Below are 114,351 nucleotides of genomic sequence, written 5' to 3' on the forward strand. Positions count from 1 at the left end.
GAAGGAAACAGGAAAAGCAAGGAAAGAAAGAAAGAAGAAAGAAAAGAAAAGAAGGAAAGAAAGAAAGAAAAAAGAAAAGAAGAAAAAAAAAAAGAAATAATAAAAAAAAATAAAAAAAAGGAAAGAAAAAAAATATATTTATGATTGATTGGGGTTTGGGGCCATTGGGCAATTAGAAAAAAAAAATGTTTGGGGTTTTGTTTGGCCATTTTGAGATTTCGTTTAGTTATTTTTAAACCCAACACATTTTTATATAAAAAAATAATTAAAAATATCATAAAAGGCCTAAATTCTAATATCTTATATCATATCCTAAATAATATAGAGTATAGATTATATAATTACTACAAGAAAAACATATTTGGGCGACCAAACATTGGGCGACGAACATATATTCGTCGCCCAAAGAAATTTAGGGCGACGAACAAGAAAATTTGTCGCTCAATGTCATAAAGGTTTGGGCGACGAACATGTTTGTCGCCCAAAGGAGCTTTGGGCGACGAATCACACGTTCCTCGCGTAACTTTGGGCGACGAAATGTGTTCGTCGCCTAAACATTAACAACAAACAATTAATTGAGAAATACATTGGGCGAGGAATATAGATGTTCGTCGCCCAAAGTGCCTTTGGGCGAGGAAAACGAAAATTTGTCGCCCAAACTCACTTTGGGTGACAAAATATTTCGTCGCCCAAACTCATTTTGGGCGAGGAATATACATATTCCTCGCCCAAAGACTCTTTGGGTAACGAAATGATGTTCGTCGCCCAAACATAGTTTGGGCGGCGAACCTGGTCGTCGCTCAAAGGGTCATCCTGTTTTGTAATAATGGTTTGGGCGACGAACCTAACATTTCGTCGCCCAAAGTAACTTTGGGCGACGAATTGTGAGGTTCCTCGCCCAAGATAACTTTGGGCGACGAAATTTGTAGTTCCTCGCCCAAAGTAAGAATACTTTTTGTTTACAATTTTATATATGTAATAGCATACTATACGATTGTATTTCCAAAGATCATAACCATTCATTTTTTAATTCCCCACTTAAGGATCATCCATGCAAAAAATTAGCTCAATTGGAGATGTAGAAGTTAGGTAACGGTGGTTGAACTTATGAACGATTGTAAATTTTCTAATACGAATCGAAGTATAAGATAAATTCCGATTTAGCCGATTTTTTGCAGGGATGATCTTCCAGTATAAACGAATAGAATGAACGGTTCCGATCGTTGAAATCACATTGTAGTCTTCACAAATTGTTGAATCACCAAAATTTCTACCCAAAAGTTAATATAATTATACTCTTCAAGTGTATTTGTATGTAGAAGATCACTTTTGTATTGTGTTTTTAACGATCCGAACCGATCATTCCTTAGTGCCTCACTTAAGGATCATCTATGCAAAAAATTAGCTCAATCGGAGATGTAGAAGTTAGGTAACGGTGGTTGAACTTATGAACGATTGTAAATTTTGTAATACGAATCGAAGTATGAGATGAATTCCGATTTAGCCGATTTTTTGCAGGGATGATCTTCCAGTATAAACGAATAGAATGAATGGTTCCGATCGTTGAAATCACATTGTAGTCTTCACAAATTGTTGAATCACCAAAATTTCTACCCAAAAGTTAATATAATTATACTCTTCAAGTGTATTTGTATGTAGAAGATCACTTTTGTATTGTGTTTTTAACGATCCGAACCGATCATTCCTTAGTGCCTCACTCAAAGATCATCCATGCAAAAAATTAACTCAATTGGAGATGTAGAAGTTAGGTTTAGCATTTAGGATGTATGAACGATCTTGATTCTTATAATAATAATCGAACGGGTAGATGAACTCCGATTGAGCCGATTTTTTTCAGGGTTGATCTTTGAGTATGAACATATATGAAGAATGGCTCTGATTGTGATAATCACGTTGTGGTCTTCACAATTATTGAAGCTACAAGGTTTTAACGAAAGAGTTGATATAATTTTATTCTTCAAATGCAAAAACCACTGATTTATATGTAGAACCTTATATGTCGATTGTGTTTTTAACGATCTGAACCGTTCATTTATTAGTTTTTCACTCAAAGATCATTCCTCTAAAATATTAGGTCAATTGGAGATCTAGAAGTTTGGTATTGGAGCTCGAACGTATGAACAATCATGGTTCATAAAAAATTCAACTTTGGGCGACGAAATGTAACTTTAGACGACGAACAGTGCGTCGCCCAAAGTCTGAAATTATGGCGGGATAAAACGGTGCCCTAAAGTCAACAACTTTGGGCGACGAACATGAATTCGTCGCCCAAAGTGACTTTAGGCGACGAATTAAGACGTTCGTCGCCCAAAGTGACTTTGGTTGACGAATTCATGGTCGTCGCCCAAAGATACTTAAGGCGACGAACATGAATTCTTCACCCAAAGTAACTTTGGGCGACGAACGTCTTAATTCGTCGCCTAAAGTCACTTTGGGTGACGAATTCATGTTCGTCGCCCAAAGTCTTTAAGTTAATACCCATTTCTGGGTTCACTTCAGTCACTCTCGCTCACTTAGTGCCTCACCCTCGCAGCGCCGCACCCTCTTCCCTTCCCTCAGCTCTCACTCCCTCCTCCTCCTCCTTCTCCTCCTCCCTCCTCCTCCTCCCTCCGCCTCCTCCTCCTCCTCCCTCCTTCCCCGAAACCCAAACCCCCCCCCCCCCATCGGCAACCCACCCCCCCCCATCGGAGACCCACCCCCCCTCCCCTGAAAATCCACCCTCGCCGAAACCCACCCCCCCGAAAACCCACCCCCCCCGAATACCCACCCCCGCCGAAACCCACCCCCCACCCGAATACCCACCCCCTTCGAAACCCACCCCCCACCCTCCCCCGAAAACCCACCCCCACCGAAACCCATCCCCCTCCCCAGCCGAAACCAGCTCACCCAAAACCCCCCCTCCAAGCCGAAACAGGTTTTTTTTTTTTTTTTTTGAATTTATGGTATTTTCTGGGTTTTTTTTTGTATTTTCTGTTTTTTATGGTATTTTCTGTTTTTTTTTTTTGTATTTTCTGTTTTTTTATGGTATTTTCTGTTTTTTATGTTTTCTAATATTGTGGATTTTGTACTTGTTGTGGATTTTGCATAAATTGGTTGTGAAATTTCTGATTTTAATGGTAATTAGTTAATGTTGTGGGTTTTTTTAATTTAGTGGTTTGGTTGTGAAATCTGAATTTAGATTGATGTTGGGCTCATATTTGACAATGATTTCTTTTTTTGGTGAAGGAAGGATAGTGTTGCATTTGTTGTGAAGGATAATTGCATTTTTGGTGAGGTATGTGTTTAATCTATCTTTTAGTTAAGTTTTTGTATGATTTAGTATTTAATGTTTCATATATAATTGTATTAAATTTTTGAGTGAATTAGTTTGTATGTTAAAATTAATTACAAAATTGATTAATTAATTTGTATGTTTTTATATGCTAAAATTTAATAGTTTGTTTGTATGCTTATATGTATATTGTTAGATTAATTATAGTTTAGTTTGTATGTTACATTTAGTTTAGTTGTAATTGCAAAATTTCCGATGACGTAGTCCAGCACTCCTCGAGTACTGGGTGAGGTCATGTGGCACGAAGCGCTTGTGCGAAGTTATCAATCGATAACTTTGTACATTTAACTAGTCGTGCGAAGTTATCAGTGGATAACTTTGTACACTAAATTTAAATTCACCTTAGAACCGTTCGAGAATCTATTGGACGCGCGCATGGGCGCTGGGCGTGACTGCGCTCCAATATGATTCTTGAATTGTCTTAATTACCCATGGACAGTTTGGGAGTGCACAATTATGTGTTGTGGTTAGCGGTTCATGTGATGTGGATTAGTTAGTTTGTTAGTTTTTAAATATAAAATTTAGTTTAATTACAAAATGTAGATTAATTAGTTTGAGAAATATAATTTAGTTATAAGGTGAAAGGCGATGGAGTCAGCTCCCAATGATGTAGTTCAGCCATCCTCGAGTACTGGGAGCTCCTCTATGCCACGGAGGGCCCGTCGATCTCACCGTTCTAGTCAGGTCACCGTTTCCGCTTCCGCTTCATCTACTGCCACGTCATCCACTGCGACGAGGAGACCATGTAGTGGGTTGAAGTCCTCTCGGATCGTGCGCAGTACTAGGGCGCGGATTCCAGTCATGTGTGTGCAAAACGGCCGACGACCGTTAGATCATAACGTTGACAGTTTGTTCTCGCATGATGTGGGGGCTATTATTCGTGCCGAGTGCGCCATGGTTGCAACCACTTGGAAAAAATTGCCGGCAGAGATTCAACACAAAGTGATCCGCTCCATCTCAGTGAGTATATAGCTCAATAATTAATTCAAAATGATAAATTTGATCATTCATAACAATCTAATATTTTTTTCAGGTTAACTTTGACATTCAGATGGATGATCCCCTCACTGTCACGTACATGACAGATTTACTCATCAAGTCCTACAGGCAGTGGAAGCACGAACTACACGTGCATTTCAAGGGATTTTCGTCGGCAGTTGAGGCATTGGCGAACCCCCCCTATGGAGTTGGTAGAGCGGTCTGACCAGTGGCGTTTTTTGTGCGATCATTTCATGAGTCCGTCGTTTTTGGTACGTTTTATCATTTTAAGACTTTAAAAAATCGATTATTGTTTTGTTATTCTATTATTGTATACATACACTAACATATTTATAATTTGCTTAATATTTAACAGAAGAAGTCGGTCGCCAACGCCAGAAATCGGAAAGGGAAGCCGTTTAACCATCATAGTGGTCCGACGCCCATCTTATATCGAGTGGAGTCGCGACGTCGGGTACGTCATTATTTAATTTAATACATATATATTCTTTAATATTGGTTGGGTCTTTGACAAAATTATTTTCTTTTTCAGCGTGGGTCGCAATTCCCGGAGATAGATACTTTCGGAGATATCTATGTTCATCCCGGTTGTGATGCGGCCAAGGCAAAACATGTTAGTTTTTTATATTTTAATTTTTTTCACAATTTTTTATATTTATTTTTCTAATTGGTTACTTGTATATATAACATTTTGAAGGATGAGATGGTGGCCAACTCGAGAATATATTTGGAGAGCTTGGCCGAGCAGCACCCTCCGGGTACTCCGTTGGAGTCGATTCCAGTACCCGATCCCGATGTCGGACTTCGTATTATGATAGACTCACTGGGTGTTAGGCCCGGTAAGGAAATACGCGGCATGGGATATGGGCGGATTCGTGATGTTCGATCCTCGTCTTCGTCTTCATCTTCGTCTCAGCCATCTGCAGTCGTCGCAGGGTTGTCCGCTCAAGTGAAGAAGTTGCAAGAGGACTTACGAGCTGAGAGAGCGGAGAAGGAGGCGTTGTATGCTGCATTGACCAAGGCGATACCTGGGTTTCTCCCGCCACCATCTTCTCATCAACCTCCGTCAGATATGAATGATGATGATGCTACTAGTTTAGAATAGATTGACTATATATATTAGGGTTAATTACTACTTTGTATGGATATTTTGATATATAAATTTATGAATTTTGTTTTATATAGTTTTTGAATAAAGAATTTTTTTTAAATATTAAATTTAAATATATAATTTAAATAAAAAAAACAATTTTTTTAAAAAAAAAAAAATGTTTGGGCGACGGAATTTTTCGTCGCCTAAAGGGTGTCTGGGCGACGAAAAAAGCAATTCCTCGCCCAAAGCATGTTTGGGCGACGGAATTTTCGTCGCCTAAACATGCTTTGGGCGACGAACAAGGGTGTTCGTCGCCCAAACCCTATTTGGGCGACTCAACATTTCGTCGCCCAAAGCACGTTCCAGCGAGGAAATTAGTTATTCCTCTCCCAAATCATGTTTAGGCGACGAAAAATTCCGTCGCCTAAACATGCTTTGGGCGACGAATTTTATGTGTTAGGAGACGAAAAAAATCCGTTGCCCCAGGTGTCTTTGGGCGACGAAATTTAGAAGTTCGTCGCCCAAACTCTTGGGCGTCACATTTTGGGCGTCCAAACGCTCGACGAACGCATTTCGTCGCCCAAACGTTTGGGCGACGAAACTCTACTTTGGGCGACGAATTTCGTTCCTCTCCCAAACCCTTTTTTCTTGTAGTGAATATATAGGGTTTAGTGTATAGATTATAGAGTATAAAGAGTATTAGGATATATAGATTATATAAAATTTAGTATTAGAATTTAGCGTATAGATTATAGATTTATAGAGTATAAAAAATATATTAATTTCATTTATTCATTATACTAATTTTATTTAACAGTATTTGCCTACAGCGCGCATTATATTCATCTTATATCATATGAAATCTACTATATAATTTAGTTTATTCAATGTTTTTTATCAATGTAGTAGATAATATGTTAAACAAACATATGGTAAAGTTTCATTCAAATTTTTCGTATTTTGATAGCAATTTTCGTCGTTTCTGTCGAATTTTTGTCGAAATTTAAAAATCTTCCCATCGAAATTTTCTCAAAACCCAAAATTTTATTTCTTGGATGTATCCCGCGGTGATTAATCAATGAAAAACTATGTGTTTTTTCAAAATAAAAATTCAATAGCCTAAAAGCAAGAACAGCACCTGACAAGTTATAATAGTTTAATAATAAAAATAATAAAAGGTATATAAAAATCATAGTGAAGCAGGTGACAAGTTGTAGGAGTTTAATAATAAAATAATGAAAGGTATATGAAATGTATAGTGGAGCGTTAGTTATGCTATATACGCTATCAGAGAAAAACCGGTGGCAATATTGTAATTTTTATTAATTTTAATGGCTTTTCTCACACTTGATTCGGGTCTTTTAAAAAGTGGATCGCTACAATATTTTACTATAGTGGGTGGGTCATGTAATCATCCATTTTTTTGCAATTGAACTTTAAAAAAAAAATTATAAAACATAAAAATTAAATAATCTTAAATTTTTTAATTAAAAAATGTAAAAATTAAAAATGTCCTAACGGATATTATCTTTCATAATTTTTAAAATTAATTCATATTAATTATCTTAATTTTAAAAGATAATATAAGTCAAAAATTTTAACAATGTCCATTTTTTGGACCTTAGCCTAAAAATTAGATTTAAGTACAAATATAAATTTTTATATGATTTTAGTCCGAATAACTCTCCAAAACTGGACCTACTTCTAATTAAATGAAAAAATTATAAATTTTTGCTAACTTGAATTTTGCTTCAAAACCTAATTTAGTAATTTCTACAAATGAATATTTTAATAATAATTAATATATATGACAAAAATTAAAAGGTATATAAGACATAAATTAAAAGGGAAACACTCAAAAATTAGCATTACTGTCTTGCCTCTTTTCTTTCTACCGCAAATATGAAGCCATACTAACAAATTTTCGCAAATTTCTAATCGAATTTAGAGAATTTTGAATCTTTGATATATAAATGAATTAATTAAAGAAATTAGAGTTTGGAAATTGGGGACAGAATCAAAGAGAAAGAGTGAGAGAGTGAGAGACTGAGAAAGAGAAGACAACCCAAGAGGCAAAAGAGTAAGAGAGTGAGAAAGAGAAAATGATTCAAACAAAGAGTAAATTGAGAGAGAGAGAGAGAGAGAGAGAGAGAGAGAGAGAGAGAGAGAGAGAGAGAGAGAGAGAGAGAGAGAGATTGTGGCTGCATGATGATTGATTGAAATGAGACTATGAGAGAACCCAAAACAGGTCGATGCCATTGTCTTATAGATATTGTAATTACCCTTCATGTTGTTAGGAATTCTAAGGCATGTGAGGGTAAGTTCTGCTAGAATGGAGATCGATGTTTGGTGATCACCCTGTAAAGCCTGGTAGAATGATGTATTTTTAATGGTTGCAGCCAAATCATTTTGATTTTGAAGTAACACATAAAGTGAAGCAACTTACTCAAAAGCATGCTATTGAAGCTGCGCGCAATTGTGCTTAAGCAACAATTGCAAGAAAGAGAAGCTTGCAAAGCAGTAACATGAGACCCTTGAAGAATTTTATGAGAAGTATGAAATGATAAGTAAAGGGATGGCCATTGAAATTGCTCATCGCTTGGCACGCCATTAAAATATTCGAGTTTCAGATGACTGATACACTTTTTGTTGAGGTTCTCCATCATGTCTAGTCAAAGTGACATTTGTATATGATACAAAGTTTATTATGTGATATTGGCTTTTAACAGACGTCTTCATTATCTTGGAAAAGATACTCATTTGGAAATGGTAAAAAAAAAAAAAATTAAGGTTGTGTTTGGAGTTTTGGGGATGGATTTGAAATTCAATATCTATCCCATTGTGAAAGTGGGAAATAAACTAATGCAACTTAAAGAAAAATAAAGAGAAGCTGTAAATGGTTTTTTAATCGTAAAGTAGTTGTAATTGGAAAAAGGAATTGATTCTCGTCTATACAAAATTTATTCACCAACTAAAATAAAAAATTCTATTATTTAAGATATTCTTTGTTTTTTCAGGAAAATAAATTATAGAAGGAAAGATTTAGCAAAATATAAGACTAAAATTTGTATTATCAAATGTGTTTTCACTATTTTGTTTTTAGAAAACTATTTTTAAGTTTTACCACCAAACACATTCTTGAATTTAAAAAATGTACAATTTAATTTATCATTTTCATTTTACATTACAGTTTCTCAAAAATTGTTTTGTAAAACGTTAATTGTTTTGTTGTTAACTTGTGTTATATACTGGGCCTTTCAATTTTTCTAATTTAACAATTCATTCATGGTTGTAAGCCTAACTTCCTCTCATAGTCACACTCTGAGTACTTTTGATGGTTGAACATAAAGAAGAACAAAAGAGAAGTAAAATTACTGTGAACTTTATCAAATTAACCATTCTTATTTATTAAGGAGAAGATTGCCCAAGGCTTATATAGTGCACAACCTGATGTAGAACAAATGGCAGAACGGTTCATGCAACAACTCGACCGCCAGAAGGCCAAGAAAATGAACAAGCTTCAGCCCGACCCAGTGTCAAAAATGGGCCGATGATATACCGATTCGATTGGCCAAATTCCTTCGTTTAGGGCTTCAAATAAACAATTTAGTGTTTTTGAATAAGTTTCCTAAATTGCATTTTATTTTCATTTTTATTTCCGTTTTGAATTTCGAACGTCTAGGGTTCTGAACGTATTTAAACAACCTTTTTGGCTGTTTGTAACATTCATTATTATTATTTTCAATTAGAAAACCTTGAGATTTCTCTCATTTCTTTGGTGGATTCCAGATTCTTTCTTAGGGTTAATGCTGGTTTTCTCTAATCTCTTTTAATTGCGTGTTACGCTGCGTCACAACCCAACCATATCCTGGCTGGCGATGTAGGATATTTAACACCCCCTTCACCGCCAGGGTTGAGCCCACTACTACATAACCGAACTCCACTAAACGAGAGTCTAAATGCCACATAGCAAACCCAACCAAATCCAGGATACATCGGGTCACAAGAATCAGTTTGGCCTAATTAATGCCAGGAATACGAACCATCGGCTCTGATACCATGTCAAAGCCCACATGGGACCAACTATAAAGTGCATATGTTAAACTCATGGGGCTAACTCATCCTCAAAAACCGGCTTAAAAAATCGGCTTGTAAGGAGATGATTGCCCAATGCTTATATAGTGCACAACCCAACCATATCAATCATGGCGATGTGAGATATTTAACACATATAGATCGAATACATTGAAAGAAAAACAAATTATTTAGTTTGCAATACAATACGTGGAGAATATATTGAACTCCTTATTTCATTCGAGGGTAGAGCCATAAATTTTTTAAAAGGGGGTTAGCTATAATATTACCTTAAAGGCTGATAACTATTTATTTTTGTATCTACATACAAATATACTATAGTCTTCGTAAAAATGAAGATCTAAGTAAAATTTTATAAACCAAACTAGTCAATCAGTTTATTTTCAACAAACTTTAACGTAGATAAATGTGACGCACTAGGATTTTTCTGTACTTATTTTGAGCTTACATTAATTTTCTGGTATTTATTTGGAGTTATTAGTATTTTATTTATTATTTTCAGAAATTAAAGAAAAACATTTCTAAGCGTTCCCAGAATTATTCAATTAGGTTTTTTATGTTGCAAAAATAATTTGAGACCTTGATTTCGTAGTACTTGATGAGACGAACCCAACGAGATTATGATCATAAGTATCCGACAACAAGATTATTTATAGGGAATTTTGGAAGATAGATTGTATTTTTGGGAGATTGAAAAATTGGAGAAAATAGGTAAACAAACACTTTTTCAGACGTTTACAATTATTGGGAGAAAACGTGTAAATCATTGGAGAAAATAAAAATATAGGAAAATAGTGTCGAACTTCATGGTATCCTCAAATTTTGCATCCGATCACGGGATAATTTTCGGTGAATTTCGAAAGAAATTAGAGAAAGAACAAAAGAAAAATAAAAAATAAAAAGAAAACAAATATCGTAATCTCGACCGTCGATCAACAATTGGATGGCTGCGTATTCACCAAGCTACCTAAGTGGCGCCTAAGAAATCTCCCGGCCAGGTGGCCAAGGGAGGAGCAGCCAAGACACATGGCAAATTTTGAGGCTGCCACCATAACCCTACCGAGGGCTCGGCAGGGAAGATCCCCGCCTATAAATACCGACCCCTCCCTTCATTTCTTCACACCTCTTCAACCTTGAGATGTTCTCTCTCAAAATTTCACTTCTCTTTTTCTCTTTAGAGTTGTAATATCTAATTCTTCTAAATCTTTGATCAAGTTGTCTTCGATCAAACATTAGGCTAAAATAGGATAAACTCTAAAAGAACAATTTGGGTTGCTGCATATTTATCACAGTGATCGAGCTTAAGAATAGCCTACATAAAACTTAACTTAATTCTACTCATTGGATTGTGTGAATAAAAGACTTGGGGTTGGCTGAGTAAGTGATCAGTTGTCTTTGGTGATGCTCACCCCTGCATAGGTTTAGTTTTGCAGGAGACCCTAAAAGAAAATGGTAGTCTACATTATTCTCTGAGACTCAGAAATTGAAGAAATGCCACTGGCACGTACTGCCAAATTCCCCAGCCTTTAAGATACTAGTGAGGAGGAAGACCCCTTTATAGTAGAGTTAGTACCAACCCCATTCTCTCTTTCTTATATTCTCCATTAGTTTTTCTTTTTCCTTGCTTTTGAAATTTCAATTTAAAACCATTTTTCCAAGAGACTTTCTGTTATTTCGAACTGACGTTGTTTTATTTAAAAGTGATTCATGGAGTGTTATTCAAATGCATGAATTATGTCATTTGAACTACTTTGACTAGCCTACACAAGAAGGTATTGTTTTAATTGAACTTAAATAAATACTTGTCATTAGAGCTAGTTTAGCATTTTTTTTTAAAATAAAGCATGGTATTTTTCATCTAACTTAAGAATGAATTATCCCTAACATGATAATTTATTTTTAGGTTACTTGGATAGTGTGGCGACTGGCATGTCTCCAATTTATCTAGGTCCTAATTTAGGACTTGATAATTGTGTTGTATGAAGAGTAGAAATTGTATATTGGCCGATTTCGGTATTGACATGCAGCATTTGCATGGACACATGGAAGTTGATTGAGATCAAACTCTCTACATGCATGTGCATGTCTTTTCATTCAAGCGAACAATGTAATCTAGGTCTCCATCATGTATTTGCAATGCATAGAGATTTATGAAAGACACATGCACAAGATAGGAAATCAAGATACATGCATAACAAATCATATAGTAATAAATAAAAAACATAGGTACATCTATATATCAATTTCGGAGGGAGGAGGCTTTGTGGGGCGGTGGGTCTGGAACGAGTCCATTTAATTCTTTATGGCGACACCTTTGGAAGCTCAAACTCCCGTAAAAAAATAGTCATTTTCTCTGGAGGTTTGTTCATTTTGTGTTGCCTACTAAGTTAGCATTATTTCATTGTAAGGTGGTGGATTCTTGTGTGTGTTTTCTTTGCTATGCAGATGTAGAAATGCCTATCCATGCAAGTTTCACATGTGGTGTTATCCGAGAAGTTTGGGTGCAGTCCTCGTTTCCCGCAACTCTGTGGGATGTACCAGGTCAATCCGACCCTTTGGAGTGGCTAGATCGTGAAAAACTTGTGATTTTATGTTGGTTAGTATGGTTTGAGCGAAATCAGGTGTTGCATGGTTCTACTCTATTGGATGTTTCTACCTTGTTCCAAAAATCAATTGCGTATGTTGAAGAACTCTTCCATGTGAAGGCTACCCGCTGCGTATCGGTGCAACGGTTGGCGAGGTCACATTGTCACTGGCTTTTCTCCTCCATTAATTGGGTTCTTATAAAATGAATGTTGATGGCTCTACTGATTCTTCTCTTGGACATAGAGGAGTTGGGGGCAATTGTTCGTGATTTTAATGGTCTTCTGATGGGTGCTATGGCTATGCAGGTTCGTAGTGGTTATTCTATCCTTGCCATTGAGGGCACGTTTACTTACCCGTAATCGAAATGAGTATAAATTGGAATTGGAGTGAGGATGAATCAAAGTGAGGATGAATCAGAGTGAGGAGTAATTAGAGTGAGCAGAAATCGGAGTCAGACATTTCCATTAATGTGTTTACTAACTATCAGAAATTGGAATAAGAAACAATATGATTTCCATACACATGTTTACTTATTTGTAGGAATCGGAATCAAAACCAGTTTGATTACTAAAATGCCCTTATAAAAAATTAAATATGTTTTATGATACTCATAATTTTTAAAATGCTTAAAAATAAAGTTTACATCAAATATTTTGCAAAAAAAAAAAATTATTTTTCATACTTTTATTTATGGTGAAGAAAAAAATTAAAATTATTTATGGTTGAGGGCAATTTTGTATTTTTTTTAAAAGGGTGAGGGTAGTTTTGGCATGAAAAATTCTATTCTCATTCTTTCTTCTCTAATCCGGACCCTCTCCTATGAAATTCAATTCCTCCAAGAGAAGGAACTCAATTCCTTATTTCATGTGGACCCCACACTCTTTCTCATTCCAATATGTTTAAGTAAACAAGGAAATCAGAATGAGAATGACTCCCAAATGTAAGTAAACACATGAATGAGAATCACTCTCATTATTCTCATTCTGATTATGAATAAGTAAACATGCCCTGAACTCTTTGCTCTTAAATCGGGGTTGGAATTTTCCAAGGATGCATGTTTCTCTCCTTTAATTGGAGAGATGGATTTTTTGGAGGCAGTGTCGTTGATCCATGGTGATAGTGAATCCTAGCTGCTGATGAGATTCTTGTGGATGTGATAAAATTGCTCTTGGCGGACTGTTCAATCATTATATGTTAGTTTTAGGCAAGATAGTGTAATCGCGTTGCCCATGAATTGACTCGTTTTAGTTTACGTGCTATATGGGTCTCTTTTTGGTTTGATGATGAACTTACTTGGCTTATAGACTCTATTACTGTAGATTGTCTTGTAATTAACCACCATTTAAGTTTAATGCAATCTTTTTTTGCCTCTAAAAAAAAAAAAAAAAAATTAAATCGGAGCATACCTCCATGTGCATCACTTTTATATAAGAGATAATTATGTTTAGGCCATTTAGAAAAACAGTTTTTAGATGGAGATCGAGAGTGTTTTAAAATTTATAAGAAAATTATTTTAATTCATAAAAATTTATAAGAAAATTATTTTAATTCATAATAAAGTTATTTTAATTTATAAGAAAATTATTTTAATTCATAATAAAGTCTTTCCCCAATTTGAAGGGTATTTACCCTATTTGAAGGGTATTTCCCTTCTTAGGGTGTAGAGTGGGTTTTGTAGCCCAAAATCTCGGAGTTAAAACCTAACATAAAGCCGTCAAAGAAGAAAAATAAAAGGACTTAATTAAAAACCTTAAATTACTACCAATTTTAGTCTAAGAAAAGCTCATAAAATGGATTGAACTCTAAGTCTCCCTTTATATAATTTGTGTGCACTTTATCTTCTGCCAATGTTGTCAAGTTCAAGTTCAAAGAACTTATTGCATTTTGGTGCTTAGGGTTTAGAGTTTAGATTTTAGGATTTTGTCCAAAATCTTGGAGTTAAAACCTAACATAAAGCCGTCAAATAAGAAATATAAAAGGACTTAATTAAAACTCTTAAATCACTACCGGTTTTAGTCTAAGAAAAGCTCATAAAATAGAATGAACTTTAAGTCTCCCTTTATATAAGTTGTGTGCACTTTATCTTCTGCCAATGCTGTCAAGTTCAAGTTCAAGGAACTTATTGCATTTTGGCGTTCGTCAAACCAGCTTTGGAGAACTCCTCTGGTCCGCTAGCAGTAATTGGTAGTTGTACCATCCTTAGGTTTTGTATTTATAAATTTCACAATGTTGGTTTGTCATCATGTTGTATCGGTTCCCATTGAAATTTGTTGGGTGTGAATTAGGAAAGAGAAGAGATTTGTAAATTAATTTGGATTAAGATTTGGGAAAGGCCTTTTAAGGTATGAAGGGTTGATCATTTACATTGGGCAATATCATCTCTTCAACTAATTTGTAGTTGATAAAGAAGGTCGTATAATTAAGACTTGGGTTGATATTATTAACCGTGCTAACCTTTGTATGGAAGTTCTGCATGAAAGTAATGCTCATAAGAGTATCCAAAGCCTTGATTAAAAAGTAAATGTTTTTTTTTTTTTTTTTGATTCGGATAAGTGGATTGTTTTAACCATTGTATATTTTAGGAATAAATAAGGTCTAAAATGAATTTAAATTTAGAATAAATGAAACACCGCATTATTTTTGTGAACAAATTTAATGAATGTTCGAACACATTTAATGAGCGTATTAATTACCAACTTGAACTCATTGGCTCTCCTTAGAATTTTCTATAGCTTCTTATCACACATTCACACATGCTATACGATGATTATAGTGTAATTTCTTTGGGTAATTGCACGAAAAGAAAAAAAGAAAGAAAAGACAAAGATGTCCCAATTGGACCCAAGGCATCATTGGCTTATTGTCTTTGGTACATCGTTGTTCAAATGGTCGCGACAAAGAAGCTTCCTCTGTTCATTCCCAGCGGACCCAACTCTCTCTTGACAGTGAAAGTAAAAGTCTCCTTTAGGGTTCATCATTCATGGAGTTTTGCTTCTAAGGTAAGATTCTCGAGTCCTCTTTGTTTTGTTTCGCCTTTTTCTGTCAATCACTCACCTGGATGCTTTTCAGTTTCATGTTGTTGATGTTAAAATTTCCGTTATATGAAGTCATTCCGTGTTTTTCATGGTTGCAGCAGCTGAATCTTGAAGTTGGGGCTCTGTTTAATCTTTCTTAAAAATGCATAATTCTAATCAGAACATGCAAGATCAGAGGTAAGGACCATCTGGGTATCTCTCAATTTTGGTTTTTGGGTTCTTTTAGCTGAGGCTTTCAATGTTTGAACTCTTTTATCGTATGGGTCTGTGTTATACTCTCTCTGTCTCTGTGTTGGTTGTTGGTCAATCATTTCCTTTTTGTATCTTTTTTTTTTTTTTGGTTTGAAGGAAGCTGAAGAAAAGCTAAGAAATTGGAATTCAAATGCAAAGATCAACTGGGTTTTTGTAGTTTTGGGGTTTTGATTGTGTATGAATATGAATTCCAATATTCTTTGCTTGAGTCTTCCTGTCTTGTATTCATGCTTTTCACATACACCTCGCTTGTTTCTGAGAAATGTAGGAGAATAAGTAAAATTTTAGCGTTCCATTTCATTATTAAGGGAACAAATTAGCAGAGCTTTGTATTGCTACTTGGCACAGTTGAGGTGATACTTCATATTTCCTAGATCAAAATAATATCGACCATATTATTTGATGCTTATGGTTCACTTATTATATTCTTCTCATAGATAAAATAGATGATTAAAGAATTCATTCATATGGTTTTGATAAACTTGGGGACATTCACTCTTTGATATTTCCTTTTGAGATTAATATATCCCGCTGAGTCAATTAGAGTGTCTTTGTTTGAAGCTTATAGATTGTTCAAAAGAATGAAATTGTAGTTTGATTCCTCTTTAAGGCATAATAGTGTTTGAATGATGCAATCCATACATGGGAAGGCACAGGCACATTCCCACAACACTCTTTCCTTTTCCTATGGATTTTATGCTTTTTGTTTTGTGTTAATGAAGTGGCTGCCTTATAAATCAGGAGTAATACAGGCATGGAGGATTCCACTGCAATGACTATTGAATTTCTTCGGGCACGGTTGCTGTCTGAAAGGTCCATTTCAAGAAGTGCAAGACAGAGAGTTGATGAGCTGGAAAAAATGGTATATTCAAAGTTATGGGAAAGTTTTTGGGGTTTATCTTGTTAGATCTATTGTTCAAAGAACCTCTCTCTCCCCACATTATCTTTTACTACTTTTTACATTATTGGTTTTGTATACAATGTAGGTAGATGAACTGGAGGAACAACTTAAGATTTTTTCTCTTCAAAGAAAAGAGGCTGAGAAAGCTGCAGAAGATGTTCTTGCCATTTTGGAGAACGAAGGGATAAGTGACACGTCTGAGGTATTTGATTCAAGCTCTGACCAGGAATCCAAATTGGGTAATAACTTGACGAATGAACAGGAAAGCTTTGTAATTTCAAAGGTGAGAAGAAATGAGCAGGACGAACTTTCAGGTTCGGACCTTGATTCTTCTCTAACACCTAGTAGAAGCTTGTCTTGGAAAGGTCACATTGATTCTTCACGTTCTCGTGAAAAGTATAAGTATACATCCACAAGAAGACGTAGCAATTTTTCATCCATTGGTTCTTCTTCTCCAAGACATCACCTTGGGAAATCTTGCCGCCAGATAAAACATAGAGAAACAAGGTTTAGTGGTTCAGCTTCCCTTCATCTTGTTTGTGTTTATCCCTTTTATAAATCATGTGTGTGTATAGAGTCCTTCTCTAAACAGGATGCCCTCTTTTTTTTTTTAAAAGAGGGAAAGGACTACATTGTGATCAATACAATCCAATAATCCAAATGTTTCATTTTTTTAGGTTCCCCTTTATGGATCATCTTGCAAAACTAATCCAAGTTGGAAAATGTTTAGTCATTTAATTATCCTCATGATTATTTTAGTATTTATCATAAACATTGTGTTCTTCTATTTATTTGACAACAATTAAATGATTAAACAGTTTAGATATTTATATTTTTTACGAGGATGATCTGTGAAGAGAACCTAAAAACTGAACAGTTAGGATCATTGAACCACATTGTGGATGACCCCACAATGTGGTAATTTTTTATTGTTCTTAAAACCAGAACATCCTCTTTAGAGAATCTCAATATATTGTATACACATGAGGTGATCGAATAAGGACCTAAGTGAGGACTTGCATATTAGCCTCTAGATCATATTTGAACGGTCAAGCTGTATCTAAAACACTATCACTTATTGTGCATCTTAGCCATCCATATCTACTCTAACTGTTGAGATATAAGTCCTCAACTTTGGACCTATGACATATGATACCAACTATGAACCACTGTGACCTAATTGTCTAATATCCTAAGTGTTGTTGTTTTTATTTTTATTTTTACTATTATTTTTATCATCATCATCATCTTGTTATTACTTATTATAATATTATGATTTCCTTTAAACTCAATATATAGGTGTAAAAAAGATAATAACTTCAACTAATTGACACAAAAATATTCAATAAGGAAAGCTATTATGGGAAAATCAATAATAAATTTATGTATATGTAAAAAATATATGTAACTTTCATTTCTATGGATTCAAGTGGTATGTCATATTTATTATTCCTCCCCTGAATTTTCTAGCTGACAAAGATGCTGTAGAAAGAGTTGGAGTTTAACTGGTTTTGCTTATCTATTGTGATAAAGGCTACATGCATTCATACAGAGTCCATGCTAGATATTTCAGATGTATCAACCTCATCATGTTCGAAACGGTTCTATTTGTCATTCACTCTTACTACTTGTATTTTCCAGATCAGCACTTAATGGGTTCAATGTTGAGCCTGCCAAGTTTGACTCTCAAGAAAATGGAGCCGCTGCTTCTTGTGAAGATCTTCTAAATTGCTCCAATGGTGGGCCTGAGATATTGAGAGAAGGTTCTGAGTTCCAGGAAGAGAAAGTCTTATTAAAGAATTCACTCTCAGGGAGCACAGAAAATCAAAGAAATAGTGACCTTGATTTCAATGGGCATGAGAGAGTCAAAGACATGGAAAAAGCATTAGAACATCAAGCGCAACTTATTTGCCAGAATGAAGAGATGGAAAAGGCTCAAAGAGAATGGGAAGAGAAGTATAGAGAAAATAACACCAGGACACCGGTATGCTTCATCTGAACTTGTTCATATCATAGACCATTTAAATGATTTTTCTTTGACATGAAACTTGTGAAAGTGTGCCACTATTGTGCTGCATATACCATCTTGATTTAATGCAATAATGCTTGAAAGAAATGCCCTTCTGGATTATGTAATGCTAGGTCATATGTATGATATTTCTTCTTGATTGTGCATGATTCTACAAGTTTTATCCTTTTCTGTTTTCTTTGAGGTCATGCTTGACCTATTTAAGTTCTGTCATATTATTTTCAGCACCTGTTTATTTAAATTGTTTTGAAAATATCTTACTTTTCAATAGTTGCTGTTTTAAAGTGTGTTTCATAGTGCATATCATTTAATTGGTAAAAATCACTTACAAGCTGGGATGAAAATGTCTATATTAATAGAAATGTCTGTTAAATTCACATAAACAATGGAAACTAACTTTAAACCATATAAATTTTTTGTATGAAACTTTAGGAGATACTAAGTCAATTAATAATGCATCAATTGAACATATAACTTTCATAAAGTAATATACTTGATTAATTATATGACACATAGAATGAACTAGCACATGTATGTTCTTGAAATTCACATGCTGATGTGCAAAAACTTCTTAATTTCAATAAACATAATTGATGGTAAGTATTCTAATGGGTAATTTAATTTTAATTTTTTATTTTGATCATACTACATAACATGACAATTTGTTTTTAAATTACATAAATGTCCATATCTAATATTCCTACAACCAAATTTGTTTTTTAAAGGTTTGTCTTTTCTGAAAACCTATTCATTTAACCCATTAAGATGGAAATATTAGTGTATGAATGGTCATTTTCATCCTTGCTTACAAGTTAAAGCATCCAGTTCCTAAGAACTTATTTGTTGCTTTAAGTTGAAAAATGAACATACACAAGTCAGTATGGCGATCGACACTATCAACACCACATCACCATCTATGGGGCCATCACTCCATTATCATATTGCAACTAACTTTTCACCCCAAACATAATCACTACCACATCAAAATATCATCAATGGCACACTCGTAACTTTACTATCACTAATTGCATCCACCACAAGCCAGCAGTGCCATTTCCAACAACTGCCACTAATGATGCTACCATTGCTACCATCACCAGTCAATGTCATCCGCTCCTCATTTTTCATTTATGCCTTTTGGCTTCTAGGCTTGCGTGTTCTTTTCTAATTAAGCTTTCGTATGCATGTGACTTGACAGTTGACACTAACCCGACTTTTTTATTGATTGAGTTGTGTTTGGATTAAAACACGTCTTGTGAACTAGAAACTCAAGATTAGGACCCTCTTATCTTTAAACCAAACCTATGATGTCTTGTCGGATGTGTGGTGTCATATTCTAGTAGTGTCATTTTGTTTAGTGATGTCTTGTTCGTGTTGAGTACTAATCAACCCTAACTTAATTTGTTTAATTAATATTTCAGATGACTTAACATTAACCCAACTTGTTTATTAATCATGCTGTGTTTGGGTGGACACAGGTCTTGTTTACTAGAAACTCAAGATTAGGACCCTTTACCCCCAAACTAAGCCCATCAAGTCTTATTGATCCCTACTGTGTTGTTTTCAAGTCATGTAATTTTGGGTTGAAGCAAGTAGTAGTTCCTAACTTGATCTATTTAATTCATCATGCTAGATGACTTGATATTAAACCAATGTGTTTATTAACTGAGTTGTGTTTGGGTTGACACACATCTTGTGAACTAGAGACTCAATAGCCCATTATCTCTATGCTAAACCCATCACTCATACATCCCCAAAAATAGAAATCCACTTGATCAAGATGTTGACTAAATCAAGAAAAATTCTATAAGGATTTATACAATATTAGGTCAATGAATGAAAAAAAAAAAAAAAATTCAGCTTCATATAATACTAGTTGAATAGGTATGTTAGAGTCAAAATTGGGCTCTTTGTGTTTGACACTAACTACACCTTTTATTATCTGTGTTAGTAGGCTGTGTCATTTTTAGGTTTGTGTCAAGTAATAGTCAACCTTAATCTAACGTGCTAATTTCATGTTAGATTCGTGTCATCTTATTGTATTGTGTTTAAAATGGCCACCCTTACCATAAGTTGTGTATTATGTTATCCATATGCCTTCAAAGCGTTGTTCTTGCCATTTTATAGGGGATGAAGATTGTTGGATACCTCACTTGGAGGCATTAGCCTCAACTCTCTTCAAGATATGTATTTTGCATATCTTTTAGTGGGCATAACAAAGATGTAAAAGCATAAGCAGATGTGCAGACACATCATTTGAGGAATTAGGGTTCATAACTTTTTCATATAACCTTTCTTGAAATAAACATGGCATAAATATTGTTCTCCTTGTGATTTGTTGGTTTGCTGTAAGTAGCATTTCGTTTGGGTCAGTCATTCACTTTGCTGGTTGTATTTATAATTAGCGATGGTAATTTGTTTTGTCCATAAAAACTCTCTTCATTACTTTTTCTTATTGCTCTTTGGAATTTTTCATCCTCTAAACCTGGTGGGTTTTTGGGTGATATAGGATTCATGTGACCCTGGCAACCATTCAGATATCACTGAGGAAAGAGATGAGATCAAGGCTCAAATGCCATCCTCTGCTGGGATGGCTATCTCCCAACCTCAAGAGGCAAAGTCAAAGGACGGAGATGTTTGCCTAACCAAGGAAATGTCCAAAACTCTGCCAAATGGTTTTTCACCACCTTCACATGTAGATATGGGAGGGTTACAGGATCAGCGGAATAGAAGCACTGTTGCTTCAAAATCCCAAGTTCAAGAATTTGCATTCCCCACGGAAAATGGAAAGCAAAATCAAGAGAGCCTAGAAAAATATGCTCATCAACCGTCACATGGCTCTCACCATGATCCACTTTTGCACAGATCGGCCCACAACCGGTCATCAGATGCCTCTTCTTCTGAGGCAGGCAGTAGGTTCCATAAAGGAGGTGCTTCAGGAAGCAGAAATGACTTATATGCATTGGTGCCTCATGACTCGCGGGGTAGGTTGGGTGGTGTACTGGATGCTCTTAAACAAGCAAAGCTATCACTACAACAGAAAATGACTAGATCGCCACTAGTAGATGGTATGTCTGTCCATACATCTATTGTACCGTCTGTTCCTGCTATACAAACTAGAGACAGAGTAGAGATTCCTGTTGGGTGTGCTGGCCTTTTCAGACTACCAACTGATTTTGCAGCTGAAGAAGCTGCGACTCAAAGTAGCTTCCTTGGTTCTTCCTTACCATCTGCAAGGAATTGTCCTGAAAATGGGGTTTCAGTGACTGCTACTGATGTATTCGTCATGAGCCCTTATGCTGAGACTAGACCAACCTTTTCTACTAATGCTGCTGATCGATTTGCCACCAGTCCTTACATTGAGACTAGACCAAATTTTTCTTCTAATGCTGCTGATCAATTTGCCACCAGTCCTTACATTGAGACTAGACCAAAATTTTCTTCTAATGCTGCTGATCGATTCGTCACCAATCATTATGTTGAGACTAGACCAAATTTTCCTAGTAATGCTGCTGATCGATTTGTCACTAGCCCTTACCTTGAGACTAGATCAAATTTTTCTGCTGATAATGGATTTCTCAGTGGCCGCTATGCAGAATCTGGGTCGAGAGCTTCTACTCCGAAGCCACATTTTGATCCTTACTCTGATATGGGCCTACCCTCATCCAGATATTCCAATCCCAGCTATCCCACCAACTATCCCAGCTATCCCAACTATCCCTCTGTTCCAGACCCAACACCATGGATAAACTCTGATGACGTATTAACAAGAGCCCTACCAAGAAGGCCAGTTGGGGCACCTGCAGATCGTTTTCCATATTATGATGACCATATTCAACATAATACGTATAGATAGTAGCAACTGTTGCTTAGTTATCCACAGTGAAGCTTAGTAGTGAATAGTGGTTTTGTAGATTGGTTTTGAAGTCAAGGCCCTAAAAGGCAATTTTTTCTATTGCTTGTTTTGTTCTTCCCAGCTGAGCTTTCTGTATTTATTGAAAGAGGTGAGATTGTACCCGCATGCCCCACCATTTATGCTTCCATCTTATATTGTCTTCTGTTTCCTTTAATGACTCATTAAAAGAATTCTTTGCATTTCTGTATAGGTGCACCTACCCGCGCATTTCACTCTGGATAGGCATAAGTTACTTGGGGCTGAAATCTGGATAGACTAGACTATGCACAAATCTGTTCACAGGTCCAGAATCATGGAACCTTGTCAAGTGTCAACAACTTGAACTCGGCTTCAGTTCTAATTTCTGCAGCATTAAGGACACATTGCTTTACTAGTTGTTAATTCCACAATAAAAGGCATATAATTCTTTTAGGCTAAGTTTGGTGATTATGATTGAATTAGATGTGTTATCTCATTAAATTTAGAGTGTATTGAACAAAAACTAAATGCTAACTTCTCTCTTTTGTTCAAGTTAAAAGAATAATAACGCTTAGTCCTAAGGAAAACTTCCCTTTCGATTCCCGCAAAATGGTATATATGAACTCATTTTCTTTCTTAACTTGGACAAAATTTATTAGTTAGTCTTTATTTCTTTCTTCAATATACTTTGAATCTAGTGAGTTAGCATATCCAATCAAATCCTAGACATCAAACTTTAGTTTGATCTTAGGCACTTTGGAAACATTTGCGTATGGCATTTCCTAGTGGAGTACTGGGCCTAAATCTGAAAGAGGGTGGACCGTTGGGGAATGGGGGTTAGTTAAGGTGAGACAAAATATAATTAAGAATTTTCATTTTCTTGAGTGCTGACTGCTGGAGACAATATATTTGGGGACAACCCAAAAAATTGCTCGCTTAGTCCATCTTTCTTTAACAGTTTCTAAATCCAACTTTAGAAACAAAAATAAAGAAAATCCCTCAATCCCTCTCGGACCTTCTATGACCAACTGACCATGAACAGATCGCAGAGGATACGTTATGTCTCACCATAGAGGTACCTTGGCCACTGGCTTTGGTAGGTTGTGTTATACATTTCGCTCTAATTTGTCAAAAGGTGGTTATGCAAATTTGCTCGGTTACCCTATATTGTTTGTGTTTTTTTTTTTTTTTTTTTTTTTTCTTTTTGTAAGTTATAATCTTTTTACCCCTTAATAAAATTAAACAGATTTTATTTTGAAAATATCCTCATCTTCTTAGGGGTGGTATTTTTTTTACTATATAATATCATTCAAATCACTTGACACGAAATTAGCGGGTTTAGATTGACTATTACTTGATACGATTATGAATATGACATGACCTACTAATACGAATAATAAACATGTATGTTTAATATAAAACACGACTAATCCAATTTTACTAGTTTTTATGAAAGAGATTGAATAACTTTTTTGTCATTGTATAATTATTGTTATTTTTTTTAAGATTTTTCTACTATCATATAATTAAGTATATAAATTTTTTGTCATATTAATGGAGGCAATCAAACGTTTGACCTATCCTAATTCCTCACCCCTTTGGATTTAGAATATTTCACACAATATGTGCATGACACGATAATATATAATTAAACATTAAAATATGACAAGTTGTTTGGTGTTTTGGAACCATTAAAACCTTTTAGATTAATTGAAGGGTGAACATCTTTCTAAATACAAAAAGAAGACAAGAAAGAAAAGAAAATGTATCACATAAAAAGGAGATCTAGAAGAGGTGAAATCCAAGACTTTTTAGTGGAGACCATATTGCAAGTTATATGCAAGTCCATTGATTCCTTCTCCTACAAAGTTGCACCAACTCCTGCACTACCCCATCTATCTCTTCATCCTCTTTCTTTTTCATGTTGTCTCTCAATTCCAAAGCCTTTCTTCTCACACTCTCTCCAGTTTTCTCCACGACCACATCTCTAATCACTTTTGCTATCTCTTCATGTTGGAGCCTCCCATCTACTCCCATTCTCTTAACCTCCACACCAACACCAACCTTCTCCACTACTCTAGCATTCAATGGCTGGTCAAGATGCATAGGCATGGCTATAATTGGAACACCAAACTGCATGCTCTCCATCACAGAGCTCCATCCACAATGGCTCACAAACCCACCAATGCTAGAATGCTGCAATATTTTTGCCTGTGGGGCCCAACCCTTCACTATGAATCCTCTCTTTCCTACCCTCTCTACAAACCGTTGTGGCAGTACCTCTTCAATCCCAATTTCCTCTCCCACAGGAAACCTAATAACCCATATAAAACTCACTTTGCTAAGCTCTAAACCATGAGCTATCTCTTTTATATCCTCCTCGGATAAAAAGTACTCACTGCCAAAAGATACAAACACAACCGAAGATCTTTCCCTCTTGTTTAGCCACTTGATGATTTCTGTTTCCTCACCTTCTTGATCTATAGCATCTTGAACAAGTGGACCAACAGGCACAATCTTCTTATCCAATAAATCAGAGGCATAATCAATATATTCTCCTTCAATCTCTCTGAAAGTCTTCAACAAAATGATGTCAAACGACCGATCAATGCACTGTTGTACACGGACTTCGTCCTTGATGTCATTTGATGAAGATTCCAACAGGTTGTTGAACTTATCATTCTCACAATCCCGAAGATAGATTTCCGAAAATGGAAATTTGACACTCGGGTTGTTCTTAAAATGACTGCAAAATGAAGCCAAGACAGCGCCAGTGCAGAAGAACAAGACGGATGGAATATTTTGTGACGAAGCTAAAGACGGTGCCCATGGTTGAAGAAAGTCGTATACAAGCAAATCGGGGGTTAGGGTTTTGAGGATGTTGGAGAAGTTGCTGGACATGTCAAAGGCCTTTTTGAGAGTGGACATGAGATGGGGTGGGAGGCCATTGGTGGTGTGGTAGTGAGGAGGGAGCTCAGGCAAGTGGGGAAGATGTAGCTCCACAAATTCAATGGAGAGAGAGTATTTTTGGGAGAGTTTTGGTTTGATGGACATGAGGTTTACAGGTGTGGAGCAAAAAAAGATGTGGAAGTTTCTGGTGGTGAGCTTCTTGGCTAGTTCTAGGAAGGGAGATATGTGACCATGAGCTAGCCATGGAAGCATGAGAACACTCATTTTTGAATGCTTGGTATCCATTTTCTTTGCTTGTGGACTCATAGTTTGTTTTTTTGGTGGGCATATAATTATATAATGATCCAGACTTCCAGAGATGAGTGAGGGAGAGAAACGTGGCCAAAGACAAGACTAGAGTCTGAGTAACGTGGATGCTTCGCATGAATGGTTAGTGTAATTGCATGCGTAACTGTTGACGTACGTTTAATTGGATAAAACTTGGAACAAATTGAGAGTGATTTGAACGTACTTCTCTTCTTTGTTTGGCCTGTATATGTAAGATCGATCAAGCCAACAAACAAAACGACAAATAAAGTATAACCACAAAAGAACCAAATGGTAAAGCATCGATCTGATGGGAATTTTTTTCCGGTCTAAGAATACTTTTTCTACTACGTACAAACCAGTTGAATCAAATTCTTGACTAAGGTTGGATCTTGTAGTGCGACTACCTAATATTACAGCGTATTATGTGTACTAATTATATTAATAAATTTTAAATTTTATTTGAAATAAGCATATATGTCAATATATTATTGAAGATCGCACTATACAATTGACATAACTGTCGTACTAAAAGTTATTATAGAGTTACAGTTTTGATTTTATTACAATTGAAAGTTAACAAGACACAATTTAGAAGAGACAATAAAACCACCAAATTTACAATACCTGCCATTGGAATATAAAAATTAAAATTAAAAACACGTGTGTGAAAAAAAATCACCAAATCAGCCGGCCGGACCAAACTTTCAAAAGCGGTTCGATTTAGTTTGATCGACGAAAACGTCAAACAGTTTGAAAAGCTGATCGAACTGCCCTAAACCAGTGGAACAAAATCGGACCGCCCTTTTATTTTAATATTTTAATTTAAGTTTTTTTTATGTGGCATAGTCCAATTGGACTTTCATAGTTGCTTGTTTGCTTGATGTATTGTCATCTTGATATTATTACATGTCTCATTGTTTTGCTTAAGTAGTGTGCATTTGAATGCCTTAATTGTAAAACTATTTCAAGTTTAGTAATTAATTAGTTTAATTAGTATGAGTATTAGTTGAATTTGAAGTTCTTTTTTGGTACACCCAAACCGCTTAACCAAATCAAACTACACATACTAGCTATGAGTTGTTTGGTTTAGTTCATTTTACGAAGTACATGTTTTTGTGTCAAACTAAACCAATCAATTCATTTTGTTATACTTTATTTTGGTTCATTTTGCAGTTTGATGACCAAATCGCATTGTACCGACCCCTACAAAGAAATGTGTCACGCAGAGGGATCCATCACAAACCCATCTCGATCCCACTTTGAAGATTGTGTCAAGTTGGTCGGAGGACGTACTGCAGCCATATTATATTCACATTTATAATTCCTTATAGTACGTCATGAGGAGCTTGTGAAAATAATATTAGAATGAGAGAAATGATAGCGACATTCTCATTTGACCTAATTTTGTCGTGTATTTTATTCTCTTTTCTTAGTGTAGTTTCATGATCGGAGCTGTTCATTTTTAAATCACCCTTTAAAGATCATTTCTAAAAAAAATCAAATAATTAAAAATCATTTAGTCGTATAAATGTTATCAAATAAACTGACTATTTTGATACCAGTTAAATTCATCGTCTATTTATTTGATAATAGTTACATCAGCAAATAATTTTTTATTTGATTTATTTTTTACAGAAATTATTTTTAAAAGGTGGTTTAAGAAATGAACATTTCTGTTTATGATACTACCCCGGGAATGAGAAAAATAGAAAAGAATGTTGAAGGAGAAGATAGAAAAGAGAAATTAGCTAGCATATATTCCTCTCAGAATAATTCAGTTTTTCTCTTATACACATACGAGTTTGTAAACATTAATGATGTAGTCCCTGTTTTACTATTTAGTAGTAAATTACGATTTAGTCCTTGTAATTTGGTCCATGTTCCATTTTGGTCATGTAATAATTAATTTTAATTTTGTTAATTTTATTTTTTATAGTTTACTAAGTGTTGCAATTGAAGGACAATCTTTTAATTTCAATAAATGGTAGGACGAAATAAGCACATGAGAGGCATGAGTCCGGGTATTTTTTTTGTCCCAAAATAAAGTGAGGTATCTACAACAACAAAATATCTCAATTGGTGCCTCTCATATAAAATAGTTGTTTTTGCAATAAATTAGTTTTTAAGAACTCATCCAAAGCATAAAATAGTTCTAGAACTGATATTTTCATATATTTAACCGAGGAAAATGTTACAATTCATAGTAACAAAACTAAATACAAGGACATGATTGAAAAATCAAAACCAAAGAGTCCTAGCCTAATTAAGAAAACACCCACATTACAGAAACCAAATTTGTCATTTTAATAATAAAATTAAAAAGAGTACGTGAAACATCTTATACTACATTTAAGTCAATTGGAAATTGGACTTACGTACAATAGCTTTCAGTAGCTAGCTAGCAGTAGTTGCATATATGATATATCATCACATAACGTACTGTACTTTTTTGGCTGCTACTTAATTTCTTGTCCTACAAAGTTGCATCAACTCCTTCAATTACCACCCCCATTTATCTCTTCATCCTCTCCCTTTCTCAAGTTGCTCTGAATTCCGTTGTCTTTTTTCTCACATCCTCTCCAATTTTGTCCACCACCATATCCCCAATCACTTTAATTTGAAATCTCTTCTTGTACGTTGCAGCCTTCCATCTACTCTCATTCTCTTAACCTCCATACCAACACCAACCTCCTCCACTAGTCTACCATTAATTAAATGGTTGGTCAAGATGCATAGGCATAGCTATCGATTTAAGGACGTCAGTACAATTATATATGGGAAGATTGAGAGTAAGTATATCCTTATATTAATTCACTGAAGAAATGATTTCTTTTTGCAAATATATATATTTATCAAAAGTCCTAATAATTCTTACAGTTTAACGAAATATATATGGTTGCAATATTATAAAAGCTAGACATGATTCTTTGGCTTAATTCATAATCATGGCTAGCTTACCATATATGGAAGACATCAACTAGCAGGGGGAAGACAACCCGGCCTAGAAGTAACTATCATTAAACACATAAATGGAAATATAATGTCAAATCAAATATACATTGATTCAAGAAGGACAGAGGAAATAGTCAGGTTTTACTCAAGCTCAAACATCTACTTTCACATTTGACATCGAAGAAGTAATATGACATTACAGGATGCATAGAATCTTCGATTCTACTCACCTTTGAACAAAGATGTGAATTAATTAATTTGTAATGTGTTATCAATAATTGATTAACAGTTCGTATATATCAGCAAAAGGAAACGTGTAAATATCTAGGGTCCTACTTGCTAGGATGACAAGTTTAACCAATTGAATGTCAAGTTATTGTGGATAGACCCTTCCCTTACAGTGAAATTATTACATGAAGTGTTTATTTATAAGAGATCTTCTAGGCATAAGACTAAATACAAAACTGTAAAGGGAATCAATTTCATTATGTTTTGTAAAAACACAATTCAACACCTCTACGACTCTAAGCCCTAAGCCTTCCAAAAATGCGGCTCCTCGATCCATTTCTGCCCGCTGAAATCCCAACATAACATAAAGTCGACAACAGTTGTACTATTTGTTGTTAGAGGGTATGAGTTGCTTGCATGCTCTTGCTCTAAAATGTCTGCGGGAAGCTTTCGTAGCTTTTTGAAAAGTTTGATACACTTAATTGCATGTAGCTAGAAATAGTGCTACGTACGCATATTAGATTAATGTTCATCGTGTTAAAATAAAGACGTACTCAAGATTAGGGGTTTAACATAATCTAATTCGTATCGAATTTTTGTACAAAAAAAAAGTGAAGACATACTCAAAATGTTGCTAACGAGCATAACTAATATTGCATAATTGAGGGCGGCTTTGATTTTTGGTGAAGGAGTGGTTTTCTCGATGGTTTTGGTGAGAAGTAGTTATCTTGAGAGAATAACTCCACATTAAAGAGCCAACGACACTTAACAAAAGGAGAAAATAACAAAACTGACATTAAAATCAGCAATCATAAGCTAATAAATAAGGTCATGAAGAATATCTTGAGACAAAAAAGGTTGGACTTAGCCAATGAAATATAATGCATAAGGTGATCACTTCTTGATGAAGTCCAAGAACGTACAAATTTTCATGGAATAATGAGACGTTTATGAATTTTGCCTTCCTTATGCCTTCCCTATAACTAGGTAGCTAGTTTATGTTCATGTCTGGTTTAGTATACCATTTCTGGATTGATATATTCAAGATTCTGATAGTCTGTCAACTATAAATACATATTCTAGATTCTGATAGTCTGTTAATATGTACTGTCAACTAAATTTGGTATTGGTATGCGAAAAAAATAAAGAAAACAAAAAAAATAGAATACATAAACTCACACATAATTCTTAAACTGAGGATTGTTAGATAGATAATATATATATGCTTCAACTTAATTGGACATGCATGTTAATTATATCATTTAAATTAAGAAATAATTTAACACCACACGATATATATACAATCAAACTTCGACAAGCTCTAACTCTTTATCAAATATAAGAGATGAATATATTTACTTCAAACTCATTTCTTTCTAGCTCTTTCTCATCAAATCTATCTCTATTTATCTCCCGTCATGCAAAGTTTTCCAAATATTCTATATATATATATATATATATGTCCATTAGAATGATTTATATATGCTTATATAGATGAGCACCCACCTATCCCCTATGTAAGTCAGTTGCTAAAACTTAAGAGAAAGATAGGTGTACGGTGAAACTAAGACTTGGTCGGTGGGTGCATTGATCAAGTAATAGAATTTACAACATACTAGTTGTTTTTTAAAAAATACTCACAAGTGTACAAATGTATTGGAGTACTATAGATTTGTAAGAGCGAGGTCGAGCCCACAGGGATTGCATAAACCCTAAACTTTATAGGTAAACAAACTATATAACTACATAAGATAAAATCATCCTAAGCATCTTATGTGAAAAATATTATTTAAATGACATATAATCAAAGTAATTTATATATAATCAAGATTTACACACTACAAAATCATGTCTACAAACAAAACCTGGTTTTGAACATTGAAGGAAACATTGGTGAATCATTGTTTTCCTACAACCAAAACCGTGGCGGAATCAAGATTTGAAACTTGAGTGAGCTAAATCTCTAGACAATTTTTTTCTTAGTAAAAAAAAATATAGGAACTTGAAAAATAAAACCTCGACGGTACGAGAAATTTTATTAATATTAAAAAAATATATACCTAGTCAGGGGGGGACATATTGAACCTTACCCCTCAAAATGTATATCTATACAAACATTAAAATATAAAAAAGAAAATAGTAAATGAACATATAATGCGATTACAATATAATACTATCTAAATCTTGCCCTATGAGGTCCCATAGCATCAAACTCATCGATCACAGAATCATAATCAATATTATCAGCAAATTCTTTTTTAATGTGCAGAAGCATACAATCATCAAGAAACTCATCTTCTATCTTGTTTCGAAGTTTATTTTTAATGATGTTCATAAATGAAAATGCTCTTTTTGTGGTTGCTGTAAAAACAGGAAGGGTTAACACTAGACAAATCAATTTGTAAATCATAGGGAAGAATTCTGACTTTTTTGTTTCAACTAGTCGTCTACATAAATCAGGAGTAGAAGCTGTATTCTGAAAGTTCAGATCCTTACGTATAACTTTCTCATAATATACACACTTTGATTCTAAAGAAAGCAAATCACTTGGACGAAAATCTTGAGGATAGAACTTCTTAGCAAGAGTGCATATATCTTTAGTGTCAAATGCTTCAAAATTATCACGAGGATCCAAGGTTGAGCTAAGAATAAGAAGTTCTAATGATTTTTCTATAAATCTACTATGTAACTCCCCCAACTGAAAATCTATTACAAACTTAAATATATTTATACAATAATAATGCTCATTTGTAATATAATCTTTTTGCTGGCAAGAACGACCTGTACCATGCATATAACGAGCACTCATATCAGGTATTTCAATGTTATGCTCTTTACAAAATGATTCAACACTTACCATTAAAGGATCCCAACCATCTTCTCTCATCTTTTGCAGAATTGATTTTGTTTCTACAACCATTTCCAAAGCAGTTAAGATGTCTAAAGATTTTTTCTGCAATTTCTGACAAAGCCAATCAGTGATTTTCATAATATTTTTCATCAAAAGCAAGCAAAACACAAAATCAAAAGACTTTATATGTTTATAAACACTCTTAGCTTCTCCTTGTATATTTCTATTGGGTCCATTCTCAATCATATGTTCAAGAGTTTTCTGTGTTGCACCAAATAATTCAACCATACTTTTAATGGAACGAAAATGCGAGCCCCAACGAGTAGCCCCAGCTCGTTGCAAAATGCAAGCCTGATTAGCCCATTTACCTGTTTCAAGTCGTTCAACAGCTACCAAATCTTCGATTTCTTCTTCTTTAATAGCTTTCAACTCAGAATGACGCTTGGCAGAAGAATCCACAAAATTCACAATTAGATTTAAACTTGAAAAAAATTTCCAAATATCATGCACGTACCCCTTTAGCTGAAGCATTTAATGTTAGTTGTAAACGATGAGCAAAACAATACACGTAATATGCATATGGACAATCTTCAAGAAACAATGTTTTTAATCCATTTCATACACCACTCATATTGCTAGCACAATCATATCCTTGGTCACACATGTTTTCCACTTGAAGATTGTATTTAACAAGCACTTTACATATCTCAGTTTTAAGAGTTTGTGAAGTAGTGTTAGGAACACTCACAATTTTAAAAAACCGTTCTCGGATAAATCCACCACAATCAACAAATCTTAGAATAATAGTCATTTGTTCCTTACTAGATACGTCAACTGCTTCATCAACAAGAATACAAAATTTTGATTGTGGTTCCTCACTTTGTTACCAAGAATATCTAGGATTTGCTTATGAATCAATATATGGAGAATTATACTTGGCGTTTCCAGGAGCGTTTTCTAAGACAACTTTTTCAACTTCTGGATTCATTCTTGAAAAAGATTTTAGAACTTCGTTGAAATTTCCCCTATTGGATGAGTTAACTAATTCATCATGGCCTCTAAAAGCAATTCCTTGGTTTGCTAAGAGCCTTACACTCTCTATTGTAGCTTTAAGTCTCAACCGATTTTCTTCCACTTCTTGTAGTGATTGTTCCTGAATTCTTTTCTCAATGTGTTTAGATGAGTCTCTTAAGTTATCTCATTTTTCCATTGCAGTATTATGTGGGGAATTCATGGTCCCCACATGATGTAAAAAAACACAATTTTTTCCATTGTTAACCCTTCTCCAATCTTTGTACCCAGTAACAATGAATGTCGGATGATGAGATGTCTCATTATCAAAAAATGAAGCATGGGAAACAAAATGCTTTGTTAAGACTAACAAAATACTCAAGCCAAAGAAATTTTTTGAACCAAGAAGACTGAAATCTACGATTTTGTTGTCCATCAAAGGAGCGTATATAATCCTCTAACTCAGTTTGATATGGTCCTAAGAGAATATAAGCTCTCTGAACATTATCCTATTCATTCACAGGATATTTCTAAATTGCAAGACGATCTTTAGGTTCACGTACAAGAGAATTGGTATCAACTTCTTGATCAAAGTCGATCCTTTGAGTTTGAGACTCGACTACCGAAGACTCAAAAATGGGAGGTTCAGAAAGGATCTCACTTGAGGATTCATCACTAACTCTCTTAAAATATGAAAAAATTGTTTTTCTTTGCTTGGTATTTTGTTTCTCAGACATTATAACCTATGAATTTTATATCAAAATATAAATATTTGTAAGCATATGCTTGAAAAAAATATGGCAACACAAATTTCATATAAATTAATTTCACCAATCATACCAACAAATTCTAATTGAAAGAAACACTAACATACGAAATTACTAACCTGGCTAGTGGCTTCCAATAGTAGCAATAAGCAAGCTCAACAAAACGCAGCAATTCAGCAACATGTACAAATTAAATCTGAAAATCTCCTAAATAAAATGCAACAGAAAAATATTAATAATTTGTGCTTTCTCATTATATTCAAATGGAATAAGATTAAACTATAATCTTAAACTCTAAACTCTAAATTAAATTTTCAATTCAAATTAATAAATCAAAATTAAATTAAATATTGAAAAATAACTCAAAATTATACTTATTTAGGCATGAGATTGATTGAGAAGAATTGATGATAAGTTTGAGATTGGTGATGAAAGAATAAAGGGGAGCAATTTTTTTTTATATATTTGAAGCCCGTGAAAGCTTTTGAAATTTGAATAAAGGAGACTAGAGGAGAACTTTGAAAGTTACTATGATTCTATGAATACGTACCTAATATTAGATATAGGCTTATAGCTATGTAGCCTATGTTAATTAGGTTAATAACTTGAAAACTTTCTTTTTGACTTTTCAAATTCTATAGTTATTGGACTTGATATATATATTATGTATATAGTAACTTTTTTTTAACAAAATTTTCGACTGGGTTAAAACTTTCTTTTTGACTTTTCAGATTCTATTGTTATTGGGCTTGATATATATTATATATATACAAGGTGTTAAATTTCGAAATTTTCGGCGAAATTTCGCCGAAAATTTCGATTTTTGGGGGTATGGAAATTTTAACACTATATTACAAATATTTCGAAAAATTTCGCCGAAATTTCGGCGAAATTTCGAAAATTTCCCGAAATTTTCGACTGAGAGAGGAGGCAGCGACCAGTGGAAGAGACGGGAGAAAAATGAGAGCCGGCCTTGTCGCCTGTCGTCGCCGGGGAGAGGAGATCGGCGCGGAGAGAAGAGAGGGAGGAGAGAGAAGAGATTAGATGAGTTAGAGGGAGAGAGAAAGAAAAGGTAACTTAAATAATGGAAATGGAGAGAAAAGATGGCCACTGGATGAAGACTTATGGCGAGAATGGCCACTGGAGGAAGACTTACAGGGAGAATAGCCACTGGATGAAGGCTTATAGGGAGAAAAGGAAGGAAATAGGAAAGGAAAAGGAAGAGGAAGGAAAAAAAGAAAGAAAAAAGAAAAAAGAAAAAAGTGGGGAGTCTGGACTCTGGAGTCTTCTTACGGGGAGAAAAGGAAGGACTCATTGCAATTCCAATAAACTAGAAAACCAACGCAAAGCCAATGTGTCAACACCTTAGGAACTTGCAGAGATGTAGGCTTGTAGCAGAGTACACTAATCACAATCAAAAACCATCATTGCTTTTTAAATATATATTTAAATAAATAAAACCCACAAAGTTATTTTTAAGTACAAATTAACAATCAAATATACATAGTTTTTTTTTTTTTGCCAATCAAATATACATACTTACATACATAAATTTTTTTCACCATGTGCTTCAGTGCTTGTACAAATTACACCTGAGCTACACCGAAGGAGATGGGAAAAGAAGGAAAGAAAGAAAAAAGAAAGGAAAAGAAGAAAAAAAAGAAAAAAGAAAGGAAAAGAAAAAAAGAAAAGAAAAAAAGAAAAGAAAAAAAAAAAAAGAAAAAAGAAAATAAAAGAAAAAAGAAAATAAAAGAAAAGGAAAGAAAAAAAAAAAAGATTTAGGATTGATTGGGGTTTAGGGCCTTTGGGCAATTGGAAAGAAAAAAAAATGTTTGGAGTTTCGTTTGGCCGTTTTGGGGTTTTGTTTAGTTGTTTTTAAATCTAATATATTTTTATATAAAAAAATAATTTAAAATATCTTAAAAGGCCTAAACTCTAATATCATATATTATATTCTAAATAATATAGAGTATACATTATAAAATATATAGGGTTTAGTGTATAAATTATAGAGTATAAAATTAGGGTATATAGAGTTTAATATTAGGATTTAGTGTATAGATTATAAAGTATAAAGAATATACTAATTTCATTTATTCATTATACTAATTTTATTTAACAGTATTTGTCTCCAGCGCGCATTATATTCATCACATATCACATGAAACCTACAATATAATTTGGTTTTTTTCAATGTTTTTTATCAATGTAGTAGATAATATGTTAAATAAACATATTGTGAAGTTTCATTCAAAATTTCCGTATTTTGATAATAATTTCCATCGTTTCCGTCGAATTTTTGTCGAAATTTAAAAATCTTCGAAATTTCCGTCGAAATTTCCATCGAAATTTCCTCGAAACCCGAAATTTTATTCCTTGTATATATATATGTATATATAGCCACTTTGTTTTTAGAAAAAATTTCGGCTGGGCTATACATGTATCTCCTTCCACCCCTGACCAAAACCAAAACCAAAACCTATACTACATTATTTCTTTTACCCTATTCTTGTATCAATTACACGATAAAGAAAACATTGGTAAATCATTGAATATTGTAAATAGAATTATTAAACTATACGTTTAGTAAATGAATATCATATTTTTCATTCAAGATTCTTTTTAAAACTCTTAAATAAATCCTTCCTTTTTTGTGTAGATGAACATTAATTTGAATTACACCATAAAATAGTTTTGAACAAGTACAAAATTTGAAAGGTGGACGACGATGCCCAACAAAAAAGTATTTCGATCACCTCAAACCATGATTAAAAGAAATTATAAAAAAGTGTTATATAGATGTAACAACCAAGTAACATTTGGAGGTTTGACCAAGTAACTAGACAACACTGTTATGCTGCCTTTAATAAAAAGCAACACCAGAAAAATGAGTATATAAGTACATATCACAAATTAAGACATTTACCACAGTGATTTTGTTGGTAAAGACCCTTACTGCATAGAATACTTGGACTTTAAGGTGAAAGTTCATGAATTAAAAGACAAGTGTTATAATGGATTAGTAATATAATTTTTTAAATATATGAATTAAGGTAAAGACCCTTACTGCATAGAATACTTGGACTTTAAGGTGAAAGTTCATGAATTAAAAGACAAGTGTTATAATGGATTAGTAATATAATTTTTTAAATATATGAATTAAGGTAAAGACCCTTACTGCATAGAGTAATTTTATTTCTCAAATTATTATTGACTATAGTGGATTAGTAATATAATTTTCTAAATTTCTTGCAGTAAATTGAAAAAAATTGTCAATGTTGTACTCTCGTCATTTTCTCCAATCACAAAAGGAGAGATTTGTGTTCCCTGTAATGAAATTTCACACGCTCCACTACGTGAAAGAAGTAGATGATGGTAACAACAACTTAGTGCAATAAGAGTAAAGGTAAACGACATATGTTTGAAAAATGCAAGTTAAACAAGAATTCCAACACAAGATAAAATTTTTATTATGCATAGAGATGTAGATAATAGGCGTGAACTATGTAGAAGAATAGTTAATTATGTTACCTCAAAAAAATACACGTCTCAGTTCCTTTGACCTTGAGGAATTTGAAGCGAACACCGTCTTATTCTAGGTGCTTCCGGAATTTTTGTTCCGGTCCTGGCTTTCCTAAAGACGAAGACCATTATAGTGTTGCTGGTGGTAGTAGGGTTATTAAATACAGCTTGGTGTATTTGATATTGGTATAAGCTCAGCCACGCATATATTATTTTTTACATGGCCATATAGAGGACGACATATATTTGTTTTCATTGTCGTATCATCATTTTAGCGATGCGGAGTTTCCATAACAGGAAGATCTTATTCACCAAGCGTTTAGATATAACGCTGAGGAATTGGGCTAGAGACAGAAATGCAAGTAATGATTATACCATCATTACTCTCTGGTGATAAGGCTTCTGCTTCCTTTCTCTTCATCGATCTTCTCATGTTTCTCTTCTGCTTTTTCTTGTGTGTTGACTTGAACTACATACATACAATCACATTAAAATTATTCAGTCTACATATCACAATGTGTTAATTTGAACTAAAGACATACCATTTACTTTTTGTGTGTTGAACATTTCTTGTTGATTTTGATCCATGATTTTCTAAATTTTTTTTTCTATATGAGGACTGATCGAGGTTATATCAATTTTTATGAAGAAAGTATCTTCTTAGTAAATGGAAGAATCAAAGTGGTTACTTTGCTGAAAGAAGACTTCATTGATTTTGGTGATATACATTATCGATGAGATAATTTTGTAAATCTTATGTAGTTGTATAAACGACTATTTGAGTATCATCGTGAGCCTATCCTCTTTGAACTGTGGCATATGTGTCAGACCATGAAGTCAATATTCTTGATAAGTGAGTAATTTATAATCTTTTGATTCAAATAAATGGCACGAGTTTTGGATAATTCTTTAAGTTTTAGAGATTATAGGATGCTGGTGTTTTGAGAGTTGGGTGAGAATATTTTTCATTGTAATTGTGAAAACTTGGATTATTTACTTTAATTATGATATCATACTAACCAATGAAAAAAAAAAAACCTCGAAGAAGGATACGACCAGTATGATATCATAATTAAAGTTTATGAGTCATACTTAATTAGTTCTCTAATAATATTACCCAATTGGTGAAGCATAATAATGGTTAAGAAGTAAATAATAACTTAACGACATTGTTGAGAAGTTATTTGAACTAATTATTTACTTTATTTAAGATTGAGTTAGCGTAATAAAATTATATTGAAACTTGCACTATGAGCACACTTATTGTGTGTAACAAGCCTCAAATTATAAAATATATAGTCCAACTATTTTGTCAAGATCTTCTATAGTTATGCTTTTAATATCTATGCAAGTTAAAAAGTAAAGTAGATCTTAGTATATTACATTCCATCTTAGGACTGATCTAGGTTATATCAATTTTTATGAAGAAAGTATCTTCTTAGTAAATGGAAGAATCAAAGTGGTTACTTTGCTGAAAGAAGACTTCATTGATTTTGGTGGTGTTTCAGAGAGGAGCTGCTTGTGCGGACATGGTGGTGTTTCAGAGAAAAAAAATAAAGAGGCTCTGATACCATGAAGAGCTGGGAACAGATATGCATAAAGACGTATTTGATTATTATTGAATAGATACATTTATACAAACCAAACAAAACTAATACTCCTTAAAAGGAGGAACATCCAAACAACGTGGCTGATACTAAAGAGATAACACACAGAATTCAAATAAACCCACAACACTAGCTAGAGTGAGAAACGGTTACAAGGAGACCAAGTCAGAGAACGGCTCTTCAACATGCCCCCTCAAGATTGGCCACGGCTGTGCAGCCCAATCTTGGTCTTTAACTGACCGAACTTGTGAGAAGCGAGAGGCTTAGTAAGAGCATCAGCGAGTTGGTCGTGAGAAGAGACATGAGCAACACGTAAGGCACCTGAGTGAACCAGGCCACGAATGAAGTGAAAATCAATGGCAACATGCTTCATTTTTGAGTGAAAAACTGGATTAGCACACAAGTGAGTGGCTCCAACATTATCACAGTAAATAACAGGTGCAGCAGGAAGAGGGAACTGAATATCAGTGAGGAGAGAGCAAACCCAGCTAATTTCAGCTGCTGTGTCAGCAACAGAGCGATACTCAGCTTCTGTCGACGATCGAGCAACCGTGTGCTGCTTGTGAGAGGACCAAGAAATGGGTGTCCGGCCAAGATAAAGTATATATGCACCAGTGGAGGAAAAATCATCTTTGTTGCCTCCCCAATCCGCATCAGAAAAAGCATGAAGAAGGGAAGTAGAATGCCGATGTATGACTATACCTTCACTGACAGTACCACTCAAATAACGAAGGAGTCGTTTAGCCAGCTGCCAATGCACGTCAGTGGGCTTGTGCATGAATTGCGACAACTTGTTAACAGCATACGAGATGTCCGGGCGAGTAAGGGAAAGATATTGCAAGCTCCCAACCACAGCTCGGTATTGAGTGGGATCAAGGAGTGGCTGGCCCATGAGAAGACACGGTGGCACACCAGATGGCAGCGGCGTGGAAGTGGGCTTCGCCCCAGTCATGTTGGTGCGCTGCAAGAGATCCATGATATAGCGTGATTGAGTAAGGAGCAAGCCCTGAGGGTGCGACTGAACTTCAACCCCTAAGAAGTAAGACAGAGAGCCCAAGTCTTTGAGTGAAAAACGTTGTGCTAGGTCCTGCACAAATTGAGCTACAGCAGCTTCATTACTCCCTGTGACAATGATATCATCAACATATACCAAGAGATAAATTAAGTGAGAACCATGGCAAGAAATAAACAAAGAGGTGTCAGCCAATGAATTTTGAAACCCAACGGAGAACAGAAATTGGCGTAGCTCATAATACCAGGCGCGTGGCGCCTGCTTGAGACCATAGATGGCTTTTCTAAGCTTGCAAACATGTGTGGGCTTGTCTCCATCAATAAAACCCTGAGGTTGAGCCATGTATACATCCTCATCGAGATGGCCTTGCAAGAAGGCATTATTGACATCAAGCTGGCGTAACGGCCACCCATGACTCACGGCAAGACTGAGAACTATCCGAACCGTCGTTGGCTTGACGACGGGGCTAAATGTCTCGTGATAATCAAGACCAGGCCTTTGATTGAACCCCTTTGCCACAAGCCGAGCTTTGTAGCGTGCCACTGTACCATCCGAATTCCTCTTGATCCGAAAAATCCATTTGCAACCTACAACATTGGAAGCAAGATGTGAAGGTACTAAGTCCCAAGTCCCATTTCGGACAAGGGCATCAAATTCTTCGGACATGGCTTGACGCCAATGATGTTGTTGGAGGGCTTGATTTACGGTGAAGGGCTCAGAGGTGTTTAATGGGCGAAGGTGAGTGTTTAAGGTGAGTTTTTGTGTAGGTTTATGAATATTATTTTTTGAGCGAGTGGTCATGGGATGTGTGGGTTGAGGTGGAGGGTGGGGCAACAATGGTGGATTTGAAGGAACCAAGGAGGAACTTGTAAGAGGGGGAGATGGGGGTGAAGAAGTGGTAGGAGAGGGAGAGGGCGTTACCTATGGTGTTCCTTGTGAAGTGATGCGCACGGGGGGAGGCGAAGAGTGGTCTGCAGGTGGATGTGTAGGAGGACAGGGTGAACAGGTAGAGATTGGAATGGTGGGAGGAAACCACACTGCAGAGGAGTTGGTGATGGAGGACGACTCTTGTGACAGAGGAGTGATTGAAGGAAAAATGGACTCAAAAAAGGACACATGACGTGAAACAAAAATTTTGGAGGATTCTTTTTCAAAACAAAGATATGCATTTTGGGATAAAGAATATCCCAAGAATATGCAAGGTTGGGATTTTTGTTGTAGCTTGTGAGTGGTATACGGCCGGAGCCATGGATAACAAAAGCAGCCAAAAATCCTAAGCTTTGCATAGTTTGGGGTTTGTTGAAAAATGAGTTCATAAGGGGAAGAAAAATTCAACTTTGGGGTAGGCATTCTATTGATTAAATACACTGCAGTGGAGAAAGCATAGGACCAAAATTTTTGTGGGAGTGAAGCATGAGAGAGAAGAGAGAGTCATGTTTCGACTATGTGCCTGTGCCGACGCTCCGAGAACCCATTGTGTTCAGGAGTATGAGGGGGTGAAGTCATATGGGAGATGCCATGGAGAGCAAAATAGTCCTTAAGTGCAATAAATTCTCCTCCGTTATCGGAATAAAAAGTGACAATTTTTTGGTTAAAATGATTTTCAACAATGGGTTTGAAACGCAAAAAAGTGGATTTGACATCAGACTTATTTTTTAACGGGTAAAACCAAATGTATTTTGTGAAATGATCAACAAAAATAACATAATATTTGAACCCATCTAAAGAATATACTGGTGATGTCCACACATCAGAGTAAATTATTTGAAGAGGATGGACAGATTGTAACGTTGAAACTGAAAAAGGAAGCTTGTGGCTTTTATTACATTGACAAGCATTACATACAAAAAATTTTTGAGTTGAAGGAGACGACTCTAAATGAAAACGGGACAGAATGTGATTTAAAACTGGAAGAGCAGGATGGCCAAGTCGATAATGCCAGTTTATTGGTGCTATTTTGACACTTGAAAATGCAAGAGGAGATGTGGACGATATGGAGAGGCCCGGCCATTCATACACTCCATCCTTTGGTTCACCCTTTGCTCGAACTGCCCCCGTGAGAAGGTCCTTCACAAGAAAACACGAAGGTAAGAATTCTATAGACACACTGTTAGCAACACAAAATTGATAAATAGAAATCAAGTTCTTTTTGATGTCAGGAACACAAAGCACATCAGTGAGATTAAATGAATGAGTTGGGGTTTTAAGTGACGCAGAGCCTGTGTGCGTTATTCGGAGACCAGTACCATCACCAATCATCACATCATCCCCACCAGTGTATGGAGAATGAAGTGACAAGTTCCGGAGATCAGAAGTGACGTGGTGAGATGCACTGTCAAGTAACCAAGGTGAGTTGTCGGATGGAGGAGCAGCCGCAAAATTTGCTCTGGGTTGCCAAGGACGAGAGTTGGCGTTGGAATTCTGATTCAGAGAGCCAATAGGTGTAAACCGAAAAGAGGGACACCGTTTGGCTGTGTGCCCTTGAACGCCACAGATTTGGCAGTGGCCAAGATAGGGTCTCGGAGATGGGCGATTTGAAGCAGCAGGAGTGATAGGATATTGAGGTCGAGACTGATTATTGTACTGTGGCCAGTTTGGTTGATGATTGAAGGATGGGCGCTGAGTGTTGGGACGAGACTGATTGAATGAACGTGTGGTGGGATGAGCAGTAGGTGGGAAGGATATGGTGGATTTGTTGATGATGCTGAGGGAGGCTTCGAAAGTTAGAAGCTTCTCATGTAGTTCGTCAAACCGAATTGGTGTGTCCCGGGCTTGAACAGCACGCACTAGCTCCTTGTAATCATCGCCAAGTTCTTCAAGGATCTTTTCGGTGAGATCTTCATCATCTACTGCAGCGCCTAAAATGCCAAGCTCGTCTGCGCGAGCTTTGACAGCTTGCAAGAAATCAGTGATATTAAGAGTACCCTTAGTGAGAGCTTTGAACTGGGCTTTGACTTGCTTGATGCGGCCCCTGGAAGGGGTGGCATAGGTGGTGGCGAGGACATTCCATGCTTCTTTGGAGGTCTTGGTGCGAGCAATGAATGGAATGATTGTTGGGGATAGAGATCCAACAATGGCGTTGAGAATTAATTGATCCTGACGAACCCAGGTGTGGTACGCTGGGTTGGGAGTGGTTGTTGTGTCTGTGGTGATTGTCTCAGGAGGACAAGGTTTGGATCCATCAATGAATCCTTGAAGGTCATAACCAGTAAAAAGTGTTTGAAATTGAAATTTCCAGGATATGTAGTTGGAGCTTGTGAGCTTGAGAGGGGCTTGGATTGCTACATTTATGGTGATGAGATTAGTGTTTGAGGGAACAGGGACATTGAGAGGAGCTGCTTGTGCGGACATGGTGGTGTTTCAGAGAAAAAAAATAAAGAGGCTCTGATACCATGAAGAGCTGGGAACAGATATGCATAAAGACGTATTTGATTATTATTGAATAGATACATTTATACAAACCAAACAAAACTAATACTCCTTAAAAGGAGGAACATCCAAACAATGTGGCTGATACTAAAGAGATAACACACAGAATTCAAATAAACCCATAACACTAGCTAGAGTGAGAAACGGTTACAAGGAGACCAAGTCAGAGAACGGCTCTTCAACAAAAGTTTCTAAAATATTCATTTTAAAACACCCTTTAGGACACTTGAGAAAAAAGGGTCTAGAAATTAAATAACAATATTAGAGGATGTTTTTAACATTTACCGTCCTAACTCATTTTTAAAAAACAAACAAACGTCCTTGAATCGCTCCTTATGACTCCTTAGGACATTTAATTAAAAACAATCCTCTAGATCATCTTTTTCATTTATTCATGTGTCCTCTATTGAGCTTTTTGTAGTAGTGAGGTATATTACCTTCCATGTAAATATATATTTGATGAACCTTTAACTACTTTGCGAATACATACGATTCCGAGGAAATATTCCCTAATTCAGTTACTAACTTACTAAATTTTAATTTAACGTAGTCAATTGATTTCTGAATGAATTAACTAACCAAAACATGAAATAGATAACTCAATCTATCTGAAACATGATTGTTGAATAAATATGATCATATATATGAAAAGATAAAAGGTTTGAACTCTAAAAGATCTAGTTGCTTCCGCTAGTTCTCTCTAGCTTGTTTTAATGCTATGAACAATTTCAGGCAATTCTCTCTTCTTGTCCTTGAACTTCAAAGTAACTCATATCAATAGAAAGTCGTATTATTCTTTGTCAATTGTATTCTCAACAGTGATCCATGGTAGATACTCAAATTTCATATGTCTAGTTGATTGTAGACAATACTCATAAAAACTATGACATCGATATGGATGTCCTACACTAGCAATCCTAATAATATATATCAACATTTGAGGAATTACTCGATCTCTTCAGACTCTTCTCCATCTTTGCACTCAATCAAGTCAATATAAAAAACCGTAGAGAAGAACTTGGAGAAATCCTCGTATTGATCTGCATGAACTCTCTCTCTCTCTCTCTCTCTCTCTCTCTCTCTCTCTCTCTCACTTCAGACTCTTCTTCTAACTTATGGAGATTAAGATATCTTATGTGTTTGAAAATATTTAAGGAAATCAATCTGTATGACAACCTGACTATGAGATCTTATATCAATTAATTCTATGAAACAAAAAATCAGTGAATCTGTAAAAAAAAAAAAAAGCCAGTGCATTTGTAAAAATCAGTGCAGAAAAAGTTAGTGCATCTGTAAAAATATAACAAGTGCATATGCGAAACTAGTGCATTTGTAAAAAAAACCAATGCATTTATAAAATACAATAAGTGCATCTGTAAAAATTCACAAAGTGTCATTTACACAAACTTATTAGGTTATAGTTTTTTATATTAAGTTTATTAGTGGTTTAGTACTTTGAGCTAATTTACTATTTTTAAATGGGTATAAAAGTGTGATACCCAAATTTGGGGTTCAGCATTATTGGTGGTGCAAAAGCTAAAATATAAAAGTTTGACACTATTTGAGGACCAAAATGAGTTTGGGTCACAAATTTTGGCTCTCACCATAATCGAAGACCTTACAACAAATGGGTCCAAAATCTTTCTTTCTATCTTAGCAATAAAAAAAAAAATTTATTAATAAGCCACAACATATAACATTTTTTAGTCATAAACTCAAACTTTTAATTTATTTATTTTTAAGTCACAAAATATATTTCTAAGCCACAATTTAAGAAAAATCAAGTATGGAACATTCAATACTATTTAAACTTAAGCATACCCAAGTTTTAGTTAAATTAATTTTTGAATTCTTTTGAGAGATTAGGGTTTATGGTATAGTCTTTAGAATTAAGGGCTAAAGCCCTAAAACCCTAAAACCTTAAATATGAAATCATAAAACCTAAACTCTAAATGTTTAAACATTAAAACAACAGTAATGCTACATTTAACACATTTTTATACCACAATTTCATAACATCTTACATGACATTCATACATTGGACACTAAAAATTAAAAAAAAAAAAACTAAAAAAAAAAAAAGGAAATACCCTTTCAGTAAAGTAATGACACATCAGGTGGGATACAAATGTGAGAAAAAAAATATGGGACAACTAGCATTATTGTTAAAACAATTCAACATTATTTAAATATAAGTATAATTTTACGAAATTAAAACATCTAGTTTTAAGCCACTATTTGTGTCTTAAAAATAAATAAATCATTTATATGAGTTTTTAAGCGAAATTTACAATTTTGTTTGTGATTTTTTGCTAATTTACTTTAAAAAAAAAAAGTTTTCTGCACAAAAAAAAAAAAAAAAATCTTCATAAACCCACAGGCCACAAGTACAACCAAGGAGTGTAATTTCGATTTCGAGGAAATTTTCGATGGAAATTTCGACGGAAATTTTCGTGGAAATTTCGATTAAAATTTCGATTTCGATAAAATTAGACAAAAACGACGGAAATTACTATCAAAATACGGAAATTTTGAATGAAACTTGACCATATGTTTATTTAATATATTATTTACTATATAGATAAAAAATATTGAAGAAACCAAATTATATAGTAGGTTTTATGTGATATAAGGTGAATATAATGCGCGCTGGATGCAAATACTATTAGAAAAATGGGTCACTGATTAATAATTATATAAATAACACCTCATACCCTAAACCCTAAACTATATACCCTCTATATACCATATATCATGTAAGGTTATAACCCTCCATATACCCTATACCATGTAAGGCTATACCCTCTATATACCCTATAAGGCTATACTCTCTATATACCCTATACCATATATTATTAAATTTACTCAACCTTATCTTCTAAACCATAAACCATCAACAATAAAACACTCTCTAAACCCTAAATTATATTAAACTTATATACTTACAAACTTATATAAAATTATAAACTTAAATACTCCATAGTGATATTTAGTTTATAAACTTATATAAAATTACTAAACCCATATTATAGTTTTTCCTAAAAAAAAAAAGAAAAAATCATATTATAGTTTATATTGTTTAAAACTTTTAATTAGGTTTTATTACATTGGTTCATCAATTAACTTTTGAGTTGACTATACGGCTTCTCAAAATGTTGTGAAGATGTGGGAAATAAAATTGCTTATCTTTTGGATCAGTTAGTGGCGTAAAGTCAGAGATATGTTGTCCACCTCATGTATATCTTATTTATCTTTTCTCTTAAATATTTGCCTTCTGAACTTCTGTGGTTTGATTGCAGATATGTTTGGCAAAGTAAAAACAAAAAACATATTTAAATATTTAAATCAAATCTGGCAAAGTAGCAGACTAGCAGCCTATTTGCACTCCCCCACTCCCCAAAACACATCCTGCACTGAGTGCACTCTCTGACTCTCCTCTATTTTTTTATTTTATTTTATTTACTTGCATAGTTGCATCTCTGCTGACTTGCATCTCCGCTGGGAACAAAAAGTGAATGGCGGAGCCTTTCCCTTCGAATCGACGTCGTTGCAGATCGGATGACCAAATTGAAGGTGCCAAGGGACTCGCTGTGCTGAGGGGGTGAGAACCCAGAGGGTTCGGCACCGAGACATGCATGGCCGGAAACGACTCAACGCCACCGCGATCCTCCACTGCAATCTGCCCAAAAACGCCGGCGTGGCTGGCTTTTGAAGCTGATGAAGACCAGGAGAAAGGAGAGGGGAGGAAGGCGCTCCCTTTGCAGTGGAGATCGCCAGCCAAACTCACCGGAGAAAGAGAGTTGCAGAGAGTCGGGGAAGAGAAAGATATAGGTGGGCTTTGTGACTTCGGTAAGTTACACCGAAATTTCGCCAAATTTCGCCCAAATTTCGCCAAATTTCGCCCAAATTTCGACGAAATTTGGAGAAATTTTACAAAAACATACTGGCTCTGTCATCGAAATTTCGGGCGAGATTTAAGCGAAATTTCGGCGAAATTACCGAAATTTCGCCGAAATTTTTACGAAAAATAAGGGATATGTAATAAAATTTCGGTATCCCAAAAAAACGAAAATTTCGGCGAAATTTCGCCGAAATTTTCGAAATTTCATTCCTTGAGTACAACCGATCAACCAGACGCGCACCAATCAGCCAAAAAAATAAAAGCAAAAAAAAAAAAAAAAAAAACAACACAGATACACATAAATTGCATTAGAGAGAGCTCAGTACATTGCTTGTTCGTGGACAAGTTACTTTGAGAAAGCGAAGACCAGCAAAAGAAGAGAAAATGCATTACTGGGTTCGAGCTTCTTCCTCTGATTTCGTTGGAACTCTTCCTCAAGCTCGCAGGCAAACTCTCTCTCTCATATGTGTATACACGATTTCAAGATTTTCCATCTGGATTTGACTGATTCTCTGAATTTCCAGTGGCCACTCTGCCGTCAATATCGGTAAATCAAAGGTGATCGTGTTCGGAGGCCTTATAGAGAAGAAGTTTCTCAGCGATATGGTCGTCTATGATATTGGTACTTTGTTTCACAGTCTCTGAACTTCCTCTGTAGATTATATTTCGTTCTACCGTATCAAGTTTTGTGTTTTCATTGATATTTGTCATCTGGGTCCTTGGCAATTCGTTAAAATTTTGTAAATTTTACTTTCTTGAATTTCTGGGTATTATTGATGTTACCATTTTTGGTCACTTATACTCACTTTCTTAGTAATTTGGAAAAAAATTTCTCACTTGTCACTCTAAAGGGTTAGTATTTGAACCTAGTAAAACACTTTATGCATGCACAGACACTTGTTTGACGGATTACTTGATGATCTTATGACTTATGCCATATCCTTTTCACTTGGTCTGCAGTCTTCGTTGAATTTGGCTGAACCTGTATAAAGGACTTGGTTTGATCTCATAGTTGATTAGGACCGCGCCCTTCGTGTTTTGTGAAAGCATTCATTTTCTATATACTCTTTCCTTATTATCATCTATTTCAAAATGCCATTTCATCAATGCTCGTTTATAGGCATGATACGTTCTACTTTTACAAGATCTCACATGCGTTGTGTTTATGAAATTGAAAGAGTATAGTTATTTATCAAAAGATAAAAAATTTTAAAATTAGGGAGAGAGAGAGAGAGAGAGAGAGAGAGAGAGGGGGGGGGGGGGGGAGAGAGAGAACTGGAGTGGGAACAAGGATAGGGAATTTTTTTTTTTTTTTTATTTGATTAAAAAATGTTAGTTTTTATGGAATGACAGAACTTCAAAACACAAAGTCACACAAAAAAAATGAGTTGGCTTTATATAGTAGTATAGATTTTTTCTTGGATTTTGTATCATAAGGAGTTTTAGTTGTGGGGGGATTTTTGCACAACTTCTCCTCTATTATTTGAGGATCTCAGGAGATATTAAAAGTGCTTCCTGTATTGTGCTTACTGATTATATTTTTTGGAAACTATTGCCCATAATTTTTGTAAGTATGGATGAGATCCAGGATTGAAATGGTCATTTTAAGGAACTTCTCACACTATTCTGAATTCTAGCACCTACTTTTCCCTTTCATACATCCTACACAGTTTTGTCTTAATACTTCTCCGTGTAAACCTGTTAGGCTTAGAGTTTGAAGGATCTCTTTGTACTTAATACACATTATGGCAACAAACAGGTGCAATGGACCTATTCTTAAGGACAGCCAAAATATAATGATTATAGAAAACATGCACCATGGTATGCACCATGGCTGATCAAGTACAAATGCTCATGTGGTTTAAGGTTGTAATTTGAAGTTTACTTGTCTCTTTTGTGAAAGATTTCTCACAATTTTGAGCATAGAATCTCAATTCAGGCATTTGATTCTTTCAGATAACAAACTATGGTTTCGGCCAGAGTGCTCTGGTGGCTCTGATGGACAGGTGGGTCCAAGCCCGCGAGCATTTCATATTGCTGTTGTGATTGATTGTCTTATGTTCATCTTTGGTGGGCGTTCTGGTAGCAAGAGGTATGTTCACATCCATTAAATGCTCTATCTACAACTTTGTGCTCTTTTACTCTATTACTTCCATACAAATGGTACTGACAACGAAGTTTGAAATTCAGGTTAGGTGACTTCTGGGTCCTGGATACTGGTAAGAATCTATTTATTTTATTCTTCTGAGAATGCATGAAAATGAGTAATAAGTATGTGCTTACAAGAGTTGATATACTTGGGTTAGTTCTTGTTTTGCCTCCTTTTTGACATGTTGAAAAGTGATTAAACTTATGTTTGTTCTAAAAAAAAATCTGTTTGTTCAAGATATATGGCAATGGTCAGAGTTGACAAGTTTCGGCGACTTGCCTTCAGCACGAGATTTTGCTGCTGCTTCAGCTATTGGAAACCGGAAAATTGTTATGTGAGTATATATCTGTTGCATTCTTTATTGATTAGCTGATTCTGTTGCATTCTACATTGTTAAGTAAAATGTAAACAAATGCAGGTATGGTGGCTGGGATGGTAAAAAGTGGTTGTCGGATGTGTATGTCTTGGACACAAGTAAATATTTTTTTCTGTGATATTGGATTTTTTATTTTATTTTCTACTTCATGTTTGGTTAAGTCAATATTTTTTGAAATGGTTGTAAACCAGTTCTATCTTGATCTGCTTCCTTAAACAGTATCACTAGAGTGGATGGAGCTGTCAGTTACCGGATCATTGCCACCACCTAGGTGTGGCCATACAGCTACTATGGTTGAGAAACGGATGCTTGTCTATGGTGGCAGAGGTGAACTAGCATTCTTTGACTATGTTAATAATTGGGTTTCATTATAGTTGCATTTACTACTTTTCTTCTTTTTTTATGCTCCAAAATTCTAGCAACTAATCTGTAGAAATAAGAAGATAAGAAAAAAAAAACATATGATGTAAGGGGAATGCTTATTTGTAAGGTTTTATTTCCATTATTTTTTCAGAAGCTATGTCATAAAGATTCCTCTCTTATGAATTTAAGACATGGATGCTGATTTTCTGCAATTTCTCGCATCCTATGAGACCAATCTAGTTACTTGAGGCATAATGAAAGTTAATTTTTATTACTTTGTACTTCCAAGATAAATCAGAAGGGCCATCACCCCTTGCAGAAGTTTTCATTTCCCACATGTGGTGAAGGACCTTGAAGGTCCCTTTCTTTTCGCAGGAGATCCCTTATTGAAGATAATTTTCAGGGTCTATTTTTCTTGCACTAGCCATTTGGGTTTTTCCTTATTAAGTCATAATACTACTAGTCTACTACATTGTATTTTGAATGCTTGAATAATATGGTATAAATTTATAACGAACTTCTACGTTTAACTATCCATATGATTACTTCACTGTTCGATTTAAAAGAAAGGAGATATGAATTGATTAACGTGTGTTTGGATGAAGATATTAAACTATAGTTTTGAAAAATTATTGGAGAATTGACAATCTCCAATTTCCTTGTTTGGTATCATTAACAAGGAAATCTTGAAATTCTGTGAGAGAAAAAAAATGTGGAATTCGGAAGTCATAAATTTTGACTTTAAATTCTACATAAATAGGTGTCCATTTCCACAACCATCACCACCACGAATCTCTACCAACGCCGTCGTTGCCACCACCACTTCCACTACCTCCACACCCCAACACCGCCACCACCACCACCCCTGCCTCCACTACAGTTGCTGCTACCACCACCACCACCCCCCCTACCACTGGCACCACCATCGCCACTACCACCATTCCTGCTTACATTTTTGCTGCCGCCGCCATCACAACCCCACCTCCACCACCATTAGCAGTCACTACCCTCTACATCGTATTTAAATTTCATCATGCTTGGTAGGTTAGCCAAAAAAGAAACTTTACAAATCCTAGGACTTTAATCTCAAACTTTAAAATTGCCTAGCACTTTCAAACTTTCTCATCCAAACGCACTGTAATGTAAATCTAATCAGTCTCCAAGTCTCTGCTGATGCTGTTTTTTTCCCCTTTTCTTGTCACTCTTTGTATAGCTGTAAGAATATATGCCACTTGTTACTTTTCTATATAACAACAAGCATAAGATGCTTGGGTTTATTGGCTTTAGTGGCTTTTAGCTGACTTGGGCACTCATCTTGACTTTCATAGGAGGTGGAGGCCCAATCATGGGTGATTTATGGGCTCTTAAGGGTCTAATTGAAGGAGGTTCGTAGTTAATCCCTTTTTGTATGATAGTCTACTATTTCGCTTAAGTTAATCAACATAAGTTTTGTTGTGGCTTCTACATTTGGTTTTTCATTGTCTCATGTTCCTGCAAATCGTTCTATTTCTTGAAATTATTTTATTATACATTGCTACTTGGTTTCTTAGTTAATCAACTGAATTTTGTGTCGTCTTTGTTGTGGAAGGAAGAGAATGAAACACCTGGATGGACCCAATTAAAGCTTCCAGGTCAAGCTCCTTCTCCACGTTGTGGCCATACCATCACATCTGGAGGGCACTATGTAATTGACATTCCCAGAAGTTTTATTAGTTTCTTTGATATACTTTCTTCATGGATGACTTTTGCTTCATATTACGCTTCTGCTTATCTGTGTACTGTTTATATTATGGAGAACCTGGTTAGGATAGGATAAATTTAGTTGAGGCGGAAGGAACACTCAAAGATTGGAAGTTTTCATGCATATGATCTCAGCTGGCCTGTTGACCATTAGAGGGAGCATGGTTATTTTAGGCGAATTATGACAGGAGATAAGAAAAAAGAAAGTAGATTGCATATAAAAAATAAAAAATAAAAAAACCAAGATGTTGTGGGATTCAGCCCTCCTAAGTACCCAAAAAAAAACAAGAAGTTTGCTTGCGAACGGTCAAACCATTTCTAAGAATCTGTCATACTCACACCTAATAAGAGATGGGAAGAAACTTTTTAATTCTGAACCGTAGCATTAGCAAAGAAGATGTTTTCAATAGTATCTGTCTTTATGTAACTATAAAGAAACTTTTTGGCCCAAACAAGTAAATTCCAGTCCTGTATTCTAATTTCTAGGGTTGTTGATTACAAGTATCATTTTATTATTGATGATGACAATGAATTTATTATTTCATCTTAATCTCTTTTCTTTTCAATTAATGTCCACACTATTTCTCGATGTCCTTTGTATCTGATTATAAGAACTATGCTTGCAGCTGTTGCTATTTGGAGGCCATGGAACTGGTGGCTGGTTGAGTCGTTATGACATTTATTACAACGACTGCATTATTTTAGACAGGGGTGACTGCTTCTTGCCTTTTTTTCTGTTGAACAATTAGCTGATTTGTGCTGAATGTGCCGTCATAATATTGATGAATAATATTTTACCATGCTACTACCCTTTTCTTGTATTTAAGCACTAAACAATACAGTAGACAAACCATATGATGCGCATCTGGGGTCAACCTTTTTTCCTTTTTTCAATTGTAAAAAAAGAAATAGAAAGTATTTCACTGCCCACTGACATGCTGCATTCTTGAATAATCAAAGGCATGTGCTGTGTAGGATAGATAGGTGAGTCTGAGCACAAGCACATATAGCAGCTAGCTAAAGAGAAAGAACATAGTGGGTGGCTTAAATGCAACTAAAATCAGAAAGCAGAACTCTTATGTGATTCTCAACATTGAAGTGGTCCATCCAAATGAAGGATTAGATTGGTATTATAATTTCAGATGTGTAATTATGGGGGAAGAGCAAAGGAGAAATATGGGGTCACAAGACTCAAACCTACTTTTAGGTTGACCATAGAGGACTTGGCTACTACTATAGACATCCACTGCTTAACTCGGAAACATGAAATTGAAGAATGGATTACACTATTGAAATCAGTTCATAAAAACTAGTAAACGGGGATTACTTTAAAATCACTCCAACCCGTTTTACTTAGTTATATCTTATGTACTATGTAGATAACTGAGATGTGAAACATTTTTGTGTTCGATACAATTGTTTTGATTACCATCATTCTCTGGCATTGTTTGATTTATAAACTTGTAAATCATTCCCTACCCAACACACTTTTATTCTTTCCCCATTTCATGCACTTATTTGTAATTCCTTTTTTTTTCTTCTGGCATCAAGTGTCTGCGCAGTGGAAGCGCTTACCTACTGGCAATGAACCCCCTCCTGCTCGAGCATATCATTCTCTGACATGTATGGGTTCACGTCATCTGTTATTTGGTGGCTTTGATGGAAAATCAACATTTGGTGATCTATGGTGGTTGGTTCCCGAAGGTAAAACTGTCTTCTTATAGTTCTCATCTAATTCATTTGCTTGTCTTATTAACCACTTTTGAAAATTAATCGGGTTGTAACATTGTTTCCTTTGAGCTTTAACTTGAGTGGTTAGGGATGAAAAGGGCAGTGTTAGGTCATAACCTCAAATCTCGCCAAGCATATAAATCCTCATAAACTTTGAATCTTGCTAAACTTTTTGAAAAAAAAAAATATATATATATATATATTCTAGTTGGTCTTCAGTTCTTTAACTTTTTCCCTTTGGGAACACTTACAAAATGTTGCATGTGATGTTGAGATATTGATTCCAGAATTTCGATTGATATCAAGCTTTTGGAGGGTTATTTTGGTGATGATGGGCACACTTCAAAATTATCTAATTCTTATCAGTGAAGATAGAATTTAAGGAAAGAAGGCTTAGTAGTTGGTTTAGTGAATGAGTGAAAATGAGAGAAGCATGTATTAGATAAGAAAGATAATTTTATGATCCTATAGTATATTTGTCCAGGCAGAAGAGAACCTTCGTTTTTTTTTTTCTTTTTTTTTTTCTTTATTTGATGTTTCATGGCGTTTGACGTAGAACCTGGTTCTAACATGTTCTAATTGTCGGATTTTGCCTGTTCTGTAGAGGACTCTATTGCAAAGAGATTACCTGTAGCTTCACCAACCAATCTTCCTCAAAATAAGGATGTGATGATGGCAAGTGATAATGTCCAATCTGAAATAAAGGTAGTAGTACTAATGCCTCTAATTACACCCAAATTTCTATATGGAGTTTGTTGAGGTGCACACTGCCTTTTGATAAACTTCTGGTTGCATTTACTCATATCTGCTAAAAACATGCTGAACTTGATTGGAATTTGGATGTTCTTCGGTAACTGTTTTGGCAAAAGTTAGGCATGGATGACACATCTTTGACTTGTTTCCATAATCACTAGTATATTGCTAGCTTATAACTTTGTAATTGATCCTCCTAATTTTAACAGGAAAGCCAAATGGAAGAATCTGCTATCTCAGAGTTACAAAAAAGATTAGGAATATCAATTTCTGTCCTTGGTAATGGGGTTCCAATTGTGGATGAATTAGAAGACAAAGAATTTATTGAACTAGCATCCAATTTGGTTGGAGAAAGAGATTCTAGTAATGAACAGGTTATTCAGGTAGGGTATTTTATGATGCATCAATTAGGTACTTTTAACTGAAAAATGCTCTCTTTCGTGGGTAAGCCTAAAAAGTTAATGAAAATGCCACTCAGGCACTTCGTGACCACTGGAGGAAATGTACACCAAGGTTTATACCGCTTAAAGAGCTTGGACCTTTGCTTCGGGACTACCAACGCCTGATTACTCGCCGTCATCTGTAAGAGCAACAATTTACACCATTACTTATTTATGAACAACTAAACTCATGTCAGGTTTCTGTGGTTGTTTCTAAAAGTGTAACCAGCTTAACTACAAGTGTAAACTCATACAGTCTTTAGCCATGCATACACAAAGCTCTAATTTTATATGAAAGTTGTGTCTTTGTTTTTCAGTCTTGCCTTTCTTTTTTTAATATATATATATATATATATTTGTGGTACACGTAGTAATCACTAATCACACCATATTCAATTCTAACTCTTGATCCCCCACAAAGCATGGGGTGAGACTTAGTTCCATATCCCAGTTTGGCATGCAGTATAATGATTATAGAAATTTTATCAGTGCTGAAAAGTGTCAGTGAGATTTATGCTTGTTCACTTAATTTTTACTTAGTTTATCTAATAGATTTTTCCTAAATTGAACTACAATTTCATGATATACTTTTCTAAATGCTATCCATCATTGTTGCAGGATCTCTCCAAATAATTACTCTGTTTTGCATGTAAATTTGTGTTTTAAACCTTTTTCTGTGCATTGTCAATTTCTAATCTTGATTGATTAATCCTTTTTTTCTTTTTTCTGGGTGGCATTTGCTTTGTGGCCATAATAGGGTGAATGGTGGATCTGATAGGCAGTTCATTGAGTCTAGTTTTCCTGGAAAATTGGCTTATGGTTTCTATCATATCAGAAACGTTAACCAGGTATTATTCATGTTTACTTATGTAGTGCAATCAAATTAATCATTATCTTTACCACATGCGCTACTATATTTTTCTTTTTCCACACTTTTCATTCAAGTTTCTGTTTATATTCTTTCCTTTATTTCCCATCTGCTCATGTTGTTAATTACACGATGGTTTTCAGTTGCGTATGGATGACATCCCAAAGCTGCTGGCAGAGTACAAACAACTACTGCCAAATTAAGGGATGGAGGTGAATAAACCAAAACAACAAAGGCTTGCCCTCTAAAATTATATTCTGACCAATCTTCGTTTTCATTGAAGTACAATATTGTGCTCTCCTGTTTCACTGGCATAAACCGCCAGTTATGAACTCATTTCTAGACTGGTGCAAAGATTTTATACATGTCCACCATAAAATTGTTGAAAGTTGCTAATGTCAGTACTGTCTTGTAACATCCTTGGAATCCACCGCTGTTTTAGAAGGTTTTGTCCTAGTAACATTATCATGGCTGTTGTGGACCTTTCTAAGGTATGCATATATGTGTACATAATAAAAATAAATGAATCCATTCTCGGAGCCATTGACCATTATGTGGCATTTTCAGATTCTTTATTCAGAACCATAAACTTATTTTCATGTTTAATAAATGAACTCAATATCAGACATATTTGATTGTGTAGACTTCTAATCTCTTATTGACTGCTTTGAGTTCTGCCTAAGGGTTAGGATGAGTCTCCGCTCTGGCCTTGGACTGGTTACAGTAGTGAACTTGATAGCTTTTGGTGGTTGCATAGTTGCACCACTCTTCCATGAAGTTAACAGGCATACAAATGTATGCTCGACAAATATTATTTTTGAATGAATGAAATCATATGAACTGTACGAGGTTTCAGAACTGTAGATGATCATTATAATGCATTCCAAAAGTTTTTGAAACCTTTGCTATATTATATGCTTGGTTTTATTTCTCTTGATTTAAAGAAAATAAAATATACCATAATTGTTTTTTTAAAACGATGCAAAACATTTCTGCCAAGAATGCATGATCTTTTTAGATCCATAATTGTTATTCAAAAGGTTACATATAGAATATACCAGACAGTGGAATCCATTATTCAGCATTAGGACATTTTCAGTGTGTTGGTTCTATGTTCTTGCTCAGCTCCTCTAGCTTCTGCATCCTTAATCTCTCACTCTCACTCAACATCTGGTAAGCATATAACAACAAATTGGAAGGAGAATTACTAAGAGAAGAAAGGGATGTAATAGTAAATTTGGGGACTGGACTGTAAATTACTAGAGAAATGAGATCCAGCATTTACCTCCATCAGTGTGGTTACAAGTTGAGCCTTTTCTTTGTTCTTTTCATTGAAGCTTTCCAGGGCTTCTTTATATTCTTTTTCCTGTTGCCAATATGATGAAGTTCTCAGTCTTTACTTTCTTTTCGAAGTTTATGAAATGTATGTATATATATGCAGAGAGAGAGAGATAGTTGAGCAAAATTTGCAAATGTTGCACCTTCTTCTGGCAGCTGAGGCCGAGTGGCTTCAGCTCTCTATTTGCCATGTCAATTTTCTTTCTTACATTCGCAAGTTCTCTCCTCATAGGTTCTCCCAACACTTCGAGCTCCTACTAGATTATGAATGTATCATATAATAATTTAATTAGGAAGTGATTTTATGTGACTAGCTAAGAAGAATGAGTACTCAATTACTTAATACGCAAGTGTATTCAACCATGTTATAAAACTTCCAACAAGAGGTGAAATAGTTTTGAGTCTGGTTTTTAGCTTTTCTTTTCTGTGTTGACATTGCACTTATATCCAAAACTAGGTTGTCTTAGACCTCCATTTATTTATATTTTTCCAATATAAAATTTAAACACTAATCCATAAACTCTAAAATGATGTCGTTTTGAACACAAACACAATATCAGCACATAAAATGTTTTGAAGAGGATGGTATTTCTAAAATTGATAAGTGATTTTCTTTTCTTTCTCTTTAGGGTTTCTTGAACTTACTTCCCAAATTTGTGTCAACCGCCTAGTTTCTTCTTCCGCACGGCCCAATTGAAGTTCAACTCTTTCCTTAACCTCCATCTTCTTCCTCTCAATCTCCTCCTCTCTAGCTTGGAATGTTGATATGGCCAATCTTGAAATGTCTTCATCTTCATTCTCCTCTGTTGATAGCCTCCCACTGTTGGAAATACTCCCAAGGCTCTTCATTTTCTGCATTTTTCACAATGATTCCAAACTTACTTGGCCTATCTTCTTCCACAAAACCCATCTCCCTTTCCTCTTATTGCACGCTCTCTCATATTGCTTTTGCTTCACATCTCTCTCTCCCCCTTCCCTTTTTTTGGTAGGTCCTCTCTTGCCTACTTGCTTTCTTTTGACAACATCTTAAAAGGAATCAAGATAATATAAATTGTATGTGCTCCTGGGAAGAGCTAGAAATATAAAAGAAGCTTATGCCTTAACAATCATACCATTTAAATATTGACTTTTCTTGGTGCATTTTGCTATTGGTGTTTGAGTACTGCTACACTCACCAAATTTGTTTATCAAATGATGTGACGGTGTCACATGTATTTTAATTTGTGTCCACACTTAATCTCATTTATTTTTAACTGATAAAATACTCATATGGATACTAATACATTATTCAGTAAATAAATTTGATAACCATAATATTATTAATTTGGTTTTATCCATCATTATCCAGACTCCTACACAATAAATACCCTAAGCACTTCTTTTCTTTACTCTCCTATTACAGTCTCATCTTGCAAGCTTGGAGAAAATGATATTCCTTTATCTTCATCTGAAAGTAGTTGAAATGTCAAATTCCAAATGAGACTAACTCTTTTTCCAATGTGGCTAACTGATTATGTAAGAAAACTCTGCCCCCATGGCTAACATTGCTTGATAATAACTTATCTGAAAATGTGGTTTAATACCCACGTCAAGCCATCAGATGCAGCCTGAGTATAATAATTTTAATCCAGCAGTGTGTGATTCAGACATCCAACATGTTAACAGTGCACGGATCGACAATTCCACACATCATACATTTGGGTGGACAAAACATGGGTTCGGAACCATGCAGTGAACCAGATGCTAGTACATCAGAGCCAGTGCCTCTTCTGGGAAATAATGCTGCAGATGGAGTTTGCTCTCCATCCAATGAACCAAATAGTTTAGCAGATGAAGATGAAGAGACTTTTTCATTTGAAAATGAATCTGCTCAACCCAACTTTGTATGTCATAGAAGCACAGATTTTGGAGACAAGCAAAAGAACATAGATAATGAATCAAATGGTAAAATGTGTATTGATGGCCCTCAGGATTCGTTGCTACTTGAAAGAATGTTGAGGTCTGAACTGTTTGCAAGGTTAGGAACAAAAAACTTGTCAAAGAATAGTAGTTCAAAGAATAGTATAAAGTCCAATAAAACCCAGTTTAGCAGTACCAACGAAAGAGACTCTGGTGAAATTAGGTGAAAGAGAAGTTGGCTCTTATACCACTGGTCCTGCTGTTGATCCCTTTTGGCCACTTTGCATGTATGAGCTTGGAGGAAAATGCAACAATGATGAGTGTCCTTGGCAACATGCTAAGGACTACTCTAACACAAATATGTATCAACATCAGCAAGAGAATTCTCATAGTGCTGGTATGAGCAATCCCTTCATATAATTTTGTCAAAATCGAAATTTTAGTTTAATCGAAATTTTAGCAATCCCTTCATATAATTCTCATAGTGCTGGTATGAGCAAGGGTGATATTGGTGCATGGGGCTGTGAATATGTCAGGTCAGAATCATCTAGTTTAGTACATATGCATAGCCTTTGGAACTTTTTGGTGTTATATTACCCTCTTTGTAAATCCGTGTAGTTTTGTGTGGGGTTTTAAAATTTATTTATCAGTGGTGTTTGAAGTTGTCCTCATTACTTGTTGATTTTCTTGTAATCAGGGTCTTAGCTGGAGAAATTTCTCAGGAGTGTGCTATACGGCAGGTTTGAAATCTATCTTATGCATGTTATAGTAACTTGTTAGTTGGGAAAGTTAATTTAGGTTATCAGGAGCATTTATTACATTTTGCTCAATCATTTCTTTTTCTGTGTACTCTAGAACTCAAAGCATTAGTACATAATTTAATTAACATATCCAGAAATACAGGATTGCCGTGCTTAATCTTTCGATGATAGCATTATGTATCGCACAAAATGCATTCTCATCATTTGGTTTTTTTCTTTTTTCTTTTCTGACACTATTGGCATACTGAGGTGTTGGATAGTATCACATTTTCATTAGTTCCTTTTCTGTATTGTCTTTTGCTCTTATACGATTATTATAGTTGATTTGTTTTGGGCAAAATTTCGATAAATAATCATGGCAAAACCTTTAATGTTTCGTGCTATATTGTATACGTTTTCTTAAGAATGTATTCTAAATTTCACTTTATCATACACTATTACAGACTGAAAAAGACCCAATTGATGATGATCTCGTGCAAATAGTAGATCAAATTGTTGAATTTCACATGAAGGTATGATCCACAACATGTTTGCGTTTGGATTTTACCTTTCCTCTTCTTCTAACTAGGGATAGAAGATCAAGTTAATGGCATGAATACTTAGAATTTTGCAATCCCCCTCAAATTAGGTTGACATGTAAATACAAAATCAGGCTCCTCTCTTCATTTGTCTTCTAAATAGCGTTTTAGCTTGTATTAGCTGTTTGATTGCAATCATAAGCTTGAAATGGATCGTAAAATTATGTGCCAATTGAAATGCATTACAAAACAACGGGCCAAAGAAAAGGTTAGATGAAGCACTTCTCTTTGTTTTGCATTTCAAGTAATTTGATGGCAATTTGAATGGACAGAATTCAAAAGCTGGACCTCTACGTATTGAAGATGGACAGAGAAAATACAAATCTTTAAATAGTAAACAGTGTTGGATAAGAAAACTGTATTGGTTTTGGTTCTAATCAATTTTCTGCATTGCAGCACATTGCTGAACCTGAAGCTGTTGACCTTCTAATGGAGGTAAAATTACATGTTAGTTTTCAATGCTCTTTGTCAGAAAAGCCTGTTCTATTTTCCTTTCTTCTTGGGACTGATAGTTTGACATGCCAGATTTATCAAGGCGAATGCCTTAGATCAGTTACTTGAGAATGTTGATAGTACAAATTTTAAGAGGACTTGTCACTGCCTCATCACTTCAGCAAACAGATTGGACACTGAGTTCTCGCTGGCATTGTTTTGGAGGAAAAGGTGGCATAGTTTTTCATGACTACGTCTCAGAAATATGATTGAATAGTATTTTAATTTTAGTTAATAATTTCTTTTTGTTTTTATATTAAAAAACACTTAAGATTTAGTGAAAAAATGGAGAAATTACTTCAAGTATATTTTAATCAGAATTGTAGGCATGTCTGGAGCTGTCTTAGTAAAGTATTGAACTAATCCTACTGGTATAGGTACAAATACCTGCCTAAGGACTTAAAACTTCACAATTCTTCACTTTTGCCTCTTCCCATTAAGATCCTTTTCTTTTCTTTTCTTTTCTTCAGGGTGGACTTAAAACACTGAGATCTAAATTTTATGGTTGGGCAGTTTGGCCATGATTGATAATATGCCAGGTTTTTTTTCCTTGTCGTTGTAGAATTTTGTGCATCATTTGCTTCACCATGTGCTTCACCAACTCATCGAAATTTATATTATATTATTTTATATCATATGATATTGATAAGTGACTGCAAGGTGCCAATGTGAATTTGAGTTCTGTCTTTCCTCTCCTCTCATCCCCCATTGCATTTTTCTTCTTATCTTAATGGATTGCAGGTTCTTTCCTCTGGAAGTTGCATACGCGATATATATGAAATTCAAAGAATACCCACATGCACTTTGGATTGCACTTCTCCTTCGTAGCGTTCAGGTTTGTGCCATGTTACAAATTTGGAATTTTATCACCGGACATTTATTTTCTATATTATAGTCAATAAGGAACATTTTTATTTTTACTTTTTTGAGTGCGTTGGACAAAATATTTTCTTTTGGGAAAGGAGAACTTTGTATCACATATTGCATATGTAACATGTAAAATTTCTTATGGTATGGTCCTAATAAATCTGAGTGTATGTTTGCAGTATGTAAAGAGGGTCTTAATATCTTGTGATGATCTGGTGCGTATAAAGCAATTTTGTCACATCCTTGCTCAACTAGTAAGTGTTGAATTTTTCCTTAGTTTTGATTTCTATCTTCTTTATATGAAGGAATGAATGCTTATATTCCTTGCTGACAATTTAATCCATGTTCTGATTGACCATGAAGTGATTGGAGTGTAATGGTTTTGCCTGATAGGCATCAATTTAACATTTGTGTTGTACGGTTTTTTTTATGTTTTCTTCCTGATTCTGATCTGTTAGCATTTTAACTTTTATACAGTGCATTAGTTTTGAGCTTGACGATGAGATGGTTGCAGAAGATGGTGACAGAGAGGAATTGCAGGGTATTCTCTACAACAATCAGTCAATTGAAGGAGGAGGTTATACCCTTGCTTGTGATATTGAGGATATCTATGAGGTACATGCATATTTAATTTTTAATAATGCTATATGTTGATATTTTATATAGTTGATGCTTGCATTATCCTTCACTAACTTGCTGATCATAATTTTCTTGGGATTTTTTTTTAGGCACACTTGGCGAGTGGTATGTTTCCTCCTATTATAAACGGCCTTAGAGAGATGTGCACGAGAACATGAAAAGGCTGGACTGAGAACTTGGAGGACTGTCAAGCTATTGAGGACCCCTGTAGTTTATATTTCATATGCATTTCCATATTTCAAATATGTTTCTTTCATGAATTCTTAACAAAAAGAAAGTGTAATGTTGTTCTTATTTGAACTACTTTCACAAGAAGGAAAATCAAATGGAATAACTTGTTCTTAATAGCAAAGCAACCAATTCCATGTTTGGCAAATCAGCTATGTTTATGAGTGGGGAGGAGAGGAGTCTGTGATGAAAAAGTCTTGTATGCGACAAGTCCTGTAGAGGGGTGGAATAATCCCTAAATATATGTGTGAGAGAAAGAGTTACCCCATAACCCATTGTGAGAGAAAACTGCATTTATTGTCCTCAGTGGCTAGATTGGACTGCAAGAGCTTAGCAGCAGCTGTGGAAGCCATGTTGGAAGCCCGCTGCTGCTGCTGCTGCTGCTAAATGAGTCTGAATCTGGACGACGATGTCCTATCAAGACTAGCAGTGACCATGGGTGAGATTGTGTTGATTTTAAATTTAAGTCTAGGAAATTTTTGATCTTTTGATTTAATTTAGTTTTAATTTTGATTACTGACGAAAAAGCAGAATAGACGTTAATTTGTTGATTAAATAGTTTGAGCTAACAATGAGTTTTATTGCAAGCTCATATGTAATAGCATAGGCCATTGTGAAGAGCTAAATATGCATTTCACATTAAGCATGCAACTCTTTCTTTGGAGAACCTTTTATAGAATGGGAAGTGGGAACGGGGTTGGACTTACAAATCCAATATGCACCTTATTTGATTATGAACACTAGAGTTGGCCATTTTACAAATTCATTTTGTTTAAATTCTTAAACATGTAGATTAACTTTTAAAAATTAAAATTAAAATTTTTTGCCACGTAGCCTTAGAGAGTAGACACGCCCTATTAACATGTGCGCTTAAGAAATGCGTGCGATTAGATGACTTTTTTGTCATAGGTGAAGAGGTTACAATTACCTCACATATTTTAGTTCAAAACTTCGTTATACAACTAATTACTTTAATGCATTTTTTAATTATAAGGTCACATTATAAGATTTAGTGGAATAAAAAAAAATAAAAAATTTGTTGATCAAATTAGAAAATCAATTATAATTCAAAGAGCGTTTAATGTATTTAATTCAAAATCTTATGAGACAATTTTACAAACTCAAACTAGCACTACGACTCGGAAAAATTATGATATATGATTATCAAAAGGAAAAAAAAAAAAATTGAAAGAAAGCCAACGATGGCCATTATCATTTATCAAGCATAAGGCCCAACGAAACGGCCCATAAATTTTAAATCCTTTTTGTTTTCTGTTTGAATTTGACGATGGCGCGCTTATAAATAGCCTTGGATTCGTATTAGAAGAAACACAAATCGTGAATGCGCGAATTCACTACAGTGCAAAACCAGCACAGCCAAGACGAGAGACGATTTGCTCTCACTTCACTCGCAGGTTCGTTCTCTCTGAGTTTCTTTTGTGCAGATTACTTAAGATTTCATTTCAATTTGATTTATTGCTGTTTCTACGGATTTGAGTACATATGTCTGTTTGTGATTGAGATTTGGAGTTAAAGATGCAATTCAAAGTAATGATTTGAATTTTATCTATTTTGTTTGCTGAACTTTCTTTTGTTTAAGTGGAAGCTGAACTCAGAACTGAAATCTTCATTTCGATTTTTCTAAATTGCTCTAAATTTAAAAAAAAAAATGAATGATTCGAAAGCAAGCTACACTTACTTGAAGATTTTCTTACATAGATTTGAATCTAAACTGTAATCCGTGAACTGCAAATATGACCTGCTTCTCTATAAGGATTTCACATTTTGAGTTTGTGAAGGTACAAAGAAGACGTTTGGACAGAGATCCTGAAGTTTCTAAACGTTTTTAAGATTTGCTATTCCTGTTTTTGCTCTGCTTTAATTGGTAATTAGCTTCACTTACCCTATCTGAACTTTAAATTTTGAAATTCCTTTTACCTTTTTGGAAAGCTCATGAAAGTGTTTCAACAAGCCTATGAATTTCGAATGCAAATATGACCTGCTTTTGATAAGGATTTCACAACTGCACTATCTGAGTTTTGTATGTAAATTCCTTAGGTGAGAATATTGTGGAAGTCCAAACTGTGGGCATTACCTCTCCGATAAGGATGAGGGAATACTTGGATTCCCACAGATTAATGACTGTGCCGGTAGATTCCTGCTTCATAATATCGGATGATGTATCTTCGGGGGACTATGTAGCGCTTTATGAAGAGCTAATAGTCAACAATGTCGTCCATAAGAGGGCAGACATCAATGGCAACGTGCTGATGAGGGATTTGAATGGTGTGAAGAAAAATTCTCTCTTGTTTTGACATACAAATTATAATCATATTTGCATATTTATTAAACTTATTGTATATGACATATAATCATATTAACGGTTTGTTTTGTTTCTAATAGGCAATGTGCTGAAGCACATGCGTGTAGTGCAGTGCAGTGGATTGATGGAGTTTCACTTTATTTGATTATGAACACTAGAGTTGGTCATTTTAGAAATTCATTTTGTCTAAATTCTTAAACATGTAGATTAACTTTTAAAAATTGAAAAAATTAAAATTAAAATTTTTTGCTACGTAGCCTTAGAGAGTAGAGACGCCCTATTAACATGTGGGCTTAAGAAATGCGTGCGATTAGATGACTTTTCAGTCATAGGTGAAGAGGTTACAATTTCCTCACATATTTTAATTCAAAACTTCGTTATACAACTAATTACTTTAACGCATTTTTTAATTATAAGGTCACATTATAAGATTTAGTGGAATAAAAAAAAATAAAAAATTTGTTGATCAAATTAGAAAATCAATTATAATTCAAAGAGTGTTTAATGTATTTAACTCAAAATCTTATGAGACATTTTACAAACTCAAACTAGCACTATAACTCGGAAAAATTATGATATATGATTATCAAAAGGAAAAAAAAAAAAATTGAAAGAAAGCAAAGGATGGCCATTATCATTTATCAAGCATAAGGCCCAACGAAACGGCCCATAAATTTTAAATCTTTTTTGTTTTCTGTTTGAATTTGACGATGGCGCGCTTATAAATAGCCTTGGATTCGTCTTAGCAGAAACACAAATCGTGAATGCGCGAATTCACTGCTGTGCAAAACCAGCACAGCCAAGACGAGAGACAATTTGCTCTCGCTTCACTCGCAGGTTTGTTCTCTCTGAGTTTCTTTTGGGCAGATTGCTTAAGATTTCATTTCAATTTGATTTATTGTTGTTTCTACGGATTTGAGTACACATGTCTGTTTTTTATTGAGATTTGGAGTTAAAGATGCAATTCTGAGTAATGATTTGAATTTTATCTATTTTGTTTGTTGAACTTTCTTTTGTTTAAGTGGAAGCTGAACTCAGAACTGAAATCTTCATTTCGATTTTTCTAAATTGCTCTAAATTTTGAAAAAAACAAAATGAATGATTCGGAAGCAAGCTACACTTACTTGGAAGATTTCTTACAGAGATTTGAATCTAAACTGTAATCTGTGAACTACAAATATGACCTGCTTCTCTATAAGGATTTCACATTTTGAGTTTGTGAAGGTACGAAGAAGACGTTTGGACAGAGATCCAGAAGTTTCTAAACGTTTTTAAGATTTGCTATTCCTGTTTTTGCTCTGCTTTAATTGGTAATTAGCTTCACTCACCCTAGCTGAACTTTAAATTTTGAAATTGCTTTTACCTTTTTGGAAAGCTCATGAAAGTGTTTTAGAAAGCCTATGAATTTCGAATGTAAATATGACCTGCCTTTGATAAGGATTTCACAATTGCACTATCTGAGTTTTGTATGTAAATTCCTTAGGTGAGAATATAGCGGAAGTCAAAACTGTGAGCATTACCTCTCCGATAAGGATGAGGGAATACTTGGATTCCCACAGATTAATGACTGTGCCGGTAGATTACTGCTTCATAATATCGGATGATGTATCTCCGGGGGACTATGTAGCGCTTTATGAAGAGGTAATAGTCAACCATGTCGTCCATAAGAAGGCAGACATCATTGGCAACGTGCTGATGAGGGATTTGAATGGGGTGAAGAAAAATTCTCTCTTGTTTTGACATGTAAATTATAATCATATTTGCATATTTATTAAACTTATTGTATATGACATATAATCATATTAAGGATTTGTTTTATTTCTAATAGGCAATGTGCTGAAGCACATACATGTAGTGCAGTGCAGTGGATTGATGGAGTTTCACTTTATTTAATTATGAACACTAGAGTTGGTCATTTTACAAATTCATTTTGTCTAAATTCTTAAACATGTAGATTAACTTTTAAAAATTGAAAAAATTAAAATTAAAATTTTGTGCTACGTAGCCTTAGAGAGTAGAGACGCCCTATTAACATGTGGGCTTAAGAAATGCGTGCGATTGGATGACTTTTCAGTCATAGGTGAAGAGGTTACAATTACCTCACTTATTTTAGTTCAAAACTTCGTTATACAACTAATTACTTTAACGCATTTTTTAATTATAAGGTCACATTATAAGATTTAGTGGAATAAAAAAAAATAAAAAATTTGTTGATTAAATTAGAAAATCAATTATAATTCAAAGAGTGTTTAATGTATTTAACTCAAAATCTTATGAGACAATTTTACAAACTCAAACTAGCACTATGACTCGGAAAAATTATGATATATTATTATCAAAAGGGAAAAAAAAATTGAAAGAAAGCCAAGGATGGCCATTATCATTTATCAAGCATAAGGCCCAACGAAACGGCCCATAAATTTTAAATCCTTTTTGTTTTTTGTTTGAATTTGACGATGGCGTGCTTATAAATAGCCTTGGATTCGTCTTAGAAGAAACACAAATCGTGAATGCGCGAATTCACTGCTGTGCAAAACCAGCACAGCCAAGACGAGAGACGATTTGCTCTCGCTTCACTCGCAAGTTCGTTCTCTCTGAGTTTCTTTTGTGCAGATTGCTTAAGATTTTATTTCAATTTGATTTATTGTTGTTTCTATGGATTTGAGTACACATGTCTGTTTGTGATTGAGATTTGGAGTTAAAGATGCAATTCAGAGTAATGATTTGAATTTTATTTATTTTGTCTGCTGAACTTTCCTTTGTTTAAGTGATCTTTTGATCTTTTGATTTAATTTAGTTTTAATTTTGATTACTGACGAAAAAACAGAATAGACGTTAATTTGTTGATTAAATAGTTTGAGCTAACAATGGGTTTTATTGCTAGCTCATATGTAATAGCATAGACCATTGTGATGAGCTAAGTATGCATTTCACATTAAGCATGCAACTCTTTCTTTGGAGAACCTTTTATAGAATGGGAAGTGGGAGCGGGGTTGGACTTACAAATCCAAATACGCACCTTATTTGATTATGAACACTAGAGTTGGCCATTTTACAAATTCATTTTGTCTAAATTCTTAAACATGTAGATTAACTTTTAAAACTTAAAATTAAAATTTTTTGCTACGTAGCCTTAGAGAGTAGAGACGCCATATTAACATGTGGGCTTAAGAAATGCATGCAATTTGATGACTTTTTTGTCATAGGTGAAGAGGTTACAATTACCTCACATATTTTAGTTCAAAACTTTGTTATACAACTAATTACTTTAATGCATTTTTTAATTGTAAGGTCATATTATAAGATTCAATAGAATAAAAAAACAAATTAAATTTGTTAATCAAATTAGAAAATCAATTATAATTCAAAGAGCGTTTAATGTATTTAACTCAAAATCTTATGAGACAATTTTACAAACTCAAACTAGCACTAGACTATGAAAAATTATGATATATGATTATCAAAAGGAAAAAAAAAAATTAATTGAAAGAAAGCCAACGATGGCCATTATCATTTATCAAGCATAAGGTCCAACGAAACGGCCCATAAATTTTAAAGAGTAGGATATTCTTTTTATCTAGATTTTAGTGGTCATTTTATATAAAGATAAATTTGTTATTAAAATTTCTATTAAATGATGCATGAGAAAATATAATAGGAAAAAAATTGGGTGAGGCAGTTCTACTTCTACCACCTTTATTATATTGAGGTGGTATAGACTATAGATTAGGAGGTGGGCATAAGAGCACTCTTTCATGAGAAAACCAAACATGTCTGAAAGTAATTATTAACATTATGAGATGACTTTAGCATTCCCCATTTTGTTTGAAAAATATTTAAACTACGGATCCCAAATTCATTACCTAAAGAATTAAGCTACGGATCCCTCTTTGTTGTGCCTTTAGGCTGAAGATACTTTAAAAGTGTAGCCACAGCTAGAGCCAAAAACACATTTTATAACTTTAAGATATTAATTATGCAAAAGCTAATTTAAATTTCAAGGTGTTACAGGCTACTTACAGCTACTCCAACCAGCAACTAGCTAATTTGCCACCCCACATCCAAGCTAATTTGCTGTGGAACCAAGCAGTTAGCTTCCACGCTCCAGAATAACACAATGCTTCTAAAATCTAAGAAAGCATTGCTCTCTTATTTGACAAGAAGCAATGGCACACATTTGCCTATCCCAATCATAACAATTCCCAACAATTAATACTGAATTTTCAAAAGGAATCAAACAACATATAGGACATGTATATCATTTTGGTAGGAAGCTGAAAATGAGAGTATATCATTTTCACAGAACAAGTGAAATGAGAGCATATCAGAAGCAAACCTATCTTTTACATTCCTCGAGGGAAAATTGTTTCTCATAGGACATGTATTGCCAATTACAAGCCACTACTGTATATATTCAGGAGGTATAAGGGAAGAAAAGAAACCGAGAGCAGACTGTAATCAATGATGATATGTATGCCAAAAGCCAAATCAACATAATCAGAACTGTCTGAGGAAATTGAGGGGGGGGGGGGGGGGGGGGGGGAAATCACAATAGCAACACACAATTTTCATGCAAAACAAAGTCCACAGGATGCTACACTAGTATGAACACTCTGCCAGATTCTGAAGACCGGAATCAGGGTACGATGGCAATATCTTTGAAGTACTCATGCTCAAGAGCACTCCTGGCCGTAATCCTTTTGCTGGGATCCAAGCAGAGCATTTTCTGGCACATAAAAAGGCAAATACTTTAATGATAGAAAACCAAACTGCAGTAGATACTTTTATTATCGTGTTAAACATTCATTTTCTGCTCATGTATCAAGCCCACTAGAATTTTCTAGATGTCAGTGGATTGGCAACAAAGGAGGGAATGAGTGTCAAAAATGGACTCGGTAAATTTTGCATTTGAAAAATCCACTTAAGTCCTCAAGTTGCTGCAAAATGGACTCATTAGAAGAACCTAATTATATCTGGAAGAAAAAAATGGACAGCAAGAGTCACCAATAGGACCTTGCTCCCAGGCTATATCCAAGCCCAGGAAACTTTATTTTTTTCAAATTCGACTATTGAACAATGAAAATTAGGGTGCTTCTCTTTTGACAGCTCAGGGGGTAAAAAAAAAAGATAAATAAAGGAGCCTCATATCACAGAATACTTTTCATGAGGGCAAGAATCCATTAGAGGACAAATTTGTAATAAGATAGTCAAGGGCTATAGCACTATCATCTTGTCTCTCAATCAGAGAAGACTCCAGTACTCCCAATATACCAGTACTAAAAACTTTGTGGGACCAGCTAGGGACTCATGTAATACCCACTAATTAAATCACAGTGCAGATGTACATACTGAACAATTTTGCCCTATTGAGGTGCAGAAATGAACTTACACAGAGAAGATCAAGACCAGCTGATTCAAGATTTGGAACTACAGTTGCCAAGCCCTGCAAAGTAAAGGATGCTTCATTTAATATTTTCAATAACACATAGGTTAAAGATTTTATAATGAGAGTAGATTTTTTTTTCAAAAAAAAAAAAAAAAAGAAAAGAAAAGAAAGAGTAGATAGCAACGCACAAAGTACAATTACCTTAATAGGCCACTTAGGAAAGGAAGACTTATAATCAGGCAAAGAACTCACTCCAGGCCATGTATCCTCATTTGGAGTACCCAAGATTCTTCATATAAAAAGCAACAGTGTGAGTATGATAGGATGAGTTACATGGTTTACAGACATCTGGCTGCATGTCTTCCAGGAAAAGGAAAAAAGAAGGAAAAAAAAACATGGATTTGGTTGGGAATCTTTCACCTAAATATCTTGAACAATTCATCAATCTCAGAGTCCCCAGGAAATAAAGGTCGTTGGTTTACCATCTCAGCAAAAATACAACCCACAGACCACACATCAACTGGAGTAGAGTAATGGCGTGATCCAAGCAATATCTCTGGCGCTCTGTACCAGAGGGTCACCACCTACACAGTACCACCAAATAATTATTAACACATACCTAGCAGTAATATGAGGACTGAAGATGTGATCGTCCAATGATCACAAAATTTTAATATGCTGAGATAATAACAAATAACAAAGGTATAAACTTATCCTTCATCATAATTACCTTTGTCCCAATCATATAGGGTCAACTAAATAAATTCTCTTCCCTACTTTTCTATTATATTCAGAATTTCCTATTAAATCTAATTTTTCATTTACATTTTTTTGGTATTAACTAGTCTTGCTTTGGTTATAGGTGGATCTAGTAGCCTACATTGTATATGCCCATAGCATCTAATCCTAACCACTCTTATCCAGAGACAGAGCCAAAATAATTACTTGGGGGCCCAAAGTGTATGCAGACAAAATTGTATACAATCATCATTACCACTATACAAGGTTGTTTATGAATCAAAAGTATCTAATAACTATAAAACGTTTTTTTTTTTGTTAATGAATAAGAATTCATTACCACATAAAAATGAAAACCAAAAGGCTTCAAAAAGAGGAATCATTTATATTGGCTCAGTATTATCATAATCCTCTTTATATATACTATACAATCAAGTATAACATGAACATTATAAAAAACGGAACTAAACAAAACGAAGAATATTTAGTATCTCACAAATATTCGCTTATCAAACTACCTACAGTCCTCAACCAAAATTATATCACTTTATATCAACATTAAATTTAAAGCACACACAATATCGCTCAAACGTTAACCTACCAAACTACCTAAGATTGCTTTTAGAATTTCTGATTTCATTACATATGATTTTTCTTGAAGCAAAGCAGTTCTGCATCATATTATTGGTACAAACTGCCACATCCTTTCTTCACTTTCTGCTGCTATTTGATTAAAGAGTGAAAGGAAAGAAAATTGATCATAAACTATTGCAACTAAATGTCCTGATCTACTAGAGAAACATTCAGACCTCATGAGTAAATGTCCTAACAGGAATTCCAAATGCCCTGGCCAGTCCAAAATCTGCAAGCTTTAATGCATTAGTACGACGATCTATCAGCAGATTCTGGGGCTTCAGATCTCGATGAAGAACTCTATGTGAATGACAATAAGCAATGCCTCGGAGAATCTGATAAAGAAACATCTGCAGAAAGAGGACATGACCAATTCAAATTCCATTATAAGATTATTATTCCAATAATTTATTGACAGAATCAGGATAACAAAAGAACAACTTCAAGCATGATGTAAGGTATTCTCAGTAGGAACTAGAAGCAAAAAACATAAGCATCAGTGCAGCACACTACATTGGGCTGCAAAGTATTTGAAATCTGCTTTAAAAACTAGGAGAAAAAGTACAAAATAAAATAAATGACAAATGCAAAAGCAGGCAGCTAAATAAGAAGCCTCCAGCGGATAGCCCTTAAAATTTCTATTTTGAAAGTGATATTTCTTCAAAAACAAAAAAGTTACAACCATATCTAGTTTCATTACAACCTCTCTAACGTCTCCAAAAATTCACGAGGCATGACAATTAAGGAATGGCCTGCACCTGATATGAAATGCTATAATTTGCTGATCAAGTAACAACTCAACGAACACCAAGTTTGTCATTTAAAGGTTTCTAAGAGTAGAAGTCTCTATAGCACAGAATGCACGGACCATCAGGAAGCAGAAAGCAGTCACTCACTTTTATTTGACGAGGATCCTTTGCAAATTCAGGAGTAGAATCCATATGTTTCTTCAGGTCCAAGTCCAGGTACTCAAAAACCAGATATAAACGCTTCTCACTGTGCACTACATCCTGTAACCTGTCAAAAAATTAAAAGTATTTGTTACATATTTATTCCCTGATAGACAATAAATAATAAACATCAAATATGAATAATCTTGCAATGTAACCAACCTATAAGGAAATATGATAGATGCCTAAGAAACCAGATTTAAAATGTTTCCAATAAGTTAAAATTTGTCTTCTATGCAACTACATTCTAGTAGCCGTTTAGACATCTCTATGAGGATCCACATTGCATTTACTTTATTTTTGGGGGTGCCCATGTTGGGCAATCACCGTTGGTTAGACACCAAAAGAAATGCTACTTTCCTGGTCAAGCTTGGACAAGCCAGGAAAAACAGCATCCTCAGAGTGAAAGGATAGAAACAGTGACTAACTTGAACCTCAATCATTCTATACTTTTAATCTTTATGATACATTAGATTTCCATAAAAAAGTAAAATAAAAAATAAAAAGAATAAGATTGGAAGAAGCACATGCTACAACTAAAAGCTAAAATACAGTCCACCAAAGAAAATATTAACTTAAGATCAAAGTATTAAATGCATAAGGCCTACTTTTCATCTCCTTGATAACAGGTATTACCTTTAGCAGTTATCTGATTCACAAGAATTGAATGCCTAAACATGTAAATACAAGTTGTCAATCGGGAAAAATCAACAATATAGTGACCAGTGAGGGAAACAAAGAAAAGAAACCATGCACCTGTTCTAACACTCTCATAATCATCTCATATGTCACACTCCTTAACTGATAAAATTAGTCCCACCTATATGAATGCAATAAATACCTGACAATGTTCCCATGCTGCATTTCTTTCAGGAGGGAAATCTCCCGTATAGCGGTGCTTGGCACTCCCTCATCTTCCTGCTCCAAGCGAATCTTCTTCAAAGCTATAGTCTGATTAGTGGTACGATCACGAGCCTTGTAAACCACACCATAAGTCCCCTCACCAATCTTCTCAACTTTCTCGTACTGCACAACCACATACAACAGAATCGCATAAAACAACATTGAAATACAAAAAGAAAAATCAAAAGCCAAAACAATGAGACACCCATCACTAACCTGGTCCATCCAGTCTTCTCAGCTCAAATTCAATCCTTCAAAGCCTAAAGAAAACAGAGTAAACGACTTGATTAGATGCAAGCAAACCATCCCAGTCTACTTTCCCTACTATAATCCTAAATTGTGTCACCCTTTTCCAAAGAAAACATATCTTGATTATTCTCACATTCCTTATTCACTGGTGTTACCACTAAAACTTGCAATTACTTCAAATTTCATTTTATATAAACATATATCATTTCTTAATCACCCAAATATTACTATTACAATGTATTACAGAAAAAATCAATTATCAATTCAACCCTAAAAAAATCTCCATTTCTTGACGATTCATTTCAATTCCAAGCTTCACTGAAGCTACATCACATTACATTACAAGTTTGGCCAACATTAGATCAACTCGCACCACATTTCACAGATCAATTACCAGTAAAAACTCATCAAATCAGTTAATAGCGCGGCTTAGTGAGCTCGATTCACAGCATTAAGCATATACATTATTATGCAAAGAATTTCAAGAAACAAAAAAAAGTAAATGCATAATAAATACTTGCCGGAGTCCTCCTTACAACCTCAAGGTATGGCTATCACTGCAAACCCTAACTCCGATTCCTCTCTGTCTCTCTCTCTCTCTCTGTTTCTCTCTCTGTGTTGGTGTGCAAGTCCCAAATTGTAGAGGATGGAGGAGGATGAAGAGAGCCCTAATTGCTTGGTAGGACTCCTTCGGCTCGACCACTACTTCAAAGTCTTTCTTCTTTATTCATTTCTTTTTTCATTTTTTTTTTTTCGTTCCTTTTCTTGATTATTTACTTGTGCACTTGTGCACTTGTGCCTATAATTCTATAAATATGATTATTGCATTGTGAATAAAATATAAATAAGTAATTTTTTTTTGTTATAATATAAATAAGTAATTGGGCGAGTGAATTAGAGGATTTCTTTTTGGGTGGAAAATAAATTATTAGAAGATGCGGGTAAAATTTTTTTCATGTGAAATTTAAAAAACTTGAAATAAAATTGGAGGTAGAAATTTAAAATAATTTAGTAAACAAAAGTAAAAGGTACTGAAAAGTAGGATGAACGGTCTAAAAATAAAAGTAGAATGGACATTTAACCGATTAAATCGACCAAACTGATCTAACCAATCAAACCAAACAAGACAATTTGGTTCGACTTTTATACATCAGAAGAGCTTAACAATTTATAAATCGAACAAACCGCTATTTGCATATTTGTATGCGTTTGAACTATTTGTAAATCTTCTAAACTTTCTAAACCAAATAGGCTTTTTTTTAGTATTATCACAACCCTTGCATATTCATTTCCTTCATCTTCATTCTCTCTTCACAACTTTATTCTTCTTTAATATATTTTTTTCTATTCATCTTCATCTCTCAATTATAATGTTTTTTGTTTTGTTGTCCTCTGTCCCCAACCCACTCAAACCGACCAAACCAAACAAACAATGAATATATTGGTTTGATTCGACTTTGGTTTGGTCAATTTTAGTTTGGTTTGTGGTTTTGACAAAAATCAAACTAGTCTAGATTGTGCTCACCTCTATTGGAAGGCAAAGAAAAATTGTAAGTGTAAAATTTGTATCTTGACATATTTTCTTGCCCAAAAGTTCATTTTGTTGTACAATCTAAGATAAAATGTGTTTTGCATACGTTTGAGTGTCTTTCAAAAATCTTAATGAGGATTTAAAGATTGGTGAAGAACGAAGCTTGAAGACATTATGGATTCTCAATGCTAACCAAACCCAATACATTCAACTTTTTATTTGCATTCAGTTAGAAGAAAAAATATTTTCTTTCATAAATGTTCGTATGATTAATCATCTGGGCATAACGACAAGTCACGCAAGGCTTAACATCATGTCGTTTGGGCCTAGGCCCAAAAGCTAAGCCCCTCCTAGGCATCGACTTCTTAGGCCCAAAGATTAAGCCATTCCTGGACTCCTGGGCTCCTAGCCCCTGACCTCTTAGGCTCCGACCCCCTAGGCTCCGGCCTCCCAGGCTCCGGCCTCCTAGGTCCTAACCTCCCAGGTTCCGGCCTCTCAAGCTCCAGTCTCCTAGGCCCCGACCTGTGTCGAATCATTCGGATCCATTAGACAGGTGACACGTGGCGCTCCTACAGTGCGAGTAATTACAAAGGACACGTGTCATCACCGGATTGGTTGACATTCTTCCAAAAGTACTATAAAAGAGGTACTTTCTTGTCACAAAAGGACAATTCAATTATTACTATACTATTCACTCACTCTGCTCACAAATTCTCTGAACACTGACTTGAGCGTCGGAGGAGGTTCGGCCGGTACCACACCGGTGCCATTCCCGCTCACTTTTGTGTACTTGCGCAGGGTGCTTTGGATACTATTCTTTCTCCACCATTCACTAGTCAGACCCAGTTACTCGTTCCTACCCCATTTCGACGTATCATCCACTCAGTGGTAGGTCAACGGGTCCACGTGGTTTGACTCGACGTTGACTGCTTCACCATTTTTCAGCATCAACAATAAACTACCACATTTTCTGAGTACCCAAACACGATGGTAGTTCATCATGCTTCATTGGAGGTAGACTCAGCTAGTTGTTCCTTGTGAGCTTGGATAAGCTACCAAATCTAATCTATTTGGTTTTAGATTTGATAAAGGTTTATTTTCTCTCATGAACTACTACATTTTCTAAGTACTTAAACACTATTGTCGTTAAGCCCTTGGGGTTAACCCAAGTGGTGAGGGTGGGTGGGGTAAGGGTGGGATTAGGCTAGGTTCAGAGTTTGATTCCCTCCAATGTAACAAAAAAAAAACTATTGTCATTCGTTATTGTTTATTGTAGATAAACTGAGCAAGTTGTTACTTGTGAGCATACTTGAGTTATCTAATCTGATTCATCCAATTTACATCTACATTTATTTAAATTTTATCTTGTGCCTCATTTTGGTAATGAGATGAACAAGTGATGACTCGTACCTTGGGTGATTGACATTCAAGAGAGGATTTGTGCCACCTAAAAGATAAATGAACCAATGAGGATGTCATACGAAGATTAATGGAATAGTTAGAGGTTTGACTATCACTTTCGGTTAGTGATTGAGTATATAAATCCTATTTGTATCTACTATATTAATTTTTTAGTAGATTTCCTTTTTGGACTAAGGTGTGATGAATTTTTTAATGTCATTGAAGCATACAGTACACACATATGCTCTGACTTTTAAAACATTGGTCTTGAGAAGTTGCTTTGAAGCGCTTTAATGCTCCGCTTCTCCAAAGCGGTAACCAATTCGTTCTCTCCCCAACAAGTCTCCCCCCACCCATTAAATTTCACTTGTTTGCCCTCCGGCTTGAGGACTAGCCCCACATAAGGCTAGTTATCCTCTAAAGTTATATCATACTTAACAACATGGTCCAAACACACAATTGTATTATTCCATAGAGCAAGGATTCTAGTAGGTACAAGGTACTTCCATCTATCTCTTCCAAATTCAATCAACAATGATTGGGGAGAGAGTTGTACACACATAATATATTGCAATTATTTGAAAAAAAAACACAAAACCAGTCACATTAAAAAGCGCATTCATATACTTACCAAACGATACTTGATTGCGCATAGGGTTCATGACCCCTTGATCACTTTAGTTCAAAGGATGCATCAGAATAATTTTTCTCCAATAATTTCAACTTACCATAAAAAAGTAATTAACAAGGTCTTCAAGATAACATGCTTACCAACCATGGGGATATGAATCCAAAATCAATATAATAGTTTGCTTTAAAGTTTGCAGTTTCCCAAATAATTGATGAATAACATATGATAATCAAACTTTGACAATGGTGTTCCTGAAGCGAATGGCCGATGCATCGCTTTGAAGCGCACCTATGCTCCGACTTTTAAAACACTAGTATTGAGTATTGAGAAGTTCTAACATTTTAGGCCATGTTTAGTACGCTGTATAGGATAGTATAATTTGGTATAGGATTGTATAGCATTTGTATAGTATTGTACTATATAATATTTTTCTTAATACCATCAAGTGTTTATTATTGTACCTGACTAAGAGCTGGACAAAATTATAATATGTTCGGTGTTGTAATGTATAGTAACAGCCAAACAAATCTTTATTTTATGAACCATCCAAAGCAATAAGTTAAAAAAATTATCCAAAACTTCAACAGTTAAGCAAATCTTTGTTAGAGGACCATAGAACACCTATTTATCTAACAACATTTTGTCAATCTAATGACATTTCAACCATCAAATTAAGAGGTCCAAAACATCAACATAGTCAACCAATACGGCTCCTTCATGCAAAGAACATACACATACTCCTCCCTCATCGGACCTTCCAATATCACGAAGATCCTCTCATTATGTGTCTTTTCCAAAATCAGATTCAAAGCATCAATTTGGTAGTTTATAGGCAAGCTTATGTTCCCCAACTCCGCAAATATTTTCTACCTATCTTCTGGTCCCTTTAAAAAAGCTAGTTGTGATGGCTTTGAGTTGTTCAATAGATTCAACAACGGCTTCTTTACACACTTTAGCCATTTCAGTTGAACCATCATGAGACCGCTTCCTCAATCGGTTAGTAGAGATTGTTGAAGTTGAGTTCGTTCTTTCTAGGCAAAAAAGAAAGGAATTAATTACTTGATTCAACCTTGTTCTCTTCATTGTCATTAACGTTCACTTCATTGGCCATCTCAAAAGGAGTTTGAGTTATTCTCCCGGTTGCTCGATCTTTCTCAAAAATAATTTCTAATCTCTCATATATTGAAATTGATTTTCCCCGCATCCCTTTTGCATCCTTGTTAGACCTAACAAACGGGTCGTGTTTTGCGGGTTCAAGTCAAACCCGACATGACCCGTTAGTGTTAACAGGTATACACGACACAACCCATTAACCTACAGGTGGCAAAAAGCTCAATCCGAACACGACCTGTAAAATAACGGGTGAACATGACACGAATTGTTTCACCCGTTAAGAAAAAAAAATTAAAAATCATATTACAACACAACAACAAATCACAACAAATAAATTCCAAAATCTGAGTGAAATCACAACAAATCACTACCATATTTCTTCTGTTCTTCGAAATATGAGTGAAATCAATTCCAAAAGCAACAAATCACAACACTAATGAAAAGATCATGTTGAGAAGAGAAGAACCCAGGCCACGCCGACGACATTCGCTACCATCAGGGTCGCTGGAGATCAGCGGAGGAAGGCTGCCGGTTGGGCTTTGAGTCACGATCTGGGTTGAATGTCCAAATGATCTAAGTACACCATTCGATTCAGAGCAACAAGGAGATGAAGATACAGGTGATGCGACTCACCGCCATCTCCGAAATTGTGAGATAGCCTGCAGAGATGAAGACGCAACTTGATTTTAATTTAACTTTTCAATTAAGTGCTTGGGAAAATAAAGATCAAAGAGAGATAGAATGGAAGAAGACGAAGATCATGGTGGTAGTCTCGCCGAAATCCACCACTGGAGTGTGGTGATCTGATCGGAGATAGAGAAAGAAGATAGAGATAAGAGACAAGAGATAAGAGAGAAATAAGAAGGAAATAAGAAAGAGAAGAGAGATTTGAGATATGGAGTGAAGGTAAAGAGAGAGAAAAATGAAACTTAGGACTGTTTTGTTAAATTAGATGTGATAAAATGACATAAATATCCTTATTCTTAACGGGTGACCTGCGAATTCACCAGACACGAATCGTTATCTTAATGGGTCACTAATGGATGACATTGATATCAACCCGACCCTATAACCTCAAACCTAAACCCAAAAATTTGTGTGTCGTGTTATTGGGTCATGTGTGTTTTTGCTCGGTTTAATCCTTGTTATGCTGCAAAGAAAACAAAAAAATTTGTCCTTTGAACTTGTCTAGAATTGTGGTCACTGTTTAGGTGCTCATAATGCAAGAAAATATTTCAAATTCTAATTTATTACATCATAGGTATGAAGTGTGTACTCCACTAAACCATAGTGGGTTCTAAAGAGAGCGTTTAACATTATTCATATAGGTCCCAAATTTCCAATACAAGACAACACCATACCCACACAAGCTCAAAAATAGTGACTGATATATAGCCATGTAAATATATCTGGATCATTTTGAACATTTTCACTTTGAAAGAAAATTCTCACTAATTAAAAACTAATACAACAAATGAACTCTAGAAATTTCTTTTCCATTTTCAACAAGTAACAATAAACTCTCTCTTTTGGTGTGAGCAATTTAAAAGGGAATTTGCTGATGTGGCCTATATACAAAAGATTTACTTTCTCTCTCTCTCTTCCACATAGAAGTCATACTCACACAGATGCCATAAAAGTGAAGTTGTATTCCTCACAATGATGTCTACCATAGATTGGCATATCGTGCATCAATAACAATGGGTTTTGGGTTTCAAGAGGAACATGTGTTTTGTTATCAACATTTATGATCATTGTAGTTATCATATAGTAAGGAGGGCCATGTGAAAAGTTAAATAGCACAATACCACTAGTATTGATACAAAAATAGATGCAATAGGATACTCATCTCTATTCTCTATTAATATTGTTTCTTATTTCCATGTCTTTTAATTGATTATATGACATAGTTTGCAATAGTAAAAGGAAAAGGAAAATCCATAAAAAGGACAGCACATATTAGTTGAAAGTGAAATTTCATAAAACAACACATAATATTAGGCATTCATAAAAAGGAGTATTTCATAAAGAAGAAAGAAAGAACGAAACTAACCTGCACATATGCCTCCTATATTTCATCATTGTCAGCCTCAATGCATTTTTAAGCATCATTAATTTCATCCAAATCCACTGTTGTTAATCATTTCACAAATGATCTCATGTGTTTTTTTCCACTTTCTCATCCTAGACTCAATATGTGGATGATACCTTAAATTGGAATTTGAGCATTTCTCATTCAAACACTTCTTAATTTACACCATAGTTCTAGCTTTAAATTTCTCATTATCATCGCATACCACGATTAACAGCATCCTCAAGTAAAGTTAATAATGTATCTTCTTCACGTTTTTTCCATACCCGTCAACTTTTTTTTGATTGACTAACTTGTCCATCTTTCATTCCTATACAAAATTCATATGATTAAGTGATCCATATTAAAGACATGAGCTCTTTTAATACCTTCCTCTTTAATACTGTTTACACTCATATTTGGTTTTGGGCCGGATCAGCGGCCAAGCCCAAAGTATTTTTGACCAAGCCCAGTTTAGTTCGACTAAGAGTCCAGAAGATGAGCCCAAGTCTAAGAAGAAGCAGCAAAGCTGGAAGGTTCCTAGTTGGTTTTACCAAATTATCCTTAATGGACTAGGAGAACCAAATCAGGCAAGAAAAGTAAAAAGCCCTTGAGCGTGAAGGAAAAGCAACGTAGATACCAAATTCAAGTATGGAAAAGGATTTCCAACAAGTTAGGAGAATGATCACTATATAAAGAGGCACTAAGTACAAATAATCTCTCTCTACAACCTTTAATCAACACAACTTACAACTTCAAAATTTTCAAGATCATTAAGATTTTCTCAAGCTTTCAAGCTCTTTTTTTTTTTTTTTTAGCTCTACTAGGGTTTCATATTGTCCTTGGTATTAATTTCTTTTAGTTTCGACTATTAATTTCATGCTTGTTTGTCATGATATTTATTGTTAGAACTTCCATTGTTACTCAAGTTCAAGATAATCAAATCACATACACTTTTTTCATTAAGATCCATTGTTTGACCTACAATCCTATTATTTTAGAACCTTTGATCCGTACGTTTGATTTCACCAACATAGTCATTAAAACCTAATATTACTAAAGTCCTTGAGAATCAAAGCAGGAAGAACCTCGACAAGTCATTGTTCCTTACTTCTGACAATTGTTTGAGAAAAGGTTAGATATATAGTTCGGCGCAAAACATGAAAAACACATTCAATTTTTGCAAACAACTTCTCAGCCGAAAACAGTGACACGCCCGCAAATAAATTAGGACTGCAATGTTCTTTTTAGTTTTCTCGGCAATTCTCGTCGTGATTTCTGAGGGTAACAAATACATTCCTCTTTAATACCTTCCATTCCTATGCAAAATTCACACGATTTTTTTTTACCAAACAAATTCACATGATTAAATGATCCATTAAGTGTTGTAATACTAGAGTTTAATGTCAATTCCTAACCCACTCATTATACATTTCCATTGTCAAATTATTCCTCCAAGTAGTTCATTGATCTGAAGTTTCAATGACATCCTCATCTTGGACACCTTAAACACCTCCGGTTTTATTCAATTCATCCTCCAATGGATCAACGACCATCTCGCCTCTAATAAGATTATGTAATAGCTAGGCAGCAAACAGTAATAGTAATGATTCTACACTACATATTAATTGGAAAAAAAAATGATGGACTTATCAAGATGGCCCAACGCATCTTAAGTAGTCCAAAACACCTTTCAATTACATTTCTTGTTGCCGCATGCTTCATGTTGAAATACTCTTGATGACTAGAAGGTGCTCTTCTATCCCCCAATTCTAACAAATGATATTGTGTTCCTCTATGCGGAGCATAATATCCTTCACCATTAGTGTAACCATCATCCACAACATAGTAGTGCCCTAATAATTAACAAATCTTATGAGTATCATATCAAAAGTTAGTATTACTACAATTAGAAAACTCTAGAGCCCTAAAAATTAGAAGTCTTTTCTTAAGATATTTTGCTTATATTGTTATCAGTTGATGTTGCTTATGAGTACTTACGAATACGTCAATGCTTCTCTTTCTCGAACCCTTTTACCAAGCTCTAATTCTTTAACTGATTTTCATATCGAAGTCAATTGAAAAAATTGTAGACATGTAGTGATTTGTATACTATAAATGTTTCGAGAGTGATTATAGTTGTAATATTAGTTATAAGTCAAGTCTGATACAAAAATCATTACCATTAGTTTGAGGTAGTCAAGAACTTAAAATTGGTGAGCTTTGCTTAGTACGTGTAAAGTAAGGGTGGGCATGGATCAGTTTGGTTCAGTTTGTGCCCAAACCGTAGAACAAATGTCTTTGGTTTGAAGAATTTGTAGACCAAAGCAAACCAATTGAAGTCATTTTGGGTTGGTCAGTTTGTATGGTTTGGGCTTGGCCCAAATAAACGTTTAAATTTAGGCCCAAAGTCAGTTTTAAGGCTCAAAAACAATTTTAAGTCTAGTATCTCAATACCTTAAAACCTTACGACCCAAACTCATTTTAATGCCCAAGTGCATCATCGATAGTTCAATACACTAAAGGAAACCATTTAAAGAGTTAATTACACTTACATCCCCTGAGATTTATCGTCTTTTCACATACACCCCCTGGGGTTTCAATAATTACACATACACCCCCTGATATTTCAAAATTGTTGCATATAACCCTTATAGTGAGACGAAAAATAATGAGAAATTATGCAAAAAAACATGCTAAGGGGTTAAATAGCCTAATAATATTACTCAAGGTGTAAAATCCAACCTCAATACAAATATTTTCTTTTTTATTTACTTTTTTTTTTCTTGTAGGGGGTTATATGCAACAGTTTTGAAATCTCAGGGAGTGTATGTGTAATTATTGAAACTTCAGGGGATGTATGTGAAAAGACGATAAACCTCAGGGGGTGTAAGTGTAATTAACTCACCATTTAAATTTAATAACTTAACATTATCATTACATCCATAACTTCGTATTACAACTAGCTTAGATTAAAACCATTATCATCAATAAGACAATAGTTTAAGTTTCATACATCCATACTAAATTTAAAACCAATAGTCTAAGTTCTAAATTCAAATGGAAACCATGAAAAACAATCAGAGCAATAAAACAACGACATAAATAGTCTAAGCAATAAGCATTAAAATAGAAACAACTCAAAATGGCAGCATAAACGTACAATCTTTTAACTCTTCATTCTTCAAGTCTTCCAACTCCACTCTTCAAAATCATCATTTAACAATCAGCATCCCATGCAAATTTGAAACATGGACATCAAGTCAATCTTTCATCAATCAATTGAAAAATATGAGAACTTAAAACAATAAACAAAAAATGCAGCTGATTTGAAACTGGACAGAAACTTATATATAGCTCTCAACCTTAATCAATGTCTTCCATGCTATGATTGCTGCCCAACTTGAGAGCCCACTTTTGCACATTTGAAAAAAAAAAAAATAGAAACTACAGCTTATCCAAAGAAAAACATAAAATCTACTATTGTTTATATGAGGGTGTTAGATGTGTCCCTCCAACTAAAGCTTCAAGGAACATCAAGTCGTAATTTGAAATTTTGATGGTGCCTTATACAAAGGAAATGTTTTAGCATGCAACTAATTGTGGCAACATATGAAGGGCCTCCACCATTATAGCGTCTACAACACGCCCTCCGGTACTAAAAGCAGACTTTGGAAGCTACTGTTGAAACCTGGACAATAAACACATCCCTTGCCATCTATGCCATAACATAATATTTAGTCATATTCTCCTTCCACCAAGCTAACACATCAAACTTATCATCTTATACAATTTTACCAGGATCACACAAGTACTTGTCCACCTCATTCCTAATCTCAATAACATCATGCTCTTTTCTCATCTGTGAGAACCTTTCACGCCTTCTACACAAGTGACTAATAGGCTTATCACCATTTTCAGTATTGAGCTTAATTTATAGTATATTTTAATCCTTAAAATCATACATTTTAGTCATTATCTTTTAGCAGTTTTAGTATTTTATTTCTTATTTTAATTATTTAATTAATTATTGGGTAGTATTAGTTTTTGTTTTATTTCCTAGGTTTTATGTATTTTCTAGATTATATTTATTTTATTTTAATTAGTTTATTTTAATTTTGTAGTTTTTTCAAATTAGAAAGCCCAAATAAGAAAAGAAGAAGAAAAGCTCAAAAGAAAGAACAAAGAACTAACCCAACCCAAGAGAAGAAAGAAGAAGCCCATTGTGTTGGCCCAAGCCCAAGAAGATGAAAGGACACACGCCAACCCAGGGGAGTCGGACAATCACACGGAAGGACCAAAAAGCCCCTGAAAAGGGGGTCACGTGCTCTTTTTTGACATAAAATCCGAGGGGATATAAACGAGGTGCTACATTGCAAAAACAATTTAATATAAGGGGTACATTGACTCAATTGTTTTAAGTGGTAAAGTGAAATTGGATGCAAAAGTCAAGTGAGTAAAGTGCAAAAAAACCTTCTAAAAAACTAAACATGAGAAAGTCATGGTGCATGACTTAAAACTAGGCCGTCGAGCCTTCGACTAGGAAGGATGAGCCATCACCACCATTGTAAGTAGACAACTTCGTAAGGTTTTGAACACCCAACCGGCGTTATCTCTCAACAATCAACACTACTTTTTAATTTAAATTAAAATTCATTTCTTTTAACACACAACTTAAGAAAATCAAATAGATTTCTAATCTAAGTGTGTGCAAAAAATGTAAGCGATAAACAATTCATATGAATGAGTTTATAAATGAAATGACAAGTTTTATCTAGCAACCTACAAGATTGACTTTTTAAGCCATTTACCGTTCTAGATAGATTCTAACGAAATTTGTAATCTAAAATGCGTATCTCTAATCATCACAAGAATTACTGTAAAAGCAAGACTGAGACAATTATAGACCGGTAAGTGAATTTATTCACATAATTTTTCAATATGTAGTGTCAAACTCTTTAGGCATTTGATGAAATCTAAATGAGATGGCTTGTGTCGAAGAAATTCAAGCAGATGCTAGTGGGGAAAATCCTAGTAGAAGATCCCTTTCGTTTCTCTTACTCTAATATTATCTCATTTAAAAAAAAAAAAAAAAACTTATAATATTTTCACATGCAGGTAAATCTTATACGTACATTAAAAGTTTGTTAAATCAACGGTTGAGATGAAGCCAGACAATCATGTCGCATCACATCCGGTCATCCCCCATCCACTAAAAATTTTCTTAATCCTTACCCCAAAAGTAATTAATAAAGCACAAGTGTGCCCACTAACAAACAAAAGCAGAGCAACCCTTCATCTTCATCTTCTATTTTCAACTTACCCAATTCTCATACACTCTTTGACCGACCAAAAGACAAAAAGAGGAAGACATTTCTTGCTCATCAATCCGAAAGTCTCTGAAGAGAGATTAATGAATTTGAGGTTCATGAATCCCAAAAGTCGGAGAAGTTACCGCTGAAGCTGAAAGATTCTGAGAAAGATTGTACTTTTTCTCTCTGGCCAATCAGAACGATGGTATTCATATACAGTAATTTCATGGGTTCCCAACAAAAGGTTTGAAATTCTTCTCCGAATTCTCAATTTCCATGGAATTCAATTCCCGATTGCCTTGATCTCTGTTTGCTGCTATCCATTTGTATGCGTGTTATTAAGGTTGTTATAACGGTTATGGTTTCCCCAATTACACTGTGATTGGATGTGTATCACTAGGGTTAGAGGGGTTTTCAAGCTCATACTATAATCTTTATTCAATCATATAAAAGGAAATTCGAGGGTTTGTAGCAGTGAATTTCAAAATGCAATCTCGGAGGCATGATAATTTCAATAAGCAATCTCCAGCTTCTAGATTGGGTGCCAACCACCGTTATGATGAATCGGGTCCTGACCCGTATAGTAGTAGTAGTAGTAGGAGGAGTAATATGCGGGGCGAGGCGACTGATCGGCCTATTAGGAGGAGTTTGAGCCCACACGGATTGCCACGGGATGGGGGTGTGAGTCAAAGGACTGATTCTATTGAAAGGAAGGATTATGGTTGGCATTTGGGTGGTGGCAGGGTCGATCCGGTCCCGCGGAGGTCCAGGTCCAGGTCACCACTGATGCCTTTTGGTGACTTGCAGAAAAGGCCACATTTTGATGAGGGGGTGGGGGTTTTGCGTAGGAGTTATTCACCTCCAGTACTAGCACCTGTTCCTTTGGAGTTGCGACACAGACATGAAATGGCTGAGCCTGGAAAATATAGTGTGAATGATGATTTGAATAGTAGACGAGTTTATGGTTCGGAGCATAATGATTCTAGAATCAGTAAAGAGGAATTGAATGAAAGCAGATTGTCAGTTGGTGGTAAAAATGGGAAGCTGAGTCAAAAATCAATGCATACGGAAGATGGTGTGGTAAGAGGATCAAAATCTGTGTTTATTGAAGATGACAATGTACGAGGAACATATTGGTCACCTTCAAAGCTGGGTCCTGTGTTAACTCATGGGGAAAGTGGTGGCCACCTACCATCATCACCACGAAGTATGAATACACGCCATTTTGAGCAAGAAAGACTTCATTATCAAGACCCTATAGCACTGGATAGATTACCAGTTACAGAATCATACAAAGAAGGTGAGAAACCCATTTTTCTTTCAAGGGATGGTTTGTACCCCATGATGTCAGGATCTCATTCGAAGGAATTTTTTGGTAGCTCCTCTACAGGGATAAGGAGTGAATTTCAGGATTCTTATCGGGATGGCCTGCACTTATCATCTTTGGATGAATCTTCAAGGAATAGCCGGAAACTTACAGATTCCTTAAGCATTAATGCATATAGGGAAAGGCCACTAGTAGATTCTTCTAGAGACCCTGATTCTGGGCAGAGGAACCTGACATTTTACCAGAGATGTAGTCCTACTAGAGGTGCTCATGATGATTATTTTTACCCCAGATCAAGGGGAATGACAGTTGATGATCGTGGATATCCATCTGATGACTTACAAAAAATGATGCCTCCACGAGCACTACGCAACTATGATCATACCCGAATGGTTTATGATCATGGAAATTTGTCAAGACCTAGTATTATGCACCCTGTTGTGGACAGAATTGATAATACTGAGGATTCTTCTGGAAATTCGAGAAAGGGCATTTTTCTGACTAATCATACTTTACAAAGGCAAGCACTACCAGACTACCCTGATATAAACAGAATATCAGATGCTTCAAAGCAGGGTGGGGAATATTTGGGTTCTGGATGCACACATGTCGAGTTTGGAAGGAGAATGCCACAAGATTATGAAATGTTGCATTTTGGTGCATCACAAGATCGTCAAATCTCACATCTGAAAGCAGATTATGGTTTTGAAAGAGATGCAAATCTGAAGTTTCAGGGCAGGCTGTCTCCTGTGTCTAAATATGATTCAGAAATGCATAGACATACTATTAGAATGCAGAGTATGAGAGAAGAGCTTGGAATATATGAACCATCAGATAGGGTGCTCAAAAGAAAATATGGTAATGAAGATGATAAAAGTATGCATAATCCTAGAACAATTATGTCAGGTAAGTGGAATACGTCTAGAGAGCTCCAAGATTTATATGATAGTGGTGAAGAGTGGGATGATGAAGATATAGGCTGTTTGTATACGTCTGCATCAGCGGGATTTGACCATAATGAATACAGTATGGCTGAGAGGACATATGCCAGGCTAGACCATCATGATAGATTTGCATCTGATGATTGGTTGCCATCTCAAGACTCTTTGTCACATGCTCAAAGGCATTCCGTGAGATTTTGTAAACATGGTGATCAGTATATAAAGGGTCATCGAAAATCTGGTTATTTAAGTAGGCATAAGTCACACCATGTTGATATAAAAAGTGGCGTTCATAAACACCACAGAGTTTGGAAAAGAAATGATTATTATCTTGAGGATGCGCATGCAGGTGATGATAATGATGCTATCCCCTCAGAAAATGGGTTGAACTCTGCGGATCCTGAGCCATCCGAGGACTCTGAGGAGTTTAAGCAACTGGTACATGAAGCCTTTTTAAAGTACTCTAAAAGGTTAAATATGAACCCAGGTGTTCGGAGAAGATACACTGAACAAGGAAAGGCTGGTACTTTGTTCTGCATCGTATGTGGCCGAAGGTCTGTTTTCTTTTCTGTGTCGTTCTTTCTAAGTGGGGCATCTGTTATCATCTTTTCATTCTGGAGTTTTTATGGTATTACTCCTATAGATGCAGTCAACTGAGTTTCAGTAACTCTAAAGCTTAGTTACTTGGGTTTTCTTAGAACTTTTACATTATCAATAATTTAATTTTATTGTATAGTTGTTTGGGTAATGTTTAGAGTTGGATGGTGAATGGGAATCAATTCGGTGCAAGAGGGCATGAATCTTTGGCGAACTCCACAATGTTAGTAAAACCATTAAAGTCGTGTCATGATGCTACTTCAAGTGGCTTTTATGACGTTATATATTTTGAAATTTAAGACTCTTGTTCTTTTGATTCTGTCCATGTTGTTTGTTGGTTAACTGCCTACTAGTAGAGAATGGTGTCTGTGGAGTTGTTCATTCACCATTCATGGTTGAAATTTCCACATAAAGTGGCTTTTTCAGTGGGAATGACACCATTTAAATGATAAAAAAAGGGTCATAGTCCAGCAGATAATGATAATAATAAATTGCAGATACTTTGGGTCATAGTTTTAGGTTTTGGTGTTGCAATGAGAATTTACAAATTTGATTATTGTTTGATGTGGAGGGATATTATGGACGTATGGCATTTTGAGTCTCAAATGCGGCGGTTAGAAGGAGAAGAGTGTCAAATGGCTTGGCTTGAAATGATTCATTTAAATGGCCTTTCATAAAGTGAAAATTGGTGTCTCATCCAACACTTTGGTGCAGTGATAGTAGTAGCTACAATAGCCCTTGGGGCTAGCCCAAGTGGTGAGAAAGAGGGTGGAGAAATTTGTTAGGATTAGGATAAGTCAAAGGTTCGATCTCTTCCTGTGTAACAAAAAATTATGGTAGTAGCTACAATCTTAGGCATTTTGGTATTGTGTTGACATCCAGGTCGAAATGGGTAGAGGATTTGAGTTGTATTTACATATATTCATGTTCATATTAAATTATAACTCTTTAGACAACATATAGCATGCTTTACATGTATTAGACAACAATGGATATGCCTCATAAGCTGCTTGAAAGTGCTAATATGTAATGCATGCAGTTGCATATGTACCTATAGTGGGTAAGAAAGTGGAAAGAAGGTTTTGTCGTGGAAGTTTGAGTAATAGGCTTTGTGGGATTACAATATGTGCGAGGGTAGGTTTAAAGTTCTCTTTCCCAAGAGCACCAGAGTGATCTAAGAAGTCAGTGACATTGAGATCAAGCGTTTGGTTTTCTGGTTGAGAAGATAAACAAGTTTTGGAGACCAGTAATGATTGGATAACATACTGGTTGATCCTTCGTGTGAAGTGAGCTGCTTATATTGAAATGAGTATTAACCTGTAGTCTGTTAGAATTCTTTTACCAAACCCAAGAGATTGTTAATTGACTGTTAAGAAATAGGGGGATAGTAAGCTTCCGTGACCAATTTTATTTTTTAATAGTACGATCTTTCTGGCTACAGACATTGGAAGACATTGGTTGTGGGGTTCTTGAATATATAGCCTTCTTCCAATATGCTATTGAAGATAATCTGGAGTTTTAGAAAAGATGATTGGAACCCAAATTATAAATAAGAAAATGCTATAAAGCTTTGAGGGGTGAAATTAAGAAAGCAATTATTCGCAAAAGTTTTATCAAGAGTAAGACGGGCATTGGTTTATTTTGTTACCCTCCAAGTTTGATGGGTACTTGTACCTTTATGAGGATCTTCTGTTGTGTCAGATTTTGTCTTAAATTTGATACAAGTCTGCCCCAAGTCTGATAAAAGGAGGCTGTGGTAGTTTGTAGCTGGAATAAAGCTTTTTCACATCTTATGGATGTGCTTACTTGATATGAAGGATCGTTAATGCCTTGTAGCAAATGAGAAGTGAGATGATTAATTTAAATCAAAAAAGTCTAGCAGTTTAGGGTCGTTAAATAGTATTTGGGTTTCGTTTCCACCATTGATTTCTGCATCAAACTTTTTTATGAAGCTATGGAAATTTTTTTTTTGTTATGTGATAATTATTATTATGTTTTGGCCTGAGTTTTATGATAATTATTAATGCATGACATTTGTGTATGATATCATTTAGCATGTTTAAATGGGATACCATTGATGTTTCTACCCTCTTTATTTATTGGTAGAATGATACTCACGAAGAATGTGTTCTTTTGCAATTGTTTATCTGTCTATGCTGTTACAGATTGTCAAAGGATTTCATGGATACTCAACGCTTGGTAACACATGCATATATGTCTCACAAAGTTGGTTTGAGGGCACAGCACTTGGGTCTTCTCAAAGCAGTTTGTGTTCTGTTGGGGTGGAGTACTGTTGTCCCCTCTGACACAGTCACATTGGTTCCCCAGGTCTTGCCCCAGTCAGAAGCTTGGGCTCAGAGGGAAGATTTGATTCTCTGGCCACCACTCATTATTGTTCACAATATTTCTATGTCAGACAACAATCCTGAAAGTTGGAAGGTTGTAACTATTGAGGCCCTTGAGGCTTTTCTAAGAGGTGAGTGACTCTGTTTTCTTTTTTTTTGGCCATTGAGCAACTCTGTGTTTTAACTGTTTGTAAATAATCCAACTGTAAAAATTTCAGGACACAGTAAAGTGATCAATATTTGAGCATAAATTTGATGTAAAATGAAGGAAGTGAAACTAGAAAATAAGAATAAACTGCATCATGTTGTATGATCCAAAATTGTTGACATGCACTATTTGAATTAGTGACAACATTCAGGTTGTGTGGATATGTATTGGCTTCAAATTAGTTGGGGATAGAATAACAATTATTTGTTCTGAATTCCATCTTTTGGTTTCTCCATGCAATGGCAGGTAAAGGTTTAATCAGAGGAAGAATCAAGCTGTGCCTAGGTAAACCTGCTGACCAAAGTGTTATGGTGGTGAAGTTCTTGGGAACCTTTACTGGGCTTGGGGATGCAGAGAGGATTCATAAGTATTTTGCAGAACATAAGCGTGGCAGAGTAGATTTTGAGCGAGCAACATCCAACAGTGGAAAAATCGTGGAAGCAGGAACACAGGGAGACAATGTGGAGGAGCGATTTCTATATGGGTATATGGGGATTGTGGAGGACTTGGATAGGGTAGATTTTCATACCAGGAACTGGTGTGTGATAAAGAGCAAGAAGGAGATTCAAGACCTGGCCAATGCTCCTGTCAAACCTGACGAGAGGTAGCTCATAGCCATGCACAAACACTAATTTAAGGATTATGCTTTAGGTTTACCTTCCTCGAGGAAAACGAAAAGAGAACAGAAGGGAAAATATTTGAAAATATCATGTAAAAATTTAAGTCACATCCAGTTTTTGCTTTCAGTGCATACTTTTATTGAACCTATGGAAAGTTGAATATTTTTCTTGTTAGGCCTCTTGCCTTTATATAAAGGTTTATTCACGTCAATGCTCCTGAAAGTAACTTCGATTTTTAATTTGTCTCCTGAAACTTCATTCATCCTACTTTACTCTCCAAATTTTACAAAATATCATACTTCGTTAAGTCTATCTATGAGTCTATCTATGAGTCTGTCAAAAAAGTCTACGTGGCGCTTATGTGGAAGGAGCAATAAATTGTATAAATTGTCACGTCAGCTTTTGACGGAGCTTGTAACGGATTTGATGAAATATGATATTTTGTAAAGTTCGGAAGGTCAAGTGGGAGGAATGAAGTTTTAAGGGGCAAATTGAAAATCGAAGTTACTTTCAAGGGCGTGAATAAGCATTAAGCCTTATATAAAAGCTAATTTACTATTTATGATTTGATATTTTGATTAGAAGGAAATGCGAATCGAATTATCACAATCTGACATGAACGTTACACTTGCAATGATTAAATACACGATGCTGCAGATGCCACGTTTGGGTGATTCAAGAAGGTTTGCCTTTGCAAAATTTAAACTTTGGTAATTTTTTTGTTTATTCTTTTAACAGATTGATGCAAATTACACTTGTCTTCCAAATTGCAAACCCAAAATGGTTGAGATGAGGGTTTCTTGTTCTACCATTATTCTTATTGTGCATTGTATGGCTATGACCCAACCAAACCGTCTAATAAAGAAGCTGTAATGTGATTTGCCAAGTTCTAGAAATTGTTGTTTCCGAATACATCTCTCATAGAAATGACAAAAATAAATATTCTTTATTTTCTTAAAGCTAATCAGGGAAACAGCTTTAAAAACAGACGACCATGTTCCTACAAGTGTCTCCAGCCCTAGTGACTCTGAGTCTGTGAGTAGGGAAGGAGAGTTAAAATGGTCCCACTCACCTAGGTTTGGGGTGTGCAGTGTATCTTTCAAAACAGTTTTGCAAGGACGAGTTGTACCTATAAGCTTAACACCTGCAACATCCATGGTTGAATATATCTACTCGTTTAACTGTAATGCTCAAAAGTCTTGGGAAGTTAAGATATAATAACAAATGCTACACAGAAAAGTTTACTCCTGACATTCTCATCCCTTTTCTATGTGGAATTTATAGTGTGCTCGAAATGTGTTTGCCTTTACAACAAGCCTCTAAATCCTCTCAAAGTTGTTATCCAAGCACGCCTGCACTGATTCCATAAAGGCCAATCTGAACTAGATTGGTTAGGCACAACAAGGTTGGCATTGTGCATAACCAATCTAAATCCTTATTGCTTGAAATCCCCATCAAGCTATTTTTCTGAAGCCTAGTTACTTCCATCCAGCAATGTGATGTCTCTCTGAAATGATGCAAATCTCACTTAGTTTTTCTCAAAAACCGAAAAAAGTTATCTCATGGACACCCTATATCAATTTTTCAAGAAGAACAAATGATAAAATTGGAGATACAAACCAGTATACCTCTAATTCCCCTAGAATATAGCTATAGGGCTGTGTATGCAAGAAGATCTTTTCTTAAGATTTTCCTCATCTCCTTTGGAAGTTGAGATACTTGATGCCATAGGCGAAGACGAAGAAAAATAGGAGCACGAAACCAATATGAGCCACAGCAACTGCTCCAAGAAAGTCATATTCAAAACCTAACCTACCCTTAAGGTAAATCTGCACTGACATGGGAGGTTCTCCAGGAACTTCAACTAATGAAGTTTTGTCTCCCACTTGGGATGTCACAAGTCCATAAACTGTCCAAGCAACTGGAGAAGCCCAGTAGTACCACCTCCACCATATTGGGATTTGCTGCAAAAACATGAGCAAGTATATACTGTTAGCATTTCTTTTTTAAAACAACATTTAAAGTCATTAAAATGTTCCAACTAATATCATGTCACTAGACTTTATGATCTTTTAGCATCGTAGGTAAAATTTTAATTCTAATCATGGAATCTTTCCTAAAGACTAATTCTGTCAAATGCTTGTTAGTGCTGAGTTTTTAGTCTCACAAAAATGATTAGCATTGATGTATATGATTTGTAATTAGAAAATCTTGACATGTTAATGACTTGTTTATGCACTTCTAATTCTAAACTTAAAGATCTCGCAATTCATAGCTTGCATGGTTGCGTACGGATACTTACCGTCCTAGGGATGAGGAAACCAGAGAACAGGTTCCAGAGGCTTAGGAAAAAGGACATCACTATGGCAGCAATTTGGTGGCCTGGTGTTAGAGCTACAAGCATCATGCCATACAATGTGAAGTAGATAAAGCACATCAATAAAAAGTAGTAGAACCACAAAAACTTTTCAACTCGCCAAGGGAACCCCATCATTGAATAAAGGATGAGACTATACACCAGAGTTTGAACTGCAATGTAAATTATCTCAATTGCTACCTGCAGGGCATGAGAAAATTAATATATTATGATTAATTATCTCTATGAGAAAATCTGTTTGTTTTTATTTACCCTTGAATCAAATTTTCTGACTTGGCTTAATATCAAGGTTTCAGATTCTTTTACCTGGGCGAATGCATAAGGCAACGCAGAGTACATGCCTGCTGCCCTTTCACGGTAGAAGACTGTTCTCTCAATTGCCACAATAGGCTGCACTGAGGAGGTGTTGGTGGCTCCAAGGAAGAGAATAGCAGAATACATAGCTCCCACCAGATTTAGTACGTCTTGTTCCTTGTGCCTATTGACATAATATTTTGCAATGAACTTTGGATACATGTACAATACAAAAGCAAAGAAATAGACTAATAGTGCACTTAATTGCAGAAGCTATTGGTAAAATGAGTAGAGGTTTCTGGCATGATTTTCTAATGAAGAGTTCCATGATGTGACAAGCTTTTCTTATAATATTTTCTTTTCCCTTTTCCTTTCATACAAAATCGAGCAGTAAAAGTTGAGAATAATGTGCTTGTTGCATGTGGGATTATCAAATTAGGGTTGCATGATAAATTGTATATGGGTGAGTGTACCGCGACCATATCATGCCTAGTTTAATAAAAGAATAAGAACAGAAAAATAAGAAATCATAAGACTTACGTTTGATCTCCTTTGTTCCAAAAAATAAGTCCAAAAAGAGTACCAACAACTATGGTCAAGAACAACCGGATGGCATTGTATGGTGGGTTCCTCCAGTATGACCAGTGTTGTTTCCAGAAGCAAGCTTTGCATTGAGTAATAAAAGATTGAGAGTATTTGGTGGGGAAGTAAAGGTCTTTGGATCCTGGTACTGGTGTGCTTAGCTCTTTAATAAGATCTTGATTCTTCCTGGAAAAGAGGAATCAAACGATAAAAACAGTGTACTAGTGTATTACAGAAGAATAATTAGAAAAAGGAGGCACATCAATGCAAGTTACAATTAAGGTCTTAAATGTGCCACTTACTTATAAAGTTCGGACTTTGCATATATATCAGAAAAATCCACACCAAGTGAGGTCTCAACTGGAGAAGAACTGATTTCCAACATCCATGTTGCAGGATTGTAACCATCTCTGATCTTAGTAACTCCTGGAATAGCCTGCAAGAGGTTACAGACATTTGTTTGACTAAAAATACTGGGAGTTACAACATATCAATTGCTATTGACAATGGCACAAGTAATACCTACTTCAAAATATTCTATGAGCTTCTGAGAACAGTGACCAAGGGGTCCAGCATAAATGACTTGTCCACCTCTCTTCATTAGCAGTAGCTGTGAGAAAAATGATCAAATTGAAGTTAAGTGGCTAACAACAACTACAAAATAGCAGAGTCTTGTCACTAATTTCGGACAATGTAAATGTCAGATACCTCATCAAAGGCTTCAAAAATGTCTATGCTTGGCTGGTGAATAGTGCATACAAGAGTCCGCCCTGTATCCACAGTATTTCTCACTGTACGCATGACAATTGCAGCAGCTCTCGCATCAAGACCTGATGTTGGCTCATCCATGAAGATTATGGAGGGATTTGCAACCAATTCTACAGCTACGGTTAGTCTCTTTCTCTGTTCTGTTGACAGACCATCTATTCCAGGAAGGCCTACTAGGGAGTTCCTCAATGGGTTTAGCTCAACCAACTCCATGACTTCCTCCACAAACATCTATATATCAGAAGGAAGAAAAAGTATGATAAATATACATTGTAGGTGAAGAAATTTAAATCTGTGCATTGACCAATTTTAATTTCGCAAAAAATAAGGTTGTTAAGTGTCAAAAGAGTTGGAAGACCTTGTTCTGGCATTGAACAAACTATCTATAATAACACTGTATGGGAGACACAAGAGTGCAGTGTGTTCAGAGACTAATAAGAAAAATAAAATCAACTAGGAGTTCTGTGACAGAAGAAGATGCCTTTCGAGTTTCCTTTGTTATGTCCTTGGCAAGACGCATCCAGGCAGAGTACACAAGGGATTCATAAACAGTTACTGTTGGAGAATGGATATCATTTTGTTCACAATAACCGCTAATTCGAGCAAAAGTTGCTTGGTTCTTTGGGTAACCGGAAATGCTGACACTTCCTTCAATATAACCACCAGTTTTCCTTCCTGCTAGCACATCCATCAAGGTAGTCTTTCCTGCACCACTTATGCCAACCAATGCTGTAAGAATGCCAGGCCTAAAAGCACCACTAACATCTCGTAACAATTGGAGACGATCCCCTTCAATTCCTTGGCTTTTCATTTCCTGATGAACAAGTCACAGCTTTCAGCATTTGTTTTTACAAATTATTACAAAATATTGCAAATATAACTCATTTAGCCTTTCTTTTTAATGTTAGTACAAACATACTTCATAATGTTCAGGACATGTTCCAAGGATGAGTTTGTAGAAACATATAATGCTTGTAAAACTGAAATTTTGAAAGTCAATTTAGTTATAGTGCAGTTTTAGGTTTAATGGATAGGAGCTGCATGGATCTCATTTGTCAGTCTTTCTGAGTAAATTTGAAAGTTTATTAAATAACCTTAATTGTTTTCTTTATGAGTAATGAGCTCAAACCATTTCACCTTAAGGTGATGCTGCATGTTGGAAAACACACATAGGGAACTTACAGCAGGCATGTCGACGTAGTAGTTCACATGATCAAATGCAAGTGACAAGGGCTGAAAGTGCAACACCATTCCTCGCTTAGTAGGTACAAGCTCTGCAGTACTAATGCTTGAGTAATTTGGACTTTTCATCAGTCCCATATCTATACCTGTAGTTATTCACATAGTATCACTGTTAGCACGCTTCCTTTACCTCCCTTTTTAAAGAAATATATGCAGCATGTACAACTCTAGATCTTGAACCTTCAAACATTGGGGTAGTGGATGCTGGGCTTATTTCTGGGGCTCCCATTTTATCTAAGGTTGACTGCTTTCTATTTGTACGCTTGTCATCCTCCTCCAGAATAACGGATTTAGAATCTCCGAAAGCTACATATGATTTTGAAAGCATTATTGGACTCAAAAGTTTATTCACATAACCAAAATGGTGATTATAGTGAGAAATTAAAGCTTACGATGCAGAAAAGTCAGTGCTGCAATGAACCAGATGTTGAAAAGCAGTGAAAACCCAAGGAGTGCTCCTATGCATATCCAGTACCAGTAGTCTTCTGTAAACATGCCTCTGGCCTTTAGAAGAGCCTTTCCAACTGTAGGTTCAGAGATTCTCAGGTCAATATTTGGCTGTAAAAGAGAAATTGTATTATGTCAATCAAATGATAAAGTAGTTGTGGCCTCCGAAAGAGAGCTCCCCTGTACTGAAACCACCAAAAAAATGAAAAAAAGATGCTTCTAAAGAAAACAAAATACTATTAAGGTGATCTTACTGCACTCCATCTTTTGTCAAGAAATTCATTGATGGCTATGGCATTTTGTCCATACATCATGGGAGAAATATAGTAGCCCCATATCATCCATGGTTCAATGTCATCTGCATGAAAGGATTAATTAATGCTTACATTGCCTTCACAGCAAATGGAGAATTGGACATATTTAATCATATTCAAATAGCACATGTTAATACTGAATGACTGTGCAGGATCAGTTTGCTAGAGTAATTAATCGTATGCATAGCACAAAGACAAGAACAGCTAACCTTTGGCAACAATGAATCCACCAAGAACAAAAACCAATAGCAGAGTGAAGGTGCCAAGTGTGTTTGCAACAATTTGTGTTCTCCCAAGAGCTGCAATGAAACGGAAGAGAGATAGAGCCATCTGATGCACACCGAATAATGCCAATAGTTGACGGAAAAACCTGCATAATTTCAAAATGTACTAGTGAACATAATCTAAAAAATTTGGGATATCACTTGTTGGTGGCATCTAACAACAGGACAAGAAATTTTATGCACATGATGGTTACTCACTCAGGCAGTCAGGTACATACCTATTAGCTGAAGGAGCAAAACCAATGGTGTAATATGTGAGTATGATCCATATTCCTGACTCCATCAATGAAATGGGGATCCTGAGGACCCAAATTGGTAATCCAAAAGCCCATGCTGGATGTAACAAGAGATCTCTCTGTTTGAAAAATACAGGAATCCTGAATATAGTCATTGCAAGCTCTGCCATCCCATTGAACATTACATTGATGAGACTAAAAAATAGTGCACCATAATATTTTCCCCCATCTTGTAATCGGCCGTGCTTCATTTCTGTTCTCAAAAACATTGTCATGGCAATTAGTGACATGATTGTGATCTGGATTGTCTTGAATATATATATGAAGGAGTTGCGCTTCATCAATAGCCACTCTCTTGCAAAGCATGCCTTGAAGAGTTCCCAGTTTGAGATTCCATACTTTTCTTTCACTAATGCAGCAGGATGAGCTTTAGATCTATCATAAGGAATTCCAAGTTCATCAGACAGTTTTTGACCAATGTGGAAACTTTTAAAATAATCTACAAATTCCAATGCACTAATATATCGGTAAGGCTCATTTTTTTTAAACCAGTACTGTTCTTGGTCCTTTCTGGAAGTAACCTCTTGCAGAAAGTCTGCCACTGCTTTCCTTTCTGGACATTTGAAACCCACACTCTCGAAAAATTCTAGTACATTCTCTCGTGGACCTTGGTAGACAATGTGACCCTCTGAAAGTAAGATAATGTCATCAAAAAGGTCAAAAGTTTCGGGTGCAGGTTGCAGAAGAGAGATTATCATGGTGACATCCATTATATGTACCATCTGCCTCATAAACCTGACAATTTGGAATGTGGTCGAACTGTCCAAACCGGTTGATATTTCATCCATGTAAAGAACTTTTGCTGGTCCAACCAACATCTCTCCTGCATTTGTTTCTTATTAGAATTGTGTTACATAAAAATGTTGTCACAATGACAATTGAGTATAATCTATAGGAACTAGCAGTTTAGTATTTTTGGTCTTGGGAAACCAGTTTGAAGTATTTTTCTATTGCTTTCGTGTATTGTATGCATACCTGTAGTAACACGCTTCTTTTGTCCACCAGATATGCCCCTTCTCATCTCATCACCCACCATAATATCAGCACATATATCTAATCCAAGAATCTGTTACACTTTCTTAATTAATTACAGTAGTTAGACTGAGAGTGTTAGGTGAAAGATAAGGTACCAACAAGAAAGCAACAAACCTTCAGAACATAATCTGTAACCAAACTGGTTTCTTGTCCTGCGAGAGCTGTGGCTTTCATGAATGCATCTACCACAGGATCGGGTTTGATTCCTGATTCTTTTTCTCGTCTGGACAATTCAGCCAGTAGCTCGTATCTGGTTCCAACCCCCAAGCAACGTCCGGAAAAATCCAATGTTTCTCTGACCGTCATCTCACCATGGTGTAGATCATGCTGGCTGATATAAGCACTTGTTCTTTGAGGAACAAACTCTGAGAATTCATGACCACAGTAAGTGATTCTTCCAGATACCTGTTATATATTTGATGGGAGTCAAGTTAGAATTTCAAGATTTAGATATAGGACAATGAATTGTTCAGAAATAGCTTGTACAATCCTTCTTTAAAAAACCTCTTAGGCCAATAACAATTTACGAATTTGAGAAGCAATTTTCATGAACCAGTCAAGCTTTCGAAAAATGGAAATGTATAAAATGAAATGACTTGTGTGACTATGTTGGAATTAGAAAATCATAAACATTTCAGCATTTGCTATATGCTGCATGATGAACAATTGAACTGAGGGAAAATGAAGCTTAAAATGACATCAATATTTGAAAGACATTGTTAGTGTGCAAAGGAAGGAAATGCCACACCCTTAGATCCTTATCTGTCTTGCCAGCAAGTGCCTGCAGAAATGTAGTTTTCCCTGATCCTGGAGGTCCCAGAAGCAGTGTCATTCTGGAAATAAAATCAGTGAAATACATAGCACCAGTTAAAAGATACACTTGATCCATATAGTAGTACTAGTACATCATATAAACATCAGAAGCACAACAAAAAATTTGGCATATTTAAGAACATATATAGGTTTCTGATCTACTAATGTCTGTCTAGCAATCACAGAACTATCAATTTCAGCATGTGACTGGGAAATAGAATGAACATGGGAGATTTTGTGACAATCAATGACTGCTTTATGAAAACAAATAGACATACCTTGATGGCTTAACTATTCCACTCAAGTCACAAAGTATTTGGACTACTCTTTTCTTAGACGGGGAAAGCTTAATGAATCCAAGAATTCCCTATTCACAAAAAAACAAGAAATTAAGAAAAAGGGAAAATGGTTAAACAAAATTATACATCAGTACACACACACACACATACATACACAAAACATGCATGGACACATACATACCTTGCCAGTTTCTAGTAAGTTGAAGCAACATCTCCTTATAAACCACTAATACCAACATGTAGGTTGCTTATTCATATTTGATAGTTTATATAATAGTAAAATCACCTTGGAGAAAACTTTTGCTTGAAAATGTCATATTTATCACCATATATTAACAAAGAAGGTAGAGATGATTCTCTTTCCAAATCGAGCAACTCAGAAATTGAAGCGTATATATGGCTTTATCCTATCACATAAAATAAAATAAAAAATTCTGGATTTACTGTCTTGCAGAGAAAGGGGAGACAAGAATTACCATCTATTTTCTGAATTACCCTTAATTTTTTATTATTGCAATGCACCAGAAAATACAGTCATAGTCAAATTCAAATTAAACAATACAACAGAGCTAGCAGAAAACAGAATGAAGCATACCTCTATTGTGTTCATGGTGGAATTCAGCAGGGTAGGAAGTGCCCTGGTTCCAACATATGCATCCCCTTCAATCGATAAATGTTCAAACCGAACCTCAATATTTGGAATCTTAATTCCAACCCTGTTAGTACAAAATCAAATATCATCCTCAATGACCCCAAAATTATAAAAACAAAAAACAAAAGAACCATCTTGGAACCATAAAAAAGAATTTGAAATTTCACCTATCAGTCATATCTCTAAGCTTTAGAAGAAATTTCTCATTGTCCTCTTCAGGAACCTTGAGTACACTCTCCATGAGACTCTTCTTGTCCAGCATTCCAAGATTGGCAACATCAATCTCTTCATAACCAACCCTTCCATTATCCAACACCTGCTTCAGTATTCCCCTTCTCAACCTGTCATAAGTAGGCAGCCGCTCAATTGCTGCCCACCTCAACTCCTCCTCATCCTCATCCTCTCTGCCACTCCGCTGAAACACATCCCCCTGCCCACTCCAAACTTCCCGGAAACTCGTGGAGGCGGCCCAACTCCTCTTGCTCGCCGACCCAAAACTCCTCTTGCTCGCCGACCCAAAACTCCTCCCGCTGCTTATCGCCCGCATAAGAACATGGTCGTCTCCCCCCAATGCACCCGCCATTTACACAATTACCTCCAAAGTTGCAGTGACTAGTTTACATTAACACAAAAATTGTTGTTGTGGGGTGAGATATGAAAAACAGATGAATGTGAATTGTAGCACAAATAATAAGCATGGAAAATGTTCACTGACTAGTTTTTGAAGGAATGTAGGGTCAGATGAAGTTGTGATGGGTTGTTAGTAGTTTGCATGGGTTTTATAATATTCAAAAGCCATGAATGAAGTTGTTGTGAGACATGAGATGTATGGTTATGACTTATGAGTCCTCAGAGAGTTTGGGGAGAGTTGAAAGGCAAGGGTTGTAGGATATTTTGCTAATTTTTGGCAAAGATTCGGATTTGAATTCTTGGTTTTTTGAGCATCTGTGACGGTTTAATAAGGACAAGTAGATAACTAGATTGGGGGTGTGGTTTGTATGATGTGGATTTTTTTTGCTTGCTTTTTAACTTATTTCGTTTAGTTTTACAAAAGATAAAAGCAAACGCATTCTTTCCTATAATAAGTCAAAAGCGCCAAAGGTTTATAGCAGCAGCCGGATGTTATTATATCCTAAAGGGGAAAGCGGAGATTTGTCAAAATCAAACACTACATGAATGCACGCAAAATTTTGTATCAATAAACTATAATGGTTAAGAGCATTTATCTTGTTAATCCTTCAGTTTAAGATTAAAGTTCGAATCTCTTCTCCTTATTTACCTCATTTGTAGCTAGAAATGTATTCTTTATTTGGAAAATGGGAGTTACAGTATTTTAGTCGCATACAAAATTTTTTTTGACATATAATGTGATTTTTTGTATGATCCAAAACTTTACAAATGAATCATTAGGTTCAATGTTGCATCCATGCATTTAATTAATGTAGACTGATCAAATTTAATTTCTATAATGTAGACTGATCTCTAAAAAAAATCAATCATTTCGTCAAATTATGTGGAAATAGTTTGATCAAAGAAAATGTGGAGAGAATTTGCAACAACATACATGTCACCACATATAAGGGACACTTGCAATGGCAACACATTGTCACTTACAAGGTTTTCAATCATAGTCATATCATTTGAATGTGACAGACGTTAATTAGTTTGAAGGTTTCATCTTCTCAATAATTTTCAAAAGTTTTTGCAAATTAACCTCAAGGATGGCGATAATGCACTCCCATTTAATTTATACATCAGTACATCTACACTTCTTTTATTATTTATGCCTTTTCGTTTCTTATGTTGGTTCAGTTTCTAAAATTACCCCTAATTAATATTTTTATCTACTTTTTGAAATTTTTAACTCCTGCCTAGATTTTTCTGAGCAAGGGAAAAATAGTTGAAAATCAAACGTTACAAATTTATCAAATAAGAAAAATAAATAAATAAAATTAAAAAGCTGTTTAACAAAAAAAGAGTTGAGGAAGAATATGCCAAAGTAAAAAAGAAGTGAGCAAAGAACACATGAGAATTTGAGCTAAAATGCCATTAATAAGGTTTAGGTTCATCTTCTAGCTACCTTGCAAATGGCTGTATTACGAGCTCATCCAATATTGCATAAAGTAGAGAAATTATGCTTTTGTAAATAGAAATAAACAACAAAGGAAAGTTCTCAAAAGTAAAAACAATATTGATTTATTGAGGATATAGTTTTGGAAACTAAACTACTATAAAGAGATGAAAAATCTAAAATAATAAAAAGAGTGTAGTTGTACCAAGTACCAACCTCAAAATTGTAGGGATGGCAACGGTCGGGTTTGCTAATACTATACTCGTCTTAGTGGGTAATCGGGTCTCCATCGAGTATTCAGAGCCCCTATTATTTAAAAATATATATATATTTTTTATTAATAACGTACATACCAAATCAACATAAATACGTAATATAATATAAATGAAATACATTAAAATTCATCATATTACATTACAACAACACTAAATCATAAAAATAATATCATTAAATATTAAAGACAACAAAAATTAAAATAATAAATTAATATATAATTATATAATATACAGGTTTTTATAAAACTGGTATACAGGGCGGAGTGGGGATGGGGATGGTATTACCATATCCGCTTAATATGGGCGGGTCCTTGCGGTGATTTTTGGAGGCGAGGAATTTTGTCATCCCTACTCAAAAGGTTTTTTTTTTTTTTTTAGTTGGTGGATGGAGGATCGAACTTGGATACAGGGTGGACAATTTCACAACCTTTTTAACTGAGCTACCCAACAACTGCATCTATACTCAAAAGGTTACTTTCGAAAAGAAACTATAAAACCAAAACAACATCTTTTATTTTAAAATTCATCACCTAATTTTTTTCTTTATGTCTTTATCCCTAGCTATCTCTCAAGCTCTAGGACTTTTGTCACCCATAAACCACGTTATCTATTATGCAACACCTCTTTGATCTTACCTTGAGTTCTTTTTGCGTCGAGCTCAACTCTTTTAACTTTTAGTGGCACGTATATATTGTTGTTAATCTATTATATTATATCTCACCCCTACACCAAATAGTTGAATTATAATTGAATAAGTAAATGATTATTTCACTAATTTTTTGTAGGAAATATTTTGAATGGATACCAAAAGTATGAATGGTTTAAATTATTTGAACATATTGTTGGACCAATTTTTTTTGGCCACTTTTTGTTGGACCAATTTGAACATATTGTTGGACCAATTTTAATAACTCCTAAGTCTCATTAATTAGTTTCCTAACTTTTCCATTTGCTTTCAATAGTTTTTCAATTTTTTTATTCTCTTAAACTTATTTAAAAAAAAAAAAAGCCATGGCCATGGCCATGGCCGGCAAACCACCATGCATAGGGAAGGGTGGAGGGGGAAGGAAGAGAGAGAGAGAGAGAGAGTTTATTCTGTTAAAAATATAAAGAAATAAGGATGAAATTAGTATTATAAAATTTGTTAACAATAATGCTAGTTATTCCACATTTGTATTTTATTTGATTTGTCATTACTTTACTGGAAGGGTATTTCTTTTTTCTTTTTTAAGTTTTATTTTTTAATTTTTAGTGTCCAATGTATGAATGCTATGTAAAATAGTATTAAATTGTAGTATAAAAATGTGATAAATATAGCATTAATTGTTCCCTTGGCAATGAATCGTATTAATTGTTCGACATAAAAAATGGATATTAATTGTCGGTGGCTTTGAGAGAAAAAGCAATATCAGCAACCAAGACAATCGGCGCCAAAAACCATTAAATGAACATAGAGTTTTTTCTGGAAGGAAAGTTGGACCATCTTCTTCCTTTGAAAATTCAAGAAATTTAAGGCCAACCAATACCATTACGGCATTACCCCACTCTATGTATCCCTCCCAGCAAGCTTTGTTTAGTGCTTTGCTTGCACATTTCTGTCATTTCTGGGTATTAAATGCCTTTCTCTTTAATTATGAATTCTTTAATATTTATATACACAATAATTTTTCCTGTACATATTCAAGTGTCACAGTGCCTTTTCCTTTCCAGTACTATATACAATGACCGAGATACTATTGAAAATGAAACACTCCTAATAAGTGTCTAAGTTTCAACATGCTGCTCTCTTTAGTACAGATGAAGCAATATTTAAAAAAAAAGGACTACTTGGCCAAAAAAATAAAAAAAAAGAATAGGACTAGATACATCTATTATTATCAATTATTATCTTTCCTTCATAAATTTCAATTGATATGACCAATATTTTATTTATTTATGAGCTCATTCTGAAGCTTATTATGACATTATCAATTTACCACTTGGCATCATGTTGCAACTTGTAAAATGAAAAAATTGAAATGTAAGATGCCAACATTTTAGTAAAGGGCCTAAAGGCTAAAACAATAAAGTTATTTGGACCATTTTAACTGATTATCTTATGAATCATTATTCAAATAGAAATAAGACTTATTTACGTGAATTCTACGTGAATAGCCGTCTCACCTTTATTAGAGAAATAGTCTACAAAAGTAGTTGGTTCCAAGTTCCAACAACAAAACTCGGGCCTAAAATACTCTATTTTCCTTAATCTAGGGTCTAGTTTTAAATTGCAAGTCCCATGTCCCTGCACATCACGGCTCTAAAATGATGAAATTTAAATATTAAATAATTTTCAATGTGGGGGGGGGGGGGGAGGGGGAATTCATAAACTCTAGTTTGTGGACTGTCAACTCAAGAGTCCGATTGTCTCAAAAGGAAGATAAAGAGCAAAAGTATCGAAAACTTGTCTCTAGTACACATCATCAACATTATCATTAAGATTTAGGGTAGTCAGTAGCGCATTGAATGAAAGGAGAGATGATTCAACCACCAAATTAAAGGCCACTTGAAAGGGCTCTTGTGCTCGGTTGGATGGAGATGGAGATAATTGACATATACACCAACTACATAAAAATTTCACTACCAAACAAGGAGTTATTTTTGGATTTTAAAGAAATTACAACGGAAATTTTGATATCAAAATATAGAAATTTTGATATCAAAATGAATAAATTTTGAATGAAATTTTATCATATATTTATTTAACATATTATCTACTACATTGATAAAAAAAATTGAAAAAACTAAATTATATAGTAAATTTCATGTGATATAAGATAAAAATAATGCGCGCTGGAGGTAAATACTATTAAATAAAATTAGTATATTATTTAGGATATGATATAAGATATTAGGATTTAACCCCTTTAGAATATTTTTAATATAAAAGTGTATTAAAATTTAGGATTTAAAAACAACTAAACGAAACCCCAAAAGAGCCGAATCAAATCTCAAATTTTTTTTTTAATTGCCCAGAGGCTCCAAATCCCAATTAACCCTAAACCTTGTTTTTTTTTTTTTTTTTTTTTTCTTCTTTCCTTCTTTTTTTTTTCCTTCTTTTTCTTCCCCTGACTTCCCCTGACTCCTTATCTTCCTGTGACTTATCTTCTTTTTTTTTTTTTTTGGTCGAAGACTATCTTCTTCCTCTAGTTTATTTCTCTCTCCTCCTCCCAGTACATTGCATCTCTTCTCTCTTCTCAGTCCTCCCACTTCCTCCCGGATCTCTCCTTCTCTTCCTCCCCTCCCTCCCGGATCTCTTCTCTTTCTCATAACTCTTACACAAACTTTGAATCTCCTTCAAGACCACAAAACAGAATTACCAAATTCAAAAATTGAAAAAATTTGAGCTTAAAAAAATGAAGGGGATCTGAGAAATAGACATGGGAAAGCGGAGGAAGAGCAAGTGATGTAGTAAGTAAGCAAAATTTCTGAAATTTTGATAATTTCGGCAAAATATTAACAAATAGGTGGCATGACCCCAAAAATCGAAATTTTATTCCTTGGTTGGAATACCAACATAGAAAGAGCCAGATTTTTAAGAAAAAAAATCTAATTGGACCTTTTGGTTTACTTCTAAGCGGATTGAGCTGTTTGGCCTCTTAGGACTAACATTTGTCCTTACTTGGTATTGGCCCAAAATACAAAGGTGGAACAGCAGGCTCTAAACAATGTGGAATAGCTTTTCTCGGATGCATGTTTGGCAACACGAATCATCAAAATTGAACATTAGATGCACAATTTTGTAGAAACACTAAAAACTAACATAGAAGTCATGTTTTCTTGTATTTTGCTTTTTTTTTCTTTTTTTTTTTCATTTTTTCAATAAAATAAGCCGACTTGTACAGTATTGGTAATTTGGTGTGAGGTTAATAATAATAATACAAAATGTACATCCAATCAAAACCTATACAAAAATTTATACTACTTAGTCCAAGACCTGTCTTCCAAAGACTCCAAAAACAGCCACGGGGCATTAAGGCTGCACTCCTTCCTGTAATTAAGAATTGGTTATTTCCAAAAGTCATAAGGAACACCCTGTTTGGTCAATCAAGTACATAAACAGCAGCGGCATCCGGTGATCCGACAACTAGAGCAGCTTCAGCAATTCTAAATGCCATTGCAGCTTTGTAAGTTGCCAAATCTGCATTCTGCATAAGTAACTGAGCCCTTTGTCGTTTTCGAATAGCTAAGTCCACAGATCTGTCTGCTGCAGCTTTTGCTGTTTCAACTTTATGAGCGGCATTCTGCTCTTGCAAAGCATCTTGTTCAGCAGCCATTGCTGCACAGAAATGCAAGTTTAGAAAGAATTTTCTTACAAGAAACAGCCACACAAAGAAATCAGATCTTTTCCAGAAAACATATATCAAAAATAAAAAATTGCACTTTTACAACCAATCAAATTGCTCACTCCAACAACCTTTTCCAACCCACAAAAAGAAAACCAACCAATATTCCAAAATACCCCAAGCCCTAACTCTAGGTTCTTTTTGTGAAAACCCTAACCCTAACTTTTTTGTAACTATAGGGAATCGCCCCTTCTCCCCCTCCGGGGATGCTGTCCATGGGTCATCAAAGCACCTCCATAGCTAGCAGCAACACTCTAGCAACACTCAGCTAAGTTTTAACGGATGAACATTTAGGTGACGGTAATAGCAACGCTCAACAAGTGAAATCATTTCAACCCATCAATGTCAATACTTGCCTATCAGCACTTTGGTCTATAACAAGTTAACAACCCAAATGCCAGTAATATGTTAATTGATGAGCATAGTGAGAAAATCAACAAAAGAAAAAATAAAAACAGATAGAAAACAAACAAGAAGATAGAAAAAATTTAGGCCGGTAGTGATAAAAACTTCTATTGGTTTCTGATGTTAAAAGGTTGCTGGGATATCATGTGTTTGGTGAAGGTACTGAGTTGCTGGTGGATTATTACAAATTAAAATGCCAATGCCAAGATATGCAGAAAGTTTTTTGTGAAACTCATTGTACCACTAGCACTACCCAATGTATTTGTAAAATTACCTTGCAAGAAACTTGGTTGTTTCCCTCTACCACATTGACTTGGCTGTCGTTTGAATGATCTTCTCTTGCGCATAACAGGCTTTGGGTCCAACAGAGCTCTCTTTACTTGATGCCCCTGTCAGAATGGATCATTAACGTGTTCAGGTAACCTCATTATCATAACACACAGATCACATTTATAATGGGAACTTTTCCAGCGAAAGAAAAACATTATGCACAAGTTACAATAGTCCCATAGAGACATACACAGTAGTTCAACTTCCTAAAGATAATAGCCCTCAAGTGAAAACCACTTTGATGGAACATGTGCTACATTTCTGCCAATGTTCCAGATCTTATTGCCACATTCAAGTCAACTCAATAATAAAGAAAAGAAAAAAAGAGAGAGGGAGATGGGAAGTTGTATAATAAACATATTAGTAATACATTTTATGAAATGGCACACCATGAAATCTTATGTCAGCCATGGCTGGAAAGGAAAACAAATTTCTTCCCAAGTGCTAAAACTTCGGGCTACAATAGAGTTTAAACCAGTAAATACAGGAAGACAATAGAGTTTATTCAATAATAGGTTCTGAGGATAAAAATATTCCAGTTCCACAGATTCCCAATAAAAATGGAGAGAAGGTTCACTGCCAGTCTAATAGTGTCAAAACTCCAACACTCTCACAAATACTCACGAAACTCTAAAATGATGACATAATTGACATTTGACCTACTGAAATTCAACAATGACAATACAATAATACATTCAATAAGTAGCATACACCAACAATAGATTGATATATATATATATATAGAGAGAGAGAGAGAGAGAGAGAGAGAGAGAGAGAGAGAGAGAGAGAGAGAGAGAGCAAGGGGGCAGAGGGAGGCTAAACTTCTCATCCTTGAAAACATGGTGATAAATTTTATTTATTTTGCTTACAACAATCATGACATAAAATTATCTACACTAATAAATCAGAACAATCACCAACAGAAATTAATTATTTTAATAACAAAATCTGATATCCATTCCCATATCTAACAAAGATGCAGGTCAAGCCACAAAAAATTTCCAAGGCATTAAGATTTACCATATACATACTAAATAATTTGAGATAGTTGCATTGCCAAAATATGAGATATATGAAGCATAAAGTCACTTGTACCTGAAACACCCTAAGCAGTGATGAACGTTTCTGCTTCCGTTTATTCATCCAATAACTATATACAGCTTCTACTACTTCCCTCCTCCCCATCTCCACGCAAAGATTAGGAGCTGCATTCTCGTCAGAGAGATCATATGGTTTACAATACAATGCCTTCTCAAATGCATCAACCATTAATTCAAAATTATCCTCCGAAACATAATCATAAAGCTCATTCCCGGCAAAGAAGTCTCTATTGAACTTCTTCAACCATTCCTCATCATCAGAGTCCATGTCATAATTCGCAGTCCTCTTTGACATGGCTCTAGAAACCTCATCATCATTTAGAGATATGTAAGAATCTGGTCTGTGAAAAAGAGTACTGTGGCTATCTGCATAACCTGGGACTTCACGCACCCCAGGCACAGGGATGAACTTCACAGCAGGGATTGGCACAATACGATCAGAGCATTCCTTGTAAAGATCCTTGAAAATAAACCAGTCATGTCTATTGGGAAACTCTAGCTTCCAACTAGAATCTGCAGACCACATTATAGCATGTGTGAAGCGGTTGCAAGAGTGGGGCCTCATTACTTTCTCTGCCTTGTGGGTGTATCGGGTTAATCCATCTTTCTTGACCACAAGAAGCCACTCTCCAGAAGAAGACATTTCTAACATAACAGTTGCTCCATTTTCCCTATAACATTTGTCTGATTCAGTGATCAATATATTTGCAGAGCAGCATGAGGAATCCAAATCCTGTGTCAAACCCTCCATGGTGGAACTCTCTGCATTCAGGTTCCCTGCAGAGCCAGTTGGAACTGGCCTCCTATGCTTATGATTAGATGCAGGAGAAGAAAAAGGAAGGCCATTCTTCCTAATACTGAGTAATTCAGAAACTAAGGCTCCATTGGGTTTGCGTAAAGCAACCAGTGAAGGATTTCTAGATCTTCTTCTCCTCAGTGAACTCCTCCTCTTCTGAATACCACGAGAAGTTATACCATTCCGATACTGTATACTTCTGCAAGGTAATTTGGAAACTCTTACACACGGATGCAACACCGACCTGTTCTCAGTATGATCAGCTTCTTGGACCACGATTCTACAGTCTTCACCTTGGTCATCCCCACACTCATTAATAACTTCATCATTTGCATACACATCAATCAGATACTTTACAGGAAGTGTTGGCAGACATTTGAATCTAAGGTGTATGCGGGAATGCATGTACATAAAACAAAGAGGAACTGCAGAAAAGTCCACAGAAAACAATGGAATATACTGCTTGGCCCCAAAAAACTTGCAAATTCCAGAGCTCCTAGTACAAGAATGAACCTGAAACAAGATTTGAGAAATGACACATTCAAAAACCACAAAATCACACTTCTCTTTTCCCAAACAAATTCCCATTACATTTTACTCAGAGCCATAAGCCGCAGAAAGGTTCAATTTTACACAACCAACGTTTAGATGCTACAATTGACAGTCACAAATTTAAGTGTAGTATAACAACCACTTACCCACGAGAACTGAATGCCACACGAGGCAAAAAAGCTGCTAATCGGCTCCGAGGCAAGAAATTCAGAAAGCTCAGTCAATCCCAGGCTGCTCCTCGTCATGTACACCAAGACCGAATACAAAAAACGAGCTGCCCAAAACCTCCGACCCAACGAAGACTGAAACGTAAAGCCAAGCACTTCGGGGCCCACAAAACTGACATGGGAATCCAACTGTTCAGTTCCTACCAGGCTCTCACCGCCACTCTTCTTCCTCGTCTGCCTCCGAACAAACCTCCGCCCAAACATTCTATCCTCAGAACCACCCTGGCTTCCCAAATTCACGGAAGAATTCGAATTCGAGCGCTTCCTCTTTCGGCTATAGACAATCCCAAAACTCTTGACCTCATTAAGCCCATCAGCCAAAACCTCACTAGGAACAGGCTTCCTAACAACTTCACTTTCTGGAACGGCAACGTTTCGCTTGGGACTTGCTAGGTGGGCGGTCCTGGTCCACCCCTTGGGCTTTAAACCAGCGCCACCGCTGTTGTTTTCCATGAGTTTAAGCCAGTCCTCCTCGCCGTCACCGTCACGGCTTCTATCTAGCTTAACCACGGACGATTCGGGCCACAGGCGGCGCCCCGACCGCAACACTCGAGCCCCGTCCACGCCCTTTACCATCCCAAACACCCGCGTGGTCCGTCTCATCTCGACCGATGGCATTTCCGTCCCCAAATTCCGAAGCAGCACCACTCTAGGCCTCGTCGCCCTCTTTGCTAACTCACTGAGTCTCCGAGTCGATCTCCGAGTCGACTCAGTCCCAAACTCGGTCCTGGAACTACCCTTACCCGTGGAAGACGACCTCATGATCCAAAGATTTCAGGGAAGGCGCCATATGCAAGGATTGGAAAACTCGAAGATTATGGACTGGGTGTGACTAGGATTCCGACTCGGGACTCAGAGCGAGTTGGACTCATGAATAACCAAAAATATATGTATAGGGAGTTTTTTTTTTTTTTTCTTTAAAACGTAATTATTAATAAAAATAAAAATTGAAAACAAAAAAGTATTAGGTAGTTCACATAGAGAAGAAGAATCAGATAGAGATTAACAAGTACACAACATCAAGAACAACAAGTATACAACAACATCAAGAACAACTGAGGAATACAAAGACTGATTTACACAAAGAACAAATATACACCACTAAGATCTAAAGATGAGCGAGAACAAGAGAGAGAGAGAGAGATTGAAGATCGATGACCTTTTGGGCTTTCACTTGTACTTTTGACACAGAGAGAGAGAGAGAGGAGGAGGAGGAGAGAGACGCTGCGTGTTAGAGCGAGTATCGGCTAGGGTTTATGATAAAAACCACAGACGGGGCAGTTTTTGGGGAAATCAATCGCCGACTGATGATAACCGTTGGATGGGAGATACGAATGGTCGCGATTGCGCGCTCTTTGTGCTTTTATAATGAATTCGATGGCTCCAATGAGGGAGCGAGAGAGTGTGTGTGTGTCAGTGTGTAGTGTGTGAGAAGGCGACTGTGAGTTAGAGAGAGAGGGGGTTGATATTTTCGTGTTGAGGACGGAATTGACTAAAATGGGCTTGATGTGATGGGGGAGGGTGTGGGGATTTGTAGGGGTGGGCACGGTACGGTATAGTACGGTATGAGCCCCATACCGATACCATACCGAAATTTTTATTCGGTACGGTATCGGTACGGTATGGACATTTTTAAAACTGGTACCATACCATACCAGTGTTCTATGAATTCGGTATGGTTCGGTATGGTTTCGGTATATACCAACATTTTAAACTTTTTTTTTTTGTCAAAAAACAATATTTAACAACCAAAATGAAATATTTTTTCCCAACCAAAAGATAAAACTAAACCCAACTTGTACGTTCCTTTCATTTCTGTTGTGAACTATGACCGATGGTATTGATCCTTAATTAACCATCAAACGACTAATTAAGCACATATATAATTCTAACTCAATTCATTATCAACCAGTGTAAACATAGAATTAGAAAAGAAAGCAACTGATAATAAATCACACACCATTCTATATATACATATATATATATATCAATGCCAAAGAAACTACAACAATGACAAAAGGAAGAGTAAAACTGTAAAACACAAGAGCAACTCAGACCCAAGTATAGAAAGCATAATAATGAAATATATATTAAATAATTAAATTAAAAATATATCGGTACGGTACGGTATTTCACGGTATTGAAAGTTTCATACCTATACCATACCGATTTAGATTCGGTACGGTACGGTATCGGTACGGTATATAATCGGTATTATTTTTCGGTATAACATTGACACGGTACGGTATGGTACGGGTTCAGTTTCGGTATTTCGGTAGCAAATGCCCACCCCTAGGGATTTGGGAGGTTGGGGATGGGGGTTTGGGTCTTTTTGAGGCGGTGGGGAGAGTAGAATTTGGGGTAAATGCGCGAGTATAACTCCCGTGAATTCGGGATTTAAATTTGTGTTACGGTTGGAAATCTTGAAGGAGTAAAAGGAACAGGTCCGCTGTAATTTTCAGTTAACTTGGACATAGCAAAACTACGGCTTATGTAAGAAAAATATCTATACAATTAGTGTATGTAAAGGGATCCCTTTTTTGTGGCCAAAAAAAAAGGGTTCCCTTTTAAAAATAGTAAAAAACAAATTCTCTATAATATGTAACAATAATCTTTTTCAGAGAATAGATGTACTTTATTAGTTAATACATTAGATAAACAAGTAAGATAATCTTTCACCCATACTTGAAAATCAGGAACAATAAAGATAATGCTAATGGTGTGTTTGGATGGAGAAAAAAAACTCGGAATTTAAACAAAACTCAGCATTTTAGAAATTACATGCTCTAATTTCCTTGTTTGGGTCAATAAATACAGAATTTTGTAAATTCTAGGTGGAAAAAAACTTGGGATTTGAAGACTGTAAATTCTAACTTTAAATTCCATCTAAATTGGTGTCATTTTCAAAATTCTAATTTTTACAAAAGAAAAATAAGTCGTGTCAACACTACCATCACTGCCGCCAACGTCACCACCACTAACACCACCACCCCCGCTGTCGCTGCCGCCACCACCACCACCAACACCGAGACCGCCACCACCACCATCACCGTCACCGTCACCGCCGCCACCACCATCACCGCCATTGCCAACACCACCACCACCACCACCACCGCCGCCAACACCCCAATTTTAGCCACCACCATTTCTCCCACCGCTTGTGGGCCATCACCCCTACCAATATGGTCAACTCACCATAAACATCATTTTTATTGTTGCTACCATCACCGTCACTCTTTTGAATTGATGCATCAAAAATTAAAACTACCATAAATTCCGTATTTAAACTCTATTATGTTTACATGTTATCCAAACAAGAGAATCTACATATTCTAGAATTTTAAATCACATCGTTTTAAATTCCGTCATTTGTGAATTCCTTAGTAATTTCCAACTACTGCATCCAAACGCACCATAAAAGTCTTATTTTTTTTTTCTCAACATTTGTTTCATACTTTATTGAACATGATATTTTTTTTTTTTTTAGGTTTTATTTTTTATTTTTGAGTATCTGACATATGAATGTCATTTAAGTTAAAAAAGAAAAATTAGAACAAAAATAAAAATTGAAATCTCTAGTGGTTTCTAATT

At 35.4% G+C, this 114,351-nt stretch overlaps 9 protein-coding genes and 1 long non-coding RNA gene across 17 annotated transcripts; 4 read left to right on the plus strand and 6 right to left on the minus strand.

The window, feature by feature from the left end:
• Positions 1-15,020: 15,020 nt before the first annotated feature.
• LOC147291283 (transcriptional regulator ATRX) lies at positions 15,021-22,803 on the plus strand. Of its 3 annotated transcripts, none has more exons than XR_015121398.1 (7): positions 15,021-15,124; positions 15,259-15,337; positions 16,154-16,274; positions 16,399-16,820; positions 17,955-18,297; positions 20,852-22,346; positions 22,449-22,803. XR_015121398.1 is itself a non-coding variant. In XM_086238359.1 (6 exons), exons 2-6 carry the CDS (start codon positions 15,303-15,305, stop codon positions 22,196-22,198), a joined length of 2,268 nt encoding a protein of 755 aa, XP_086094485.1. In that variant the 5' UTR covers positions 15,021-15,124; positions 15,259-15,302; the 3' UTR covers positions 22,199-22,360. The 3 variants fall into 3 exon arrangements, 1 of the variants encoding a protein (XP_086094485.1); XR_015121399.1 differs by having other exon boundaries at positions 15,076-15,124; positions 15,262-15,337; XM_086238359.1 differs by lacking the exon at positions 22,449-22,803 and having other exon boundaries at positions 20,852-22,360.
• Positions 22,804-23,969: 1,166 nt separating this feature from the next.
• On the minus strand, positions 23,970-25,411 carry LOC147291284 (UDP-glucosyltransferase 29-like). The gene has a single exon (XM_086237722.1). The coding sequence runs from the start codon at positions 25,409-25,411 to the stop codon at positions 24,050-24,052; it is 1,362 nt and encodes a 453-aa protein (XP_086093848.1). The 3' UTR covers positions 23,970-24,049.
• Positions 25,412-30,788: 5,377 nt separating this feature from the next.
• Positions 30,789-33,076, minus strand: LOC147291285 (uncharacterized). Its single transcript, XM_086238635.1, has one exon. It carries the CDS (start codon positions 31,995-31,997, stop codon positions 30,789-30,791), a length of 1,209 nt encoding a protein of 402 aa, XP_086094761.1. The 5' UTR covers positions 31,998-33,076.
• A 13,141-nt stretch (positions 33,077-46,217) lies between these two features.
• LOC147291286 (Galactose oxidase/kelch repeat superfamily protein) lies at positions 46,218-55,706 on the plus strand. 2 transcript variants are annotated; one of them, XM_086235399.1, is made up of 16 exons: positions 46,218-47,161; positions 47,240-47,337; positions 48,672-48,807; positions 48,906-48,934; positions 49,102-49,198; positions 49,283-49,338; positions 49,460-49,567; positions 50,932-50,988; positions 51,196-51,287; positions 51,970-52,054; positions 52,895-53,047; positions 53,679-53,779; positions 54,037-54,210; positions 54,306-54,409; positions 55,025-55,115; positions 55,279-55,706. In XM_086235399.1, the coding sequence occupies exons 1-16, from the start codon at positions 47,100-47,102 to the stop codon at positions 55,336-55,338; spliced, it is 1,503 nt and encodes a 500-aa protein (XP_086091525.1). In that variant the 5' UTR covers positions 46,218-47,099; the 3' UTR covers positions 55,339-55,706. The 2 variants fall into 2 exon arrangements, with proteins under 2 accessions (XP_086091525.1, XP_086091526.1); XM_086235400.1 differs by adding an exon at positions 48,475-48,581 and having other exon boundaries at positions 47,048-47,337.
• A 395-nt stretch (positions 55,707-56,101) lies between these two features.
• LOC147291287 (uncharacterized) lies at positions 56,102-57,355 on the minus strand. Its single transcript, XM_086235401.1, has 4 exons — positions 57,119-57,355; positions 56,617-56,727; positions 56,421-56,501; positions 56,102-56,305 (listed from the first exon to the last, which is right to left on the minus strand). Exons 1-4 carry the CDS (start codon positions 57,329-57,331, stop codon positions 56,231-56,233), a joined length of 480 nt encoding a protein of 159 aa, XP_086091527.1. The 5' UTR covers positions 57,332-57,355; the 3' UTR covers positions 56,102-56,230.
• Positions 57,356-60,695: 3,340 nt separating this feature from the next.
• LOC147291288 (uncharacterized) lies at positions 60,696-61,308 on the plus strand. The gene is made up of 3 exons (XR_015121069.1): positions 60,696-60,742; positions 60,945-61,038; positions 61,250-61,308. It is a non-coding gene; the product is annotated as an uncharacterized LOC147291288 (long non-coding RNA).
• Positions 61,309-68,493: 7,185 nt separating this feature from the next.
• Positions 68,494-73,868, minus strand: CDC2 (cell division control 2). Of its 4 annotated transcripts, none has more exons than XM_086235226.1 (9): positions 73,659-73,868; positions 73,087-73,121; positions 72,809-72,993; positions 71,914-72,034; positions 71,194-71,367; positions 70,067-70,230; positions 69,848-69,935; positions 69,650-69,703; positions 68,494-68,986 (listed from the first exon to the last, which is right to left on the minus strand). In XM_086235226.1, the coding sequence occupies exons 2-9, from the start codon at positions 73,093-73,095 to the stop codon at positions 68,897-68,899; spliced, it is 885 nt and encodes a 294-aa protein (XP_086091352.1). In that variant the 5' UTR covers positions 73,096-73,121; positions 73,659-73,868; the 3' UTR covers positions 68,494-68,896. The 4 variants fall into 4 exon arrangements, with proteins under 4 accessions (XP_086091352.1, XP_086091350.1, XP_086091351.1 ...); XM_086235224.1 differs by having other exon boundaries at positions 73,087-73,130; XM_086235225.1 differs by having other exon boundaries at positions 73,641-73,868.
• An 11,297-nt stretch (positions 73,869-85,165) lies between these two features.
• LOC147291290 (uncharacterized) lies at positions 85,166-91,542 on the plus strand. The gene is made up of 3 exons (XM_086237578.1): positions 85,166-88,000; positions 90,209-90,519; positions 90,843-91,542. Exons 1-3 carry the CDS (start codon positions 85,665-85,667, stop codon positions 91,202-91,204), a joined length of 3,009 nt encoding a protein of 1,002 aa, XP_086093704.1. The 5' UTR covers positions 85,166-85,664; the 3' UTR covers positions 91,205-91,542.
• An 830-nt stretch (positions 91,543-92,372) lies between these two features.
• On the minus strand, positions 92,373-101,526 carry LOC147291291 (pleiotropic drug resistance protein 2-like). 2 transcript variants are annotated; one of them, XM_086235007.1, is made up of 21 exons: positions 100,787-101,526; positions 100,563-100,683; positions 99,947-100,035; positions 99,604-99,688; positions 98,970-99,260; positions 98,796-98,886; positions 97,743-98,643; positions 97,450-97,610; positions 97,181-97,284; positions 96,872-97,037; positions 96,660-96,785; positions 96,420-96,565; positions 95,719-96,051; positions 95,178-95,468; positions 94,996-95,079; positions 94,772-94,905; positions 94,428-94,655; positions 93,900-94,071; positions 93,519-93,773; positions 92,845-93,180; positions 92,373-92,721 (listed from the first exon to the last, which is right to left on the minus strand). In XM_086235007.1, the coding sequence occupies exons 1-20, from the start codon at positions 101,200-101,202 to the stop codon at positions 92,911-92,913; spliced, it is 4,464 nt and encodes a 1,487-aa protein (XP_086091133.1). In that variant the 5' UTR covers positions 101,203-101,526; the 3' UTR covers positions 92,373-92,721; positions 92,845-92,910. The 2 variants fall into 2 exon arrangements, with proteins under 2 accessions (XP_086091133.1, XP_086091132.1); XM_086235006.1 differs by having other exon boundaries at positions 92,837-93,180.
• Positions 101,527-106,851: 5,325 nt separating this feature from the next.
• On the minus strand, positions 106,852-112,192 carry LOC147291292 (Enhancer of polycomb-like transcription factor protein). Its single transcript, XM_086235008.1, has 4 exons — positions 110,680-112,192; positions 109,181-110,494; positions 108,030-108,144; positions 106,852-107,283 (listed from the first exon to the last, which is right to left on the minus strand). The coding sequence occupies exons 1-4, from the start codon at positions 111,520-111,522 to the stop codon at positions 107,048-107,050; spliced, it is 2,508 nt and encodes an 835-aa protein (XP_086091134.1). The 5' UTR covers positions 111,523-112,192; the 3' UTR covers positions 106,852-107,047.
• Between the last annotated feature and the right edge of the window lie 2,159 nt (positions 112,193-114,351).

Source organism: Dryas octopetala, chromosome 3, assembly GCF_963921425.1.
Source record: "Dryas octopetala chromosome 3, drDryOcto1.1, whole genome shotgun sequence".
Lineage (NCBI taxonomy): Eukaryota > Viridiplantae > Streptophyta > Magnoliopsida > Rosales > Rosaceae > Dryas > Dryas octopetala.

Excerpts from the sequence above, each read along its gene's own strand:
- LOC147291283 (XM_086238359.1), top strand. The coding sequence starts at position 15,303 with ATGCATAATTCTAATCAGAACATGCAAGATCAGAG. Across the intron at positions 16,821-17,954 it reads ATAAAACATAGAGAAACAAG|ATCAGCACTTAATGGGTTCA; the intron begins GTTTAGTGGTTC and ends TGTATTTTCCAG. Across the intron at positions 18,298-20,851 it reads AAAATAACACCAGGACACCG|GATTCATGTGACCCTGGCAA; the intron begins GTATGCTTCATC and ends TGGGTGATATAG.
- LOC147291284 (XM_086237722.1), bottom strand. The coding sequence starts at position 25,411 with ATGGATACCAAGCATTCAAAAATGAGTGTTCTCATGCTTCCATGGCTA.
- LOC147291285 (XM_086238635.1), bottom strand. The coding sequence starts at position 31,997 with ATGCTTCAGCTAAAGGGGTACGTGCATGATATTTGGAAATTTTTTTCA.
- LOC147291286 (XM_086235399.1), top strand. The coding sequence starts at position 47,100 with ATGCATTACTGGGTTCGAGCTTCTTCCTCTGATTTCGTTGGAACTCTT. Across the intron at positions 49,339-49,459 it reads TGTGTATGTCTTGGACACAA|TATCACTAGAGTGGATGGAG; the intron begins GTAAATATTTTT and ends TTCCTTAAACAG. Across the intron at positions 52,055-52,894 it reads CTGCATTATTTTAGACAGGG|TGTCTGCGCAGTGGAAGCGC; the intron begins GTGACTGCTTCT and ends TCTGGCATCAAG.
- LOC147291287 (XM_086235401.1), bottom strand. The coding sequence starts at position 57,331 with ATGCAGAAAATGAAGAGCCTTGGGAGTATTTCCAACAGTGGGAGGCTA. Across the intron at positions 56,502-56,616 it reads GCCTCAGCTGCCAGAAGAAG|GAAAAAGAATATAAAGAAGC; the intron begins GTGCAACATTTG and ends TATTGGCAACAG. Across the intron at positions 56,306-56,420 it reads TTGTAACCACACTGATGGAG|ATGTTGAGTGAGAGTGAGAG; the intron begins GTAAATGCTGGA and ends TATGCTTACCAG.
- CDC2 (XM_086235226.1), bottom strand. Across the intron at positions 70,231-71,193 it reads TTAGGACATTTACTCATGAG|GTGGTGACCCTCTGGTACAG; the intron begins GTCTGAATGTTT and ends GGTACTGTGTAG. Across the intron at positions 69,704-69,847 it reads TTCCTAAGTGGCCTATTAAG|GGCTTGGCAACTGTAGTTCC; the intron begins GTAATTGTACTT and ends TTTACTTTGCAG.
- LOC147291290 (XM_086237578.1), top strand. The coding sequence starts at position 85,665 with ATGCAATCTCGGAGGCATGATAATTTCAATAAGCAATCTCCAGCTTCT. Across the intron at positions 88,001-90,208 it reads TGCATCGTATGTGGCCGAAG|ATTGTCAAAGGATTTCATGG; the intron begins GTCTGTTTTCTT and ends ATGCTGTTACAG. Across the intron at positions 90,520-90,842 it reads CCTTGAGGCTTTTCTAAGAG|GTAAAGGTTTAATCAGAGGA; the intron begins GTGAGTGACTCT and ends ATGCAATGGCAG.
- LOC147291291 (XM_086235007.1), bottom strand. The coding sequence starts at position 101,202 with ATGGCGGGTGCATTGGGGGGAGACGACCATGTTCTTATGCGGGCGATA. Across the intron at positions 99,261-99,603 it reads AGACAGATAAGGATCTAAGG|GTATCTGGAAGAATCACTTA; the intron begins GTGTGGCATTTC and ends AATATATAACAG. Across the intron at positions 94,072-94,427 it reads TGGAACAAAGGAGATCAAAC|GCACAAGGAACAAGACGTAC; the intron begins GTAAGTCTTATG and ends TTATGTCAATAG.
- LOC147291292 (XM_086235008.1), bottom strand. The coding sequence starts at position 111,522 with ATGAGGTCGTCTTCCACGGGTAAGGGTAGTTCCAGGACCGAGTTTGGG. Across the intron at positions 108,145-109,180 it reads CACTGCTTAGGGTGTTTCAG|GGGCATCAAGTAAAGAGAGC; the intron begins GTACAAGTGACT and ends CCATTCTGACAG. Across the intron at positions 107,284-108,029 it reads ACAACCAAGTTTCTTGCAAG|CAATGGCTGCTGAACAAGAT; the intron begins GTAATTTTACAA and ends ATTTCTGTGCAG.